This window comes from Bos javanicus, chromosome 3, assembly GCF_032452875.1.
Source record: "Bos javanicus breed banteng chromosome 3, ARS-OSU_banteng_1.0, whole genome shotgun sequence".
Lineage (NCBI taxonomy): Eukaryota > Metazoa > Chordata > Mammalia > Artiodactyla > Bovidae > Bos > Bos javanicus.
In genome coordinates this window covers 66,978,351-67,101,888 of record NC_083870.1, presented here as the reverse complement: position 1 = coordinate 67,101,888, position 123,538 = coordinate 66,978,351, and the positions used below count along the sequence as shown (strand labels likewise).

General features: G+C 37.9%; 2 protein-coding genes, 2 non-coding genes and 1 pseudogene across 9 annotated transcripts in view; all 5 read left to right on the top strand.

The window, feature by feature from the left end:
• The first annotated feature begins 3,618 nt into the window (after nt 1-3,618).
• On the top strand, nt 3,619-81,424 carry MIGA1 (mitoguardin 1). The gene is made up of 16 exons (XM_061411525.1): nt 3,619-3,876; nt 7,153-7,265; nt 19,436-19,613; nt 25,444-25,580; nt 28,006-28,132; nt 30,744-30,877; nt 31,620-31,743; nt 55,371-55,471; nt 67,102-67,220; nt 67,468-67,540; nt 68,360-68,446; nt 70,270-70,368; nt 71,784-71,918; nt 73,251-73,304; nt 75,875-75,991; nt 77,802-81,424. The coding sequence occupies exons 1-16, from the start codon at nt 3,693-3,695 to the stop codon at nt 78,018-78,020; spliced, it is 2,001 nt and encodes a 666-aa protein (XP_061267509.1). The 5' UTR covers nt 3,619-3,692; the 3' UTR covers nt 78,021-81,424.
• On the top strand, nt 10,455-10,562 carry LOC133245410 (U6 spliceosomal RNA). The gene has a single exon (XR_009735674.1). It is a non-coding gene; the product is annotated as a U6 spliceosomal RNA (small nuclear RNA).
• LOC133245403 (U6 spliceosomal RNA) lies at nt 38,690-38,796 on the top strand. Its single transcript, XR_009735668.1, has one exon. It is a non-coding gene; the product is annotated as a U6 spliceosomal RNA (small nuclear RNA).
• LOC133245042 (small ribosomal subunit protein uS17-like) lies at nt 60,426-65,021 on the top strand (annotated as a pseudogene).
• Nucleotides 81,425-89,134: 7,710 nt separating the features above from the next.
• NEXN (nexilin F-actin binding protein) overlaps nt 89,135-123,538 on the top strand; it is a 58,496-nt gene continuing 24,092 nt past the window's right edge. For 2 of the 6 annotated variants that reach the window (XM_061411515.1, XM_061411516.1), the window contains exons 1-6: nt 89,135-89,222; nt 111,962-112,040; nt 113,296-113,487; nt 113,692-113,770; nt 113,856-114,004; nt 123,337-123,378. In XM_061411515.1, the coding sequence (XP_061267499.1) occupies nt 112,014-112,040; nt 113,296-113,487; nt 113,692-113,770; nt 113,856-114,004; nt 123,337-123,378 (489 nt within the window). In that variant the 5' untranslated portion in view covers nt 89,135-89,222; nt 111,962-112,013. The remainder of the gene's footprint in view (nt 89,223-111,961; nt 112,041-113,295; nt 113,488-113,691; nt 113,771-113,855; nt 114,005-123,336; nt 123,379-123,538) is intronic. The other 4 variants (XM_061411518.1, XM_061411519.1, XM_061411517.1 and 1 more) reach the window with 3 other exon arrangements.

Here is a 123,538-nt window from a genome sequence, read left to right as displayed (position 1 = left end):
AGCTTTTATCATTTTCATAACCTCCTTAAGTCTCAATTTTTTTCACATAAAAAATCTTGGAGGATAATGCCTTTATTAAGATACAATTCACATGCTATACGATTAACATATTTAAAGTATACAGTTGAATAGTTTTTAGTATATTCACACATTTGCACAACCAGAACCACAATCTAAATTTAGAACATTTCACTATCCCGCAAAAGAAGTTTCATGCTATATAGGAATCCTCTCCATTTCCCCTCAGCTCTTTCTACCCTGGGTGACCATTAACCTGCTTTCTTAATAGAGTTGTCTTCTGGAGGTTTCACATAAGCAAAATCATACAATAACATAATCCTTTATGACTGGCTTCTTAACACATTTTCAAAGTTTACCCATGTTGTAGCGTGTATCAGTATTTCAATTATTTTTATGGCCAAATAATATTCTATTATGTAAATTTACTACATTTTATTTATCCATTTATCAGTTAGTAGACATTTGAGTTGCTTTTATTTTTCTTTTTGTTCTTTCTTGATTGTGTCTTAGTGCCCCAACCAGGGATAAACCACGCCCCGGACAGTGGAAGCACAATAGTCTTAACCACTGAACTGCCAGGGAAGTCCCTGGATTGCTTTTATTTTTCAGCTATTATGAATAATGCTACTATGCACATTCATGTATAATTTGTACTTTGATGTATGTTCTCATTTCTCTTGCGTATTGTCTAGGCGTAGAATTGCTGGGTCATGTAGTAACTCTATGTTTAACATTTTGAGGAACTGAATCTGCAATATTTGGATGTGTAGGGAATAGATGTTCTAAATTAGCATCTAGATGTCTGGGTTGGCTTAGTTCTGACTTGTAGAGGAGTCTTGTCAAACACTCTTGGGTGGGTGAAAAGAACAAAGATACAAGAGCCAGTATGTGCCCAATGGCATTCTGTTGATTTAAAGGAAGGACCTGAGTTATTTCTGGGGACTCTGCCAGGTTTTAGCAGTTAATGCAATAGGTAATTGGATACATGAATTACCTAAAATAATTCATTTACTTAGGTAATGTAATTGGTTTTAATTGTCAGAGTGCTAGACTTTGTTCAGGCTTAAAGTTGACACTTGATAAGTACAGGTTCCACCAATAATTAATGAAGTACATTGGTTATATATTATCTCAGCTGGAGTGAGCAGTAATCCTAAGTATCTGGAATAAAATGTCAGAAATACCCAATCAGTAGAGTCAAATCCAACTTTGGTGTTTTCTGCATGTGGTCTACTCCTAAGAGCTGGCTGGGTCTTTTCTTCGGTCCCTTTAACACATTCCTCCATGATGATCTCCTCCCCTCTCCCAACTTGCTGGGTACTTTTCACTGTTTCATTTCCTAATACTTCAAAAAAAAAAAAAAAAATCTGTAGCTAACCATTTAGATGGTCCACTTTGGTCCTGATTTCAAGATATAACCTTTTAAGATATAATAATTCAAGCCTGCTACATTCTGTTGTATTCTCATGGTTCATAGGAAAATTTTCCTTGCAAAATTGCAAGTATAGGCCATTTCTGCTGTAGTCCTCTCTCTTTCTGCTGTGTCATCAAATGCCTCTTTGGATAGTCTATTGCCTTTAGATTCTCCCAGATGATACAAACTACTGGGCACAGAGCTCAAATTGAGTGTGTTTTTTTTTTTTTTTCGGCTGCACCACACAGTATGTGGGATCTTAGTTCCCTCAGGATTAGATCCCTGAGTCTGGAAGATCCTCTGGAGTAGGAAATGGCAACCCACTCTAGTATTCTTGCTTGGGAAATTCCTTGGACAGAGGAGCCTCACGGGCTACAGTTCATGGGATAGCAAAGAGTTGAACAGGACTGAGCACACACATCATCATCATTATTACTCTTCTTCCCACTAGGCTCAAAGTTTGAAAGTTGTGGGAAGTAGAAAAGAGGCAGCAGAGAGAAGATGGAGAAATAAACAAACACAGCCTTACAAATTTCAGGTTCTTCAAGTGTCAAGAGCACCATTTAGTTTATGCTGCTGCTGTTGCTGCTGCTAAGTCACGTCCGACTCTGTGCGACCCCGTAGATGGCAGCCCACCAGGCTCCCCCGTCCCTGGGATTCTCCAGGTAAGAACACTGGAGTGGGCTGCCATTTCCTTTTCCAATGCATGAAAATGAAAAGTAAAAGTGAAGTCGCTCAGTCGTGTCCGACTCTTAGCAACCCCATGGATTGCAGCCTAACAGGCTCCTCTGTCCATGGGATTTTCCAAGCAAGAGTACTGGAGTGGGGTGCCATTGCCTTCTCCAACGTATGAAAGTGAAAAGTGAAAGTGAAGTCACTCAGTCGTGTCCGACTCTTAGCAACCCCATGGACTGCAGCCTACCAGGCTCCTTTGTCCATGGGATTTTCCAGGCAAGAGTACTGGAGTGGGTTGCCATTGCCTTCTCCGATTTACTTTATAAGTGCACAATATTTTTAAATAGGGGCTTCCCAGGTGGCGCTAGTGATAAAGAATTGGCCTGCCAGTGCTGGAGACGAAGAGAGGTGGGGTTTGATCCCTGGGTCTTGAAGATCTCTTGGAGGACGGCATGGCAACTCACTCCAGTATTCTTGCCTGGATAATCCCATGGACAGAGGAGCCTGGCAGACTACAGTCCACAGGGTTGCAAAGAGTTGGACACGACTGAAGTGACTTAGCACCCACGCATGCGTTTTCACTTAGAACTCAGTCTGTACAATTTTAGTTATTATTCATCTAGTAATGTCACCTGTGGGCTTCCCCAGTGGCTCAGCAGTAAAGAATCTGCCTGCAAAGCGGGAGACAAGGAGACTCCTGTTCCATCTCTGGGTCAGGAAGATCTCCTGGATTAGGAAATGGCAACCCACTCCAGTGATCTTGCCCGGAAAATCCCAAGGACGGGGGAGCTTAGCGGAGTACAGTCCACGGGGTTGCAAGAGTCAGACACAACTGAGCCACTAAACAACAACAATAATGTCACACATTGGTATTACTGTTCATCCTATTTTCCATTTCACTAACAGGGACTTTTGAACACCACCAGAAATAATTGTTCATTCTTGTTTCTTAGATAGGAATAGTAACATGTGCTCTCATGTTTTAGCAATCCTTGCAAAATTATTTTGGCTTTTCACCACAAATATGCTCAGAAGTTGGAATTTTTAAATCCGCAATTTGGACGAAATGTTTGGGCTCAGGACTGCATATAAAAACAGCATGTTATTTTGTTGTTCTCTCTCCTCCCTCGTTAGTGTATGTGTTTTAGACAGAACCTCAGAGCTGTGAATACCTTGCCTAACTTAGGGAAAAGCTAAAAAGGAATCGAAGTAAATAAAACATCATTAATACAGGATTGGAATGCTCAACATTAATTTATTTAGGGGCTGAAGGTCTGTAGTAGACGTTCTTAACCTGGGAGCCATGGATTGGTTCAGAGTATCTAACTATATATATATAATAGATATATATTATATATATTCTCTTGGTAATGTACAAGCTATTTTCTTTTACTAATGTATTTAAATGACATATAGAGAAAATGCCCCATATTTTTCACCAGATTCCTAGGATGGTCCTGGGGCCCTCAAAAGGTTACAAACTGCGATGCCATTTCTTAACAGCACTGTAACAGGATGCAATTCTTCCACTGTACATTTCACAGCCATTCGGGAAAGGCAGGAGCCTCTACCCTCAACAAAAATGGCGGGAGCTGCTTCACACGTAGCCCCTCACGCAGAAAGGCTAGGAGGCCCCCGCTACTTTCTCTCCACCTTCCCACTCCTGACCCCGGAAGGACTCCGCCCCCGGGGCCAGGCTGCGGCTCAGCGCCGGGCTGCGGCGGGGAAGCAGGCGTGGACCGGCTGCACTGGGCCTGGAGCATCAGGTACGTGGGTGGAGGGCTGTGTGGGGTCTCAGCGGCCGCAGGTTAGTGGCAGAGGGGTGGGCGGGAGCTCTGGCCTTCGCCCTCTGGATTCCGTGTCTGGGAGGAGGAATAGAAAGCCGAAGGGAGGCCCGCCACGGAGCGCTGAATCAGGGTGGGCTGGCTGGCGACCGCTTGGAGCCCGAGCGAGGGTCTGGGTGGCCGAGCCGAGAGGGAGCCCCTTTCCTGGTCATCTTGGTGAAGAAAAAGAAGGCTGCAGAGGAGAACGCAGTGAGGGCGGAGGAGGCTTGCGGGAGGAGCCGCTGGTGTGGTCCAAGTTTCTGCAAGAATGTCAGTGGTTTGAGCGGGGAGTGGTTTTTGGAGGAGGAAGATTATGCTTTCTTTCAAGGGGCTTACTGAGAATAATTTAGCATCAGGAGGTTTGTGGCGTCGGAGCCCTCCTGTAAATAAAGTTGTTCAACGTTTATTTTATGGAGAGAAGACTCTAAAAGATTTTGCTCATGCACAGACCTTTATTATTATTATTTTATCAGTATTTCAAGTAAGCGTTTTTGCTGTATTTCAAGTATCTTCTCAGAATTCTGTTGTATAGATTTACATTTCATGACAAAATTTGGGGGATATTGCAGACTTTCATTCTTGCTTGGATTATAAAGTCCAATTTAAGTGTGTTTAAGAAACAAACTGTGTATATGACACATTTTAAAAAGTGTCTCATGGTTAGAATGGAGAGAAGCGAGTGATATTACAGAGTATAATATTTTTGGTGATGATGAAACTGTCTCCATTTTTTTTTTATTAATACGTTTGAAAGCAACTGAAATGACTGGTTTTAAGAAGCTGTTCAATTATTAATGATTAAGTTTGGAATCACTCAGCGATTTTAAATGAAAGGGTATGAGGTGATTAGAATGCAAAAGTGAACATTTATTTTAAGAAAACCACTGCAGCAAATTGAAGTGTTTGCTTTATTTTCTTTTTCTTCTGCTTCAAAATCTGAAACTATATTATGGAGAAAATCACTTTGGGTGAATTACTTCCAGGATTTAAAAAAAATGCAATAGTATAGGTACCTTTATTGGTCCAGAATCTATTTAGTTACTAAAAATGTTTCTCAAAATGAAGTTTTTTTTTTTCCGGGGGGAGGGGTAAATGTGCTTCCTTCTTGTTTTGTGAAACATTTGAAAAAAGTAATACATGTAGACACTTTATAAAGCAAATATTACAGAAGCACTTTTAATGAAAAATAGTGGTTTCCTGCCACCCTGCATTCCTAGTCTTATTTCTCAGACTTATTTTTCACTTGTTTAACAGTTTCTTCATGGTTTCCTTGTATTTCTCATTAATATGTCTGTACCACAGTTTGTCAGTTGGGATTAACATATTGATTATACTAAGACGAAAGATTGTAGTTAGAATATGAGTGTGGGGAAAATTAAGTTTCCACTCCTTGGGTGTCACAAATAGGGAAAAAGTAAACTGTCAGTAGCAGTAACCTGCCTTAAGAAATCTTGCTGTGTTTGATATGAAAACGAAACTATTAATCAGTGGTTTTGATAGACTTCTGAAAAAAAAAAAAGGGTTATTAACAGAAAGGTTAGAAAAAGAGCAGAAATAAATGACTTGAAGAAAGTATAGCAAATAAGCTATAGAGGGATTGTTGGTAATTTTAATTTTCTGGTAGTTTGTACAGCACCATCCAAGGAAAAGAAATATTAAATTTGGTAGGCATAAACATTCTAGTTAGTGGGAAGGCCTACTCTTGTATAATACATCAGAAACAGTTCTCAGGCTTTTTCCCAGCCTGTATGAAATGTTGTTAAGTGAAAGTGGAAGTGAAGTCGCTCAGTTGTGCCTGACTCTTTGGGACCCTATGGACAGTAGCCTGCACCAAGCTCCTCCGTCCATGGGATTTTCAAGGCAAGAGTACTGGAGTGGGTTGCCATTTCATTCTCCAGGGAATCTTCCCTACCCAGGGATCGAACCCTGGTCTCTCCCATTGTAGACAAGACGCTCTACCGTCTGAGCCACCAGGGAAGTACTACACTTGATCTTAGCCAAAACGCCGAGAAGCGAAATATTGTTAAGGACCCATTAATTTTGTGCTTACCACAGAGCCTTTTATACTTAATTCAACTCCCTACAATGTCTTATTTCAGAAAGGTTATGTTTTGATAACATATAAAAGTATTGGGAGGTGATATATGTATACCTATGGCTGATTCATGTTGAGGTTTGACAGGAAACAAAATTCTGTAAAGCAGGTATCCTTCAATTAGAAAATAAATAAATTTTTAAAAGTTTTCTTTCACTAGTGTATTTCCTTAATATAAGTGAACAAATTTGTATACTTAATTTATATATTAGTATTGTGTGAATTTGTTTAATGTGTGTCCAGCTGGGTACACGTATAAAATTTGAGTTTCTGGCTCTACAAAGCATAGACCTAGGCCCTTAACCATTGTGTTTTTATCAGCATTCTGCTATCTTTATGGGTCTCTCTTAGTGATGACTGCCTTCTCTGTGAACAACTGACATTTCTTTCATTGGTTTCAGTAGAAATCGGCATTAAAGCAATATTAAAATTTCATAGCTGGTATATGTCATTTCTTTCAAGAGCTTAACAGTTTTTAAAAAAGTGGAACAGTTCACTTTCACTTTTCACTTTCATGCACTGGAGAAGGAAATGGCAACCCACTCCAGTATTCTTGCCTGGAGGACCCCAGGGCCGGGGAGCCTGTTGGGCTGCCGTCTATGGGGTCGCACAGAGTTGGACACGACTGAAGCGACTTAGCAGCAGCAGCAGGAAGATAAATGCTTGAACTATGAAGTTCAGTGAGCCCTGAGGTTCATTTCTAGCCCCTAAAGTCAAGATTCCAATCAAATTTCTTTCAGTGCCCCCCCCAATCCCTGTTGTTGTTGGAAGGAAAGTGGAAATAAAAATATTTTAAGTTACTGTTTAAAAGCTGAAACATTTATTTCACTAGAAAAGAGAGAATCTAGAACCCACAATTTTTAAAGGAAAGTTTACTAGCTGAACTCAAAGTTCAAATCTAACTCATTTTCTTTTTGGCTACTTTGGCTAATAAATAAACTTTTAGCTTAAGTAAATTTGGTTCAGAATATTATTTTCTTCAGGTTAGTGTAATATGATTAATTAAGTGCAAAAAAAAAAAAGAAAAGCTTTTTAAAGAGTTAAATTTTCAATTTGTATCTTTCATTTGGTAGAATAACTAGAAATCTTTGTGGCTAATATATTTTGTGTTTCATTTAATTAAGATAGAAGAGGAGTCATGTCAGAAGAAACAGTGAGCGAATCACAGTTTTCCTTGAAGACAGCAGCACTGAGAGTGTTTGATCTTCCTCTGTCTTGGTACTATTCTCTCTGCCAGGTAAAAAAACTAAAGGAAATACGACGTTGAATAATAAGTTTATTGCTCAGAGCATATTATGTTTACAGTATTTAAATTTCCTTTGGGGTTTTAAATGGTTCAAAGTGTTTGTTAAAGTAGTTTAAAACTTACTTGGTTTTTATTTATTTCATGTTTTTTTTTTTGTTTTTGTTATCAAAAATCTTAAGTGAATTTACACAGTCTGTTATTACAATTATTTTCAGATAATTATGTTATTTAAATAGACTTGTTCTCACTATTGGAGAAGGCAATGGCACCCCACTCCAGTACTCTTGCCTGGAAAATCCCATGGACGGAGGAGCCTGGTGGGCTGCAGTCCATGGGGTCGCTAAGAGTCGGACACGACTTCGACTTCACTTTCACTTTTCACTTTCATGCATTGGAGAAGGAAATGGCAACCCACTCCAGTGTTCTTGCCTGGAGAATCCCAGGGACAGGGGAGCCTGGTGGGCTGCCGTCTATGGGGTCGCACAGCATCAGACACGACTGAAGTGACTTAGCAATAGTAGCAGTTCTCACTATTAAACAATCCTTTCATTTTAATTTTGTTTTACTGTGGTAATATATATATATATAGCATAAAATTTACCATTTTCACCATTTTTAAATGTGCAGTTCAGTAGCATTAGGTGCACTTATACTGTTATGCAACCAACCTTGAGAACTCTTCATCTTGTAAAACTGGAACTCTAGTGCCACTAAGCAGCAGTTTTTATTTTTCCTCCCACCAGCTACTTGCAACCTCCATTGTATGTTCTGTCTCTATGAATGTGACTACTCTAGATACTTCATAGGGCTTCCCTGGTGATTCAGTTGGTAAAGAATCTGCCTGCAATGCAGGAGACCATCTGCAGTGCAGGAGACCTGGGTTTGAAAGATCCCCTGGAGAAGGACATGGAAACCCACTCCAGTATTCTTGCCTGGGAAACCCCTTGGACAGAAGAGCCTGGTGGGCTGCAGTCCATGGGGTCACAAGAGTCGGACGTGACTTAGCCACTAAACCACGACAACTATCACCAGGTAGTTCATAAGTGGAGCTATGTAATATTTGTCTTTTTGTGACTGGCTTATTTTAAATTAGCGTAATGTTTTCAGGATTCATCTATATTGTAGTGTGTGTCAGAATTTCCTCTTTTTCTTCCAAGTTGAATAACATTTGATTTTATGTATATACCGCATTTTGTTTAATCATTCATTGCTGGATACTTGGGTTGCATCTACCTTGTGGTTTTTGTGACTAATACTTTTGTGAACATGACTGTACAAATAACTGCTTTCAGTTCTTTGGGATGTATACCCAGAAGTGAGGTTTCTGGATCATATGGTAATTCTATTTTTAATTTTTTGAGGAATTATGATACTGTTAACCATAGTGGCTGCACCATTTTTAATTTCTATCAGCACTGCACAAGGATTCCAATTTTTTCTCATTGTGGTTTTGATTTGCTTTTCCCTAATTAGTCATGTTGAGCATCTTTTCATGTGCTTATTCTCCATTTGTGTATTTTATATAGTAACGGTCCTTTTTTTTTTTTCTTTTGGGCCAGGCCACACAGCCTGCAGGATTCTAGTTCCCCGACCAAGGATTGAACCCAGGCCCTGACAGTGAAAGTGCTGAGTCCTAACTACTGGACTTCCAAGAAAGTCTCAATCCTTTTCTTTTTAATACCTGCTTCCAATGCAGTTTGTACTCCATTGTAGTAAATAAGTAAAGGCTTCCCCGGTGGCTCAGAGGTAAAGAATCTGCCCGCAGTGCAGGAGCTACAGGAGAAACAGGTTCAATCCCTGAGTCAGGAAGATTCCCCTGGAGAAGGGCATCGCAACCTGCTGGGGTCCAGCCCCGGCTGATCCAGGGTATTCGAAGGAGAGACGGCGTAGGCGACCTATTTATTTAAATATTCATCAAAGATATAATGAGTAATAGAATGAGGATAGCTCAGTGAGGAAATTCAGTGAAGAAAAGAGGCTGAATAATTCAGCCAGAAGGTAAGAGAAAGAATGACATGAGGAGACCAAGTTTCCGTGAACAAGGCCTGCACTTTATTTTTCAAAGTAGTTTTTATACCTTAAGTTGTGCATAGAGGATAATGGGGGAAGGGGTGGAGTCACGCAAGGACAGCAGTTCCTGACCCTAATCAAAGCCAGGCTTTCAAACTTATCATATGCAAAAGTTTAGGTGATTTACATCATCTTCTGGCCAGGAGGCCTGTTAACATTTTAAGAAACTTATTTTTCTCTAAAGGTGATTATTCTAAAGTCAGGCGCCAGCCTCCAAAAAGCATTGGATAGAATTGCATTCCTATAGGGCAAAGGTGAGGTGGGCTCAATCAAGAAAAGAATTAACTCAAGGGTCCAAGGTTACAAACATTGAGGCTACTACTTACATTTCTATACACCCATTATATCAATCAATACACTGCCAAGGACACAGTAGGTAAGGGATATGGAGACTTAGCAGCAAACATTGGCCCAATAAGTGAAAAACCCTTCACCAATACAATTCCTAATCAATCTTTTAACTACTCAAAGGGATCTGTGTTTAGACAGTTTAGAACATCTCCTGCCTATCACAGTTGGGAGGCTCTGAACAATCACATGTGACCGGAAAAACCTATTCTGGCAGGCTAGAGGATTTCCAAAGGAGTTTGTAGGTTGAAACACTGTCACACCCAGGAACTTTATTAACTGGAGCTATAAGTTAACTCTTTTTTCAGAGATAGGTGGTGGGGGACAGCCCCCCATAAAGTCAGAGGTGTAGGTGAAAGCACAAAGCAGAAAGTAGGCAGACTCTGGTTTTGGGGGTAGATGCTCGAGAATTTCCAGGGGGACTCCTGAGGCTCGATCCTGCCTTTGCGTATGCCGAGCCTCCTTCCTCATGACCTTTGCCACGGGCGGAGTTCCTCACGCTGGCTCCCAGCAGTGATAAAATTCCAATTGAGCTATTCCAGATCCTGAAAGATGATGCTGTGGAAAGTGTTGCACTCAATATGCAATATGCACTCAATATGCAATATGCCGGCTCCCGGCAGCAACCCACTCCAGCATTCTTGCTTTGAGAATCCCATGGGTAGAGGAGCCTGATGGGCTACAGTCCATGGGGTCGCAAGAGTTGGACATGAGTGAAGCAACTTAGCATGCACAAGCAGTAAATAAAAAGATACATATGGAGTGCTTGCTTTGGCAGCACATATACTAAAATTGGAGCAACATAGAGAAGTTTAGCTATGGCCCCTGCGCAAGGATGACACGCAAATTCATGAAGTGTTCCATATTTCTGAGTCAGAAAGAGAAACACCAATACAGTATACTAACGCATATATATGGAATTCAGAAAGATGGTAACGGTGACTCTATATGTGAGACAGCAAAAGAGACTGTAAAAAACAGTCTTTCAGACTCTGTGGGAGAAAGCGAGGGTGGGATGATTTGAGAGGATAGCATTGAAACATGTATATTATCATATGTGAAACAGATCGCCAGTCAAGGTGTGATGCATGAGACAGGGTGCTCAGGGCTGGTGCACTGGGATGACCCTGAGGGATGGGATGCAGAGGGAGGTGGGAAGGGGGTTCAGGATGGGGAACACATGTACACCCATGGCTGATTCATGCCAATGTATGGCAAAAACCACTACAATATTGTAAAGTAATTAGCTTCCAATTAAAATAAATAAATTAAAAAAAAAGATACATATGGAAAGTAGCATTTATTTCACTAAACTTAGAATGAATTTCATCAAATCTAAGATAATCATTTTTCAAACTTCAGCATTTCTAAAACTTGCTTACATCTTAAAATGAATAGTGTCTTAGAATGATAAAATATAGTATCATTTTATTTCTCTCTCTTTTTTTGGCCACATCATGTGGCATGTGGGATCGAATAGTTAGTTCCGTGACCAGGGATCACTTCCTGGTCCACTTCCCCAGCAGTGGAAGCTCAAGAGTTTTTAACCACTGGACCGCTAGGGAAGTCCCCTATATAATTTTATATAGGAGAGGATGTTACACAGATATAATGGATGAGAGTGATACTACTTAGTGTTCACAGTGTTTAAGATATTAGTTAGGTCTTTTGTACATATAATGTCTCTAATCCTTAAAAGATTCTTCGAATTTTTATATTGTCTCCAATTTATAGATCTGGTGGCTTTTTAATGGCTTATTTAACTTGTCTAAAATTGTGTATATTATATGGCATTTGAACTTGCTTTTCTTTGATCCCAAAACCTATGTTCTCTCTCTTTCTTTCTTTTCCTTTTTAGGATTACATGATTAAAAGAAAATTTGAAAAATACAGAAAAGAATTAAAGAGAAAATAAAAATTACCAACAACCCCTCTATAAAAGTTTACTGGCTATACTTTACCTAGGTCTTTTATTTCTGCATACATCTCTCTGCTCCCCAGTCCCTCACTCCCCACCCCCACTGCTTTGTCCCCCTCATTTGAGATTACATTTGAGATTATAAAGTTGTATATTTTGAGCATTTTCTCTGTCATAAAAAATGCTTTGTAAATATAGATGTGCTATAGTTTATTGAATATTTCCCTATTTTTGAGTTTTTGGGTTGTTTCAACAGTTCATTATGTATATATATGTGTGTGTATATGTGTGTGTGTATATATATATATTTGTCCAATTTATATATATATATTTTTTTTTATTCCTAGAGCTGAAAATATTAAGTATAAGTGTCTGGTATTTATTCTTTTATTTGTTTATGTTACCACACCATTTGGATGACATTTAAAAAGACCAGCAATAGGACATAGCAGCACCCACAGTGTGTAAAACACTGTCTTAGAGATTTTATATTGTATACATTTGTAAATTCTTTAATCCTTACAATGATCCTAAACTAATGTTATTCTTTAAAATGTATTATTTAAATAGTTGGAGGCTTCCCTGGTAGCTCAGTGGTAAAGAATCTGCCTGCTGATGGAGGAGATGGGGTTTGACCCCAGAGGGATCGGGAAGATTGCTTGGAGAAAGAAATGGCAATCCACTCCAGTATTCTTGTCTGGGAAATCCCATGGACAGAGGAGCCTGGCGGGCTACAGTCCATGTGGTTGCAAAAGAATCATTGTCTAAACAACATTCAGTTCAGTTGCTCAGTCGTGTCCAACTCTTTGCGACCCCATGAATCGCAGCACGCCAGGCCTCCCTGTCCATCACCAACTCCTGGAGTTCACTCAGACTCAGGTCCATCGAGTCGGTGATGCCATCCAGCCATCTCATCCTCTGTCGTCCCCTTCTCCTTGTGCCCCCAGTCCCTCCCAGCATCAGGGTCTTTTCCAATGAGTCAACTCTTCGCATGAGGTGGCCAAAGTACTGGAGTTTCAGCTTCAGCATCAGTCCTTCCAATGAACATCCAGGACTGATCTCCTTTAGGATGGACTGGTTGGATCTCCTTGCAGTCCAAGGGACTCTCAAGAGTCTTCTCCAACATCACAGTTCAGAAGCGTTAATTCTTCGGCGCTCAGCTTTCTTCACAGTCCAACTCTCACATCCATACATGACCACTGGAAAAACCATAGCCCTGACTAGACGGATCTTTGTTGGCAAAGTAATATCTCTGCTTTTCAATATACTACCTAGGTTGGTCATGACTTTCCTTCCAAGGAGTAAGTGTCTTAATTTCATGGCTGCAGTCACCATCTGCAGTGATTTTGGAGCCCAAAAAAATACAGTCCGACACTGTTTCCACTGTTTCCTCATCTATTTCCCATGAAATGATGGGACCAGATGTCATGATTTTAGTTTTCTAAATGTTGAGCTTTAGCCAACTTTTTCACTCTCCTCTTTCATCAGGAAGCTTTTTATAGTTCTTCTTCACTTTCTGCCATAAGGGTGGTATCATCTGCATATCTGAGGTTATTGATATTTCTCCCGGCGATCTTGATTCCGGCTTGTGCTTCTTCCAGTCCAGCGTTTCTCATGATGTACTCTGCATATAAGTTAAATAAGCAGGGTGACAGTATACAGCCTTGACGTACTCCTTTTCCTTTTTGGAACCAGTCTGTTGTTCCATGTCCAGTTCTAACTGTTGCTTCCTGACCTGCATACAAATTTCTCAAGAGGCAGGTCAGGTGGTCTGGTATTCCCATCTCTTGAAGAATTTTCCACAGTTTATTGTGATCCACATAGTCAAAGGCTTTGGCATAGTAAATAAAGCAGAAATAGATGTTTTTCCGGAACTCTTGCTTTTTCCATGATCCAGCGGATGTTGGCAATTTGATCTCTGGTTCCTCTGCCTTTTCTAAAACCAGCTTGAACGTCTGAAAGTTCACGGTTCACATATTGCTGAAGCCTGGCTTGGAGAATTTTGAGCATTACTTTACTAGCGTGTGAGATGAGTGATTTTGGAGCTCCCAAAATAAAGTCTGTCTCTGTTTCCATTGTTGCCTCATCTATTTTCCATGAAGCAATGGGGCTGGATGCCATGATCATAGTTTTCTGAATGATGAATTTTAAGGAAGCTTTTTCAATCTCCTCTTTCACTTGCATCAAGAGGCTCTTTAGTTCTTCACTTTCTGCAATAGGGGTGGTGTCTTCTGCATATCTGAGGTTGTTATTTCTCCTGGTAATCTTGATTCCAGCCCAATGCTATAATGAATAAGCTTGATATACATTAATTCACACAGTACAGATATAGGATTAATTTTTAGGCTTTGTATTTTTGGGTTGAGGAGTAAATGTATTAAAGTTTGATAGATAATTGCTAAATTTTCTCCCATAAGGGTAGTATTGTTTTGCACTCCCCAAAGCTTTGGGATTTTTGCCAGTTATTTTTGTATGTTTTATCCAAACTAATTCTACTATACAACCTGCTTTTCAATCATAGGACTAATTTTCTGAGGCCATGACTATTGTCCACATTGTTCCATGGAATATTTTTTAAAATAATATAAAGAATCATTGCAGATAAATTAAGGATGCATCCTTTACTCTCCAGTCGTAGTATTGGGTATCCAAAACTCATTCCATGTTATGAAATGCACCAAGGTGGGTAAGCAGTCTACAGCCTATGGGCTAAATCAAGGCCACCACCTATTTTTACAAGTAAAGTTTTATTGGAACACAGCCATGCTCATTTGTTAATATATTACCTGTAACTGTTTTTGTGCTACAACAGCAGAGTTAAGTGGTTGCAGTAGAGACCTGTATGTTCCCTAAGCCTAAGATAATTACTATCTGGCCCTTACAAAAAGTATTTTGGCCCTGTACTAAGAGAGCAGACTATGTTTTGAATAGCATCAAAGGACCAAGGAAAAGCTCAGAGTTCTTGTGTAGACAGTTCTGTAGCTGTAGAATTATATTGGTGTTTTATGGAAAAAGACATGTATGAAAATTTTTGTTCATTAGTTCAGCCTCCCAAAACTGACAGTCCATTTTGGATGCCATTCAGTATAATTAATCACATAGTAAGATACATCAGTGCAACTGGAGTAATTTTAGCACATGGTGCATAGCGTGCATGGGTTTAAACACATCTTCTGTGATGTGTTTTGATTCACATCCCACTGCTCTGGAATTGTGTGATTTTTGGCAAGTTTCTTATCCTTTTTGAAAGCCAATTTGTATCATCTATGAAAAGGAATGAAAAGCATGTTGTCTGGCATACAGAAAAGATGAGTGAACACCTCAATAAATGTGAGCTCCTGTTTTATTTTCTTGTGTATTTAAGGAATGATATATTTTCCAAATATTTTTTTCTTTTATTTGATAAATACATACTGTAAATAAAGTACTCGTCTTTTGCTTCTGTGGTCTTTTTAAGGATTTCTTTGATACATTACTGTGTATCATACTAAGGCAAGCAGACTGTTTTTTTAGTTGGAAACCACAGAGTGAAGTGGTAAGTAGTTTAGTTGGTTCTCCAGATTCAGGGTGTTAATCAGAAAAGTCTAACAATTAACTCAGCACTTTAAAATGTTAATAAAAAATCTGTCTAAATGTAATGAATGTGGTATCCTGAATTGGTCCTACAATAGAAAAAAAGAACATTAGTAGAAAAACTGGTTAAATTAGAATAAAGTCTGTAGCTTAGATATTGTCCTAATGTTAATTTCTCAGTTTTGACAAGAGCACTGTGGTTACGTAAGATGTTACTGTTAGAGAAAAACTGAGTGATATAAGAACTCTCTCTGCTGTCTTTGTATCTTCTCTATAAATTCTTAAATTATTTCAAAATAAGGTGTTTGTTTAAAATGTTTTAATTAAAATAATAAGCACATTTTTGGAATGCATGCTATGTGTCAGATATTACTTTCAGCAACCCTTTTAAGAAGATGGTGTTATTCTCTCTTGTCCAAAGGTCACAGTTAGTATGTGACATGTGATGTGTTCCAGTTATCAGAGAGATTCATTCAAACTGTGTTTATTGAATATCTTCTCTGTTTCAGTTGATATAAAGTAAATAATTTCTGCCCTTATTGAGCTTAGAACTTCATAAGGTTCTTAGAGCTGCCCTTGTGCCCCACTACCTCACCGCAATTAAAAGGTGTGTAAGGTACTGTGTTAGAGGAATAGATCAATTTAGTTCTAGTTAGAAAAGTATGCTGAGTAACAGGAAATAGGTTATTGGAGCAGGAAACTTGTGAGTGACTGACTGTTCTCTGTCTCCTGAGAACATTAGATGAGGGGGGAACTTGACAAGAACATTAAACAACAGCATCAGGTTATGGAGTAGGGAGGATTGTGGAATCTGAGCATGAGGAACAGTGTGTTATTCCTTTCTTATTATTCTCAGTGTTTGGCCTATAAGTTGGTGCTCAGTTCATGTTGAATGAATAGGACAGTATTAGGTTTTCATTTTCTCTGGAGTTAAGGAAATGGACTATATCACCTCAAAAAGCCCTTCAAGAGTTTGGGATTGTGAGATGCTGTATTTTCAGTTTTCTGGGTGATGATATAGAAAGTAATTGACTTTCCTGTGGGGAAAAAAAAGTAACAGAATAAATGGTAGGCAGGAGTAGTAGAAACTTTCAGACCTTGTGTTACCTAGATTACTTCTGATAAAAATCTTTTCCTGGGAAATTTACCTTGTTTTTGTCTTGGAAAGGTTTCTTTTTCCATAAGATTAAGACTGTAAGTTGTAATGGATCTTTTATGCAAAAATAATAATATGTAGACAGAATTTGGATCTTAAAAGTGAATTGATTTATATTTGAATTCATATTAATAAAGAATGTTATATTTCTGACAGTAGTTTTAATATTGTATTTATGTCTCCTAATAGTTCTCTAATTTCAGTGTCCTAGGATATAGCAGTGGCACCCTACTCCAGTACTCTTGCCTGGAAAATCCCCCGACAGAGGAGCCTGGTCAGCTGCAGTCCAGGGGGTCACTAAGAGTCGGACACGACTGAGCGACTTCACTTTCACTTTTCACTTTCATGCATTGGAGAAGGAAATGGCAACCCACTCCAGTGTTCTTGCCTGGAGAATCCCAGGGACAGGGGAGCCTGGTGGGCTGCTGCCTGTGGGATCGCATAGAGTCGGACACGACTGAAGCGACTTAGCAGCAGCAGCAGCAGCAGCAGCAGCAGGATATAGCAGAACATGACCACTTAGCTGTGGCTGGGCCTGTGTTAATAGATTCTTTTTTTTTTTTAACCACACCAGACAGCTTATGGGATCTCATAGTTTATGGGATTGAACTGCAGCCACAGTGTGAAAGTGCCGAATCCTAACCACTAGGCCACCAGGGAACTCCCAATAGATTATTTTCTTTAGTAGAGGTCTTAATTTTCTTATCTTACATCTGCTTATGCCATAAATATTAAAATTTGACCTAAGAAGCATTTTTTTGGAGGGCAGGATAATAAGATCATGGCAGTTTATAAAATATAATGAGAAGTAAGGTGTTCTTAATGACAGTGCTATTTTTAGAATTTATTTTATTATTGGATGTTTAGCTTCCAAATTCCAGGAACTGTTTTCTTTTTTCCCCCCAAATCTCATTTGGTTGCCATGAACATTGGAGCTATGGGTCCAGAGGGAAAAACAGAGATGGAAAGAATAAAAAATTTGGCAGTACCTGTAGTGAAGACATTACTGAAGAGAATAATTCTTGTAAAGGGGGAAAAGGGTTTGTAAAGGGAAAAAAGCCTGGGACAGCACTGGAATGTTCTGATTTTTCATGATAGTTTTGGAAGACTTAAGTGGATTTGGAAGAAAAATAGAGTAAGAATAGTTTTAAATTTTGTGTTAGAACATAGTCCTTGAGGCCAAATTCGAATGACAAGTGGAAGTAAATCATTTCTGGTATACAAAAAAAATGAATTTTTTTAACTTTATTTTATTTTTGGCTGTGCTGGGTCTTTGTTGCTGCAGGGGCTTTTCTCTAGCTGTGGGTGCTGGGCCTTTGCATTGCGGTGGCTTCTCTTACTGTGGAGCACAGGCTCTAGGGCCACAGACTTAGTAGTGTGGCTCACAGGCCCTAGAGCACACAGGCTTCAGAACTCGTGGTGTGTGGGCTCAGCAGTTGCAACTCTTGGGCTCTAGAGCACGGGCTCAGTTGTTGTGGTGCATGGGCTTAGTTGCTCCTTGGAATGCGAAATCTTCCTGGACCAGGGATTAAACCCGTGTCCTCTGCATTGGCAGGTGGATTCTTAACCCTGTCCCACCAGGGAAATCCCAGTGTTCATGTCAGTCTTTCCTTGCAAATACCAGTCTTCTTAGTTTGGGGGCCATTTGATTACCCTCCAACTTCAGCATTCTGATGGATTAAAAAAAAATTGAGAATTTGGCATTTGGCTTTTTTGTAGTTGGAAGATTGCACTCTTTGTGATAGTCTGTCTAGCTCTCATTATATCCCCAAAGCTATAGTTTTATTTTAAAGTTCTTTTGCATTTTAGGTGATTAATAGTGTTTGTCCTCCAAGAAAAAGATAATTACCACTTGCTCTTATGTTAGTACTTAGTTCATACTTAACATTACTGTATTTATCACATTATACTGTAGTTATTTGTAATACATTATTTGTATATCTGTCTTTACTTTTAGCTCATTGCTTGAGGAAAGCAAGATCTGTATCCTCTGGTGCTTCTTGATCAGTGGGAGACATTTGATACATACTTACTTGTTTTTTGTGGCAAAAGCAAATTTATTGAAGAAAGAACAGAAGGAACACCTCAAGGGAGGGGTGGCCAAGCAAGAGAGGCACTGGCTGATACATACTTACTGAATAGAATTATACCAAGATTTTAATTTTCATTTTCATAACACAGTCCTGGTATATTATAAAATGCTGAGTAAATGTTTGTTGATTAATTCATGAATAAAAAGTCTTATTCAAGTGACAGGTGGCTCAGCGTTAAAGAGTCTGCCTGCCAATGCAGGAGATGTGGGCTCAATCCGTGGGTCAGGAAGATCCTCTTGAGTAGGACATGGCAACCGACTTCAGTATTCTTGCCTGGGAAATCCTGTGGACAGAGGAGCCTGAGGGGTTGCAGTCCATGGGGTCTCAGAGTCAGACACGACTGAGCATCTGAACAACAACAACAAATGATATTTATAAATTGAGTTAACTTATGTTTTCCCAGATTTCCAGAGAGTTTGGGAAAAAACAGTTCAGTTTAAGATGGCCAATGGAAATTTGCTGTATGGCTTGGAACTGAAATGAGGGCTCTGTAACAACCTAGAGGGGTGGGAAAGGGTGGGAGGTGGGAGGGAAGTTCAAGAGGGAGGGGACATATGGATACCTATGGCTAATTCATGATGATGTATGGTAGAAATCAAACCAATATTGTCAGGCAATTATCCTCCAGTTAAATAGAAAAAAATTGGTTCATTTTAAAAGTCTGATTAAATCATTCCTGCAGTGATTCCTGATGTTATTCAGATAGAAGATTGAGTTGCATGAATTAATCATTAGTTGTTTAACAGATATTAATGGAATTGAATTATTTTGTGCTTCTGATGACTTTTTGATTTTTAGTGTTTAGCTGAGAACTTTTGAGTAGTGGATGATAAATTACTACTTTTTTTAGTATATTTTTGAAATTCATTTGGGCTAGCTGTCATTGAAAGAGTGAAATAATGTTATCTTGGCAGTATTTAGAACTATGTTAGCTTCAGAGTAATTTTAGTCTTTTTGTAGGTTTTAAGCAAGCAAATAATCACCCTGACTGCATCTTTTCTAGATCAAATTTTCGCCAGTAGCTAAAAAGTTATTCATGGTAACTGCAGTGAGCGCTGTATCTGTAATTTTTCTGGCCCATCACTTTAAAAGAAGACGTGGAAAAAAGAAAGGAAAAATATTACCATGGGAACCAGAGCACCTCATACTTGAATGCACTAAAAGAGCAGTGTCAGACAAAGGTATGTAGAAATAGCTGAATTAAGTCTACAAAGGAAATTTTATATGTACACCATTGCAGTAGAGTAATTTGTACATGCAGTGCAGTAATTTCGGCGTTTTAGTTTCCAAGATTTCCTTGCTTAATATATAGCAGAAAATTGGATTAAATATTTACTGAGCATGGCCCTGCCCATCAGAACAACCTGCCCCTCAGTCAGTTTCAGTTTGCCCCTCAGTCAGGTTTTCCGATCAGGAAGCTTCTATAAGCCTCTTATCCTTCTCCATCAGAGGGCAGACAGAATGAAAACCACAATCATAGAACACTAACCGAACTGATCACATGGACCACAGCCTTGTCTAACTCAATGAAACTATGAGCCATGCTGTGTAGGGTCAGTTCTGACAAAGTATGGTCCACTGGAGAAAGGAATGGCAAACCACTTCTGTATTCTTGCCTTGAGAATCCCACGAATAGTATGAAAAGGCAAAAAGATAGGACACTGAAAGATGAACTCCCCAGGTCAGTAGGTGCCCAATTCGCTACTGGAGAACAGTGGAGAAATAACTCGAGAAAGAATGAAGAGATGGAGCCAAAGCAAAAACAATACCCAGTAGTGGATGCGAGGAGAAGGCAATGGCAACCCACTCCAGTACTCTTGCCTGGAAAATCCCATGGACGGAGGAGCCTGGTAGGCTGAAGTCAATGAGGTCACGAAGAGTCAGACACGACTGAGTGACTTCACTTTCACTTTTCACTTTCATGCATTGGAGAAGGAAATGGCGACCCACTCCAGTGTTCTTGCCTGGAAAGTCCCAGGGACAGCGGAGCCTGGTGGGCTGCTGTCTACGGGGTCGCGCAGAGTCGGACAGGATTGAAGCAACTTAGCAGCAGCAGTAGTGCATGTGACTGTTGATGGAAGTAAAGTCTGATGCTGTAAAGAGCAATACTGCATAGGAACCTCGAACATTAGGCCCATGAATCAAGGCAAATTGGAAGTGCTCAAACAGGAGATGGCAAGACTGAACATTGACATTTTAGGAATCAGTGAACTAAAATGGACTGGAATGGGTGAATTTAACTCAGATGACTGTTATATCTACTACTGTGGACAAGAATCCCTTAGAAGAAATGGAGTAACCATCATAGTCAACAAAAGAGTCCAAAATGCAGTACTTGGATGCAGTCTCAAAAACAACAGAATGATCTCTGTTTCCAAGGCAAACCATTCAGTATCACAGTAATCCAAGTCTATGCCCCAACCAGTAATGCTGAGAAGCTGAAGTTGAACAGTTCTATGAAGACCTACAAGACCTCCTAGAACTAACACCCAAAAAAGATCTCCTTTTCATTATAGAGGACTGGAATGCAGAAGTAGGAAGTCAAGAAATACCTGGAATACAGGCAAATTTGGCCTTGGAGTACAAAAGGAAGCAAAGGCTAACAAAGTTTGCCAAGAGAACGCACTGGTGATAGCAAACACCCTCTTCCAACAACACAAGAGAAGACTCTACACATGGACATCACCAGATGATTAATACCAAAATCAGACTGATTATATTCTTTGCAGCCAAAGATGGAGAAGCTCTATATAGTCAGCAGAAAGAAGACCAGGAGCTGACTGTGGCTCAGATCATGAACTCCTTATTGCCAAATTCAGACTTAAATTGAAGAAAGTAGGGAAAACCACTAGACATTCAAGGATGACCTAAATCAAATCCCTTATGATTCTACAGTGTAAGTGATAAATAGATTCAAGGGATTAGATCTGATAGACAGAGTGCCTGAAGAAGTATGGATGGAGGTTTGTGACGTTGTACAGGAGGCAGTGATCAAGACCATCCCCAAGAAAAAGAAGTGCAAAAAGGCAGAATGGCTGTCTGAGGAGGCCTTACAAATAGCTGGAAAAGAAGAGAAACTAAAGGCAAAAGAGAAAAGGAAAGATACACCCATTGCAATGCAGAGTTCCAAAGAATAGCAAGGAGAGATAAGAAAGCCTTCCTCAGCGATCAATACAAAGAAATAGAGGAAAACAAAAGAATGGGAAAGACTAGCTGCTGCTGCTGCTGCTGCTGCTGCTGCTAAGTCGCTTCAGTCGTGTCCAACTCTGTGCAACCCCATAGACGGCAGCCCACCAGGCTCCGCCGTCCCTGGGATTCTCCAGGCAAGAACACTGGAGTGGGTTGCCATTTCCTTCTCCAATGCATGAGAGTGAAAAGTGAAAATGAAGTCGCTCAGTCGTGTCCGACTCTTCGAGATCCCATGGACTGTAGCCCACCAGGCTCTTCCATCCATGGGAGTTTCCAAGCAAGAGTACTGGAGTGGGGTGCCATTGCCTTCTCCAAGGAAAGACTAGAGATCTCCTTAAGAGAATTAGAGATACCAAGGAAACATCATGCAGATTGGCACAATAAAGGACAGAAATGGTCTGGACTTAACAGAAGCAAAAGATATTAGGAAGATGTGGCAAGAATACACAGAAGAACTATACAAAAAAGACCTTCATGACCCAGATAACCACGGTGGTGTGATCACTCACCTACAGACAGACATCTTGGAATGCAAAGTCAAGTGGGCCATAGGAAGCATCACTATGAAAAAACCTAGTGGAGGTGATGGAATTCCAGTTGAGCTATTTCAGATCCTAAAAGATAATGCTGCCTAAGTGCTGCACTCATTATGCCAGCAAATTTGGAAAACTCAGCAATGGTCACAGGACTGGAAAATGTCAGTTTTCAGTCCAATCCCAAAGAAAGGCAATGCCAAAGAATGTTCAAACTACTGCACAATTGTACTCATCTCACAGACTAACAAAGTAATGCTCAAAATTCTCCAAGCCAGACTTCAACAGTACATGAACTGTGAACTTCCAGATGTTCAAGCTGGATTTAGAAAATGCAGAGGAACCAGAGATCAAATTGCCTACATTTGTTGGATCATCGAGAAAGCAAGAGAGTTCCAGAAAAACGTCTACTTCTGCTTTATTGACTACACCAAAGCCTTTAACTGTGTGGATCACAACAAACTTTGGAAAATTCTGAAAGAGATGGGAATACCAGACCACCTGACTTGTCTCCTGAGAAGTCTGTATGCACGTCAAGAAGCAACAGTTAGAATTGGACATGGAACAGCAGTCTGGTTCCAAATCAGGAAGTAGTACGTCAAGGCTGTATATTGTCACCCTGCTTATTTAACGTATATGCAGAGTACATCATGCAAAATGCCAGCCTGGATGAAGCACAAACTGGAATCAAGATTGCTGGGAGTATTATCAATAACCTCCGTTATGCAGATTATACCACCGTTATTGCAGAAAGGGAAGAAGAACTAAAGAGCCTCTAGATAAAAGTGAAAGAGAAGAGTGAAAGAGTTGGCTTAAAACTCAACATTCAGAACACTAAGATCATTGCATCTAGTCCCATCACTTCATGGAAAATAGATGGGGAAATAATGGAAACAGTGAGAGACTTTATCTTTTCGGGCTCCAAAGTCACTTCAGATGGTGACTCCAGCCATGAAATTAAAAGATGCTTGCTCTTTGGATGAAAAGCTATGACCAACCTAGACTGCATATTAAAAAACAGAGACGTTACTTTGCCAGCAAAAGTCCGTCTAGTCAAAGCTATGGTTTTTCCAATAGTCACGTATGAATGTGAGAGTTGGACTACAAAGAAAGCTGAGCGCCGAAGAATTGATGCTTTCGAACTGTGATGTTGGAGAAGACTCTTGAGAGTCCCTTGGACTGCAAGGAGATCCAACCAGTCCATCCTAAAGGAAATCAGTCCTGAATACTCATTGGAAGGACTGATGCTGAAGCTGAAACTCCAATACTTTGGCCACCTGATGCGAAGAACTGACTTATTTGAAAACATGTGGATCCTGGGAAAGATTGAAGGTTGGAGGAGAAGAGGATGACAGAGGATGAGATGGTTGGATGGCATCACTGACTTGATGGACATGAGTTTGAGCAAGCTCTGGGAGTTGGTGATGGATGGGGAATCCTGGCCTGCTGCAGTTCCTGGGGTCGTAAAGAGCTAGACATGACTGAGTGACTGAATTGACTGAACTGAATATATAACTCACAGTTAATACAGATCCATATTAGACATCTTAGATAATACAGATAAGCATCAATAAAAAATGAAAATTGCTTGAAATTCTGCTACCCAGAAATAACTACTGATAATATTTTGGCATATATATAGTCATTTATATTTGCATTTAAATATATTGAGACATAAAATTTTTATTATATACAAATAAATGATTTATATACTTTAAGTAAAATCCATACCTCTTGTAGCCTTTTAATATTTAATATTATGGGGGCTTCCCTGGTAGTCCAGTGGTTAAGAATCTGCCTGCCAATGCAGAGGACATAGGTTTGATCCCCAGTCTGGAAAGGTTCCACAAGCTGTGGACCAACTAAGCTCAGCAAGTTTTGGCCACATGTGCCCAGAAGTCCATGCTCTCCAAAAGAGAAGCCACCGCAATGAGAAACCTGTGCACTGCAACTAGAGAAAGCCTGTGCGCAGCAACGAAGACCCAGAGCAGCCAAAAATCAATCAATCAATCTTAAAAATATATATAATATTATGTAAGAATGTTTTTAAATGTCAGTAGATGTATCTCTATGCTGTCATTTTTAAATATATACTTAGTGTACAAATGTGCTTTGCTTTTTTAACCAGTTCCCTATTGTATTCTTTAGGTTATTTTTCTTGCTTCGCATATACTTATCTGATTATTTTCTAAGTTTATACAGTTCTAGAAGTAGAATTGCTGGCCTTTAAAAAAATCTGTGTTCTTTTTTAAAGATACGGTGCTGCTGCTGCTGCTAAGTCACGTCAGTCATGTCTGACTCTGTGCGAAGATATGGTACATATTATCAAATTGTATCAATTGAAATAATTTCTTGAGCATGCTGGATTTATTCTTTAAATTTTAAATTATTTTTTATTTGTTAATTTATCGTATGCTCTTGTGATTTGTTGGTGTAGCAAATAATGAAAGACTGTTTTGTGCCAAGTGTTGTTAACATTTTACAACAATAATGATGCCTTTCAGGTTCAGTCCCTGTGTTGGGAAGAACCGCTGGAGAAGGGAATGGCAACCCACTCCAGTATTCTTGCCTGAAATATCCCATGGATGGAGGAGCCTGGCAGGCTTCAGTTCATGAAGTTGCGAAGAGTTGGACATGACTGAGCGATAAACCCACACTTACTGAGGTTTTTATTAGATCTTAGGTGCAGTGTGAACATGCTGTATATTCACTGTGTTAAAATAACCTTTATAACAATCCTATGAATTAGGACTATAATCCTATTGAGATATGGAAAAGTTAAGTGACTTGCTCAAGTTCATATAACTAGTAAGTGCCAGGATTTGATTTGAGAAGTTTAACTGCTGTATTAAGATAAACTAAAACACAGCATCTGCCTAAGATGAATGGATAGATGATTAGGGGAGACAGATGTATAAAAGACTAAGATAATGTGATATGGATAAAGTTTTGATATAATTCAGGAAAGAATATAAGAAGTGCTTATATTTTGTTAAATTTATAATTTGAAGGTTCATAGTTGCCAATATTTTTATACTGATTGTACAGTAGGCCATTCAGATATCACCTTAATTAATTAAATGCGTGTTTTAATCTTCATTTCAGAAGCAGTGTTAAAAATGTTATTTAGAGATATAGATTTTAATAATGGTATGATGTATTTAATAATTTACACAATGAGGGGAATTGTATTTTAAAATGAGCCCTCTGAATGAATATATAAACTTTGAAATTTTATCTGAAATTTATCATAGGGGTTATTAGTACTTTTAATATGTTTGTTTGGTAGGTTCAAGTTGTTCCAGTAGCAGACAGAATTTGACATTATCTTTAAGTTCTGCCAAAGACAAAGGATCTCAGTCTTGTAACTATGTTAATGGAGGACTCTTCAGTAAATACTCGGGTTCTGCACAGAGTTTAGCCTCTGTAAGTAAACAATTTATTAATTTTTTCTTTTAATTTTAATTATATATCTATCATTATATATTGATTTAAATGTCATACAATTAGATAGCTTTTAGTATGGAGAGATGGAGAAGGGACAATGGCACCCCACTCCAGTACTCTTGCTTGGAAAATCCCATGGACGGAGGATCCTGTTAGGCTGCAATCCATGGGGTCGCTGGGAGTCGGATACGACTGAACGACTTCACTTTCACTTTTCACTTTCATGCATTGGAGAAGGAAATGGCAACCCACTCCAGTGTTCTTGCCTGGAGAATCCCAGGGACGGGGGAGCCTGGTGGGCTGCTGTCTACGGGGTCCCACAGAGTCGGACACAACTGAAGTGACTTAGCATAGCATAGCATTAGCATGGAGAGAACCTTAAGAAATCTGGTTGATCCTGTTCCTTCAGACAAGTAAAATTACCTTTTTGTGAAATATTCAGCTAGCTCGGTTCCAGGTTTTTTTGAGTCAGGTAATGTGATCCTATGGGGTCCTGTGAGGATGGTGTTGGTATGGAAGTGTTGCTTCAAAGCTAGGTATTCTACAAAAAGCTAAAAGATGCAGCCAAACGTGGTGTAGGTTACAAAAACTGCTTGATGAACCTGCTTATGTAGCAGTATTTGGCTTGCTGAAGCCAAGTATGGAGTCTTTACCTCTTCCTTTATACCATTAACATAGTATTGATTGACAGGTGAAGAGTAAAGTTAATGTTTATTCAAATATAATATAGTTTAAAAGTTACTTTACATAACAGGTAGGATATGCACTTGCTACTAAATAATGTACATGAAAAATGTGCTCCTAATCTTCTCAATTCCCCTCCTTAGAGATGAACACTGACAGTTTCTTATGTGTATTCCAGGGAGAATATGCCTCTAACATCATGATTATTCATTTAAAAAATAGTTTAATAGAATACTATAATCTGTTCATACCTTGCTTCTGTATTTCATTGGAACAGATAGCTGCTCCTTTCTTAAATGCCTAAAAATATATCACATTTTAAAGGCTCTTCTGCTGTGCTGTGCTGTGTTGTACTTAGTCACTCAGTGATGTCTGACTCTTTGCGGCCCCTTGGACTGTAGCCCACCAGGTTCCTCTGTCCGTGGGAGGAACATTTAGATCAAAGACGTGCCCTTTCAATTCCTCTGGGAAACTGAGTAGGATAATGAAGTATATGCCCTTTCTATAATCTGGACCTCCTCTGTGTCAGAGAGGTACCTCTCTTTTAAATTTTCTGAACTGAAAATTGAAGCTGTTCTTGACTAGAGAAAAGGAGTTTTATGATAACAGTATAAATAATTAGTCTTTAGAATCACTTTGCTATCCATGCCTTCGCTGACCTACTTACTTACTCTGCTGTTAGGACTGTGAACCCAGATTTCTGCCTCTTAATGAGTGCCTGAGTGAGAGTCATAACAACAGGAGTAGAAAAGGAGGGGACAGGGTCCACAAGACTTGATAACTAGATATGAGAGGTGTGGGAAGAGAAGTTAAAGATGACTTCTTGTTACCTAGTTTGAGAAGTTATGGAGATAAAAGTAATTTTACTGAACTTGGGAGGAGTTTTTGTTTTGGGAAGATGGAAAGCTCTTTTTTCGTATTATCAGTTTGAGATGCCAGCAGGAGAGCCACGTGGAGTCATCAAATAGGCAGGTGGAAATGTGAGCTTAGATTTCTCAAAAGAGGGCAGAACTGAAGTTCAAGATTTGGGAGTCTTTGCAAAGAAGTGACAAATGATTGGCTCAGCAGACCTTGCTAGAGAAGTAAAGATGATAGAGGCTTTTCGATTTTCATTATTACAGCAGATAATCAGCATTGTAATAAGTTCTGAAAGGAAAGTAAGCTAGTTACCTCAAATCAAAGTAGGTGTGGGTAAAATTTATAAGTAAATACTTAAATGACAGTAAACTATAAAAATAGCTGCTTGATTTTTGATGGAAATAAATTCCCTGGTGGCTCAGTGGTAAAGACTCTGCCTACAGTGCAGGAGATGCAGAGATGTCGGTTTGATCCCTGAGTTGGGAAGATCCCCTGGAGAGGGAAATGGCAACCCACTCCAGTATCCTTGGTGAAAAATCCCATGGACAGAGGAGCCTGGCGGGCTACAGTCTTTGGAGTCAGAAAAGAGGTGGATGTGACTGAGCGACTAAACAACAACAACTGGTTTATGTTCAAAATATTGTTCAACATGTATAATTTTGAGCAAATAAGCGTTCAGAGTACGTAGGGTCTTATGAATTCTAAGTTTGATTGAGTATAATCAGATTTATCTCTTCAGGTAGAAATCTCATGGGTTGTTCTACCAGGATTAGGATTTATGTAAATAATTTATAAATATAAAAGAACACAAAATACTGTTACAAAAGAGATTTTGAAGTAACTTCTGTCCATCCAATTTTAGGTCCAGAGTGTCAATTCTTGTCATAGCTGTGCTTGTGGCAATTCTAATTCCTGGGACAAAGCAGATGAAGATGATATTAAACTTGTTAATATTCCTGTGACGACTCCTGAGAACTTATATTTGATGGGTAGGAATAACATAATAATGGTTTAAGATACTGTACTCACATGTAATGTGAAAATGAAGAATGATGAATTGTTCTAAGGGAAGCAGCTGTAATTCTAAAATGTTCTCATATCTGTTGACTCCAGTCTACATAACATAACATGTTGTATTAGTTTTCTGAGGCTGCTATAGAAACTACCACAAATTTGGTGGCTTAAAATGATAGAAATATACTCTTTTGGAGTTCTGGAGGCCTGAAGTCTGAAATCATTATCATGGACTGAACTCAAGGTGTCATTTGGGCTATGTTCCCTCTGGAGTCTTGGAGGAGAATTCAATCGGTACCTCTTGCAGCTTCTGATGCCACTTTAGGCTTGTGGCCACATGACTCCAACCCTTGCCTTCCTCTTCATCGTGTGTTTCAGATCTCCGTCTGCCTCTCTGTTATGAGGATGGTTGTGATTGGATCTAGAGCCTATCAGATAATACAGGGTAATCTCCCCATGTTAAGATTCTTAATCACACCCACAAAGATTATCTTATATGGTAACATTTACAAGTTCCATGTACTAGGAACCATCTTTGGGTGGTCATTATTCAGTCTGTTACACTCACCTAACCTCATCTGTTGACTTCTATCTAATGAATCAATCAAAATGCACTGAAAGTAGCCTTTTATCTAGCTATCATTTGTATTCTTCCTATATCTAGGAAGGATTTTACATAGAAAGGGGCCTCTGTTTACAGCTAGAACATAAGAATGTCTAGAAAGTTTCACAGGAACCCAGAAAGAGGACCAGAGCCCTTAATACTGAATCAGACTCAAATACTTTTTCAAATCCTTGCCTGTGTTCCTCTGTACTCTATTTCAGGCTATATTCCTTTTAAGGGAAATACATGCTAACTAAAAAATAAAACCAGAAAAGTCTTGTGGTCCTAGCCAGTGAGCAGTAAGGGGGTGATGAGTTGGCAGAAGGACTGTGTGCCTTCCTCACACTCTAGAATCAATCAGTAAAGATGCTGCTGTGGTACACTGGGTACTCCTGCCCTTGGCGAAGGATGTAAGAGTAGTTCTTCTGCTACCTTTTCCGAAGTTTCCAAGAATTAAGGTCACTGTGCTTCTAGATTTAACTATGCCTAGTAAACCTACTTTGGCCACTTCACAGGACTATAGAGAGAGTTGAAGAGAAATAGAGCAAAGCTTAGAGAAGCTGTAGGGAGTCTCAGTGTCATAGAATTAGGATTGGTAGGAAATACTGTTTCAATTCTATTACAGAATTGCTGATATGTGACAGTTGGACTGTGTTCTGCAGTGAGGTGAAACACAGAACTTCCTGAGAGGCACCTTTTCTCTTTGGGCATCTCTGGCGTTAAATAATTCTTCCTTCTATTTAGCCAAAATAATTGGAGGGGCAGAGAGAGGATGGAGTGAGAAAAGGATGAAGGAATGAGAACTACATAGATTAGAAAAGTTAAGTCTTTTAAGTGTATAAATTTTTTTAGAAGGAAGATCCAGGCAATGATTCTTTGCTACAGAAAATGAAACAAAGGAAAAACCTACATTTCATTCACAGAACATTTTATTTGTTTAGAGTAGTAGATTCTCTAGATAACGGAAGAAATGATTTTTGAGGACAGGTGTTCTGTTAACTTCTGTAGAAGGGAATGGCAACCCACTCCAGTATTCTTGCCTGGAGAATCCTTATGGACAGAGGAACCTGGCAAGCTGCAGTCCATGGGGTCGAAAGAGTTAGACACGACTGAGTGATTAACACACATTCTCTTAACTACCATATCTTAAAAACATCTTGAGAATGATTTGGCCAGATTCTTAAGCAGCTTTTACAGATCTTTTACTTTTATATGTCTAGAGAAATTGAGCTTTTGAAATATTTTGGTTTTGTTTGAGGTACATAATTATTTTGGTAAGCTTTTTTTTTTTTTTTGAAAAAATTTGAAGAAAAAGAGGCACATAATCACTTATTTTTTCCACAAAAGCTTTCTGTAAGCAGGGATATGAAATTCCTACTTGGACTGTAACCTTTTATGGGTTCTTCTTGTTTATTTTTAACTCTGGTCCAGCACTTTATCCATCCAAGTCAGCAAGTTGGTATCATAGTGGATTAAGACACCTTTTGGTGGAAAAAAGATAGAAAAGACATTATTCTAGACTTCTGTGCTATTATTTTTCTTCTTAGCTTTGTTTTCTTCTTCTGAAAGCCTCTTATAAACCTTATAGTTTCTTCTCAACCTGTTTTTCTATTTGCCTATCAGTTTTTAACTTAGAGGGATATTTTGAAAGATAGTTCTGTGACTATAAAAATTAGCTATTATTGTTGGGACTTTGATGAATTTATGATATTGTTTTGGAAAAATTCCAATTACTGTATGCATTTGACTTACTAGTTTTTAGAAAGGAAAAACACATCGGTCATTTCTCCCTGATTGTTGGTTGACTGGAACTGTAGACCTGGAATATATTAGGATATTAAGATTCTACTAAGAAGGACTTCTGGTGGTTAAGACTCTACACTCCACTGCAGGGGGTGTGAGTTTGTTCCCTGGTCGGGGAATTAAGATCCCAAAAGCCGCCATGCCAAAAAAAATAAAATTGTTCTGTTCTTAATTTTTAGGTATGGAATTGTTTGAAGAGGCATTGCGTCGATGGGAACAAGCTCTAACCTTTCGAAATAGACAGGCTGAAGATGAAGCCTGTGGTTCCATTAAATTGGGTGCAGGAGATGCTATTGCAGAAGAAAGTGTAGATGTAAGGGTGACTTATTTGGGAGTGGTCTTCATAATATTGGAAAAATTTAACTATTTTTAATGTTGATTCAGTGTCCTTGATTTCTGTGGCATTTAACAGAACTTTTTATGTTTTTCTCCTTTGGGATTTGTGTAGGGATATTTCTCACTGGGCTCTTCCTGTTCAGTTAGCTGTTAAATCTCAAATTTGCAATTCATCATTTCATGATTTTCCAAGAATATATAGAATTAAGCAGATATGATTTCTGAAGGAATTTTTTAACCTCTGCTTTGTGCTTTGGATTGAATTAAGTGCCATTATATTTATATAGTCATGTAGAGCTAGACTGTTATTTATTGATCATCATCTAGGCTAATGATTTTCAAAGTTGAGCATGCATCACAAGCCTCTGAAAGGCTTATTAAAACACAGACTTGGGGGCCCCACCTCCAGAGTTTCTAATTCACTTGTAATTTGTATTTCTAACAAGTTCCCAGGTAATACTGATGCTCCTGATTAGGGACCTTACATTGAGAACCCCTGATCTAGTCCAACTCAATTATACAGAGTAGGAAATGGAGGTGACTCCATGCGAGGCACAGCCAGAACCCCAGCCCCCTGACTTCTATCGCAGTATTCTCACCACCCAACCAGTAGTTTTTTAAATAACATTCCTCACTTTTCTTTCATTTAAAAGTGGAGAATATGTAGAATTTTAACATTAACATCTAATACTTGCTGTGTATGTGTTCTCTTCTTGTAGGATATTATTAGTACTGAATTCATCCATAAACTTGAATCTCTGTTGCAAAGAGCATATCGTCTCCAAGAGGAGTTCGAAGCTACCTTGGGGGCATCTGATCCTAATTCCCTTGTTAATGATACTGGTAAGGTGGTTATTTTATGTGTTTTTTATGGATTGTGTCATTTTATTCTTTTATATTCTTGAAATCATTCGCTAAAGTGTGTTAATATGGTTACTACTTTTTAGAAAACAGCCAAGAGATAAACAGTTCTATCATATTTATTGGTTTTTCTCCTTTCAGTTTAACTTTGCAAGTGAACTTACTGATACAAATTCAAGCACTTACCACAGATAGGATTGTAACATTATTTTAAAATTACATTCCAAGTGAAAGAATCCCAGTTAAAGTGTTGGAGGGTGGAAAAAAATAATAATATGAGAGGGAGACACACTACCTCAGAAATGGTCGTGTAGCTCATGACTTACATTTAAAGTATTTTAAGTAATTCTATTTCTTGTCCCTGTTTCAGTTGCAGGCTACATTTTGGTGTAAGTAGTCAATACATACATTATCATATACCATTATGTTTGTTTCCTACTTTAAAGAGAAAAGAACTTTGAATAGACTTCTTAAGTGAAGTCTTCTAAGGAGGAATGATTAAAACTGCTTCTGGGAGTAGTCGTTAGGATTCTGGGCTTTCACTGTGATGGCCCAGGTTCAATCCCGGTCAAGGAACTAAAGGCTGCCCAGCGCAGCTGAAAAAAAAAAGAGAGAGAGAGAGACAGAGTGAGAAAAAAAAAATTGCTTCCTTGACTTACTGTCTTAAAAAATTTTTCATTAGACTTGAGTGTTTTTTAATAGTTTCTCTGCTCTTGGCATAGGTATAAGATTTTTGACATACAGAGATTATTGGCCAGAAAAAAAATAGATAATATTCATATCAACAAGTAGAATTTGTCAAAGCTTTCTTTAGATATATATATAGGTATATATTTATACAATTTCTTTTGTAACTTATTAGAATGGTATTTGTGACAATGAGTTGGAAAAAGAACAAAGAGAAGGATTTTTAAAAGAAGTCAGATGTAAAAGTGGGAATGGAACTACTAGAAAAGATAGCAAAGTGGATAAGCAGCAAAGAAAGCCACAGAGAAAAAGAAGTAGGAAAAATTTATAAATATGAGGAAGGGGACCTGAGACTATTCATGTTTCATTTTAGGAAAGTTGTATTTGCCCTCTCTATTCTAATCTTCTGCTTGCAGTTTCTGTCTGACTTCATGATAAGGATCAGGTAGATGTGTTGTTGTCTACTTATTAGTCTCCTAATACGCATCTCAGATTTTGTTCTGTTTGGCATGCCCAGAGTTTCTTTTTTCTACTGATCATAGCAGTTGGTGGAATCCATCTCTCATTTCTTCAGGTTATCAGTTATAAAAGGTTTTCAGGCTACTGCTCAGGGGGTCTGTGTTGGGTTTACATTGCATCTGGCCAAGAAGACCTCTAGGCAGATGGTTTTATTTCTGGGGCTTCAAGTTGTTTCTGAGGAATTGCTGTTAATTTGGAACTCTAAATGGGTAGGATTTCTAGAGTGGGACCCATAATCCACCCATCCATTCAGTTAGCTTAGGTTTGTAATAAGTTCCTGACCCCACCCATGTCTTAACTTGAGCTGTCAATGACTATTTGGCTGGCTGGCTTTTCCTTTTCTCTGCAGCCTAACAGTGCCTTGGCCTGTTATTGCCCTGGAGACTCCAGTTGACATGATGCTGTTATATTTTGTTCCTTCTTGGGAATTATTTGAATATTTTGTTATTGCAAGTTTCCATTTTGGAACTTCTGGACTGAAAGAGCTGAATCTATGGCCAGAACTCCACTAAGGGAGTACTTCTGTTATATCTGTTATTTGCTATTAATCAGGATTGCTCAGAAGTCATTTAACTATCCTCGTCCCCTAAATCCAAATTCATTTTTCACATTTGATATATATTAATGAGAGGCAATTTATTAATAGCCATAAATGAAGAGAGGTTGACAAATGCCTTCAGAGGCTCAGGGGTGAACTTTAACCAAGTATTGATCTGACTTCAGTGAGTACTTTATCATTTTGGAATTTGCTTTGTCTTATTTGATAAAAATTAATTTTTTTTTCTTGTTAAGAATTTGATAGATTTTCAAGGTTGGAAGATTTTTTTTTTTTTTTTTTAGCAGCATCATCTAATTCATCTCCTTTCCCCTGAACTTAATATCTAACAATTACCATTGTTTGCATGTCATATTCTAGGCTCTCTGCTACGGCCCATGGTTCCTTTTCTGGGTCAGGCACAATTCGGAGTAAAAACCATCTCACTTAGTCCTCACAACCGCTTTTATGAGGTAATTATAGTTCTCATCCTCATTTTTCAGATGGGGAGAGAGGTACACAGGTATTAAGTCACTTCCCCAGAGTTACACAGCGACAAAGTGACAGAGCTTAGACTTGGCTCAGACAGCTGACTCTAGAGTCCAGAAGCCACTGTGCTGTATTGTCTCAGCACCTAGAAGACAGATGTGTTCTCTGGATTGGAAGACTGACTATGAACTCTTTGTGGCATAGTTCTCCGTGAGAAATGTTGTTTTGGAGCTTGTAGTCCAGAATCTCCACAGCTGCTGAAGTAAGGAATCTTATTTCTGGTAGTGGTATCATTTGTTTTGTGTGGATCTTCCTTTCATAGAAATTGATTTCTTCCTCCGTATCTACCTGGAAATCTGCAGTTAACTCATGTGTCTTTCCTCCTCTCTTAGGCTCTCAAGGCAGTCTAGAGAGATTTTACTCATTTAATAGAAAGAAGGTTTAATCCAGGAACTAATGGAGTGAACTACTCTATTTAACTTGAGGGAATAGGGGGAGAGGGCCCAACTGTGCCAACTGGATTTAGTGTTATTACTTTAATAAGTTACTCTAATGGATTACCTTTTGGCCCTCATCTGTATAATGACTAAAAATACAGATTGTAGATTCAGACTGATGGAGTCCAAATTCTAGATTCACCATTTATTATTTATGTGATTATATAACTTGTCTAAGCCTCAGCTTCTTCATCTGAAAAATGGGTATTTCTTACTTAATAAAATAATTATGAGAATTAAATTATATAACAAATATAAAGTCCAGGGAACAGGGTAGCAATATTTATTGGCTTGGAGTTTGGAACTTCCCTAACACACAGAGGAAGATGATTTTTGCCTCTAGGATAATTGGGCTATGGTTTTTTAGGACCTGATTGAGTCTCTATTGGCTAATTTCAAGGTATTCTCTAAAATTTCTGGTCTGGTGATACCTTTTCCATGTTTTCCAGTGATGCTGTTATTTTCTTCCTGTCTTTTTTTTTTTTGGTTGCACCATGTGGCTTGATTGAATCCATACCCTTGGCAGTTCAGGTGGGGAGTTCCAACCACTGGACTGCCATGGATCCTATCCTTTTTAATGGGCCTTTAGAAAGGAGAAGTAGATCCTTATGCTCTGTCATACTGAACAAGAAATTCTGAACATTATAATTACAGAGCCTAAGAACTGTATTAGTTTTGGGGTTTTTTTGTTTTGCTCTTAAGTTTATTTATTTGTTTTTGGCTGCTCTGGGTCTTTGGTGCTGCACGTGGGCTTCTCTAGCTGCCATGAATGGGGGCTGCTTTCTCGTTGTGGTGCGCAGGCCTCTCACTGTGGTGGCTTCCCTCGTGGAACATGGGCTCTAGGGCGCGGGGCCCGTAGTTACGGCTCACGGGGTTAGTTGCCCTGTGGCTGTGGAATCTTCCCGGACAGGGATGGAACCCATGTTTCCCTGTACTGGCAGGCGAATTCTTAACCCCTGGACTACCAGGGAAGTCCCTACATTAACTAACATTGCTAATGTTGAGCTAATGGTAAGCTGAAACTTAAGTTCTTTGTTGTTATTGTTAGCTATGTTATTTTTAAGTCACTTCTTCCCTCATTTGTTTCTGTGTAGTTGTTTCTTTGGACCCAAGCTTTTAGATGTTATGTTTATTTTTCCTATTCAGTACTAAATTGTCCTTTCTCAAGTCATCATCCTGAATTAAGATAGATTTAGATTTGACATCCCTCTCAGCTTTCTATCACTTTCTCGTTTGTTCAGTTTGGTCTTCTTGGTCATCAAGGCTCTCATTGAAACCATTAACAAAACATGTTTAAAGGAAGACTTGTTTCCCTTTATTTACAACTTTTGACACAAAATGAGTGGAATTTCCATGCCAAGAAATTCTCCAGTTCTCTGTGGACACCAGTTGGGGTGTCCTGCAATTCCCTTCAGTCAAACACTCAAATACCCAGTGTTAGTGCAGACTCCACAGGTTAAGGGCTTATCTCACAAGAGTGCACCCCACTCACATGCCAGTTGTAGCGCCAAACCTCTCGTGCTTCTGACCAGTGTTTTTTCTATAAATCATAGGTTCCCACCAATCCCTCCTTAGGCTTGATAGTTTACTATTGATAGGATGGTGCACAGAATTTTGAGAAGCACTTTACTTTCTAGTACTCATTTATTATGAAAGATATAATTAAGCAACAGTCAAGTGGAATAGATGCATAGGGCAAGGTATGGGAAATGGGTGTAGAACTTTCATACCCTCTCCAGACACAGCACTCTCCTTGCACCTGGATATATGTTCACCAACCTGGAGCTCTCTAAACTCTATCGTGTTCTTACGGAGGTTCCATTATATAGGCACAGCTAATTAAGTCATCAGCTATTGGTGATTAACTTAATTCTCAGCCTTTCTCTCTTTAAGGGTCAGGGTTGGAGTTGAAAGTTCCAATTTTTTTTCTTTTTAATTTATTATTATTGGCTGTGCTGGGTCTTCATTGCTACACGGGCTTCTCTCTAGTTGTGGTGAATGGGGGCTACTCTCTGGCTGTGATGTGTAGGCTTCTCATTGGGGTGGCTTCTCTTATGGAGTGTCGGCTCTAACACGCAGGCTTCAGTAGTTGCGGCTCCCAGGCTCGAGAGCACAGGGTTAATAGTTGTGACGCACAGGCTTAGTTGCCCCGCAGCATATGAGATCTTCCCAGATCAGGGGTCGAACCCATGTGTCCTGCATTGGCAGGCCTGTTCTTTACCACTGAGCTACCAGGGAAACCCCAGAGGTTCTAGATTTCTAATCACAGGGTTTATTCCCTTGGTAAACATCCCCCATCCTCCAGGAGTCACCTCATGAGCATAATCTTTGGTTATAGTTGAAAAGGACTTATGAAAAGCACCCCTCTCACCACATCACTCAGGAAATTCCAAGAGTTTTAGAAGTTTTACTGTCACACTTTTTTCATGTTGATCATAAAGAGATCTTAGGATACTTTAATATATATCATGCCAAAATATATGTATATTTATCTACTTAACTGGTAATTTAAGAAAATATAAATTTTTTTTTGAAAAAGAGGCAGATAACAATTCACAGTTTTGGGCAATATTGTCAATGCTGAGATTTTTTGCAGATAGGTATTTGCCATCAAGTATTCATGGCTGGTTTTATACTCACTTGCAAATAAATAAATCATTTTAGTTTTCAAAGGCACATATGTCAGATTTTATTGATACAAGAGCCTCAGCAAAACTTACTTCACTAATTTGAGAATTCAGAATATACACAGGGACTCTACTTAATTTCACATTCTCTTGTACTGCTTATAGTGAGTAGTTTTCCATGTTAACATTGTGCACGAGTTTAGAGGACACTTTAAATCCTCCCCAGCATGATCCTTTTAGTATGTTTGAAACTGTCTTAGCATTTTTCTTTTTAGATAGCAGTGTGTTTGTTGAGAGTAAATTGTATCTTCCCATTTCAGCAGATCCAAAAAACTTTTGTCAGTATTTTGAGTTAGTTTAGGTAAGTGAAGGGCTTTCCCGGTGGCTCAGCAGAAAAGAATCTTACCTGCAATGCAAGAGACTCAGGTTCCATCCTTAGGTTGGGAAGATACCCTGGAGGAGGAAATGGCAACCCACTCTAGTATTCTTGCCTGGGAAATCCCATGGACAGAGGATCTTGGCAGTCCATGGGGTCACAAAGCATCATATACACCTGAGTGACTGAGCACACACAAGTTAAGTGAAGCTAATAAATCTAAGATTTAAATTTTAGAGATAAAAAAAATGTATAGTATGATTCTAACACTGGATTGTGTTGAAATCTTGAAATAGTTACAAGACTATGTATTTACTAAAATTCATTGAATTGTACACTTAAAATGGAGAAGTTTTATGGTTTGTAAATTACACTTCAATAAAACTATTTAAAATACAGTATGATTCTGTTAACTAACTTTAAGTGATTTTTTGTGTGTGTGAATTTGAAACAATACAAAATAGCACTTTATACTACAAATTTTAAGTAGTACAAATGTCAAGCAATTTATGAATCTCTTAGTTTCCAAGCTGATGGACCTAGTGAATTACAAACCATGTTTACTCTAGGTGGTACCACTTCAGCTGGTAACAGGAATAGAGTATCATATGTCAGTATCTAGAGAACCATACTGTTGTTTACATGCATGGGAACTTCTACAAATGGTTTTGATGATTATTGTGCTGTTATTTTTACTTTTATTCTTAAGTTTTTATATTCTGTAATATTGTCATTCCAAGTGGTCATCAAATGTGGTAAAGAAGCTCAAATAACTGCTGACGATCTTGCTGTTAATTTAGTACAAAGCATCCTGGAAGTATTGGAACTAATGCCAAGAAAATAAAGGAGCAGAATTGAACGAGGAGCCCTTTTATTTAAAAAAATGAAAAACCTCTGGGAACTTGGCTTTAAAATCTCAAGCAGTCTAGGGCACCCCTAAGCCAAGCTATCATCTGTGTTAAAATAGAAAATTATTTTTGATGTTTGGGAAGGAACTGATAGTGATACAAAAAACTTTACTACAAATACTTTGTGTTTTTAAAGCATTCTTAACAACATTCTTTAGTATATGTGCTGCTCACTTTGGCAGCCTACTCCAGTACTCTTGCCTGGAAAATTCCATGGACTGAGGAGCCTGGTAGGCTACAGTTCATGGGGTCGCAAAGAGTCGGACACGACTTTTGTGTGTGTGTGTGTCAGACACTTTCACTTTCTTTTCACACTAAAATTGGAACAATACAGAGAAGATTAGCATTGCCCCTGCTCAAGGATGACACACAAATTTGTGAAGCGTTCTGTATTTTTAATAGTCAAATTAATGAAAAGAAAACAACAGTAGCTAATAAACTAATAAAAACTATTTGCTTAGTTGCTCAGTTGTATCTGACTCTTTGTGGCCTCATGATCTGTAGCCCGCCAGCCTCCTGTGTCCATGGAATTTTCCAGGCAAGAATGTGGTTGCCATTTCCTACTCTAGGGGATCTTCCCGACCCAGGGATTGAACCCACGTCTCTTGGATCTCCTGCACTGGTAGGCAGATTCTTTACCACTACACCAACTAGGAAGCAATAAAAGCTATAAAAGCACCCTCCCCCCAAAAAATATACCCCGAAACAAACTACATTTCCCAGACTCCCTTGTCCTTAGGAATCTTAGTTCGGGTTTCACAAATGAGATAGATTCTTACGAGATTTGGAAAGCAAGAAGAGGCAGTGACCATCTTTCTACAAATTCTGTTTCTGATGATTGAGAGTATTGTGGTTTTCCTGATAAGTATGCTATTTTATAGTAGAAAAAATTGGAGGAAATAAACCTTCACAGATTAAAAAAACCAGACCTTATTATAGTCACTTATTATGCTTTGAAACTATGCTTGGGAAAAGACATACAGCACAGTAGTTGTAAGGCACATTAGTATCCATTTACATTTATTCTTACAGGAACGTAGCTTTGAATTAGGCAGTGTTTGAATTATGTTTTAAGGCATGAATTCCTTATATAAAATGTAACTACCTGGTATTCTCTAATTCATCTTTTGTCATATTCTGGACTGATACTTCCTTAACTGTTATGAATTAGTGAATCATTATTGGATATAGTTCTGTATTTGCTCTTACACGTCAGAAGTTTACTCCTGGCCTAAGCAGTCATTGTTTCTTCTGTTCTTCTGATTATTAAATAAAATGAAGATTTTAGTTCTCTAATTAAAAAAAAAAGTTTTCCTTCTTCACTTAGGAGAGACTGTTTAACGTTAAACGACAGGTGTTGAAATCACTAGAGGGCAGCACATTTTATCTGAGAGTGGCACACCTATGACGCATAAATGCCATTCTGGGTTGTTCATAGCACTGGGAGTTAAATTTAGGTCACCACTCACTCTCTTTCTGGCATGTTCCGTATACACCTGCTACTGTAACTCATAGTGAGACAGAGCCAGGAGGTTATGCACAGAGACTTGAAATAACATTAGTGTACGTTTCCATTTGAGTGTGAGTTCTAGCTAACATCACATAGTTAACATTTATTTGCAGTTTTTCTTTTTCAGATAATCGTTAAATTATAATTGTTAAACTATTATTTTGTTATTGTAATTTTTGAAGGCTCACCCAAAAAACTCCAGTATGTTTTCAGTTGTAGACAGTATAGCGTAGTAGTTCAGGACATGGGCTTTAGAGTTAAACAACCATGGATTCAAATCCCGGCTCTCCCACTCTTATTAGCTGTGAAACCTAAGCAGGCCTTGACCTTTCTTAGATTCATCTCCTTCATCTGTAAGCTGGAGGAATGCATTAGGATCAGCTTCATAGAACTGTGAAGATTAATTGAGCTAACATGCATGTTGTATTTAGCACTAGTACATGGTAAACACTTGCTGTGCTTTCATATATATTCTCACATTTTTATGAGGCCTGTTCTAAGATTGTTTAAAAAATGCGTGGTTCATCCCCATAGAGTCCACCTAATGATCTCCCACTCATATCAGTCTGTTCTCTCAAGTGGCGAACTGTATTGCGTCCTTATCATTTCTTTGACGTTCTTTTAGTTTGAAGCATGTAAAATTTCCAGTATTTGATCCTATTTGCCCTATGAAACAAGCAATAAGATGAAATGCCATTGACTTATCACCCCGTATGTATTCTTGTCCAGTTTATACATTTGACTCTTTCTTAGCTTGTTAGAAGATCAATCTTAGTAGAAGATTAATCTTAAAATATGAATTTTGTGTCCTGGTTGTTCCTGTAATTATTGCACTTTTGAGGTTCAGTCATGTTGGTATAGCAGAAACAAACTCATTTCTAATGCTTGGGACTTTACACGTGGGATTTTTTCAAGATATATGTTCCTTCTGTTACTGATGGAAATTTTGTTTCTGTGTAATTAGTTCTCTGCATAAATCTTTCTTGAATAGGCTTTTATTTTTAAAAATTCATGGTTACTGGTAGGTGATATCACATGTCCATAACTTTTTTTACATGATATTATTCATGTAAATCCTTTTCAGGAAGGATTTATTTATTTCTGGAAATTAATTTGACTTTTTCTCATAATAATAACATACATTTCATTTCCTGAAACAAAGTATTTAGCCCATGTTCAAAGTTATTTATTTGGGAAGGTAAAAAAGATGCCCCTTATAAATCTTTTTCTTTGTGTTAGAAAATTGCCATCTGAAGGACAAATATTTTGTCAAAGTATTTATTCTAGATATAGCTAAGATTACTGATTTTCCTTAATTCTTGATCTTGCCATATGCAAAGGAGGAAAGCAAGAAGTGATAATGAATATACTCCTTGCCAGCACATCCAGTTATCTAGTTCAGTTCAGTTTAGTTCAGTCGCTCAGTCGTGTCCGACTCTGCGACCCCATGAATCACAGCACACCAGGCCTCCCTGTGCATCACCAGCTCCCGGAGTTCACTCAGACTCACAGCCATCGAGTCAGTGATGCCATCCAGCCGTCTCATCCTCTATCGTCCCCTTCTCCTCCTGCCCCCAATCCCTCCCAGCATCAGAGTCTTTTCCAATGAGTCAGCTCTTTGCATGAGATGGCCAAAGTACTGGAGTTTCAGCTTTAGCATCATTCCTTCCAAAGAAATCCCAGGGCTGATCTCCTTCAGAATGGACTGGTTGGATCTCCTTGCAGTCCAAGGGACTCTCAAGAGTCTTCTCCAACACCACAGTTCAAAAGCATCAATTCTTCGGCGCTCAGCCTTCTTCACAGTCCAACTCTCACATCCATACATGACCACAGGAAAAACCATAGCCTCGACTAGACGGACCTTTGTTGGCAAAGTAATGTCTCTGCTTTTGAATATGCTATCTAGGTTGGTCATAACTTTCCTTCCAAAGAGTAAGTGTCTTTTAATTTCATGGCTGCAGTCACCATCTGCAGTGATTTTGGAGCCCAAAAAATAAAGTCTGGCACTGTTTCCACTGTTCCCCCTTCTATTTCCCATGAAGTGATGGGACCAGATGCCATGATCTTAGTTTTCTGAATGTTGAGCTTTAAGCCAACTTTTTCACTCTCCTCTTTCACTTTCATCAAGAGGCTTTTTAGTTCCTCTTCACTTTCTGCCATAAGGATGGTGTCATCTACATATCTGTCAATTCTACCTCCATAATATAGCTGTCATTTGTTCTCCTTTCTCTGCACCCTCATTATATTTTGCTTGGATTTAAGAATCCTCCAATAGGGTTCCTGCCTCCCATCTCTCCCCCCAGGAAATCTGTACCTTGTTTCTGAAGTTATCTTCTTGATGCAAAACTCTCATCTTGTCACTCCGAGGTTCTTAGATCACTTTTCTGATTCTATTTGTTTTTACTGTTTCCCATATATTCCAGCCAGACTATATCTTCCAAAACTGAAATTCTTCTCTAAGATTGTAGTTTTATAATCAACTCCAGGTTTTTATTAAATTTACCATATATTTTTTTTTCTTTTTTACTGATGCTCTTCCTTTGCATAATTAAACATGCTGTGAATCATTTTTTTCCGCCTATTGTGGAATTGGTTAGAAGCTGATTTTTTAAAATGTATATTATTACTCCGTTTTTTGTTTTAAACATTTGGATAAATAGTGGCCTCAGTACCATTCATTGAATGATGTGTTCTGTTCTTACTGATTTGAAATACACCCTCTCATATGTAAAGTTGTTTTATATGTGTGTCTTCTCTGGACTCTCTTGTTTTGTTCTGTTTATCTGTTTCTGCATTGGTTTCTAGTATCTTAATTACTATAGCTTTATGAAGTTTTATAATGAGTCTGGATACCTGGTAGGGTGAGTTAATTCACTGCTTTTTTAGAACTGCTTTGGCTATTCTTAAGCCCTTTGCTTTTCCCTGTGAAGTTTAGGACAGCTTGTCAAGCTTCATGAAAACGCCTCCTGAGATTTTGGTTATGTTAGGTCAACTTCATAAGGTGACCTAGTATTATGAAAAATTTACATCTTCATTACATTAACGTTTCCATCTACAAACATAATATGGCTCTTTATTTACTTAAATCTTGTATGTCTTTCATAATTTTTTATGGTTGCTCCGTACAGGTCTTATATATCTTTATTCCTAGGTCTCTTATAGTTTTGTTGTCATTGTACATGGTACTTTTTCTGAATTTATTTTCTAATTTTTTATTACTGGTATCCAAAATATTGTGTTGTATTCAGAAAAAGTACCATGTACAATGACAACAAAACTATAAGAGACCTAGGAATAAAGATATATAAGACCTGTACGGAGCAACCATAAAAAATTATGAAAGACATACAAGATTTAAGTAAATAAAGAGCCATATTATGTTTGTAGATGGAAACGTTAATGTAATGAAGATGTAAATTTTTCATAATACTAGGTCACCTTATGAAGTTGACCTAACATAACCAAAATCTCAGGAGGCGTTTTCATGAAGCTTGACAAGCTGTCCTAAACTTCACAGGGAAAAGCAAAGGGCTTAAGAATAGCCAAAGCAGTTCTTAAAAAGCAGTGAAAAGGCTATGGTTTTTCCTATGGTCATGTATGGATGTGTGAGTTGGACTGTGAAGAAGGCTGAGCGCCGAAGAATTGATGCTTTTGAACTGTGGTGTTGGAGAAGACTCTTGAGAGTCCCTTGGACTGCAAGGAGATCCAACCAGTCCATTCTGAAGGAGATCAGCCCTGGGATTTCTTTGGAAGGAATGATGCTAAAGCTGAAACTCCAGTACTTTGGCCACCTCACGCGAAGAGTTGACTCATTGGAAAAGACTCTGATGCTGGGAGGGATTGGGGGCAGGAGGAGAAGGGGACGACAGAGGATGAGATGGCTGGATGGCATCACTGACTCGATGGCCGTGAGTCTCAGTGAACTCTGGGAGTTGGTGATGGACAGGGAGGCCTGGCGTGCTGCTATTCATGGGGTTGCAAAGAGTCAGACACGACTGAGCGACTGATCTGATCTGATCTGATCTGATTATCAGCAACCCTTGTTAACTCATATTAGTTGCACCACTAGTAATTTGTCATAGGTTCTTTTGGAATTTTTATCTAGACCGCATATCTGCAAATGATAGCCTGTTTATTTTCCTTCTTTTCAACTCTTCTGCTTTTTTTCCAACCTTTGTGTGTTCCTTTCTTTCTTCCAGACTTCCCCCGTCCCGCCCACACCGCCCCCCGCTCCCCCACCTTACTGCTCTGGACAGATTCTTAGAGTCTTTTTGCCTCTGAAGAGCTGTTTACAAAGGAAGACTGTGAGTTAGCTGGCCTGCTACACAGAATCAAAGACTGTGCCTCTATTGCTGTAGCCTCCCAGTTAGGTACAAGAGCATTTACGTAGGGACTTGTGAAGACTGCTAAGGTGAATTACAGCTTAAAAGTCAACTTGCAACTATTTATTTAATTGTTTATTATATGCTTTATGTGTGATGACATGCAGATGAAATAAGGACTAACGTGCCTGTTTTCAGGTTATTTGTGGTCTGATTGGCAGTTAGAAAGCAATATCATATAAATTAGTATAAACCTCAGTGAGCTATTTTGTAAAACACAGAGCTTAAGCTCCTTCTACAAAGCAGAAGACCCTTCTTTTATCTTTCCCACCTCCATTCTTTCCCATACTTCCCAACTGAAGTGCCCTCAGCCTGCTTAAGAGCCTAAGATAAGAACTTAAAAGTAAACAGATCTGGTTTGGGACATGTGGTTATCGTTGGTTATCTGCTGCTGTTTTTACTGAATATCTCTGAAATTTATTTGGAGACTCATATATCATGAGAATCTACAGTACTGTCTTCTGCATGATTATACTTTTCTCCTTTCGATTCAGTTCAGTTCAATCTCTCAGTCGTGTCTGACTCTGCGACCCCATGGAGTGCAGCATGCCAGGTCTCCCTGTCCATCACCAACTCCCAGAGTCTACTCAAACTCATGTCCATTGAGTCAGTGATGCCATCCAACCATCTCATCCTCTGTGGTCCCCTTCTCCTCCTACCTTCAGTCTTTCCCAGCATCAGGGTCTTTTCCAATGAGTCAGTTCTTTGCATCAGGTGGCCAAAGTGTTGCAGTTTCAGCTTCAGCATCAGTCCTTCCAGTATTTTGTAAGTTTTGTGACATGATTGTAGGGACTTGCCTGGAAGTCCGTTGGTTAGGACGTTGCACTTGCACAGCAGTGTACCCACGTTCCATCTCTGGTTGGGAAGCAAAATGCACCGTGTGGCCAAAAAAAACAAGTGGCTGAAAATGAGTAGTAGATTCACAAATGTTTATTTCAGTATTTTGATTCAAAATATTATACACACCTATGCTATGTATAGTTTTTGTACATATCAAATATTGTATAATGAAAGTATATATATCTATTGTATTAAACAGAAATTTATGTTATTTGAATTATTTTGGAAAAAAAGTTAGACTTTAGTTGATCACAACAACTAATGAGAGATTGGTAGACTATGGGATTAAAACCTGACACCAAGGAATGCTTTATGTTTTAGGAGACTTTTCTTATCTTCATATCATGCAGAGTGTACACCAATACATGGTTTGGTAGTTTGTTTCTGTAACAGTGCATTGAGGAAGTAAGGCTATTTTTTACTCACTTTGGTTAGACTATTATTAGGGCAGGACCAAAATGCTGAATTTAATACGAGTGTAAAAATAAACCTGATTAATGACAGATGAAGCTTGTTTACAGTTTCTTGGGCACATTATTTAGTTGATATGTTTTACAGCAAACATAATTTAAGGAATCTCTATTTTAGATCTCTTCTAAAATTAATTGGGCTTTATAGTTTGCTTACATTTCTCTCTTTTTTAAATTGAAGTATAGCTGATTTACAGTATTGTGTTAATAACTGCTATACAGCAAATTCTTCCCAGGTAGTGCTAACGGTAAAGAACCTGCCTGCCAACGCAGGGGACGCAATAGAAACGGGTTCGATCCCTGGGACAGGAAGATTCCCTGGAGAAGGAAATGGCAACCCACTCTAACATTCTTGTCTGGGAAATCCTATGGACAGAGGAGCCTGGTGGCTCTAGTCCATGGAGTCACAAAAAGTTGGAGACGATTGAAGCAAATAAGCAAAGATACAGCTAATTATCTCAATTATACATATATATACACATATATGTGTGTGTATATATATAACATACACATTCTTTTTCACTATGGTTTATCACAGAATATCGAATATAGTTCCCTGTGATCTAAGTAGGACCTTGTTGTTTATCCATTCTATGTATACTAGCTTGCGTCTGCTAATCCCGAACTCCGGAGAAGGCAATGGCACCCCATTCCAGTACTCTTGCCTGGAAAATCCCATGGACGGAGGAGCCTGGTGGGCTGCAGTCCATGGGGTCGCTAAGAGTCGGACACGACTGAGCGACTTCACTTTCACTTTTCACTTTCATGCATTGGAGAAGGAAATGGCAACCCACTCCAGTGTTCTTGCCTGGAGAATCCCAGGGACGGTGGAGCCTGATGGGCTGCCTTCTATGGGGTCGCACAGAGTCGGACACGACCGAAGCGACTTAGCAGCAGCAGCAGCAGCAGCAGCAGCAGCAGCAATCCCAAACTCCCACTCCTACCCTCTCCCACCCCCTCCCTCTTGGCACCACCAGTCTATTCTCTATGTCCATGATTCTATTTCTGTTTCATATATAGGCTCATTTGTGTCATATTTTAGATTTCTTTTATAAGTGATAGCATATAGTATTTGTCTTTCTGACTTACTTCACTTAATATGATAATCTCTAGTTGCATCCATGTTGCTGTATGTTTACAGATTCTATAAAGAATAGTATGTGTTTGCAATAGCTGTGTTAGAAGGCAACTCTGAAACCATGAGTTTGATAAGTGTTGATTTTTTTGGCTAAAGCAAAGGACTTTGAAATTCTTTCATAGTGATGTGTATGAATAAATTATAAATTTAGCCCTTAGAAACAAACCAGGAATTTTTGTAGCTTAACAGCATCACTGCATATTTCAGATATGTGTTTAGGCCTTTTTATAATCTATTTTTTTTAACAGAATGAACTCAGAGTCTTAGGGCTGGAATATTTATTTAGTCAACGTTTGATTTCCTGGTGTATGTCAAACACGGTATAAGACACTGGAGGGACTAGAGTGAAGAAGCTCTCACTCTTGCTTTTAGGCAACCCAGAATCTGTCTTTGAAGATAGGCATTAGATTTTTTTATTTTAATAAAAAAGTGCTGTAATAATGTGTTTAGAAGGTGCTCTGAAGGTGTCATACAGAAGTGTGCTTGCAGAAGGTCCATCAGGAATAGGAAAAAAGGTTTTTCCCAGTGGAGGGAACAACATGGGTCAAGGTGGAAAGTGGGGCCTGTTTAGGGAACTGTAAGTTGTTTGATACATCTTGGGAACACAGTGTAAGTAAGAGAGTGGTGGGAAAGGAATCTAGAAATGTGGGCAGAAGATAAATCTTGAAAGTCTTTGTTTTATACATTTAGGCCAAAGGGAGCCGCTGAGAATGATAAGAAGTCATTTAATTAAATTTACCTGTTTGCAGGAGATTGTGGGAGCATTTACTGATACAGTTTAAGTATTTTATCCATCTTTCTTTCTGCTTACTTATGCATAGGACTTCATTGAGACAGGGAAAATTAGGGATTTTTCCAGCCTAGTACTGACTGTTGAAGAAGGAAATGGCAACCCACTCCAGTATTCTTGCCTGGAGAATCCCAGGGACAGAGGAGCCTGGTGGACTGCCATCTATGTGCGGTGGTCGCACAGAGTTGGACGTGACTGAAGTGACTTAGCAACAGCAGCAGTACTGACTGTACATATTTTCTGGCAGAGAACAGGAAAAGCTGTAAAGTGGGACCTCCTGACCACTAGAGAAATGTTTTTCTTCTTTCTGGTAAGCAGCCAGGTAGAACACTTAGTGAGATTGAAAGAGCTGGCAGCAAGAGGAAATAACCTCAACCTATTGTCTTATGTCAAACGTCAGACAGTTGACGCTTTAAGACCTCGTCCCTTTCCTTCCATGCAGAATCACTGTGGTCAGAGGATAAACTCCCTGAGGGTTTATTTTTAGGAGGTGACATGAATTACAGGCTTAACTTGTATACTCAGACTTCTAAATATATATACTGCAAATTGCAGAACACATGAGAAGTTTGCCCCATAACTTCCTGTCATGCATTAAGGCTCATAATCCTAATTTCAAAATGTTTAATAATACTACAAAATGAAGTCTAACTGGGGTTTACAAGTCAAAATAGGTTCAGAGATGAAAGCAGTATAATGAAAATTGCTGGGGTGCCACATAAAAAGGAAATCCCTGCTTCTTGACTTTGCTTTTTATGTGTTCAAGTTATATCTTACCCACTTGGATTTTGAAGTGCAGGACCTACACTAACCCATCCAAGGCCTTTGTTTGATGTAGATAAAGGCCTATGTAGCCCCTTGGGAGTGGGCTTCCCTCATGGCTCAAAGAATCTGCCAATGTAGGAAATGCAGGAAGATCCCCGGAGAAGGGAAGGGCGACCTGCTCCAGTATTCCTGCCTAGGAAAGCCTATGGACAGAGGAGCCTGATAGGCTACAGTCCATGGGATTGCAAAAGAGTCAGACATGACTAAGCAACTATACAACAACAGGCCCTTGGGAAGGGCACCTTTGTGATAAGAAAAAGTCCATCTTCCAGGATAATATAGGCCCAAGATGTGGGCTAGAGTTCGCCTCCTTTGTCCCATTGACCAGGGACCTTTTGTGTAGTGTACAGATTGACTAGCAGTGCTAGTCGCCCCATTAAAATCTCTATAACATCGGACTTACCCTTTATTACTTTTTGCCCTTTAGGTTATCCAGTTACTTCTCTCTTCTCCTAAAAAAAGATATAAAATGCTGTTATTCCTTTTTCTTTTCTTCTGTTACTCGTTTTGCATCAGCAGCTGTATTTCCCAGTTAGGAAAGCACAGTTGTTTCATTGGCCAATCATGGCGTCTAAGAAGTTTTGATAAGTAGGGGAAGCCAGAGACAACTGTTGTGGAAACATTGAGCAGTGCCGTAGTATGGGGCTGCTTTGTGCATGTGTTGTTTCATATAGGCAAAATTGTGTACGTGATGATAAAGTAAGACTTGATTTGATTAGATAGCCTTTCTTTTGTTTTAGGAGATTTCATTGTTATTCTTTTCAGTGTTAAGGCTCATCAAGGGAAAAATCAAGAAAATATCATGTTAGCTCACTTAACTATTCCTCTTTCTGAAATTATGTTTTTTTTTCCTTCCAGTTTTATTGAACTGTAATTGACATATAGCACTGTGTAAGTTTAAGGCATACCGAATAATGATTTGACTTACATACATCATAAAATGATTACCACAGTAAGTTTAGCAAACATCCATCATCTCATATTGGTGCAAAATTAAAGAAACAGAAAAAAGTGCCTTTTCATTGTGATGTGAACTCTTAGGATTTACACTCTTAACAACATTCATATATAACATACAGCAGTGTTAATTATATTTATCATGTTGTACATTACATAACTCGAAATTTGTATCTTTGACTACCTTCATCCAATTCCCCCCGCCCCATTGTTTTTGGTTTTTGTATTCCACTTTGTTTTTAGTATTAAAATAAATGAGAATAAAAAATTATCCTCAGTATGGATGGAACAGATAGTCATACAGGGTAAACAACAGCAGTAATTTTCTAGATTTCTTAATTATTTTAACAGATTATAGAAGATTCTGGAAAATAGCTTGTCTTGTCAGCAGCGGACCTTTTCCATTTTTAATAAAACCGTAGAAAAGACAAGGTTCCAAATCATATTTTAACTGCTAAAAATCATCTGGAGAATAGCTGCTGACATAGAAGTCAGATGACATTGAGACATTTGGCAGACATCCTCTTCTTGCTGGTGTTACAAAATCCACAGTGGACAGCCTGGATTTGAAAAGAAGAGTGGCATCTTTGGAATCTCCACTAGAATCTGTTGAAGTTAAAATAAAGCTGATGCCTTCTAAGTGACATAAAATGGATCATGTCTGGGGATGGCAAAAGTGAGACATGTTGAAAACCCACTTGGATTGGTTTAAAGAAAATAGATCCAGGCCTAAGGTTCCAAGTTCCAGAGCTGAAGTGTCTTCTGATTTTTTCCTTTTATAACTTTCAAGCAAATTCTGCCTTGGAAAAAAACTTAAGTAATATGTGAATTATGAGATTGTGAAAGGAGGAGGAAGGCTTGAATCCAGTCAGATTTTTGGCCTAAGCTATTTGACTATTTAGTTAAAAGTAAACATTATTCTTTCAGTGTTCTTCCAGAGAAGAACATAGTTTATGTCTGTGTATGAATATTTTAAAAGTTCTGGGTGATTGAGACATGTAAAAAAAATGTTCTTAAAAATGTTAGAATTACTATTTAAGAAGGTTAAAAAAAGAAAAGCTGCTCCTCTAAGAGCCAGTGAGGTAACCCATGGTACATTTTTTTGTATTTAGACATCCAATTATGTGAAAAGCATTTTTTTAGGTACTTCTAAGGTTAATGATGAATCCTTAAGGGGCTTAAGCTGCATATTTCAGGTTTATAGTATCATAAGTTTAATTAATTCAATATATGGAAACATAAGAATTTTAACAGTGCTCTCAAAACAAGATAAAGTCATATAACAGGCAAAATGACCCAGGAAAAATATAGGAGAGGCTCAACAATTAGCATTAGCTCAGTCATGTCCGACTCTTTGTGACCCCATGGACTCTAGCCCGCCAGGCTCCTCTGTCCATGGGAATCTCCAGGCAAGAATACTGGAGTGGGTTGCCATGCCCTCCTCCAGGGGATCTTTCGAACCCAGGGATCAGACCCAGGTTTCCTGCGTTGCAAGCAGATTCTTTACCATCTGAGCCACCAGGGAAGCCCTCATAGCCCGGAATCTGGTGTCAAATGACCTGAGTTTGAATCCTGCCATTCCATTTCTAAATGGTGTGACTATAGGCCAAGTTACTTGACCTTCCTGTCCCTTAACTTTTTGATAATAAAAAGAAAAAAAAGAGTACCTACCTTAAAAAGGTAGGATTATTGTGAGAATTATTAGATAATATATGTGAAACGTGTATTTGGTTTCTGGAGTTTAGTATGTGCAAAATAAATGTTTATTAATCACAATTTTATTGTTACAATTAGATTACACACCTCATAATTTGTCTTCTTCCTGAGAATAGTTCATTATCTCCACCTAAAAATTCTCACTTAAAATTTGAAAACAATCATTAAATAGCAAAGAAAAATCAGTGAGCTTGGAGAAGAAAGCTTGTGAGTGGTACACACGCGTGGCATTAGACTCTGCTATTGCTACTGGTGTTTCCCTAGAGGGTGCTCTTTTCAGTTTGCTCTTGTACTTAACCAGACTTACCAGATTTTTTGACGTTTTGAATTTAGCATCATTTAGATACTTATTCTATCAGGGAATAAAATTCATATCTAATAATAATTTACAGCTTCATTGTGGACATTGAAATATGGAAAGTATTTTGTTTTTTCAGCCATCAGGGGCCAAGATCCATAGATATCATTTTTCTTTCCTTTTATTTAAACCCTTAGAAGAACTGTGCACAAAACAAAATATCACAGTGATTTATCATACCCTCTTGTGTACCTGTTAGAAGATAGAAAAATAAAGCATTGCCAGCTCCCTAAAAGATTCTTCTGTACCCCCTCCCAATAAATACCCTTACTACCAACCCCCCAAATTAGCCCCCTGTCCTGAAGCTCATGCTAATTACTTTCTGGCTTTTCTTTATAGTTTTACCAACCAAGTGTGTAGTCCTGATCACTCTTATTTAGTTTTGCCTGTTTTTTTAAATTTTATTTGAATGAAATCATGCATAACATTTTTTACTCAACATGTTGTGAAATTCACTTGTGTTCCTGCATGTAGCAGCAGTTCATTCAGTTTTATTGTTGTATAGTATTTAATTGTATAAATACACCACAGTTTGTGTATTCTGTGGTAGACGGATAGTTGTTTTCTTTCCAGTTTGGGGTTACTGTAATCAGTGCTGTTATGAATATTTCTGTGCATTTAAGCACGTATTTCTGTAAAACACACCCAAGGAGAGAATTGCAAAGTCATAAGAATGCAATCTTGAACTTTGATAGATAATGGCCAAACTTTCCACAGTGGTTTTATCAGCTGTTTCTACCAGTGATGTGTAAGTTTCATTGTTGTATACCCTTAACAAAAAAATGGCCATTTTTTCCTCAAATTGATCATTCTGGTAGATGTGTAATGATATCTTATGGTTTTAGCATTTTTTTCCTAAGAAGAATTTGGTAAGAATTTTCTAAAACTATTGACTAAGATGAAGCCTTTGGTTTTTAATTTTCCTTGCTTTCCATGTCTTTTAATAATTAAGTTAATGATACTTTTAGAAAATGTATTTTAAATTTTAAAACTACATGAAAGCAGTTAATTTGAGATATTACCCAATATTCTTTCTTTATACTTTTTGCTGGCTTATCTAAAAAACAGATGTATTATTTCTCTTCATAATTATTAAGCTGCCATTCCAGGAATCATAACAATTACTGAAATGAGAGGTATGGTCTGTGGTTTATGAAGTTGAGTTTAATGAATAAAACTTTCCAATTCCTCTGAGCCATTTTTCTTTGTTAGCTTTTTTTAAAAATAAAGTACAACCATGGTAACTCATCTGGATGACATTGAATGGCTAGTTACTGTTGAGTGAAGTAAAACAGACTTTTAACAGCTCCTGGGTAATGTCTGAAAGGTAAAGTGACATAAGATAAATGTCTGTGTTCCACTCCGAAAATAGCAAAAGGCATATGGAACCAAGATTTAACTTAGTTGACTTGTAACTTAATCCCACTTTAATTATGCTTTTGGGATAATGAAGGTTGTACTATGATTTCTTTTTGCAAAATTAGTACCAACAATGGGAAATAATTAAGAAGATAAAAGTTGGAAAGTTGTGAATGCTGATTTAATTTTGTGAATAATTTTCAAAAAGCATACATACATTGAAAAGAGAATATTGGAAATTTTTCGGGATAACTGAGTGCCCCAAATAATAGTCTTACAGCTATTTATAAGTGTAAAACAATTTATTCTCAAGCTTGAAAAAATTTTAAATTCCTAAAAGGACTTGTGTTTTTGAAAATAGAATAATTTAACCTCAGATTTTGTTCTGTTAATAGTTATTTATTAGTAGGATTTTGAAGTGAGAAGTTAGGTATTTTAAAAGGATTGATGTAAGCTTTATTGGAAAACAATTATAACTTAAATTTGGAAGATAAATAGTTAAAATGTCAACCATGGTCCCACCAAATGTAAAGCAGAAAAAAATATGCTATGTGTATTTATACTTAATTGATAGGAATTGATGAACTTTGTCCCAATTTGCTCTTCTGCTTGGCTTAGAGATTATAATACAGATTGGTTGGAAATCTTTTGAATTTCAACTAAATTAATGGTTTGGACTGTTTTAAAAACTTTACACTTCCTGTAGAGAATCACAAAATGTCTGTTTTCTGGTATTTGGGGGTTGTAAATGGGATTTGGAACATTTATGGTAAAGATAATGAACTTTATTTGGGGAAAAATGATGGACTAGAAATCTGGATGAATGAAAGCCAAAGATTTCTGATTTCTTTTCAAAGAAGATAAAGTATCTGACACACTTAGCAGATTGAAAATGAAAATAAAAATCTGTATATTTTGTTCTTTGCTTTTTTATTCTTGTGATAGAATTTGAAGAGTATCACTTGCTTGCTACAGTGTAGTCAGATCTATAAACAGGTATTGAATTTGTTTGAAAATATAATTTCTTTAAACTTCGTTTTATGTTGGAATATAGTTGATTAGCAATGTTGTGATAGTTTCAGGTGTATAGCAAAGTGATTGTTATACATACACATGTTTCTATTCTTTTTCAAATTCTTTTCCCATTTAGGTTGTTACATAATATTGAGCAGAGTTCCCTGTGCTATACAGTAGGTCCTTGTTATCCATTTTAAATACAGCAGTGTGTATGTGTCAATCCCAAACTCCCAATGTATACCTCCCCCATCCCCCAACCATAAATTCAGTCTCTGAGTCTTTCTGTTTTGTAAGTTCATTTGTAAGATTTATTTTGCATATAAGCAGTATCATACATATTTTTCTTTTTCTGACTTATTTCACTCGGTACAACAATCTCTAGGTCCATTCCTGTTGCTGCAAATGGCATTATTTCATTCTTTATAATGGCTGAGTAATATTCTATTGTATATATGTACTACATCTTCTTTATCCATTCCTCTGCTAGTGGACAATTGAAGTTGTTTCCATGTCTTGGCTATTATAAACAGTGCTGCATTGACCATTGGGGTGCATGTATCCTTTCGGACCATGTTTTTCTCTGGATGTGTATGCTCAGGAGAGGTATTGCAGGATGATATGGTAGTTCTGTTTTTAGTTTTTAAAGGAATTTCTGTACTATTCTCCATAGTGGCTGTACCAATTAAAGTGTAACATCAACAGTTAAGATTCCGGATGATAGTATGTGAAGATACTGACATCCACATTCAGAATGCTAGGTGTTGGCAATAGGTAGCCTGACTTGGTATGGTCAAATTAATCATTTAGAAATGCCTTTAAGCTTTTTTAATCCTTTGAAATCATTGTGGGGAATTCCCTGGCAGTCCAGTGGTTAGGACGCTGTGCTCTGACTGTCAAGGGCCCAGATTCAACCCCTGGTTGGGGAACTAAGACCCGTAAGTCACTGCGCTGTGGCAAAAAAATAAATAAATAAAAATAAAATCATGAGGGCAGTTATATTTGACCCTCAAGTAAGCAGAATCAACATCAGTGAGCTACCCTGATCACTTTAGGCCTTTCAGTGTTTTAAAGTAGACCCTAAAGACTAAAATCTTCCTGAGTTATTTTAATTGGTTGGTTTATCACAGATGACTAGCCAGATAACATTTTATGCTGATAGCTCATTTAATGTAAATGAACCTGCCAGTTATCTCAGTTTGGGTAAGGCCACTTGCAATTTAAATTGCTGTGTTTCAGACTACCTGTGGTATAACATATTCTGATTTACCGTGCTTGGTAGATAATCAACTCCAGTTATTATATACCAATTTATTATTTACTCAAAAGCTTTAAAAATCTGAAATAGTTTTATCTCTTTTAAAAATAAAAGTGCCTCCTGTGTACTATATAGTACTTTTTTCTCTGCTTGGTGGTGTTCAGCATCAGTTTGAAGCACTTTGAGAGTCTTGTTAGAGTATATCCCATCAGTTTGTATTGTTTTTCTTTTAGATTCCAGAATTCTAATAAAGACTGAAGTTTAAACAAAAAACAGAAAAAATCAACAATAGAATATGAAATATGGCAATGACAAGGAATGTCAACTTCTGAGCTTTTTGCCTTTTCTTTTCAGATAAAGATACAGATGTCACCATGAAAGGGAATGCGGATGACTTCAGCCTGAGAGACACCCTGAGTGTCGCATCAACCGATTCCTTTACTTCAACAGCAGAGGTAGGACATGTGTGTTCCTAATGAGGATTTCTTATTCTTTCTCAGCTGGACATTACTGTTTTGCCATTGTGCTGTAACTCAGTTCAGTAGCCATTTATTTAGTATTAACTCTGTGGTAGATACCAGGATACAAAGATGAATGTACCATGAACATAAGTTCCCACAGGAGTTTAGAGTCTCTTTAGAGAGGTGGACGTGTAAACATAGACTCTAAGTGAACACTTTCATAGACTGGGTTATGGATGAGGCATATCAGTGTTAGTGGAAAGCAGTTCACCTTAAGAATCTTAAAATTATTCAGATTGTTTAGCTGAGAAATCATGTTTCTAGATATTTTTTTCCCAAGGAAATGAGATTCAAAGATTTATATATACAAACTATTCACAGCATTTTTAATAATAATGAAAAACTGAAAATAGTGTAATGCCAAATTATGGAATATCCATAATTTGAAATATTATAGTGCCATAAACACGCTTCCAAAGTTTGTAATGACATGGGAACATAAGTTAAGTGAAATGAGTATACAGAATATGTGCTTGTAATTTTGTAATGAAGTAAAACCTGTTTGTGGTGTATTACGTGAGTATTTAGTCTGAGGGAAAAAGGCTAGATATAAATACACTAATATGTAAGCAGTGGTGATCACTAAATTATGGATTTATGAGTAATTTGTTTTACGCTGAGACTTAAATTTTTTATCCAAAGAGAAGGTTGCAAAGTGGTCATCTGTTTATAATCTTTTCTACTTGAGACAGTTTTAAAAATTACATATGGCCAATTTTATCTTAGAATTATTTCATTTTTATGGTAGATTCTTAGATATTACTGCTGTCCTTTTTCATATAAATAGTATCACACATCTGTTACTGATGTGTGGATTCAAGCTCTAGTGTGGAAAGCTTGGTATTCCAACACCCTTTTCCCTAAACTTTGATTCTGCCTTCTTTAAAGCTGTACAGACCATAATCTTTCATCCTCTCAAGATTTTTCTGTATATGTGTATTTTAGCTATTGCTTACAGTATCATCTCCTGAGTTCACAGTTTTACTTATAAGTAAACTTGTAAGTTTGCAACACACAAAATATATCTACTCATTTTATGAAGTAGCTATTTCCTCTGCTTTTTATGGATTGTTATAGACAGGGTTATCTTTCTTTTTTTTCCCCCCAGCTTTATTGAGATGCAATTGACTTAACATGAAGTTTAAGCTGTACAGAGCAATGATTTGAAACATATATTTGGAATAATTACCACAATAAGGCTAGTTATCACCTCTGGCACCTCACATCATTACCTTTTTTCTTTGTGGTATGAAGATTTGCTCTCTTAGCAGCTTCCAAGCATATAATACAGTACTGTTAACTAGAGTCATGATGCTGTACATTACATCCCTGGAACTTATTCATCTTCTAACTGGTAGTTTGTACCCTTTGATCAGCATCTCCCCAATTTTTTCTACATCCTGCTCCTGGTAACCACCATTCTGATCCTCTGTTTCTATGAGTTTGGCTTTTTTAGATCAAAATTATATGATACCATACAGTACAGTTGACCTTGGCACTACATAGGTTTGAACTGTGTAGATGCACTTATACATGGATTTTTTTTTCAGTAAATACATACTGCATCATCTGCAGTTGGTTGAATCCAAGGATGTGAAACTATGAATACTAAAGTGCCAACTATGGGACTTGAGCATCTGAAGACTTTGGTATCTGAGGCAGGTCCTGAAAAAGGAAATGGGGGGATGACTATTTCAACCACAGAAGGGGTCAATTCCCCTAACCCCCACGTTGTTCAAGGGTGAACTGTATTTGTCCTTCTCTGTCTTATTGCACTTTACATGCCTTCAAGATCCTGCCCCATACATATTGTCACAAATGGCAAGATTTCTTTCTCATGGATGAATAATATTTGATTGACTATACATACATTTATGTATACCACATCTTCTTTATCCGTTCATCAATTGATATACACTTGAGTTGTTTCCATTTCTTAGCTATTGTGAATAATGTTGCAATGAATATGAGAGTGCAGATATCTCAAGATAGTGATTTCATTTCCTTTTGATACATACCCAGAAGTAGGATGCTGAATCATGTGGTTTAAGCTATAAAGGTTTGATAAATTATGGAAAGAAAATGCATGAATACCACAGGAAGGGCTCACTATCGACAAAATCTCCTAGGAATGCTTCTAAGTGTAAATGTATGATCTCAGAATGTGAATGTTCCAAGATCAATTCCTTTTTAAGAAATGTTTGTTAAATTACTTTTAATTGCACTTACTATATGCCAAGAACTTAGCAGAAAAAAAAACTGTTTAATGAAGAAAGTTGTTAAGAAAATAAGACCAGAAATCCTTGGGAAGTTTAAACAGTTTGTGATAATTTGAAAGCTTTAATTCAGAATTATCAGAAAGAGTTTTTGCCTAAATATTTAGATTAAAGCAAGTCCTGGCATAGACTTTTCTCTAAGGTTGGTCAGTCACTTTTGAAAGTGATTAACAAGATTCTCCTGTATAAGCTTTACCAGACAGTGGTTTGGAACCAGAGCCTTTTTTCCCTGAAAAGTCTTTTTTTTTAAAGCTAATACCTTTATTGAGATATAATTCATGTAGTATAAAAGTTCACTCTCTTAAACTGTACAGTTGAGTGGTTTTAGTATATTCACAGAGTTGTGCAAACTTTCTAATTCCAGTACATTTTTATCATCTCAGAAGAACTCCTACCTATTGGTAATCAATTCTTTTTCTCTCCTACCCCACTGTCCGGGGCGATTACTCCTGTACTTTCCGTCTTTGTGGATTTGCCTGTCCTGAACACTTCATACTAATAGAATCGTGCAGTGTATAATCTTTTGTGTTTGATGTTCTTTTACTTAGCATAATTTTCAAGCTCTGAAGAGTCTTTTGAATGTTAGGGAGCCACTGCATTGAGCACTCTCCCGACTTTCCTGTCTGTTAAAGAGATTATCATTTAATTGTTGTTGTTCACTCAGTGGTGGCCGACTCTTTGCGACCCCATGGACTGCAGCACACCAGGCTTCCCTGTCCTTCACCAACTCCTGGAGCTTGCTCAGACTCATGTCCATCGAGTTGGTGATGCCATCTAACCATCTTGTCCTCCATTGTCATTTAATAGGTAGAATCTAAAATTGCAAAGGGCTTCCCAGGTGGCTCAGTGGTAGAAGAACATGCCTGCTAAGCCGGAGAGGCTGGTTTGATCCCTAGTTCAGGAAGATCCCCTGGAGAAGGAAATGGCAACCCATTTCCCAGGAAATGCCTGGGAAATCCCATGGACAGAGGAGCTTGGAGGGCTACAGTCCATGGGGTTGCAAAGAGTGGGACATGACTTAACGACTAAACAAGAACAACAGTATTTTTTAGCTGTAAATTTAGTTTTTCTTAGAATTACCACAATTACCATTGTGTGTCTGTATATAAATTTAATATATAAGTTGTAGGGTTCTCTTTATTTATTTTTAAAATGTATTTATTTATTCAGCTGTGTCAGGTCTGAGTTGCAGCATGTGGGATCTTTCAGTGCATGCAGGGGCTTGGTAACTGTGGCACACAAGCATAGTTGTTCTTCAGTAGGTAGGATCTTAGTTCCCAGACCACGGATTGAACCCATGTCCCCTGCATTGCACAGCACATTCTTAACCACTGGACCACCAGAGAAGTCCCTAGGGTTCTCTTTAAAGAGAAAGTTTTATTTCTTATAATTCAGATACCTCTAGTCATATTCTAAAAGGAAACTTGGAAAGCTTTTGCTTTACCTCTCTGACTTGATAGCTCTTGTTTATAGCAACCCAGAATTATCTTATTTCCTCTGGGGTCAATTTTGTCTGTTTATCTTGGGCTTTCATTTTTGTACTGATGGTTTTCTTTTCAAATTTGAAAGCTTAATTGGTGACTGGATTGATTTTCTCAAGTAGATTGTGTGGGATAACAGCCTTGTTTTATGTTTGTTTCTTCTGGAAGAGGTGAACAGGGAAGGATAACTGGGCTCAGTCTATTTCTTTGAGGTTGTTGATTGGCAGGTATTTCTTTAGGATGAATGATGTGGAAATAGCCCAATCCTCAGGGCACACCTGAATACAGAATGGAAAGGGCTTTACTCTGGCAGATGCATCTCTCACCCTGGCAGACTTGCTTTCCCCAGGTGGTTCAAGTAATTTGTTTTGCTTTTTGGCTATGGCACATGGCTTGTGGGATCTTAGTTCCCTGACCCTCGGCAGTGAAAGCACGGAGTCCTAACCGCTGGACTGCCAGGGAATTCCTGTTCAAGTAATTTTTAAAAAGAAATGTTCTCTGGTTGCAAATTTGTTTTCCTGTAAGCTGCCTTTCTATTCCCTGGCAGAAAGTAGAATAAGATATAGGACAGCTACAGTTATTTGGACACAGACTTCCATTTAAACTCCCATTTTCAATCCCTCTTCTTCAGTCCTGCCCTCATACCTGCTCACTGTGGGCCTGGCGCTCCTCTTTGACTATATCTTCTCTTGAACTTGGGTTTCCCTTGTGGCTCAGCTGGTAAAGAATCCACCTGCAATGTGGGAGACCTGGGTTTGATCCCTGGGTTGGGAAGATCCCCTGGAGAAGGGAAAAGCTGCCCACTCCAGTATTCTGGCCTGGAGAATTCCATAGACTGCATAGTCCATGGGGTCACAAAGAATTGGACACAGTTGAGCGACTTTCACTCTCTTGAACTTATTCAGGACTATGGCTTCCTCATCTCTTTCATCTGTCAACACACTTCCATTTGCTTTCCAGTTTTTGGAAGTCTGTGTATCTCTCCACTATTACATTAGTAACTTGTTGCTATGTAATAAACTACCCAAAGTTTATTGTCCTAGAACCAATAAAATCCAGATGTGGACTGGGGGCTGGTGCCAAGACTAGGTCTGTCCCAGGTCTCAAGAGTGTATCTTAAAGGGTGGGACCATGTGCTCCGGTTCAGAGGTTAGTTGCCAGAGTCCTCAGTTTTCTAGGGATTAAATCAGTTAGGGGGCATGTGTCTTTTGGTTAGTCTATATTATAGCCTTCTATATATCCTGGGGGTTCCACAGTCGGGGTTTAATAGAGGCTCAAGCATTTTAGGAGTCTCCTTTAAAATCCAAGGCTTATGGGGTGGTTTTCTGGAGGTCATGGGCCTTAGGGTTAGTCCTGTGAGAACTACGTCCTGAGCACTAATCCAAAGGGCCTGTTGTTTTGGTATTTAATTCTAAAGTCACATATATTAGATAAGGAATATATCCTGGACTATATACTGGAATATATCCTGGAATATATACTCCTGGACTGAGCGTGCCTACCAAAGGCAAGCATACACCATTTTTCAAAATAGAAAGAGGGTCCTGCTTGAAGAAACCATCAGGGAGAGGCTCTCACAATACAAGAATGTTGGTCTGGGCTTCTAGGCACCCGGATGGCCATTGGGGGCACCTACATTGACAAGAAATGCCCCTTTACTGGTAATATCTCCATCTGAGGGCAGATCCTGTCTGGTGTGGTGACTAAGATGAAGATGCAGAGGACCACTTTCATCCCCTGAGACACCTCTATTATATCCAAAAATACATAAAAACATGTCTATTCACCTGTTGCTCTACGTCAGGGGCATCCAGATCGGTGACATTGTCACAATGGGTAAGGCTGCCCCCTGAGCAAGATTTTGTGAGTTTAGCATGCTCAAGGTCACCAAGGTTGCCAGCGCCAAGAAGTGGTTCCAAAAATCAAAAATCCTGAGACTGGACACCTGCCCACTCCCCCAGTTATTTCCCATTCAACAGTAACAACGATAGCAAACATTTATTATCTTGTTGTTCTGAGGATCAAGAATGTGGAAATGGTTTATCTGGGTGGTTTTGACTTGAGGTCGTTTGTACACTGTAGTCAAGTATGTTGGCCGGGGCTGTAGTCATCTGAAGATTGACTGGAGCTGGAGAATCTGCCCTAAGCTTACTTACATAAATGGCACGTTGGTGCTACCTTTTGGTAGGAAACCTATGTTTTTTATGGTTTTATGGACTTTTCAATAGGACTGCTTGAGCCTTTTCATAACATGGCACCTGGCTTCCACAAGAGAGAGTGAGACAGAAGCAGTGATTGTTTTGATGTAGCCTCAGAAATCACACGCCATTATTTCTATCTGTTATTGGTTACCCAGGTTAGCCCTCTTCAACATGAGATGCGGTATGAAGTACCAGGAAGAGAGAATGATCATGAGTGGCATTTTATTTTTTATTTTATAATTTAAAAATGTTTGTTTATTTGGCGGCATTGGATCTTAGTTGCAGCGTGCAGGATCTTTCATTGTGGTCACATGTACATGGTACTCAGATTGGTTGCCCCATTGCATGGTGATCTTAGTTCTGCGACTAGGGATCAAACCTGTGTCCCCTGCATTGGAAGGCAAATTCTTAACCACTGGACCACCAGGGAAGTCTCATGAGTGCCATTTTAGAAGGCAGTTATTATAAGTTTATTTCCTTTTTTTTTCTTTTTTATTAGTGAGATAGGGGATATAGTCATTCCTGCTTTCTTTATAAGTCCTATTTATAATTTTAGGTGGTTATTTTGAAAGGAAAATGTAAATGTTAAAAATAGTCTATATTAAAATTGAACTTAGCCTATTTTATGATCCAACTTATAATAGTTTTGGGACTTTGGACGTTTCTTTCATGGTTGTTCAGAGGCTTTTAAAAATATTAGGGCTTTTAAAAATATTACTTCACATTCAGCAAAGTCATTGCTCGCCAAAGAAGATAAGGCCCAGTCTCTCCTGCATCTCTTGGAAGGCATGGGGGAAGTAATTTGAGATGTTAAATAACTTAGAAATGAAGGGCATTTCAAGTTTCAGCTAGCAAATAAAAGAACCCTTTTTCATGGTGAATTACATGTTTCCATATGTGGGGATTAAACTATGTTACTGACTTCTGCTTCTGAAGTAACATCTCAGCTCTAGTAAAATGTTAACCTTTTTCTGCAGCCTTTTAAAGTTTTTAAGAATTTTGTCCAAAAAAAATCTTATTATAAGATATACTCTAAAATGAGAATTTAAGCCATCATTTAGTGATTTGCCTTTTAAAAATTCAATCCTAATTTAATTTAGGATTTAAATTAGTAAATTCTGCGTTGTCATTGTCTCTTAGGAAGAGTTGGTGATAACGTTAGCTAGTGTCAGATCTTCAATGTGACGTATTTTCACAGCTGCAAGCTTATTTTAAGAGACTTATTTACACAGTCAACTCAGCCAAACCAACAAATAAGCAAGATAGACTAATAAATCAAGACTTGACTCTGGAATCTCTTATTGTTGGTTTTGTTCACTTCTTATTAGTATAAAGTATTTTATGTAGCAAGTTTAATTGGAGCCCTAGTTTCCTCTTTAGGATTTTTTCTACTGGTAGGTGTACATAGATCCTATTTGTTTTGACAGTGGTACAAAACTTTAAACTATTTACTGTCTAAAGAATTTCCACACTAATTTTTTAAACTGTTATGTTTCTTTTTAACCTCAAAAACACTTTTCCTTTAGCATAATCTATTTTCTGTAAAATATAAAGGGAAATATTACTTAAAGCCGACAGTATATAATGTCAAATATTGTCATTTCTGTCTACTTTTTTTTTTTTTTTTGCCTCTGGACTAATAGACACACATATATATATACACTATTCTAAATACTGCTGACACTACTCCTTTGGATTTTTGGATAAGGCTGATAGTAGAGTACATAGCGTTTGATATTTAAAAGTACATATAAGCTCTGGAATAAATGCCTGGTTATAAGTTCTGCCATTTAGTAGTGGGTCTTGGGGCAAGTTCCTGCTAATCTAAATCTCTATTTCTTTACCTCTGAAATGTAGATAGTAATTTGTTGTTGTTCCGTCGCTCAGTCGGTCCAGCTCTTTGTGACCCCATGGACTGCAGCACACCAGGCTTCCCTGTCCCTCACCATCCCCCAAAGTTTGCTCAAACTCAAATCCACTGAGTCAGTGATGCCATCCAACCATCTCATCCTCTGTCGTCCCCTTCTCCTGTCCTCAGTCTTTCCCAGCATCAGGGTCTTTTCCAGTGAGTCAGCTCTTCGCATCAGGTGGCCAAAGTGTTGGAGTTTCAGTTTCAGCATCAGTCCTTCCAGTGAATATTCAGAGTTGATTTCCTTTAGGATTGACTGGTTTGATCTCCTTGCTGTCCAAGGATTCTCAAAAAGTCTTCCTCCTTTATCAGTGGTTGTAAAGAAGTGAGATAATTGAGTATTTAGCACAGCATTTAGCACAGCACTGGGTGGAAATGAAGTGCCAGAACTACAGCATGGAGAAACACTTCTGAAATAGTAGGGTAAAAGCTTCCAAAGATCTCCTCCACAAAAGCAATGAAAACTCTGGCAAAAATTGTCAGAAATTTTCAGAACTCTGAAAATTAAACACTTGTAAAAATTCAGAGAGCATTTATTTAAGGACAGTGGCTGAATCTCCATGCAAAGAGTGAACTTTGTAAATCTTTTTTTTTAACTGTTAAAAATTTTGGCTCCGCTCAGTCTTTGCTGCTGCCTGAGGCTTTCTCTAGTTGTGGCGAGTGGCAGGTTTCAGGGCATGGGCCTCTCATTGTGGTGGCTTTACTTGTTGCAGATCACAGGCTCTAGGGTGTGCAGGCTTCAGTACTTGTGGCCCATGGGCTCAGTAGTTGCAGCTCGCCGGCTCTAGAGCTCAGGCACAGTAGTTGTGGGTCAGCAGGTGGAATCCTCTTGGACCAGGGGTCAAACCTGTGTCCCTTGGCAGGTAGACTCTCAACCACTGGGATCACCAGGGAACTCCACACTGTAAATTTTTAACTTGTTCCTTTTCCATCCCTCTCTCCAGAGGAGTCTTGAAAACCAACAGGTTCACCACTGTGGTGACTGTGAAAATCAAGGGCTCAGCAGCCACTGGAAGAAACTTAATGGCTTTGGAGCCTCCCAACAGTCCCATCACTAGAGAATTGTCACCATTTGACCTGTATGGCAGCTCCTTGCAAAGCTCCGTTCTAAGGACTTCTCTTTATTTGACCAGACTCAGAGCTTGCTATGTACAAAGTTTCTATCCCTAGAGTCTTTGTTGAAAAATATCAGCGGGAATTAACATTGCAGCTGTTTGAAGTGGTAATACCATCAGAGCTAGCAAGAGGGTGAACAAAAAACTAAAAGGAAAAATTGGGTAAAGAGATGTTTATAGGGAGCTTTGAAAAGCTCCAGCATATTCCTGAGAATCTAGAAGGACACAAGCATGTGCAGGGCTATGCATGTGTCCAGGGAAGACCTTAGAAATCCCTAGCCTCTCACCTCTGGCCAACCTTCATGTTCTGCACAAAACAAAACTTAAGGTGGACAAAAGGAAAAAAAAGCAATTAATTGGCATTTATCAGAAGTAGAAACTTTTGTGCTTTAAAGGACACCAACAGGGAAGTGAGAAGGTAGTAGAATGGGAGAAAATATTTGTAAACCATGTAGCTGATAAAGGTCTTATATCCAGAATACATAAAGAACTGTTGTAACCCAGCAATAAATGGACAAATAAACTAACTTAAAAATGGGCCAGGGATTTCAATAGATATTTTTCCAAAGAAGATACACAAAGGCATACATAAGGATACATAGGATACATAAGGATACATAAGGATATGAAAGATATTGCACATCATTAGTCATTAGACAAATTTAAACCACTTCACACCCACTAGCAGAGAAGGCAATGGCACCCTACTCCAGTACTCTTGCCTGGAAAGTCCCATGGGCGGAGGAGCCTGGTAGGCTGCAGTCCATGGGGTCGCTAGGAGTTGGACACGACTGAGCGACTTCACTTTCACTTTTCACTTTCATGCATTGGAGAAGGAAATGGCAACCCACTCCAGTGTTCTTGCCTGGAGAATCCCAGGGACGGGGGAGCCTAGTGGGCTGCCGTGTATGGGGTTGCACAGAGTCGGACACGACCGAAGCGACTTAGCAGCAGCAGCACACTCACTAATAAAAAAAAGATGGACAATAACAATTGTTGACAGAGGTGCGGAAAAATTTAAATCATTATACGTTGCTAGTGGGAATGGAAAATGGTGCAGCCACTTTGCAAAACCTGTTTCCTCAAAAAGTTAAACACAGAGTTACCATCTGACACTTCCATTTTTTAGTTATATACTCAAGGGAATTAAAAACATAAAAAACTTGTTCAGTTGCTCAGTCGTGTCCCACTCTTTGTGACCCCATGGACTGCAGCACACCAGGCTTCCCTGTCCATCACCAACTCCTGGAGTTTACTCGAACTCATGTCCATTGCGTCGGTGATGCCATCCAACCATCTCATCCTCTGTCATTCCCTTCTCCTCCCGCCTTCAATCTTTCCCAGCATCAGGGTCTTTTCCAAAGAGTCGGTTCTTCGCATCAGGTGGCCAAAGTATTGGAGTTTCAGCTTGAGGATCAGTCCTTCCAATGAATATTCAGGACTAAAAAATACTTGTACATAAATGTTTAAAGCAGTCTTATTCATGACTGTCAAAAAGTGGAAAAAACCCACAAGTCTGTTAGCTGTCGAAAGGATAAACAAAATGTGATATACTCACACAATTCAGTCATAAAGAAGGCTGGAGTACTGTTATATGCTTCCTTATAGGTGAACCTTGGAAACATGATGCTACATGAAAGAAACCAAATGCAAAATGCTGCATGTACTTCAATCTGTCTATATCGTTTCCAGAGTGGGAAACTCCACAGACACTGAAAAATTATTGGTTCCCAGAGCCTGGAGAGAAGGGGGATGGGGAGTGACTGCTAACAGGCGGAAGGTTTCTTGTTGGCATAGTATAAAAATATTTTGAAATTGCAAAGTGGTGCTGATTGCATAACCCAGTGAATGTACTAAAAACCACTGAATTACATACTTAAATGGGTGAATTTTATAGTATGTGAATTATATCTCAATAAAGTGTAGTTTATTTTATTTTTAAAAACCAAAAACCCCTACAGCATTCTATTTAAGTGGATCACCTGGTATTGGGAAATGAAATTGCTCTGGAGTTTTTCTGCTTAGCTGCCAACTCTGTAGTGTTTACAGTTATTTTTTAATGAACTGTCAGAAGCCTGGAGTTCCATTTGTAGAGTCGTTATGCTAGCCAGAGTACATGACTATTTTTCAGTTATACAAATGTTAATCAAAGATACATATAAGAAAAAAATTCCCTAGAATTCACCAAGTTGAGATTATTACAGTATTTTTGTAGAAAGTTTTACTTCATATACAATCATGAGTTAATACTTTAAAGCATTCTTTGGATGATAAAAAATTCTCTTTTTTTCCCCCAGTGCTTCATCATCAATTATTATTGTTGATGACCTGTGAAATACTGCTTTTCTGTACACTGTGAATTTAAGTAATTGGACTCAAAATAAACTAAGCTTGTTATAAAGTTTTACTTGTTACAACTGAACTTTGAAATAAAATGAATTCAGATCTTACTAGCTGTAAAATCTTATTGAATTATTTTCACATTTTAATCAGATTGAGTATATTAGTAAGATCCTATTTTTTATTTTTTATAATTTTTCATCCTGTATCAGTGTAGTCTGTTTTAACACTCGTATTCTTAGCTTGCAGAGCACAAAGAAGCGCGGCATACCTACAGCCTGGAGTCCCTTTGCCACTGTCCTTTTTACGAAGAGGCCATGCGCTTAGTTGAAGAAGGAAAAATTTACTCAAGAGTGCTTAGGTATCAGGCTTATGTTTATGAAAAATATTAAGATGCTGTTGATATGTTTGTCTGATATTTGTTTAAAATATTTATGAGAATAGGGGGAAAATGTTTTTAGGCACAAAACAATTTTTTTATGTATTTTGTCAGTATTGAAAAGGCATGTGTTTTTTATTAAGGTCCTGAGGTTAAGCCTTATTCCAGACTTGTAGTAGGCTTGATCTTAAATGCACTTTAACAGTTGTCTCCCCTGTTTATTACTTAGAACTGAAATGTTGGAGTGCCTAGGAGACAGTGATTTTCTTGCCAAACTTCACTGTATTCGACAGGCTTTTCAGGTATTTTTTTTTTAACATTAAGTGACTTCATCCAGCCACTCATCCCCACCCTCATGCTATAGAGTCCAGCTGAATATAAACAGGACAGCTCTTTGCTCTTTATTATCCTTATTCATAATGGCAAATAAAAAGTACTAAGTTTATTTTTCCTCCCTGCTGTCTCCCTTCATTTGTCTTCATTTGTCATCCTCTCCTGTAACTTCCTGGGTCTACCACATTTTGTCAGAATACAATATTTTGATGCTAGAGATGTGTATGTACAAGTAACTGCTTAAAGTATAAGTCCTTTTTCTTATTATCAATTAGTATGTGTTCTAGAATGTTTTTCAATTGAATCAGTTGTAAAATCACCAATTTCCTAAGGTAAAATAAGGTCATTTAACAACAAAATTCTCTTTATTTTTCTGTTCTGGAGTTGTGTAATTATTTCAAATTTTTCTAATATTAAATTGAACAGATTTAAATTCAGATTTATCTCCCTTTAATCTTTTAAAATTTTCTGTTCAAGAGGTCTTTTTATTCTAGTTACTTAGGACTTTTTTATTCCTGTGGTGTACCTGCTGAAATAGTACCATAGAGAAGGAAATGGCAACCCACTCCAGTGTTCTTGCCTGGAGAATCCCAGGGACGGTGGAGCCTGATGGACTGCCGTCTTTGGGGTCGCACAGAGTCAGACACGACTGAAGCAACTTAGCAGCAGCAGCAGCAACATGTATTAACTGTATTAGGGTTATTTGTACATACATGTGCTATAAAGTCAGATATCCATTCAAATTAATTATAGGTTTCCTTTTTTCTTTGGGGATGGATATTTTTCAGGTAATTCTTTCAGAAACAGCCAACAGGATATTCCTTGCTGAGAGTGGAAGGAAAATTTTATCAGCGTTAATTGTAAAAGCACGAAAGGTAAACTTGTTTTGTTGGCAAGTTTATTTTATTGTTATTGTTTCAATTGAACTGATGATTAAAAATTATTACATTTTTAATAGAAGAAAATGTTTTTGTAGATATTTGTAAAAATTCACATACTAAAAATAAATAACCCCCAAAGTATTTCTGCTTGGGTTGATTTATTTTCTGTGTATAAAGTTCATACAGTTTTGAGCAAGTTGATGAATATATTCAGTTTCCCATTTAAAAATCTACTAATGTCATGGTAAGAATCATCATTAAATCAGCTATACGCCCACCACTATTATTATTTTGATACCTCTTTTCTTATGCCTCCCTCAATCCCGTTCAGTAAGAAGGTCCTAGGAAATAGTGTAGATCTCAGAAATCTGGAAATACAAACTGAACTGCCTTTCACTCGTATTCATCTTCATGGGTCTGAATGAGGCAGAAGCAATGGCAGGAATTTTATTAATACTGTAAGGAACCACTTTTCATTTATGCAGGATGTGTCTAGATGATGAGAAAAAGAAACCTCAGACAGACTTTCCCTGAGCCATTTGAACACCTGGTTTTCAAACACAATCCCTTTGAATCTCAGTTCCCTCATTTGTATAATAGGATTATATTTATGGTACCCTATTTCAGAGTTCTTATGATGATTAAATAAATGATAAATAGGAAAACATATTTTAAAAGTGCTACATAAATTTGCAGTTTAGTCTCTAAATCATGTCTGACTCTACAGGATACTGTAGCCCTCCAGACTCCTCTGTCCATGGGATCTCCCAGGCAAGAATACTGGAGTGGGTGGCCATTCCATCTCCTGGGGATCTTCTGACCCATGGATTAAACCCACATCTCCTGCATTGGCAGGCAGATTCTTTACCACTGAGCCACCAGGGAAGCCCAGTATAAATTTAGGATCATATTAACTACTTATAATTTCCAATGTAAATCTTTTTAAAAAAAAAAAACAAACAAAAGAAACAGAATATTTAATAATTATATGAAAAAGTTCCATAGTATTATAGTCAAATAAATTCAAATTGAAATAGCACAATAGGACTTCCCTGACAGTCCAGTGGTTAAGACTCTGAGATTCCAATGCAGGGGGTGTGGGTTCCATATCTGGTCAAGGAACTTAAGATCCCACATGCTACGTGGCCAAAAGATTTAAAAAATAATAATAAACAAAACACAATAGCCTGTTCTGCCTATCAAATTGCCACCACTAGAAAGACAGGGAAATGTGTTGGTTGCTCTGTCTTTGTGACCCCATGGACTGGAGCCTGCTGGGCTCCTCTGTCCGTGGAATTCTCCAGGCAAGAATACTCGTGTGGCTTGTTATGCCCTTCTCCAAAGGATCTTCCTGACCCAGGGATCGAACCCAGGTCTCCCTCATTACAGGCAGAAAGACAGTAAACCCAATATAAATCTTACGTTGCTATCTTGGCCTTCCCAAGGCTGATAAACCCATTGATTTGAATTAGAGTGTGATTTGAACTAGAGTTCCTCCAAAAGGAATAGAACTCTATCAAAAGTATCACATAGTGTCTTCTGTAACCAAGTTTTCAGCTCAAAGACTAACCTAAATAAGCACATATATTTGAGTAGTAAGCATTTGCTTATGACATTTTACTTACATTCTTAGTCTTGACTTCTGCAAAATGTTGGGCTAACAAAATAAACCAAACGAATATGGCATACCTTGAAAATGTGTTTTAATTGTTACCTAATAGAATGAAGATCTTACAAGCTTACTTGAATATTTACTTTGAGGGTTTGAGCATTGTTATAAAGTTGAGATTAGGATTAAAGTGTGTTTTCTTCTGCAGAATCCAAAGAAGTTTGAAGATGTTTTTGATGAAATGATCTATTTTTTAGAGCAGACTGATCACTGGGATAATACTGAAATGGAACTTGCTGCTAGAGGAGTAAGTCAGATTTTTTATAATATTTATCCCCTTTCATTATTTATACATAATATTTACATAATTTGAGGCCACTGTTTCCTTGTCCTTGTTAAATGACAGTAAAACCAATTTTGTGAAGGTTAGTATGATACAGTCGTAAACAATAGCAACCACAGTCTATACATTGGGGCAACAATTGAAAATAGTATATTTTTTAAAAAACCCTTTGTTCCTTCTTGTGCTTTTTCCTTCCTTCCAAAACTCAATGAGCAGAGGCTTTAGCAGAGTGGTAGTGGTAACCTGTATAAGGGTGGTTTCAGATAGGACAGTGGCAGCTCAGGGGAGATGGGGGATTGGCTACCTATACAGGATCAAACAAAAATACATATATTGAGAATAATCAGAGTGAGATTTCTCATGATTAGAGAAGTGAGATATAAAAAGCTAGGGTTGGAATTGGAGCTATTAGTGTGAATTCATAGTTTACTAAATAGAGAAATAAATAGGAAGGTTTGCATATATGTAAACATACATAAACTTACTAACTCTATTCACAGAGAGGGTCTGGGAGCAAGAACACAATCCCTAACACACAAATCTTGGCTTCTAAGTTCCACTCTCCACTAAAAGGAACTAGGACTCCATGGAAATTTGGCTGATTTCAGCACTAGAATACAAAAAGCATGTGATGAGCCTGGAATATTTTATTGTAATGGAAGCTTAAAGAATGAGTTTGCAAGGGGCTGGAAGGCTTTCTTGGCAGAGAAAACAGTAGATGCCGAAACACAGAGGCACAGTCTTCACAGTCCTTCTTTCTCTGGTGTTCCTTCACTCAGTTAAGAACCTCTCAGTATCTAGTTCACACGTGGTATAGCGTGTAGTACAGTACAGTCTGCATGAATGAAAGAGTAAGAGATTCATAATGTGGTGGAGAAGACAGGCGGATATACCAGTAACTAAAGGACAGGCTTCCCCTGTGGCTCAGCTGATAAAGAATATGCCTGCAATGCGGGAGACCTGAGTTCAGTCCCTGGGTTGGGAAGATCCCCTAGAGAAGGGAAAGGCTACCCACTCCAGTATTCTGACCTGGAGAATTCCATGGACTTTACAGTCCATGGAGTCGCAAAGAGTCAGACACGACTGAGTGACTTTCACAGAAATGACAGAGCAGAAAGAGCCTGTAGATACCATAATGAAAGCACAGACAAAGGACTTCTAGAACAGAGTGGAGGGAGAGATTAATTTCACCTGATGGGATCTAGGAAGGAACAACTGACATGAGTTTTTGGTTGTGAGTTATTTTCAGTGTTGTCTCTCCTCTTTTAACCTGATTCACCTAAAAACGTGCTGCTGTTGTCATATATGAAGCCCTCACTCAGACTTTATTTCAGCTCTCTGTAATAATGATTTCTGTTTTAACTTACAATTTAATACAGGTAAAAAATCTAAACTTTTATGATGTTGTTTTGGATTTTATATTAATGGATTCCTTTGAAGATTTAGAAAACCCACCTACATCCATACAGAATGTAGTAAATAATCGCTGGCTAAACTCCTCCTTCAAAGAAACTGTAAGTGATGGTTCATGTTTCTCAACATTTAAATTTGATAAAAAAAAGTAGTCAGAACTGAGAAGATGAATAAAATTAATATATATAAATATATGTCTGCCTGTAGAACGACTATTATGGAAACTGAGCTCATCCTTTGATATTGGGATCAGATGTGTATGATATATAACACATGAAAGTGAAATTTTCCTTTGGGCTCATCTATCAGTCCCTGCCTTGATTTTGAGGACCCAGTATTTCTTTAGATCTCAAAAAACACTTGGGTTTCAAACTAGGTCAGGCCTAACAAAAAATTGTAACTGAAATGACTCTATGACTAAATAGAAATGTAGCAGTTTCAGTGAAAAGATGATACATATATTTTTTTTTGCGGAAAATGCAGAGTTTCTTCTTCCCAAATACTATAAAAAATTCAAGTAGAAGGGAATTCCCTGGTTGTCCAATGGTTAGGATTCCACAGTCTCAGTGCCAGAAGGCCTAGGTTCAATCCCTGGTCAAGGAATTGAAGAACCCCAGGCATGGACTTGCAAACCCCTCCCCGCCAACACACACACAAAGATTAAGGTAGAAAAAAATAAGCATGTGCAAAAATAAAATGGGTTTAAACTGTATTGTATGCTTTGGATATTTTCAGTTTCTGTTGTTTATTGTACTCAGATTTCTATTTAACATTTTTTTTGTTGGGCTGAAGTGTGTACCTTGAAGTAGGTGGAATTAATGAAAGTTTGAGTCTTTAGAAAACTAAAAAAAGTTTCAGTTGGGTATTTCACAGTCATTTTGGAAGTGCCTGATACCACATTTTAAAGCATTTTTCATAAATCCACTTTTCCCTCAAAGTATGTTTTAACCATAAAAGCTGGATGTTCTTCATTTCTGTAACTGCTTCGGGACAAGTTAAAAACCTTGATCGAAGTTAGGTCATGCCACAGTAGGGTCAGATTTCTTCAGAATCCACTGGGGTGTTTTAGTTCCTGTTACTAGGGATGTCTCTTCGTTCTTTATTGGAATAAAACTTTTGGCCCAACTCATAACTATTTCCAGCACTACTACAATTCTTGAGGAAAATACTTGAATTTAATTACTGAGTTTCTTGGCACCAGAGTTCAGCCTTTCTCTGTCAGTGGCTTTGAATTTAATTTCAAAATTTATAAATACCTTTTCATTAATATTTACAAACAATAGAAAGAACATGAACTAGTTCTTTTTAGTTAATATTTTAAACATTTTAGACCTTTTAACTTTGAATTTCTAATAATAGTCACTCTTTTTTAAATGGAAAGTTTATATAATTATTCATTTAAATCTTGCTTTTTCTCCTCTGTATATATTTAGGCTGTGGCTTCAAGTTGTTGGTCAGTGTTGAAACAGAAAAGGCAACAGATGAAGGTAAAACTCATCATGTCTTGGATTTCTTCGTAATTTGAGGCTCTTGTTGAAGAAACGTCTGAGTCAGTTTTCAGCTGGGGATGGCAGCTCATAAGCCCTGTCCTTCAAGCTCGATGAGTGATCTGTTGGCACTGGGTTGGGTTCTCTGTTTTTGAAGTTGAGAACAGAGCTTTTGCTTTTTTGTCTTTTCACTTAATGATATTACAAGATTTTAAAAATTGTTTAACATAGTGGATGTTAGTTTGTGTAATCCAATTGAGAAATGATGATTGATTCTTAAAGCTGCTTTATTTAACACCAAAAATCACCACAAAGTCTATATCCTGTGCCCACACCACACACCCTCCAGCCCATCTCACCCTCTACACACTGCTCTCGCCACACACTCCTTTGGTAAAGGATGGACTCTGGAGTGAGACTGGTTCCAAATGCCACTTGTGAGCCATGACCTGGGGCAAGTCTTAACCTTCCTGTGCCTTAGTTTCCTCATCTCTAAAGAAGAGCATAGGATCTACCTTGTGGGGTTTTTTGTTAGGATCAGTGTGCTCAGAGTAGTGCTTGGCATAGTGCATTATGCAAGTGTTGGTTATCATTATCATTTTTTTATTTTTTTTTATTATTTGCCCACTGACCTATAGTATTTTATCATGTCCATATTTCTAAGCCTGAGCCTTATAACTTTGAGATAGTATTTCTGAGGGCAGTGTTTTTGAGCATCTGCAGAAGGGTGCTTGTTACAAATAATTCTGGAGACCATATATTTGAATAATTCTTGTTTAAAAGATGTTGAACAGGGATGTATTGTAAAACATGGGGAATGTAGCTAATATTTTGTAATAACTGTAAGTGTAATGTAACCTTTAAAAATTGTATAAAAAATGAGGGACTTCCCTTGCAGTCCAGTGGTTAAGACTCCATGCTTCCATTGCAGGGGGCGCAGGTTTGACCCCTGGTCCAGGGACTAAGACCCTGCATGCCGGGCAGCACAGCAAAAATAAAAAGAAGAAAAAAAATTGTACAGAAAATAATTCCAAAGACCCTGTGTTTTTAAACAAGATGATTAGAAACTCTAATGTTTGAGAACCACTGGTTTAGGGCTGGGGAACAGACTTGTAGACTTGGGTTTGATTTTCATATTCAGTGGTATGATCATAGGTAAGTTAAACTGTCAGCTGACCTTCAGTTTTCCTACTTGCAAAATGGAATTAATACTTGCCTCATAAAGCTGCTGCAAAGATGAAATGAGGTAAAACATAAAAGTTAAAAGAGTAAATATATAAAAAAATAGTAAATATATAAAAGTTTAATAAATAGTAGTATCTATAATAATAGCGATTGTTATGGAATATTATTACTATGTTATTATTATTATTATTATACCTAACCTTATTTCTTCTTAATATAAATCTTGTGCCTTGGACTACTGTTCTTCATGTACCCACAGATACCTATATATTTCACCTCTTGGTGAACTATTTCCTGTACCTGGAATGCCATACTCTGTCCTCTGTACTTAAATAATTCTTACCTACTGTTGAGTTCAGCTTACATTACTCCCTGGTGCCTGTGCTAACTTCTTACATGTCTGAATTCCTAGTATAGTTAATATATGTAGTTAATACAAATATAGGATTTAGAATTTAATATACACAGAACATCTTTTAGACTGTTGTCAGTGTATCCATGAAAACCTTTTGGCCTTTACTTATTTGTGAGTTAGGATAGGTTTTATAACCCCTCTGAAGTCTCGCTTTTTATGTGTGATAATGATGTTAACATGACCTACTTTTTCAGGAACATTTTATTAAATTAAGTAGAACTTAGCTCATTATCTGGAATATAATAGGTACTCATTAAATGGCAACGACTGCTATATTTTTAAATTGAGGTTTAAACGATGTCTTGGAGCCTAGAAAAGAGAAAATAACTTCTCCAAGAGACAGAACCTTAAGGCGTACTTAAGCCCAGTAGATGCTATCATAAATCTCACAGGATTCTATTTAACATGGGAAATTTAGAAAGTTATTAATAAACTTAGAGAGTTTCCTACATCATAGCTGTATATATTACTATTTCACAAGAAGGTGCATTACATAATTAAATGCTTCAATAATATCTGTTCTGTAACTGAAAGTTAAAAATCCTGGTAAGCATATTTTTGTGCTTAATCAGTGTAAACTTTATTTTAGTCTTTTTCGGATAATCTAAGTGAGTAGAAGTTCTTCAATTCTACTGAACTAGCTAAAACCATGGTAGTCTCATTAATCCTAAAAATTGTACTGCTAAGGAACATTGTAGCATTCTTGTTATTGCTTGGTTACAGCATTGTGATTTCTTTTTTATGAGGTGAAAATGCCTTTAAGAAGTAATGTTTTCAGCACATTGAAATTGTTGGATAGATTATGAAATGTTCTAAAAGCATTCTGTGACTCCTAACTGTTCCTTGTAAGTTTATTAGACTGGCTTATCATTGACCCTTGGTCTGTCCTCAAAAAGAGCTGGTCATATGTTGGCTAGCAAGCAAATGCAGGAAGGCAAAAATAATTTGATTCTCCTTTACTTTGCAACAGATCCCAGATGGATTTTTTGCCCATTTTTATGCCATTTGTGAGCAGATCAGCCCTGTCCTAGCCTGGGGCTTTTTGGGTCCTAGAAATTCTCTCTATGATTTATGTTGCTTCTTCAAGGTATGTTTAGTCATTGAATCATGTCTTCTTTCTAAATTGAAAAAAAGTTTTACTGTTTCTTTTTGCTTTTGTAGAAGAAAGAATGTTATTTAAATATAAAGTTATAAAAGTCACGCATGCCAGTGGAACAGTTTTATATAGATCTGTGCTTTATCCTGGATAAAAGACAACAATTCCATTCACCATATCAATTCCTTCTGTAATGGATATATGTTTTCATATGTGTTACAATGTTAAACAAGTTGCTATAGATAATTCTTCATGCCTGACACTTGAAATTTGTAAAACAAATAATATCTATTTTATTGCACATGCGGCAGTTTAAAAATAAGTTCTGGTTCAAAATAATGTGAATGATAAAATCCTAGCTATAAGAAAGAAGATGGAAGTTTAAAATTGTATTCTAATGTCAGCAATTTAAATTGACAAAACACAAATTGCATCTTGTTGCAGAATTTTCTGCCTGGCACAGTGCCAATAAAAGTCTCACTATTTAATAGTCCTTAATTTAGGCTGAGTTTAAAGGAGCAAATAAAAGTAAACATAATCAAGTATAAATTTGAAAGTTTTTGATATTTGGAGTTTTGGATGTTTCTCTATACCTTTCATTTAAAAAATTAAATTATTTTGTTTATGTGCTATTAATGTAGCATTTATGTAAATAGCTTAGGACTTCTTTTTTTTTTTTTTTTTTTTTACTGTCATTGAAAACTCATACATCTTTGATGCATTTACTTGACCTCTCAACTGTAACGTAGGTGTTTAGTGGGAAAACTTTGGACTGGGAATTGTCTAACCTTAATGAACATTTGTGACTGTGGGCAAATCATGCTTTGTTCTCCTCTTTATCATCTGTAAAATGAGGGGACTGGAAAGTTGATTGCCAACAACCCTTCCCAGATAGAAAATCCATTGAAATCTATGATGTGCCTTCTTAGTACTTCTTAACATTTGATTTCTGGAGCTTCCCTAGTAGCTCAGATGGTAAAGCATCCAGCTTCAATGCAGGAGAACTGGATTTGATGCCTGGATCAGGAAGATCCCCTGGAGAAGGAAATGGCAACCCACTCCAGTATTCTTGCCTGGAGAATTCCATGGACAGAAGAGCCTGGCAGGCAAAGAGTCGGACACAACTGAGTGACTAACACACATAACATTTGATTTTCTGTAGGATAGAAATTAAATATTCCTGTTTGTTTGTTGTTGCTCTTTGGAAATACTTTTTTCCATCACAACATAACAACCTGAGACTTAATACTTAGTAGTGTACAAGATGCTTAAAATGAGTTTCAGCCTAAGTATTAAGTTATTGAAATGAAATATCCTTCACCATCTTCCACTGATTTGAGACCTGAAATTATTTTTATTTTTCACATGTCTTAACTTTTTTTGGCACGGAAAAATAGACATTTGGAATTTATAATTATTGGAAATAGTGTACTTTTCTGTCTTCAAATGGTACCAGTGCTCATAGGTAACACTGAAAACTTCAGTTACTGGGAATCAAATAATAATAGTAGACCCTTATACTTATACAGTGCTCTAGTGTTTACAGGCATTTCTCAGAGAGCTCTTTTTTGGTTGTTGACCATTACGTCAGCCATGAGTAGTAAAAACAAGTAGTAATTAGCCCTTATTTCACCGAAAAAGAAAAGACCTTCCAAAAAAGCTGAAACACTTTTCCACTGAGATTTGAAACTAGTAGTGGAAGTGACCCCTAATTCAACATTTGTTACAATACTATTAACTATTTGGATTTAATATAATTTTGGTCTAACAAGTGCCAATTTGTTTTGTGTTCATTTTCCAGAATCAAGTTCTTTTCTTTCTCAAAGACATTTTTGATTTCGAGAAGGTGCGCTATTCCAGTATAGAGTCTCTAGCTGAAGACCTCATGCAGTTGCTTGTTCGCCGCACTGAACTTTTAATGGCCTGTCTTGGAGCTGATGCACTGAGGCATACTAGTAGCTGTTTAAATAGTCATGTTCCTGTTATGCCCAGTGGCCTATTAGAAGCCAAAGTACAATAAGTACCATAAAAATCAGACAGTTTAGTGTGCTCTGAAATATTTTAAGGTAACTATTAATTTTGTAACATATATTACAGAATTGATGGATATGGACTCAGGGAGGATTAAAACAACCTTGTAAAGAATGAGTGATTGTACTGTACTTACACAGAAGTTCTGTCATTGAATCCCTGTGTAGTGTATCCAAAGTGTCTTTTTACAAGCTTTAGGTAATAATTGTTGTGAAATGTTGTTTATTTTATAGAAATATTGCTTGACTTGAAAGCAGTATGTGGGAATTAATCGATTTGTTGTCTTCAAGCTGTCTGAAATGTCCAGTTTCATTCTCAAAAGCTTTGTTTTTACGCTTCACACCTTGAAGATATGTATTTTAGCCAAGACTTCTATGGCCCACACATGCAAGAATATATTACTCCTAGTGTCAACGAACTTAACTTTGCCTGAAAATGTATTTTTAATTGTAAAGTTGTTCGTTGTTTAATCTAGTTTAGGCAGTAGTGGTGTTTAATATGTACTGCTTACGTTATTGCTTGTGCATTTGCTTAAGTATTTGAATCAAAGAAATTGTAATGGCCGAGTATTGTTATAAAACATTTAAATGAATTGCCACTGAGAAGTTTACAAGTTTATATTAGATTTACTGAAGTTTCCCAAATATGTTACTGTTGGTCCCATAAGTTACAATAGAGAGACTAAAGAAATTTCTTTCATCTTGGTATAGATAAGAGCATTTCCCTTGAATGAATGTTGATTAAAAATATAACATTTGTTAACTATGACAGCAATTAAAATTTCTCCCATGTATTTTTGAGACTCTCTCTCAACATCCTAAGGTATTAATTTTGACTTAGTAAAATCATTTCTTCTTTCTCCTTCTATAAAACTAGCTTTTAGTTATTTCATAGAGAACTTAGCACACTTGAGAGTTTGTCATATTATGCCCATATTTTTAAAATATTCACTGACACTTTGAATCTTAGGGAGGTCTTAAAGAAGATTTCCCCCCCTGAATATAGAACAAAATATTTTTTAATGGTATAGAAGTATGTTTTCTTGTCCTTTGTGATAAATATATGAACAAATGGGTAGTTTGTATGAATAAGGGTCTGGAGTATATTAGATACTTTCACAGTTGTTTTAATTTTGTGTGTAAATTATATACCACTTAGAGTGGCTGGCTCAGTATAACAATGGATTAGATTTGTTGATTTTGCTCCTAAAGTGTTCTTTATTCATTTTGGGAGTGAGTTATCCAAAAGGATCTAAAATATATATTTTTAAATGTATTTTTAGATTAAAGTGCCTAGTTTCTGATTAATGAGTAGAAAATGAAAAGTGGGGAAAGAAGCATAATTGTTTAAGGTTTTAAGTTTATGTATGTGCCATATTTATGTAATACTAGTTACAAAATAGATTCAGAATCTTTATGCTAGTTGCATGTACTGTATTCCATAATGTGTAGGTTACAGCATTAAACAATATGAAATATTGCTGTAATATTTTTTGAGTATGTAGCTCCTGGATTTTTCTTACATGTATTCTTAATTTAACACTTGACTGTTCATAATTCTTATTATTAATAGAGGAATATCTTTAGATATATCAAAGCTAAAAATTCCATTATATAGTATTTTGCATTTCATTTTTTAATTTAAATTTTGTATTTTGGTTTCTTGTTGAGGTACCAGTGACTTTGAATGATTCACACATATACATATGTCTGCACATACCCATCCCTAGTATTGTGTAAGCAAGATAGTTATTGCTTAGGTTAATTTTCCTGTTTGAAGGACTGAAAGTTTTAAGCTGTGGTTTTATAAACAAAGCTATAAGTAAACTTAATTACTTTTTTATTTGAGTAGAATATTGTTTGAAATCTGTTTCAAAGAATTGCACTATTTAATAATGCTGCTAGTACATGAAACAACTCTGGGGAATTTATTTCATCAGATAAAATGAGTGGCTTTCCAGAAGTTGTATTTTTCTCTTTTATACTTCACCTAAAAAAAAGAAATTGTCCATGTTAAAGAGAATGGTTTGTCATGTTCAGTGCTTGAGGTTGGTTAGTTTCTGGTCAGTTCAGAAGCTACTACTTTAGTAAGATGCTTTCTTTGTGGCCTTTGACACAAGAGACAAGAGTGACCAAATAGATTTTTAGGGTAATGGGTATAAAAAACCCCTCTCTATTGTAAGGGAAGAAACCTGACTTTTCTAAAGAAACATCTCTTAAAAATGTTTCTAACCACTAAAGAGTACTTAAGGTGTATGTTCCAATTCCAATTTGCCTTGAAATTGGGTTGAACAGATAAAGCAATGTTTTAAAAATATAAAGTAAGTAAACTGGTCTAGAGCCTTTTAGGATAAAACCCTGTTTAACACTTACTCATGGTAGTATTATCAGAAAATTGTCTTTGCCACCATGAATCCTACTATCTGCTTCTCTATATAAATTATAAGAGGACCTTGAATTAATCATGAGAAAATGGATTTTTTTTTTCCTCCTATTTTCTGGAAGAAAAAAAGTAAGTGTTCAAGTGATTTCTATTTGATAATTTTTCTTTCTCCTTTGGTTTCTCTACATCTTTGTTCAACTAAAAGGCTAGTTATTTCTGAAGGATTACAATATGTGTATTAAATGTCAAAATGAGATTCTTTTTTAAAAAGAAGGCAAGTTTTTCATACTGTTACGGTCAGCGCCAAAGAACTTTTTCCTTCCCATAAGTATTTTTTATTTGCATCTGTTTGATTCTATTAATTTTTTCAATTAACTGACTTTATAAAAAATATTTGCAAACTTTTTCTTGCCTTAAGATGTAATATTTTCCACTTAACTGATTGCCTACGGATGATTATCTGCATTAAAAAGAATTCTTTAGCTTATCATTCCTTTAAACCTATGAGATAGAAATGCCAAAGTAACATTTAACATACTTCTCTGTGACCTTTCATAATCAGAAATTTTAAATTATGTTCATAACATAATTTGCTTTTATTTTTAATGAACACATATTAGGGAGTTATTCGGAATATGTCAATACTTTTCAAAGTGATTATAAGAATGACACTGAATTAAAAAAATTTTTTTTTGCTTGGATAAAGCAAATTTAGAAATATCTCTGTATGTGAAACTGAAGAATTTATATAATCTGTGATTAATGGAAATAAGGGCATCCTTTCTTTGTTACTTGTGTTTATATTGTTGTTTTGCTTAGTTTGAGAACAACTGTGTATTAGCTTCACTTGGCTGATATCTGTAAGTGTGTCTATTCCTAAGTGTAAAGACTGCATTCATTAATTTATGTAAAACACTACGATAGCAGGAAAAAAAAATAGCACTGACTCTTTAGCCAAAATAAGCACTGTAACATGGTGTTTCTCTATTGCCAAATAAAAAAGTGATGGTACATCTTGCTGATGTATTGAGTACTTTATACAATACTTACAATTTGCAAGGTCACACTTGTCTCATTAAATCTTATGTACCCTATGGAAACTTTCAGTCTCCATAAGACCGCATATATAGGCATGAAGAATATAGAACACTGCAGAAGTATTGAAATCAAGTGTGAAAGTATGTTTCCTTTACATACTAACTGGGAGAGAAAACAGTTTCGTGATGAATAAAGGTAAAGTACTTGTGGTTTTTTTTAATTAATAATTTCAAGGGTTATGATTAAAATTGCCATCAAACTCAGTATGAATCTATCATATTGATGGACATGCATTCTTCCCTATTCAGACATGCCCCTTGCCCACCACTTAGTAGGGATTCAGATACATTTACTTAAGGAGAGGGATGCTGCCTGGATACTGCTGATGATACCAGATGGAGAGAAGGGTTTATTTGGTTATAAAAACTGTTTTGATTTGGGACTTGTAATGAAGAGGTTTGTTTTAGAACAAACATGTACAGGATAGATAAATGTATATAGCTATATTTTTAGACTCTTAAGTTAAACATAAACTTAAGTATATTAATAAGCAAATCATATAAATAGGAGTTAAACTTTTTCCTAGCAAGGATTTGAGGTTGGAGATAGAATGGAAAACTAGATCTGTGTTTCCGTCTCATCTTCTGTTTTCTTTGCTGTCTGCCATGCTTCTGTTATCTCATGCCATTTTCATTGACTGTGCTATGTGAACTTAATATTTTGCACTTTAAATATTTCTCTCTGAATTATTATGTTTGTTTAAAATACCTCTCTACAAGCATCTTGCTGTCTTCATTGCTTGCATGCTCACAGGTGTTAGTCTCTCAGTTGTGTCTGACTCTTTGCGACCCCATGGACTGTAGCCAGCCAGGCTCATCTGTCTGTGGGATTTCCCAGGGAAGAATACTGGAATGTGCCGTTCCCTTCTCCAGGAGATCTTCCTGACCCAGAGACTGAACCTACATCTTCTGGGTCTCTTGCATTGGCAGGCAGATTCTTTGCAACTGCACCGCCTGGGAAGTCCAATTGTTAACACCATTTGTAGAGCTTTGCTGGAAATCATTAAAAACTCCCTTGGTTTATCCACTGTCTTTCTTACTTTTCTTGTGCTGCTTTGACTTCCATTTTTTAATGTAGTGTTGCTTCCTACACCCTGTATTCTATAATCCTTTACCCTGTGTTTCTTCTCCTTTAATCTCTTTCTCTCCTCATGCTACTGACATATTTGATCAAGCTGCACAGCTCTTTTTGTTTTTTTTTTCTACCTTTTAACAGTGAGAACCCTTAAGTAACCTCTATCATTGGGGCAGGAAAGGACTGAACTCCCATACAGAAAAAAAAAAGGGCAAACCTTCCTTCTATGATGCTTTTTATTCTTTACTTAAAAGCCACAGCAAGGCAACTGGTATATCAAATACCACCTCAACGTTTTGCTTTTAACTGTCTCTTATGTGTGTCACAGAAGCCTTTCACAGAGTGTACTTATTTATAGGAAATTACAGAACTTTTATAATTTGCTATTTGAAATAATATCGCAATACTTAAATATAGAGAAGAACTTTGACATTTGAAAACACCTGAGATACATGACTTCTAAAAGTTTGCTAATTCTTTTATTTAATGACACAGTGAGAGAATAGGTCCAGAGACTTTAAAAAGGATTGAATACTTTATGTGATAGCAAATGGGATTTTTTTTTAAAGTAGGTTAAAGCAGGTATACGTGTTATCTATTGCTACCTGAAAAATTATCCCCAAATTTAGCAGCTCTAAACAATGAACATTATGTCCCATGGTTTCTGAGGGTTACAAATTTAGGAATGGCTGGTTCCAGTGGTCCTCGCTTAGAGTTTGTCCTGAGCCTGCAGTCATCTGAAGGCCTGACTAGGCCTGGAAGATTTTGCTTCCAAGAGTTGCTTACTCATATGGCTGTTGTCAGAAAGCTTTAGGTCCTTGTTGCATGGGCCTCTGAACAGAACTGCCTCAGTATCTTTAAAACCTAGCAGCTGGCTTTCCCCAGAGTGAGTAATCCAGTAGACATCAAGACAAAAGACAGTATCTTTTATAACCTAGACTTGAAGGGGACATACCAGCATTTGTGCCATATTCTGTTAGTCACATAGACCCACCGTGATACGATGGGGGAGGAGTTTACACAAGGATGGAAAGACTAGGAGGCAGGATCATTTGAGGTTATCTTGGTAGTTGACTATCACACCAGGGAATCATAATAAATTGTAAAGAGATAATGTATATATAATGTATCATAATGTATTACACATTGTAGTTACATTATATAAAAATATATATTACATTATGTATTACAATTATTTTAATTTTAAATGAATATGTGCACATTCTTGGGCCAATCTTTTGGGGTAGGGTCAGAGCCTATATTGTGTATACGGATCAACACAGTATTCTGAGATGACTGTTGCATAAACTATACCTTTAAATCATCATCTGGGATTTCTAGTTTCCCTTTTATTTATTTATTTATTTTGGCTGTACTGAGTTTTTGTTGCTGCATGGACTTTTTTTTTTGCATGGACTTTTCTCTAGTTGCAGGGAGTGGGGGCTACTCTAATTGCAGTGCACGGGTTTCTCATTGTGGTAGCTTCTCTTGTTGCAGAGCGCAGGATCTAGGACACATGGGCTTTAGTAGTTGTGGTTCCCCGGCTCCAGAATATAGGCTCAATAGTTGTAGCACACGGGCTACACGGGCTTAGTTGCTCTTCAGCATGTGGGATCCTCCCAGATCAGGAATTGAACCCGTGTCTCCTGCATTGGCAGGCAGATTCTTTACCACTGAGCCACCAGGGAAGCCCTCCCTTACTTTTAAAGGAGAAAAAATTTACATGAAAAGCAACGAGTGCCAAATCCCCATAGGTTTTCATAATTTTCTACACAGTCTTTTACATTTATTTGTCTTCCCCACACCTAGTTGGATGGTAATTTTTGAAAGCTGTTTGCCTTCAAGTCTTCAAAGCATTCAACTTAGCTTTTATAAAAACAATAACTTTTTGCTTTTGTGATTTTTCCTTTTTATGATGTTTATGTAATTTCAATAATGTGCAACTCATAGAGTCAAGTCTGAGAACAAATCCAATTGATTCATGATAAATATACAAGAAGTGTTTATGTAAGTCAGCAAATCTTGAATTTCTAATAGCTTTCTCAAACTTAGCATGTCCAAAAGGGAGCTCTTACCCATACCTGCCTAAACCTCCTCCCAGTCTTTCTCGTCCTAGTAAATGACAACTCCATTTTTCCAGTTCCTCAGGCCAAAAACTTCTTTTCCTCACATTTCATACTCAATCTGTTACCAAAATCCTACCAGTTCCACTTTTCAAAAGTATCAAGAAAAAAATACACCAAGCATTTCTCACTGCCTTCAGAACTATCACCTTGGCCCAAACTCCCATTGCCTGTCATCACGATTATTTTGGAAATCTCCTAATTGGTCTCCCTGCTTCATTTTAGTGTATTTGCAGCACACCAGCCAGACTGAGGACTTCTCTTGTGGCTCAGCTGGTAAAGAATCCACTGGCAATAAATGCAGGAGACTCCAGTTCAACTCCTGGGTTGGGAAGATCCGGTGGAGAAGGGATAGGCTACCCATTCCAGTATTCTTGGGCTTCCCTGGTGGCTAAGCTGGTAAAGAATCCGTGTGCAATGCAGGAGACCTGGGTTTGATTCCTGGGTTGGGAATATCCCCTGGAGAAGGGAAAGGGTACCCACTCTAGTATTCTGGCCTGGAGAATTCCATGGTCAGTATAGTCAGAGAAGGTCAGAGAAGTCCATGGGATCGCAAAGAGTTGGATACGACTGAGCGACTTTCACTTCACTTCAGCCAGACTGAACATGTTAAAAATACATCATCACATCATGTCACTGCTTTGTTCACAATCTACTGATGGTCACCCATCTTACTCAGAGTAAAAGCCAAAGTCTTTACAATGTGGAAAAAGGTTGCTCACAATCAGTCTCCTGCCCCAATCCACTTGGTATCATTTCACCCTTTGCCTACTTAGCTAGAAAGATGATGCCGTGAAAGTGCTGCATCAATATGCCAGCAAATTTGGAAAACTCAGCAGTGGCCAGAGGACTAGAAAAGGTCAGTGTTCATTGCAACCCCAAAGAAAGGCAATGCCAAAGAATGCTCAAACTACCGCACAATTGCACTCATCTCACACGCTAGCAAAGTGATGCTTAACATTCTCCAAGCCAGGCTTCAGCAATACATGAACCATGAACTTCCAGATGTTCAAGCTGGTTTTAGAAAAGGTAGAGGAGCCAGAGATCAAATTGCCAACATCCTCTGGATCATCAAAAAAGCAAGAGAGTTCCAGAAAAACATCTATTTCTGCTTTATTGACTATGCCAAAGCCTTTGCCTGTGTGGATCACAACAAACTGTGGAAAATTCTTCAAGAGATGGGAATACCAGACCACCTGACCTGCCTCTTGAGAAACCTGTATGCAGGTCAGAAAGCAACAGTTAGAACTGGATATGGAACAACAGACTGCTTCCAAATAGGAAAAGGAGTACGTCAAGGCTGTGTATTGTCACCCTGCTTATTTAACTTTTATGCAGAGTACATCATAAGAAACGCTGGGCTGGATGAAGCACAAGCTGGAATCAAGATTGCTGGGAGAAATATCAATAACCTCACATATGCAGATGACACCACCCTTATGGCAGAAAGTGAAGAAGAACTAAAGAGCCTCTTGATGAAAGTGAAAGAGGAGAGTGAAAAAGTTGGCTTAAGGCTCAACATTCAGAAAATGAAGATCATGGCATCCAGTCCCATCACTTCATGGCAAATAGATGGGGAAACAGTGGCTGACTTTATTTTTCTGGGCTCTAAAATCACTGCAGATGGTGATTGCAGCCATGAAATTAAAAGACACTTACTCCTTGGAAGGAAAGTTATGACCAACCTAGGTAGCATATTAAAAAGCAGAGACATTGCCAACAAAGGTCCGTCTAGTCAAGGCTATGGTTTTTCCAGTGGTCATATATCGATGTGAGAGTTGGACTATAAAGAAAGCTGAGCACCGAAGAATTGATGCTTTTGAACTGTGGTGTTGGAGAAGACTCTTGAGAGTCCCTTGGACTGCAAGGAGATCAACCAGTCCACCCTAAAGGAGATCAGTCCTGGGTGTTTATTGGAAGGACTGATGTTGAAGCTGAAACTCCAATACTTCGGCCACCTGATGTGAAGAGCTGACTCATTTGAAAAGACCCTGATGCTGGGAAAGATTGAGGGCAGGAGAAGGGGACAACAGAGGATGAGATGGTTGGACGGCATTACCTACTCAATGGACATGAGTTTGGGTGGACTCTGGGAGTTGGTGATGGACAGGGAGGCCTGGCATGCTGTGGTTCATGGGGTCCCAAAGAGTCAGACACCACTGAGTGGCTGAACTGAACTGAACTATTTAGCCTCACTCACATGGCCTTCTTGTTCTTTGTAGAATATGTCAGATAGCATCTTTCATGGGGCCTTTGCACTTCCTCCCGGACCAATCTTCTCACAGAGATCTCCAGATACTTACATGGCTCATAGGCTTTTCTCATATGAGGCTTTCTCTAAACTCTTATCCAAAGGGATAATATCCAGCCATTCCATTCCCAGCATTTCCTACTTTTCTGCTCTGCTTTATCTGTATTGCTTATTACTAAGCTGTTTATCTGCTTACTGTCTGTCCTCTTCCACTAGAATATATGTCATATGATGGCAGGGCTTTTTGTTTTGTGACTGGTGTATCCTAAGTAGAACTAAATATTTGTTGAGTGAATGAATAATGAATCGAGGGGAGAAGACACAGCTTTGCATGCTGTGGGTAGCTAGCAAAGTTTATAGAATGAAGAGCTTTGTTGTGTCTGGTGAATCTGCTGAGTAGATCCTTTAGGAGAGTTTCTCTCACTTCTTTAAGTCATAAATATAAAAGTGTAATTATAAATTGGTAAGTGTAGGGAGGAAGAGTGGAATAAGAATTTGTAATGGGACTGATACGTGCATGCATGCTGTTGTGTCCAGCTCTTTGTGATCCCATGGACTGCAGCCCAGACTCCTGTCCATGGAATTTTCCAGGCAAGAACACTAGAGTGGGTTGTCATTTCCTACTCCAGGGGATCTTCCTGACCCAGGGATCAAACCTGTTTCTCCCACATTGTGGGTGGATTCTTTATCGTTGAGCCACATTGAAAGCCCAGGGACTGATACAGATTGGGGTAAAAGGAAGACTGCTCTGAGAAAGCAACATATAAGCAGATAGCAAAAGCATATGTTGAATTTAGGTAGGTGAAGAGTCTAGGGAAAGAGAATTTCATACAGGGGGAACAGCTTATGCAAAGGCTGGGCAACTGGAGTGACCACAGAAAATTCCATGAATCGAAGAAGGTCAGGGTGATGGTACTGAAGGGAACAAGATAACAAGTTTAAATAGCTGCTTTTTAATTAACCAATCTAGAACTTTTCTGTAATTTAAGAATGAATGGCTTATACCTCTTAAAAGAATTGCCATCCTGAGCAAATAGTGTATGGGGATGGGGTGGATAAAGAAGGTTGTAGTTAAGACCAGAAGACCTTTTCAACATCTTTGAAAATGTAACCTGAGCACCACTGTCTTGCTAGTGCTAGAAGTTGGAGGTGGTTGTCCCTGGTTTGTGTAGATGCTAGTTCAGTTTTGTTTATTCATTCATTAAATTGATATTCATCTTATGCACGCAGTGAAGACTTGAAGATCTCCCCCACCAGGAAAATGTCCCCATTAAATGAGTATTTCAGGTTTTAATATGGACTGTCTGATGGCTTTAATTGACAGGCTGATGGTCCAGATTGAAAATATTCAATCTAGTTCTAATATTCAATTAGCTGGTGCTAATATTTGCAAGATGCCTTAATGTGGATTTAGGAAGACCAGAGATGATTTGCCCTCAGTTAAGGAAAACTGGGATATTATATAAATCTTATTTCTTTTTACGCCTCCTCCTCCGCGTCCACCCCTCTTTCGCATCCTCTCTTTCGTCCACTTTTCTCTATCAACCATTCTGTTGAGAGTAAAAGACCAGAACCAAGAGAAGGAGAGCAACAGACAGATGAAGTGGTCCCGGGTCTGCTGGTCTCTGCTCTCAACAGTAAAAGGAAAGTTGGCTGAGGGGCGACGCTTTGGATGAAGATGAGGTGGTGGTTTGGCTACTTAGACCCCAGAACCGATAGCTCAGCTGAGAAGCAGGCCCTAGAGCAAACCGTTAGTGGGTAGAGGGAAGGCAGCTGCAGCCTGTTTGCGAATCCCACTCCAGTAGCTCCCGCTCCTCACTGGGGAGGCAGCTTCCTTTCCCCGGAGCCCGCCGGGACGCGAAGGCGGACCCGAGGGGAGGGGGTCAGCTCCGGGATCCAGAGTCGGGCGACCGGCAGGTCCCGGCGGAAAGTTGGCAGCCACCGCCCCCCTCGCCCGCCTTCCTTCTCGACTCTCCACCCCTCTCTGGGCGATACGGCGGAGGCGGGGGTTGGGGGAACTGGCCTCGTGTTTTGGAACAGCTGCAGCCGGCTCTGGGCCCGCCTGGAATGCGGGAACAGGCTGCGCACCAGGACTTTTATGGAAACTTGCTGTTGGAGCGGGCGGCGGCGGCGGCGGCCAGAGAGATCGCAGCGGCTGGAGTGGCGGCTGGAGCACCCGGACCCCTGCCCACACCCCGGCGCCCGACGCGCACAGCCTCCCCGCGCGCACCCCGGACCTTCGCGTGTCGCTGGCTTGAGGAGGGTGAGAGGAGTCGGGGGGACGTGGGACTGGGGCGGCCGAGATCGAGCCGTCGGCTCCCCTTGGGGGACTGGCGGGGGCGGCGGGGACGCGCGCCGCGGCTCCTGGCCGGGGTCCATCCAGCTGTGTGGATGTGTTGGTCCTCGGCGCGAGCGAACCGGCCCTCGGAGCCGCATCCCCGGGCTCCGCGCGGCGCGGGGCGGGCCGGGGCGGCCTGGCTGTCTCTCCGCGGTCACCGGCCTTGGGCAGATTCTGGCCGCGACATCCCTGCCCAGCTCCGCAGCTTCAGCTCAGCTTGCGCCCTATGTGTGCAGTTTCGGGAGCTTTCTGGGTCCCGCAGGCAGTGATCCTCCGGGAGTGATCTTCTGCAAGTGGAGCGGGCTCCCGACCCCTTGCTCGGTCCCAGTGGGCCCGGCAGGTAAAGTGCCGCGTCCTCCCCCACCACGTGCCCCCGGCGCTGTCTCCTTGTCCGCCGGCACTGCCTGCTGTTTTTAAGAGAAATCATTCCCTGTCTGTCCCAGTGGGAGGCTGGGGAGTGAGATGTGATTTAACTACCCGTCGTCTGCCCCCTCCCTCCAAACTAGTTTTTCGCGATTCTGTCCGAGGTCGGATGTTGGGAGTTGTGCAGCTAGAGCTGAACTTGGAATGAGTGATGGAATCACCTCTCGAGACCTCCCTTGACTATATACTCTTTAAAAACGCCAGCCATTCCAGCTGTTTGTAAACTGTGAAAAGCTCTACAAATGCTAATATATATATATATATATTTATTTATTATTAATGGCTTTTGTAAAGAAAATAGCCAAGTTCAGAATCGTTGATGGCTTCAAGGTCTTCATTTCATATTTATTTAAGGTCCAGAATGTGAACAAAGAGTTGGAAAGCGGGGTGGGGGGAAGAGAGAGAGAGAGGACAGAAGGAGAACAAGATAAAAATAGCATAAGGCTATGTCCTAACAAAATGTCTGTCCTTGGGTAGGAGGCAGGTAGAGAAAAGAAATAAGCCATAATAAGAAAGAAATCAGTTCCATGAGCGAAGCAACTGGAGCATCATTCACCAGCTAAATTTTGTTAATGAATTCATGTGTGGGCCCACGGGTCTTCGAGTCACAGCATAACTATGTGTTGGGTAGCATGATTAAGTCAACTTAAGTATTTATACCATCTTAGTCATCCGTCAGTCATTGAATGAATTGCATTACTTTCCCCCTGATAATCCTTTTAACAGGTTAAATTTCTGCCGTAAGAAAACGCAGAATACACATAAGTCTGAAATTCTTTTCAGTTTTGAAGTCCAGTAGGGTGGAAAAGTGAATAATTAATTAAATTGAGGGACAAGGTTTGTTTTGTTTTTTTGAGGAGGTATATTTAGTAATAAGGCTTGCCAAGTGGCTCAGTGGTAAAGAGCCCACCTGCCAATGCAGGAGAGGCAGAAAAGTCAGGTTCGATCCCTGAGTGGGGAAGATCTCCTGGAGGAGGGCATGGCAACCCACTCCAGTGTTCCTCCCTGAAGAATCCCATGAAGTGAGGAGCCTGGCAGGACTACATGGAGTCCCAAAGAGTCTGACAGGACTGAGCACACACACATACCAGTATAAATAAACTTTCATTATTTAATGTAGTTAATTAAGATTCTCACAGCTATTAGCCCCCTATTTTTAAAAATATTTTGTATTTTAACTGGAATATTTTAAAGAAAAATGTGGGCAATTCTGTATTTTATCTGCAGTGATTCCCTTAAAGAGCCCAAAGTAAAAACCACAAGATTCTTTAAAATCCAGTTTACCTTAAAACAGTATTGATGTAATTCCATTTTCATGAAAGAGTCACACTTTTAAATCCATTTTAAACTGAAATGTAGAGAATAGCAATTTTTCCTGCTCACCTGAAAATGGAATCTTGCTGTTTTTGAAAATTTGATATGTAAGACTGATCATTGTCAAAATGTATGTCATCTTGAGATGACTATATTTAGCATCAACAAAGGAATGCATTATCTAGGTTTTTGAACAGTATTTTTCCCCTGAAATTACATTTGAGGTATTTGGGTTAGAGTTTCACTTGTGAATAGAATAAAAACTGGGTATGTATATTTGGGTGAGATTAATTGGCAATTTAAGAGCTTCCCTGGTGGCTCAGCAGTAAAGAATCTGCCTGTAGCACAGGAGAGGTGAGAGATATGGATTTGATCCCTGGATGGAGAAGATCCCTTGGAGGAGAAAATGGCAACCCACTCCAGTATTCTTGCCTGGAAAATTTCATGGACAGAGGAGCCTGGTGGGCTACATACAGTCCGTGGGGTTGCAAAGAGTCGGACATGACTGAGAATATGCACACACAATTGGGAATTTAGATTGCTTAGAACCCAAGTGGCCTGAAATGAGATACTATTTCATTTAGGGGGGAAGAACCCCTACTGTTACCTTTGAAACTCATTAAGGGAAATAAGGGCTTCCCCCGTGGCTCAGCTGGTAAACAATCCGCCTGCAATGCGGAAGACGTGGGTTCGACCCCTGGGTCAGGAAGATCCCCTGGAGAAGGGAAGGGCTACCCACTCCAGTATTCTGGCCTGGATAATTCCATGGACTGTACAGTCCATGGGGTCCCAAAGAATAGAACTCAACTGAGCAACTTTCACTTTCACACTGGTGGCTCAACACTAAAGAATCCTCCTGCAGTACAGGAGACACAAGAGATGTAGGTTTGATCCCTAGGTGGGGAAGATCCCCTAGAGAAGGAAATGGCAACCCACTCCAGTATTCTTACCTGGAAAATTTCATGGACAGAGGAGCCTGGCAGGCTACAGTCCATTGGGTCACGAAGAGTCAGACACAACTGAGCATGCGTGCACACACACACACACATGCAAAAGCAAATAAAAAATATTAAGTAAAAATACATGCCTAAAAGAAAGAAAACAATGTATTACAGTAAATGTAGAAAAGTATGTAACAGATGGGCAGATATCTGGATATTTTTATATAAAAGAGGACTCTGTGCATTTTATGTTATGCTGGCCAGACACACAAAACATCTTAGTAGTTGGCTTTATAATTAAGAGGGAAAATGACCTATACCATTCTTAGTAATTTCACATATTTCTGTTCTTATTTAAACTGTGGTCTACATCACCTGTATGGTTTCTTTTATGTTCTCTTCCTTCTGGTTTTATCATTTATCAAGATTACATATTTATACACACTTGGAGTTGTTATATTTTCTTCATCTATTTAAATACTCAGTGCATGGTTTGGCTTGACTGTAATAGTATGGGTCTTCCCAGATGGCTCAGCAGGTAAAAAATCCACCTGCAATGCAGGAAATACAGGAGACGCAGGTTCAATCCCTGGGTCGGGAAGATCCCCTGGAGGAGGAAATGGCAATCCACTCTAGTTTTCTTGCCTGAAAAATCCCATGCATGGAGGAACCTGCAGGGCTACAGTCCAAAGTGTCGCAAAGAGTCACATATGACTGAGCACATCCTTCACATTGCATGGTAATATACTTTCAATATGGTAGGATGGATGAATTTTTACCCAGAAATCCAGCTATTTAACTTTCAGTCAAATTTGTTTTTTATTAGAAAATTAATACAACTATGTTATAGTTATGGTTAAAAATTGGGGGGAACCGAAAAAGGGGCTCTCATCATCTGACATGTAAACTGTTAGTACTTTGATATAGTTCCCTCTTTCTCCACAAATAGGACTTTTCCCCCTCAGAATGCCATATCTCAGTGAAAGTACCTATGTGAAAACATTGATGCAGTATCTGCCATCTAGTAAGTATTCAATAGTTGGTTATTTTTCTCCCCCTCCTTTTTTTTTTTTTTTTTTGTCATCTCTTCCTTTTTGTTCTCTGATTAGAAGACAGTCTGGGATCCATCCCTTGGCCAGGTTTTGAGGTTGGTGAAAAAATTTTTTGTCTTGATACAGGCAGTTTGATTTTAGATTATATGGGCTTCTGTTAGAAGTGTAAACCAACAGAGTTATCACCATTCAGCCCCTTACACAAACCCTGGGATTTACTGTCCTGATTCCTAGTCTGATGTTGCTACACGCTGCAAGGCAGTAGAGGAGGCGGGCAATGTCTCTACAAGGCTGGTTGGCAAGAGCCTCCCCGCTCAAACCTGGACCCTGGGTCTGGTTTTGAAGGGATGACCCTATCAGCACACTTAACAAGATGGATGAATTGAAATGCTGCTACTTTGGAAATCCAGGCATGTGATTAACAGAATGGACATTTAGGCTTTAATGACTTAAGTAGATACTTGAGAAACCATAACTTCTTGATGCCTGGACTCATTTGAGGTTGGTGAAATTTGACTTCGCCTTTCTTTCTGGCCCTCCTTCCTGCCATTTCCTTCCTTTTCACTCTGCCTCCCTCTTTCTAGCCAAAACAAGCCCCCACCCCTGTCTCTTTGTATTTTCTTAGTGCTGCTTGTTTATTTAGATCAGGGTCTACAATTTGAGAGCCAAAAAGCCACGTTTAGCCACAGGCATATTTCAAAATTGTACATTTTATATTGAAATATGGATTTTCAGCCTCTCTTGAAAAATTGAAAGGTCTTAGCAAAACTGGTCCACATTTCTGCATAGCAGGGATACTCTAAAACTAAGTAGTGACTCCCTTCTCAGACAGGGCACACAACACACTCTCCTCTTAACACAGTCTCTACCATCCCCTGTTGTTTGATAACTAGTCATCACTGATATACATTATTTGTCAATTATATTGCATAACATTAACTTACATTACCTGACCATAGACACTTGAATATGCAGGGCCCTGATCTAAGTTTAGGGTAAGTCTGAAGCCATGATATGCTGGACTTGGAACCAGGAAGCTGAACTTTAAATGCTATAGATATATTTTGATTCGCATCCTTCTCTCAAATAATGTAATCATGGAGCTGGGAAGGAGAGGTTAACTGTCATTGACACACTGTAATTGCTAGTGTCAGTTGAACTGAAAGGAACCATGTTTTGAGAACTAAAACAAAATATTTTAACTGATGGGATTTTAGAAAGTATAGGGGAGATACTTCTGGGAAAGAATTCTTTCCTAGGAACTCTTAAATAATCCTACATCTTCCCCATCTTAGAAGTCTTCAGGAGAGTTTTAGCAGCCCTTACACATTGGTCATAAAGTGCAGTTTACTGCTATTCTTCTACTTAACCGCCCTACCCACTTGTTTGGAGCCAGAGGCCTGGGTCTTTCCATTCCCAGTTATGTCCCTCACTGAAAGGCCATCTTCCACTTGAAGAGGGTTGAGGAATTCCAGTGTGCTCCAGAAATCACCACATCCATTTGCTTGGGAATCCCACATCTGGTTTTTCACGATATCTAGTTTAATGTAAACTGACTCCATTTAATTTTATTCTCTACAATTTTGTTTGTTCACTCATTCATTCATGCATCCTCATCATCAGCTTTCCTTTTAGAGATATCATACAAAAGTTTCATTTGGGCTCATTTTGGATCAGACAGTTTTCTGGTATCTCTTAGTTATTCATCCACTAGCTCAAACGTGAACTGACTTTGTACTGTGTCCTAGTTGCTAGGTGAGACACTAAAGATAAAAAATGGAGTAGAGCACAGGTTTTCCCTTCAGGGACTCAGAGTATGGTGAATGCTCTTTGAAAAATATTCCACACAGTCATACGAGTGCAAAGTATTATATATTAATATGGAAGAATGACGAGGCAGGTTGAAAATAAGATTGTTGGTGTGACTGCAACCAGAGATTATCATTCTAAGTCAGAAAGAGACAGACAAATGTCATATGATATCACTTATATGTGGAATCTAAAATATGGCACAAATGAACCTATCTACAAAACAGGAATGGATTCACAGACATAGAAACAGACTTGTGGTTGCCAAGGCAGAGGTGGGTAGGGAGAGGGAAGGACTGGGAGCTTGGAGTTGGTAGACGCAAACTATTACATTTAGAATGGATAAACAGCAAGGTCCTAATGTACAGCACAGGGAACTGTGCTGAATATCCTATGATAAATCACAATGGGAAAGAATATTTAAAAATGTGTAAATGTGTGTAAGTGAGTCACTATGCTATACAGCAGAGATTGGCACAACACTGTAAATCAACTGTACTTCAACTAAAAAACTAAATTAAAAACTAAAAAACAAAATGAAAGAAACAGCCAAAGGGAAAAAAAAAAAGATTGTTGATTATCAGAGAGGAATTATGTATTGGTAGGAGGAAAAAACTCACTATTTTAAGTAGGTAAAATAGGATCCAGTTTCATATTTTTGAACTGAATGAGGTTTATAATGTTTAATAATATAATTTTCAAAGTAGAAGGTTACAACCTTCATTAAATGTAATAAGGTTACATAAGTTTATATTTCTTGTACAAGTAGAAAATGATAAAAATTTAGGCTCACATTTTATGAAGCTGAAAACAATGTTGTTTGTTCTATAAAGAGGTGGGTTTTAACATTTACTTCTAGTATATAGGTAAGTGTTCTGTCTATAACCTTCCTAAAAGTTGAGACAAAGAATTTACTTGAGTTTAATGAAATGCAGATTTAAAGCTGTCACTTTCTTGTCAAGTCTGTTCTCCTTGAGAAAGGAGATAATACTTTCACACGATGAAACAGTTATTGTAAATGATAGAGAGTTATGATTTAAAATTCTTAAGTCTTGCGTTATTTGCTATCTTGAAATATTTTAATTGCACATATAAAAATCAAATAAAGTAACTAAATTTAGAACATTTAGAGGTCAAACAGAGGTCCAGTGAAATTTTAGAATGGGAACATTAGCATGCATATTTTAAGATAATCTGTTATACTTAATATTATATTCTACTTTGAGACTTTCATATTATTTCAAAGTTTGAGTTCTATACCTTAGTATTCAACCTGTAAGTTACTTTATAACAGCCCCAAAGTATATTTTTGAAACACCTTTTATTAAGCTATTGAGTCATTTTAAAAAACTTCCTGAAGTCTACCTCATTAATTGCTATGCCAGTTGATACCAACATTAGTATATTTGTTTATGTATTCATGTATATGGGCTTTCCTGGTGGCTCAGAGGTAAAGAATCTGCTTGCAGTGCAGGCTACAGTCCATAGGGTCACAAAGAGTCAGACAGGACTGAGCAACTAAGCACATCAGTTCAGTTCAGTCACTCAGTCGTGTCCGACTCTTTGCGACCCCATGAATCGCAGTACGCCAGGCCTCCCTGTCCATTACCAACTCCCGGAGTTTACTCAAACTCATGTCCATCGAGTCAGTGATGCCATCCAGCCATCTCATCCTCTGTGGTCCCCTTCTCCTCCTGCCCCCAATCCCTCCCAGCATCAGTCTTTTCCAATGAGTCAACTCTTCACATGAGGTGGCCAAAGTACTGGAGTTTCAACTTCAGCATCAGTCCTTCCAATGAACACCCAGGGCTGATCTCCTTTAGGATGGACTGGTTGGATCTCCTTGCAGTCCAAGGGACTCTCAAGAGTCTTCTCCAACACCACAGTTCAAAAGCATCAATTCTTCTGTGCTCAGCTTTCTTCACATCCATACATGACCACTGGAAAAACCATAGCCTTGACTAGACAGACCTTTGTTGGCAAAGTAATGTCTCTGCTTTTGAATATGCTATCTAGGTTGGTCATAACTTTCCTTCCAAGGAATAAGCGTCTTTTAATTTTACATATATACAATTCATGTATATGTATTTCAAGTACTTTTAGATAAAAATGTAGAATGGTAGAGTGAAATAAGTAGTTGACTAGAAGTCAAGAAACTTGGAGTCTAGTTCCTTGTTCTGCTGCTGAACAGTTTACAACCTTGGATTAGTCACGGAATCATTTTGAGCCTCCTGTTTTTTCTTATGATAAATGAATGGCTTTGACTAATTGGTCTTTAATGTCTTTAGTGAATAAGCTCTAAAAATTCATAATTCTTAGTACATGTATAACAAGATCCCTAATGTAATTCTGACAGGTAGTAAAACCTGTTCAAAGCTGAACTCATTTTTTTACCCCTTAAACATGCTTTTAATGGTAACCCTGTTCATCCATTCACCCAAAATAAAAACCTTGAACCAATTCCTTCCTTCCTCTCCTCACCTCTACCCTCCAAATCTAATTGGTCAAAATTTTTGCAATAATGCTCCCAAGACAGCCCCTTTCCCTGGAGGAAGGGACTTTGTCTTTTTGTTCACTTTCATTTCTTCACAGCCTAGGATCATCTCTGGCATATAGTTGGAGCTTAATAAATACTTCTTAAATAAATGAATAAATGGGTTACCACGTCTTGTCAATCCTATTTCTAAAATATCTTTTATGACTTGTCATTCCTAATGCTACCATCTTAATTCAGGCCCTTATCTTTTCTTGCCAAGATCATTGTACTTGTCTTTCTCCCTGTAGTCTTCCCTCATTTTACTCCAATTTTCTGCACTGCTATCAGTCTCTTTTTCTTTTCTATAATACATGTATCATTAAGTTACATGTTTGCTTTAAAAATCCTTTGCTGGCTCCCATTGACTGTAGGATCAAGTCTAAACTTTTTCTTAGTCTGGCATTTGGGAATCTTTCCATTCTGTGTCCAGTCTGTCTTTCTAGTTTTACCATACATTCTCTGGACAACTCATAGCTCCCCAAATTTTCAGTGGGCTGTCAGGCTTGGATGTTTTTGTTCATGTTGCTCCTTTTGCCTAGATGTCCTTACTCTCCTTTCTACTTTGTGAAATCCTCTTATCCTTCAGTATCTACATCAAATGTCACCATTTATCTCTGTGTAATCTGCCTTAAACCCCACCTCCTCCTTAACCCCACCATGATCTTTTCCATGACTTTTCCATATTTCTATAGCTCTGTACATATCCTGCTATTATGTACGCTTACTACTTTGTATTATCATTAGTTGTGGTCCCATCTATTTTTCCCAACAAAGCTAATTGATTTCAAAGGCTGTCACATATATTTTGTATACCATCACCAAGGCATAATTCCTGGTACATAGTAGGTTTTCCTCACAAAAATACTATGTTATAAATACAGGTCTAATCTGTCAAGTTTGAAAAAAATGCATTTTTGATAGATCATAGACAGGCTATAGTAAGACTGCATATAATATTCCCTCAGAACCCTATGCTGGATACTTAGTTGTCTTCATTTAACATCAGCACTTAATATGCTGGATTGGCATTCTTAAATCCCTTCTGTGTACTGTTCTTGGTCACTCAGTCATGTCCAACTCTTTGCAACCCCATCGACTGTAGCCTGCCAGGCTCCTCTTGTCCATGAAATTCTTCAGGCAAGAATACCATAGTGGGTTGCCATTTTCCTTTTCCAGGGGAGCTTCCCAACCCAGGGATCAAACCCAGGATTGAACCTGAGTCTCTTGTGTCTCCTACATTGGCAGGCAGATTCCTAACCATTAGTGCCACCTGGAATTAAATCCCTTTATTATTCATCGTCCCTTTATTATGACCAAACTTGTTGATGAATCACATGTTCAACCTTATCCTTAGGTCATTGTTTTCTCTTAATTTTGGTAACAATTCATCTGGCTTGCCTGAGATCTCAGACATTTAGAAAAGTACAGTGGGGCCTAATTGTTGTGCTGCTGTTACTCCTTTAAGGTGGCTAAAGACCTGACATCTGCCTGCTCAGATAAGAAAAGTCACTTAATACTAGATTAAGAAAAGTCTGTGAGATTCCAGATATAAAATCCCTTGGTATTTAGGTTACTGAGTGTAAGAATTAAGTTGTTAAACTAATCCCTATTTAGTATTCTAGAATACAGACAGGGAGTGCCCACTCAAACTACTTTCTTTTTTGAATTAAAACTGGTGTGATTTGATAGAATATTTTTCCTATAATTCAACAAGTCTCAGAATATGGTTTTAGAATCCTTAGAAGTCCCCAAGACCCTTCAAGGACCCATAGGCCTTTCTTTTATAACTACATATCTGTATGAGGCCATACCTTCTTTACATACTTCAATCAAAACAACATATCACAATAGTTTGAATACAGAAGTAGATATGAGAATATAGCTATCTTTTTTTAAAGCCAGATATTAAAGAGATGTGCAAACATGTAAAACAATGTCATTCTCCTAAGTATTTTTATTTTGGAAAATACATTTTTTTTCATAAAATGTGTTTATGTTGATGTATAGGAGGTTTGTTATTATTTCCCATGACAAGTATATATTTGAAAATTCTCTTCTAATTTTTAATACATTGATATCTGTAGATACAATCTATATAAACAAAAGCCTTCTGAGCTCCTCAATAGCAGGCCTGTACGTTGGGCCCTTTTATATTTTCTTGGTGATTGTCTGTCATCCCATGTGGTCTATGAGTTCCCTGAAAATAAATATTTTATTCTACGTTCATCTTTGTATATGTAGTGCCTTGTACTGTCTAGCACATTGTAGAAAGATGTTTAATAAATGTTTTTGAATTAATTAATAAGTACATATTTATTCATTTTAGCTAATTTTTCATTTCCCAATTATTTCTGACTCTATCATACTTATCACCTCTAAGTTTATGAAATAACATGCAAACCACCTAATATATAGCAGATAATAGGGATTCAGTTGTTAGTTTCCACTCTTCTCCTTTATATAATGTAGAGAAACCAGGTCTTTCCTCTAATTTATTATAACTTTTAAAAAATTCTTACATTTTGTTGATATACGTAAGTTCATTTTATTAATGACTTCCTCAAATGAGAACTCTCCAGTTTCCTTTGAGTGGTTACTTTAAAGTCTTCCCAAGAAAGAATCAAAGGCCAGAATTATAGGGTTTGATTCTGGGCATAATTCTGAGGTGTTAGGAGGATGCACTGCATGGTGCCTAGAATGTGGCGAGTGCAGCTGGAGGAGGATTTAGAGCATCTATAAAGTATTGTGCATTATGCTGAAATAGATATTGGACAAAGTAAATGAAATAGATTGTATTGTTGAAGACAATGGAAGAAGCGAATACTTGTTGAAGCTTAGTGGTGGGTATATGAGGTTTGATTATATTAGTTGCTTTCACTATATTCCTGAAATAATAAAAAGTTAAATAAAGAAGATAGATTAGACTAATATATCTGATATGTTTAATATAAAATTTTTGATTTATGTCAGATGCATCTAGAAACCAGAAAATCTACATATATCTAGAAAAATCTAAGCACATTTTGAGATGTCAGAGACTGAAAGCAAAAAAGTCCATTCTTAGCGTGAAATGCAGAAAACCACCATTGTTAGTTTGGGAAAATACTTCACTGGTAAGGAAGTGGCTTAAGAATTTTCTTGGAGGGAATTCGCTGCAGTCCAGTGGGTAGGACTCTGAGCTTCCACTGCAGTAGGCACGGGTTCCATCCCTGGTGGGGAACTAAGATACTATATGCACTACAGGGAGAAAAAAAATCTCTCAGAGGTAGAAATAGTCACTGAATATATTTGTCAAGGTGGGAGGTTGAAGGAATGGGAGAAGACAAGGTAAGTCAGAGAGGCTAGGAGAACCTGCAAAAGGGCCTAATAAGCCCAGGTAAGAATTTTAGTTCTGGGCTTACGTAGTTAACATCCGCAGAGCTGGAGTCATAGACTAGAGTTAAAGAGCACAGAGTGGTAGAGAAGGTAGTAGCCAAGTTGATGAAGGTAGAAAGAATGGCAAGCTGTTACGTTATTAGAAATCAAAATAACTGGGGCTGGAAGTTACTCTGAATTTTTTTTTTGACTGCACAGCATATAGGATCCTAGTTCCCCCACGAGGGATCGAACCCGAGCCCCGAGCCACCTGCATTGGCAGCACAGTCTTAACCACTAGACTGTCAAGGATGTCCCATTCTGGAGCTTTTGAAACTTTTACAACATGTAACCTGTACTTTAAAATCATTATTCTGATTATATGTGCCAGTTAAGAACTTTGAAGAAATTGTGTTTAATAAGTTTTCCTATAGCAACCAAGGTAACTTTGTGTCCTTAAACTTTGTTTAAGTTTATTGATCATAATGATAATGATCCACATGAATAATAAATATATATGAATATTCTAGTAAGGATTATTATGTGAAGTTGAAGGAGGGCCTGGGAACTCTCTGCTATACAGCAACAAATATAGCAGCAAATTCCACATAAGTTTATAGACAAGTAGGTGAAACTCATCTATATGTTAACTAATAATATATGTAGAAAGCATGAAAGTGGGAGATGATAAAATGATCAAAGATTGAATGGATATTTGAAATTTGAGAATATATTTCCAAAAGATTAATTTGAAGGAAACCAGAATTGAAAGAGACATGTGTACCCCAATGTTCATCGCAGCACTGTTTATAATAGCCAGGACATGGAAGCAACCTAGATGTCCATCAGCAGATGAATGGATAAAGAAAGCTGTGGTACATATACACAGTGGAGTATTACGCAGCCATTAAAAAGAATACATTTGAATCAGTTCTAATGAGGTGGATGAAACTGGAGCCTATTATACAGAGTGAAGTAAGCCACAAAGAAAAACACGAATACAGTATACTAACGCATATATATGGAATTTAGAAAGATGGTAACAATAACCCTGTGTACAAGACAGCAAAAGAGACACTGATGTGGGAGAGGGAGAGGGTGAGATGATTTGGGAGAATGGCATTGAAATATGTATAATATCATATATGAAATGAGTCGCCAGTCCAGGTTCGATGCACGATACTGGATGCTTGGGGCTGGTGCACTGGGACGACCCAGAGGGATGGTATGGGGAGGGAGGAGGGAGGAGGGTTCAGGATGGGGAACAAGTGTATGCCTGTGGCAGATTCATTTCAATATATGGCAGAACCAATACAATATTGTAGAGTTTAAAAATAAAATAAAAATTTAAAAAAAAACCAAAAGATTAATTTGAAAATCTTTTGGAAATATTCAACAGCAGATTTTAAAATGTAGTATAGACAGTTTATTAAGGGAATTAAAAATTGAGTCAAAGGAATGGGATCTTTTAGAGTTCTTTGCTTTGATGGTTACTACATGGATATTGAAAACCTTTTCATGATGGCTTTGGGGATTTATTTTAAATTATAGTTTATTAATTAGCAGGCATGGAGCTAGGCACTAGGAAGGAATCAATCCTCTGTGTTGTAGAAAAGGAACATAAAGTTTACCAAATATGCAGATGAAGGTCCAGGTGGAAGTAAGAGAAGAGCAAAATGTGGACTGAGAATGGAAGTCCCCGACCTTAGGCCTCTAGTGGGAAGGTTGGGGTATGGTGTCTGCTGTCTTCAATTCTGTATCAGGTGTGGTTGATGTTAGAATCTTACCTGAGTCTACAGATAGTATAGTGGGCTGGACCATTAAAAATCCTGTTCCAAGGCTTTTGTTCAGAGTTTTGGCCAGGAGACTATTAATAACATGAGAATAGGGAGAGTGTCTGTCTATTCAGTGCTGCATTTCTCAACATCTGGCAGAGTGCCTGGCACATAAGAGTTGCTTAATAAATATTTGTGTGATGAATGGTGTGTTCTATTTATATTGTAGTCCCACATAATGTTAACCATAATGAGAGTCACACAATATATCCCAGCATATAAAGTGCTTCCTCTGTAAGTTGGCAGGATTTACTTATTCAGTAAACAATTATTATATAAGTCTTCTATATATCTGCTGCTGCTGCTAAGTCGCTTTAGTCGTGTCCAACTCTGTGCGACCCCATGGACGGCAGCCCACCAGGCTCCCCCGTCCCTGGGATTCTCCAGGCAAGAGTACTGGAGTGGGTTGCCATTTCCTTCTCCAATGCATGAAAGTGAAAAGTGAAAGTGAGGTTGCTCAGTCGTGTCCGACTCTTCACGACCCCATGGACTGCAGCCTACCAGTCTCCTCCGTCCATGGGATTTTCCAGGCAAGAGTACTGGAGTGGGGTGCCATCGCCTTCTCCGTTCTATATATCAGCACATTGCTAAATACTGTGGATACAATGGTACATAAAATACAGTCTATGCTCTCAAAGACCTCACTTTCTGGTAGAGGAGGTGGTCAAGAAAGTGCTTTATTACCACATATTATGGTTGCTGTGTTTGTTCAATTGCTAAGTCATGTCCAGCTCTTTATGATCCCATGGACTGCAGCCCACCATGCTTCTCTGTCCTTCACCATCTCCCAGAATTTGCTCAAACTCAAGCCATTGAGTTGGTGATGCCATCCAACCATCTCATCCTCTACTACTGCCTGGAAAGCTCAAGTCATGTCTGACTTTGCAACTCCTCTCTTCTCTGTCCATGGGGTTGGCCCAGCAAGAATACTGGAGTGGGATGCCATTTCCTCTTCCAGGGAATCTTCTTGACCCAGGGACTGAACCCACATTTCTTATGTCTCCCGCATTGGCAGGCAGGTTCTGTACTACTAGCACCACCTGGGAAGCCCTTATACTGTGGTGAATGCCATAATTAGGGTAAGCATGGGAGTGCTGTTTTAACACACACTAGTGGAGAAGGCAATGGCACCCCACTCCAGTACTTTTGCCTAGAAAATCCCATGGATGGAGGAGCCTGGTAGGCTGCAGTCCATGGGGTCACTAAGAGTCAGACACGACTGAGCGACTTCACTTTCACTTTTCACTTTCATGCATTGGAGAAGGAAATGGCAACCCACTCCAGTGTTCTTGCCTGGAGAATCCCAGGGACAGGAAGCCTGGTGGGCTGCCATCTATGGGATTGCACACGGTTGGACACGACTGAAGCAACTTAGCAGCAGCAGCAGCAGCAGCAGAGAAGCACCTAACCCAGTCTCATGAGTCAAGGAAGGCTTCCTGGAGAAAAATGACAGTTTCAGAACTAAAGAATTAGTAGGAGTTAGCTAAGAGAATGAGTAGAATATCAAGCTGAGGGAGCTAGCTGTGTAAAGGCTCAGGTGGGCCAGTATTTCAGGACATGTGATAGAGTGGGAGGGAAGTATGGAGAAAGATGAAACCAGAGAGGTAAACAACCAAAGTGTATTAACTCATTGAAATAAAAATGCATGTTGATGTATGGCAAAACCAATACAATATGGTAAAGTTAAAATAATAATAATAATAATAAAGTGTAGAATGAGAAGAAAAGGGCAAAGACTGAAACATGGGGGCAAACAACACTGAAGAAGTGTAGAGAGGCAAAGAAACCCTCCAAAGAGAAGGAATGGTTAGAGACATGAAGGAACAGGGAGAGAAATGGTATCATGAGCCAAGTGAGAAGGATTTCAGAATAGAGAAGTGATAGAGTGTCAGATGCAGCAGTGAAGTTCAGAAGGTAGAAACTGTCCATTTTATGGACAGTTTCCCTTAAGGCTCAGCTGGTAAAGAACCTGCATGCCATTGTAGGAGACGTAAGAGATGAGGTTGGATCCCTGGGTTGGAAAGATCCCCTGGAGGAGAGCAAGGCAACAGACTCCAGTGTTCTTGCCTGGAGAATCCACATGGACAGAGGAGCCTGGCGGGCTACAGTCCACAGTGTTGCAAAGAATCAGACACGACTGAAGCGACTTAGCATACATGCATAAAGAGAAAAGGGCTTCCCTGATAGTTCAGTTGGTAAAGAACCCACCTGCAATGCAGGAGACTTAGGTTCAGTTCCTGGGTTGGGAAAATCCCCTGGAGAAGGGATAGGCTACCCACTCCAGTAATCTTGGACTTCTCTTATGGCTCAGTTGGTAAAGAATCTGCCTGCAGTGCAGGAGACCTGGGTTTGATCCCTGGGTTGGGAAGATCCCCTGGAGAAGGGAAAGGCTACCTACTCCAGTATTCTGGCCTGGAGAATTCCATGGACTGTATAGTCCATGGGGTCAAAAAGAGTCAGACACGACTGAGTGACTTTCACTTCACTTCATAAAGAGAAAAACATTATTATGCCTAATTTACATGTAAAATGGAAGTTCACAGAATTTAACTGGCTTTCCCGGGGCCATACATCTAATAAATGACCTCATCAAAGTTTTCAGGCTCTAATTCCAGTATTTCTTCCACCATCGTTGTCTTTTGTTTTTGCTTTTCTGGCCACACACACTGCACAGCTTATGTAATGTTAGTTCCCCAACCAGAGATCAAACTTAAGCCCCTGGCAGTAAAAGTGCTGAGTCCTAACCACTGGACTACCAGGGAATTCCATCTTTGTTGCCATGTGTTTGAAAAATCAACAATTAAGTGAGATATTATCATTAAGATATATTTATAATTCTGAATTCTACCAAGGTCCTTAAGCATCAAAAGTTCTAGGAGAAAATTTTGAAAGATTTCATATTATATTTGTATGAAACTTTTGTCCAATTAAAAAAATACACAAATCTGTAAGCTTTTGTATGAGAAGGTTTATGAAATGTTATGACAAGATTGAAACTGTACGTGTTATTTGTTTTTAAATTTTAATTTCATAATACACATTGTACAACATATAATTACAGTCATTTACATATTGAGCAACTTAGTCCACAGCATGGTCCCTGGTTGGCTGACAGAAAAGGAGACAGTTGTGTCAGGGTTGAAGGTTACTGCCCAGGTGCTAGTGATAAGAATCCACCTGGCAATGCAGGGAACATAATGAGACTTGGGTTCGATCGCTCGGTGGGGAAGACCCCCTGGAGAAGGAAATGGCAACCCACTCCAGTATTCTTGCCTGGAGAATCCTATGGGCAGAGGAGCCTGGCGGGCTACATACAGTCCATGGTGTCACGAAGAGTCAGGACTGAAGTGACTTAGCATGCACGAAGGTGACTGTGTCTGTCTGGTAGGAAGGGCATGAGTACTTCAGGCTTGTAGAGTGAGGATAGAGAGAGAGAAAGAAGAGGATTTAAGGAAACAAACATTTTCAGCTGCAAGTTAGCACTATGGCTCCATTCCTTGACTAAAGTTCAGTGTCTGCGACTCCCTTTCACAGGAATTTCCTTGATGGATTTATGGTTTAGTGTTGAGATTCACTAAAATGTGTGACATTCAGCTAATTTTTAAATGCTTCATAGAGTCCTTGTCATGACTTTGTTGGAGTCAATTAATACTTTAAAAAGTTTTCATAGGACTTCCCTGGTGGTCCAGTGGCTAAGACTCCACATTCCCACTGCAAGGGCCCTGAGTTTGATCCCCGATCAGAGAACTAGATCCTATATGCCTCAACTAAAGAACCTGCATGCTGCAACACACAAAAAAGATTCTGTGTACTGCAACTAAGACCTGGCTGCAGCCCAGTGGTTCATTGGTAGAGTCCAACTGCCAGTGCCTGCCAATGCAGGAGATGTGGGTTCGACCCCTGGGTCAGGAGGAGCCCCTGGAGAAGGAAATGGCAACCCACTCCAGTATTCTTGCCTTGGAAATCACATGGACAGAGGATCCTGGCGGGCTACAGTCCATGGGGTCACAAAGAGTTGGACACTACTTAGCAACTAAGCAACAACAGCATTAAAAAAATAAAAAGTTTTCATAAAATCAAAATGTTCAGTCATTAAGCAAATAAAATAATTTGGATTACACTGTTAAATAATGTTCTGTTAGATAAAAATTTAGAAGCCTTTTGTACTTTGGCAATTTAGCAGAATGATAGAATATATCCATGTGTTCCTTAATCAAGAGAATAACATGCATGTAAATATTGTTACTGGGTTCTTCACTGTCCTTATTTGCAGCAGTCAGAGTGCTGCTTGCATGTTGCTGACTTGGGCACTTTAAAAATCAGAGCCCAAACGGCCCCTGACTTCATCCCACATGAATGAGTTTGCTAAATGAATTCTAAACCACAACCAGCTGAGATAGCAGCATTTCATTCAGTACCTGGGAATAATTTCGTAACCTGTCTGTATTCTGCTTAACGTCAAGAGAATAACTAACTGTTAGCCTGTATCACTTTAAAAGGAAATAAGCTACTTGAATAAAAACTCTGTGATGCTCTCATAGGGCAAAATACCTGTTTCTCAATTCATCCAGTACCGTATTCTGCTACTAGTTGCCAGCTAAAGATTACAAATTCACTAAGTGTAGAGAATACCGTTAATCATGTCTTTTCAGCTTCCGACATATTTCTACTGCTTGGAATTGTGGTTCTCAAATAATTGGATTAAAGGCTCTGTTGATTACACAAGTAAGTCAAAGCTTATAAGCTGGTTGGTATTCCCCTCATCCCCATCACACAAAGCAGTTGTGCTGCTTTCTTGGCATCAGCATAATACAATGGGTAAGAGTGCAGACTCAGTAGTCACACTGCCAATCTGTGTCCCCTTTGTCCACCACTCATTGTTTGTATGGTCTTTGGCAAGTTACTTGACTTTTCTAAGTCTCATTTTCTGTAACAATTTCCATAAGACTTCAAATCCTACTAGAGAAACTCCAAGACATTTTTCTCATATTAATATTTTAAGAAATTTTAAATGACTGAGTTTGGAAAGTTTTTTGAGATAGAGTTTGATAATAGTATTCACTTCAGATGAATATTGTGGAAAATAAATGAAATAATGATTGTTAACCAGCTGGTACATTACCTGGCACACAGTAAAGGCTCAATAACTATTAGCTTGGATTATTATCATCATAAATTATTCATATTGTGATAAAAGGATGTACTAGTGAGATAGTACAATAGTACTAGTGAGAGAATACAATGCAGTCAATGACTGTGGAACAGAATTGTTTCCTGTAAAATTAATAAACCAAATGTAGTCTAATTTATACCTTTAACCCTGGTTCAGCACAGAAAGACAACAGAGTTAGCAATGGAATCCTGCTATCGTTTCTACCAGGCAGTGTAATGTCTTTTAAAAATTATCTATAAATCCTACAAATATTTATCTGCTTGATTTTGAAATTTTTTTGTTCAACCTAAAACTATGAAAGATATATAGGTCCTACTGGTTTGTAATTTACACCTTAAAAAACAAGAGCTAATTAACTTATTTTGCTACAATTTTTTTATCCTCAAAGCTCAGAACAGAGTAAACTGTCAGCAAAGGATAGTTTGCTTATATTTTAAGCAATAATGTTAACATTAATACTACTCAAATTTTCACAGACTTTCAAAATGAGAGCTCAGAATATTGAAATGACACTTTAAAAACTATTTTAAGTGGTTTTGTTCATACTACATTTAAAAAATCAATATTTTATTCTGAATCTATAAAGAAGTCAAAATTTAATTTGAATTTTTTTTTTTAACTAGGTGACAAGTGTTAACTGATCCATTTATTCTCCAGGATTACTCTTGACAGTATCAACAAGCCACACAATTTTATTTAATTTCACTAGGATAAAAAGACTTCCTGCTGGTCAATTAATTCAGCTAAAATGATCAGTCCTTATAATCTCATGAGATTGCACAAATTTTCATCATACACTTTTGTATTACTATTTTAAATTGCACAAATAACATGTTAATATATGCTCACTGGCAGGGAAATGTAGGTTTTTGCTGAAAAAGGTTAAGGGAGACCATGAGTAATGAAATCAATCAAAATTATTGATACCTAATAATGTAAGGCATTATTTTTGAGATAACATGTTATATGTTATCTAATCCTAACTAGGAAGCAACAGAGTTGGAATTTAGATCTGATTATCAAATTGTAGTAATCAAACTGTGAGGTGATGAAGGCTGTATTAATACTGGAGCAGTAAAAATAGTGAAGTAATTAATATATAAGAATAAATTTGAAAGTAACATTAACGAATTGTGATAATCTGTTAAAATTAGGATATATAGAAGAATGAACCATAAATAACTCTAAAACTTGAGAAGCTATGACAGTGAAGACTAGGTTTTGTTAGTTATACAGGAAGAAATATCTAATAGGTAACTCTAGATATAATAGAATGGCTCAGGTAAGAGAACAGAACTAGAGCTGTTTGTTATTTTTATCTCAGGCGCATTCATGCATGACCTACTTTTATTGGGCAATTATTGTTAATAATATAGTAAGCACTCACAGACCTACTAAATGACCAAAGTTAGAACTTGTTAATAATTACATGGAATCATGTCCACCTCCCTCCTATCATATTTTCTCCTGCCACAAAAGAAAACTTTAGCCCCAGATGGCTTCACTGGGAAGTTCTTGCAAACATTTAAGGAAAAATTAGTACCAGTTCTGCATGAAACATAAAGAAAAGGAAGAAATTTCTTAGGGAAAATTAAAGAAAAGGAAATACTTCTCAACTCATTCTATGAGAGCAGTATTACTCTGTTAACAAAAACAGACGTTATAAGAAAAAAAAATCTGCAGACCAATATGTTTTATAAACATGGTTGCAAAACTTCTCAAAAGGTTTTATCAAATTATCAGTATGTTAAAGGATAATGCATGGTGAATTTTATCCTGGGAATATAAAGTCTATTTAACATTTGAAACCAAATTAATGTAGTTCACCATAATGAAGATGAAAAAGCATAATTATCTCACAGACACAGACATACTTGGGCCACCTGATGAAAAGAACCAACTGATTGGAAAAGACTCTGATGCAGGGAAAGATTGAGGGCAAGAGGAGAAGTGGGAAACAGATGATGAGATGGTTGGATGGCATCACTGACTCAATGGACATGAATTTAAGCAAACTCTCGAAGACAGTGAAGGACGAGGAAGCCTGGCGTGCTGCAGTCCATGGGATTGCAAAGAGTCAGACCTGACTTAGCAACTGAACAACAATAAAATGGGCAAAAGATTTAAGTAGACACTTTCATAAAAGAATATTTACAGATAGAAAAGAAATATACGAAAAGATGTTCAATATCATTAGGTACCAAGGAATGTTAATTAATACCATAATATGATGTCACTGCATACATTTAGAATGTCTGAAATTAAGAAGACTACACTAAGTGTTGGAGAAGGCAATGGCACCCCACTCCAGCACTCTTATCTGGAAAATCCCATGGATGGAGGAGCCTGGTGGGCCGCAGTCCATGGGGTAGCTAAGAACGACTGAGCGACTTCACTTTCACTTTTCACTTTCATGCATTGGAGAAGGAAATGGCGACCCACTCCAGTGTTCTTGCCTGGAGAATCCCAGGGACGGGGAGCCTGGTGGGCTGCCGTCTATGGGGTTGCATAGAGTCGGACACGACTGAAGCGACTTAGCAGCAGCAGCAGCAGCATACCAAGTGTTGACGAAGATGCAGAGAAAGTATAGCTCTCATATTGGTGGGAAGATAAAATAGTACAGCCATTTAGAAAACAGTTTGGCAGTTCTTTAAAAAGTTGAACATACATTTACCATAAGGCCTAGCCATTATACTTCATTTATTTACCCAAGAGAAATAAAAAAGCATATGTCCACACACAGACTTGTACGTGAATACTCATACCAGCTTTATTTTTAATAGTAATTGGAAACAACTTAAATGTCCATCTGCAGATGAATGATTAACAGTGGTTAACTCTGGTATATTAATACAATGGAATATTATTCAGTAATAAAAAGAAATGAACTTTTGGTATATGCAATGACATGGATGAATCTCAAAATAATTATGCATGGTGAAAGAAGCTGAACAGTAGAGTACATACTTGTATGATTCCTTTCATAGAAAACGTAAACTAATCTACAAGTGATAGAAAGCATTATCTGCCTAGGAATGGAGGTGGGAACAGCTGAAAGAAAAGGGAGGTTAAGAGGATCTGGGATACTTTTGGGTGTAAGTATATATTCAGTTTTTTTCTTTCTTTTTTTTTTTGGCTACACTGTGTGGCTTTGGGATCTCGGTTTCCTAACCAGTGATTGAACACAGGCCACGACAGTGAAAGTGCTGAGTTCTAACCACTGGACCACCAGGGAATCCCTATATATTTATATCTTGATTGTGCTGATAGTGTCCTGGGTATATACATATGTCAGAACTCATTGAACTATGCACTTTCAAAAAATATAGCTTACTGTATGTCTATTATACCTTCGAATTTTTTAAAATTGAAAATTTAAAGCCAATAGGCAAATTAAAATAAAATTGTAAAAAATATTCAATCAATACAGAAGTAGGCAGAAAAGGGGAATGGCATATGTACACACACATGCATGCATATGCATTGTTAAAAGTTTGAAATTACATGAAATAAAAATGACAGAATTAAAGGAATAGACAATTCTATATAGGTTAAGAACTGCTGCTGCTAAGTCACTTCAGTCGTGTCCAACTCTGTGTGACCCCATAGATGGCAGCCACCACGCTCCCCCGTCCCTGGGATTCTCCAGACAAGAACACTGGAGTGGGTTGCCATTTCCTTCTCCAATGCATGAAAGTGAAAAGTGAAAAGTGAAAGTGAGGTTGCTCAGTCGTATCCGACTCTTAGCAACCCCATGGACTGCAGCCCACCAGGCTCCTCCATCCATGGGATTTTCCAGGCAAGAGTACTGGAGTGGGGTGCCATTGCCTTCTCCGAGGTTAAGAACTAGACCAAGACAAATTTTTTTTATTAAAGACATAGAAGATCCAAATAACATGATCAACCACCTTGACCTCATTGATAACTATAGAATAATACGCATCCAATAACAATACAAATTCTTTGCACAGGCACTTGATACATTCACTAAACTATTTTGGGTTATTAACTTACAAGGATTTTTTTAACACCATGCACCTTATACCTTCTATACCCTAAATCTTGGGGAAAGAACTGAGAGTTACTGTAGTTAATTACGTGCTTAGATTATGTCATTATTTTTTGAGGGGTAATAAATGTGCTATTTCTCTTTATAAAAATATTTATATAGCACTTTAAAAAATTAAGTCATCAAAAATTCTTACTCAATACTAATATTTTTTTCAGGAGCAGAAAATTACAAAGCTTCATAATCACCCCAAGACCACATAGAGCAAACATGAATGATATTTCCCAAAAGGCTGAGGTAAGCTTTTTAACTTAAAAGTTAAAAAATGGGGGAATCTTAGAGTTGACTGCATAACTGCTAGAAGGGCAACTGGTGGAAAGGTCATCCACAGAAGTTCATAGTAACATAGTGTCAAGATGTAAGACATAAGAAGAGATAAAATTCACAAGCTGGTCTCAGTATTTTCATTTGGACTCTTATCTAGGAAGCATGATTATAAAATTGTGTGTGTGATGGTAAAATGGATGTGATGGCTAGCATCTTGAGTAAATTTTAACATATTGACAAATCTTAGAAATTGTTTTTTCAGTATTAAAAAAAAACAGAATTGACATATACTCTTACGAGAAATCAATGACACCATAAGTAGAAAATAAAATAGAGGCTGTGTATGCCACAGATTAATTAATCAATTTGCCATTAACACTAGGAGAAGGAGTTTGTTGTTCTGAGGCGATGAAGTTTTATTTACTGAAACTTCTTTTAGAAATCAGTGTAATTTTCAAAAAGATAAAAATAATTTGGTTTCCTGGTTTCAAAATGGAGGAAACCCGTTTCTCCAGCCTTTTAACAGATTCCTCCTTCTTTGGAAAGCTTGTTTGTCATTTGGAAATTTTTCCTAGAGCACATCCTACTTGGAATGATACAGCATTCTCACGTATTTTCAGTGTTGGCTTAAAGAAGTTCTAGATGGGCAGTGCAGCAGTAGTAACAACAAAAATCACTGCTTGTGCACAAAGGCCATGGCTCACCTCAACCACAAATGAGAAGCAAAGGCTCTTCAGTTTTCCTCATATTAGATACAGAAACAAGCAAGAAAATTAATATATAAATTAGGCTTAAGCTTTTTGCTATGTTTTCAACTTATCTAACTTATTAAAATTAGACTTGGTATCTTTTAAGCAAGTAATGTAAAATCTGAATCTTTAATAATGAAATAGGTCAGTAGAATACAGGTTGTTTTGAAATGGAATGCAGTCTTCAAAGTTTATATTTTTCCAGCGTTCAGCTTCAGTGGAACACATACAAAATGGGACTTCCTTGCAATATATTAGTAACATTTTTACTCTCATATTTTCTGTAATATCATCTTTCATACTTAGATTTTAGAAGGTATCTAATCTGATTCTTATACAAATAAAGGTTTCAAACTCATTTCTATATTCTGTTTTGATAAATATTTCTGATATTGCTTATTCTGATCTATCTTTACCTAATTTCTTCCTTTCTTATTTTTTTTTAACTTTCTTCTCTTTATTTTCTTCTAACGAAGATTCTGCTTTCTTCATCTAAACCTATACCAAAAACCTATGTGCCAAAACTTGGCAAGGGTGATGTAAAGGATAAGTTTGAAGCCATGCAGAGAGCAAGGGAAGAAAGAAATCAAAGGAGATCTAGAGACGAAAAGCAAAGAAGAAAAGAACAATATATTAGAGAGAGAGAATGGAACAGGAGAAAGCAGGAGGTTATTTTATTTTATTTTTATTTTATTCTTGTGCAAATTTTCACCATTTGAATTTACATTTTATTTATTATTCACATTAACCACATTTCATATTAACTGTACTTAAAATATTTTCTGCATTTATAAGCTAATTTCAAACTCTGCATATAATATGATTTAGTCTGAAGTTTTGACATGTTCATGTTAATTTATTTACCCATCTAGATTAAAGAAATGCTTGCTTCTGATGATGAAGAAGAGGTATCTTCTAAAGTAGAAAAGGCTTATGTCCCAAAGCTAACAGGTAAGCCACTTGAGGGGTAAACTGTAAATAAAACTGCAAACAAAGAAACAAAACAAAATGTCAAACTTGTTTCATATATTCTTAGGAACTGTTAAAGGTAAATTTGCTGAAATGGAGAAACAAAGACAAGAGGAACAAAGGAAGAGGACGGAGGAGGAACGAAAACGCCGAATTGAGCAGGACCTTTTAGAGAAGAGGAAGATACAACGTGAATTAGCAAGAAGGGCTGAGCAGGTATACAATAGATATTCAGTCAGTATTTGCTGCAGAAACTAATTGTACAGAATAAAACTAACCAGTATGTTGCCTAATCAAAGTGTTTTACTATAACATAAACCTATTAAATAGCAGCTAGCATGAAAATAAGGTCTTAAGCACAATATTTAATATCGAATGCCTAGAAAGATAAGGGCAGAATGTGTCTATTTCAAGGTTGAGTACTGAGATGACTTTTGTTATATACTGTCTTATTCTGTCCACATTCTGTATTTTTCTTGACACATTAGGAAATTTTACAAAGATATAAGGCAAATTCACACATAAATTATCCAGACATGTAACAAAATGCTGATCTTTTAATAGCAATCAAAAATACTTGCTGGATATTATCAAGCACTAAGGCTTAATTAGAATATCTTCCTACTCAATTATTTGTAACATGTAACAAAATTAAGTCACATTTTATTCAATAATGGTATTATTAGCAAGTTGGGGATGGTGGTAGGAGAGGGGAGATAGGTGTGACAGTCATGTCCTTTACTAGCCATTCCTGATGCCCATAGCCATGAAGAATAAACTAGAAGAAGAAAGACATTATTACTATGATTTTATAGAATCTCTTAATGAACTTAAAATTCGCATGTATTTTCTTTATTTTTTTTTAAATTTTATTTTTAAACTTTACAATATTGTATTAGTTTTGCCAAATATCGAAATGAATCCGCCACAGGTATACCCGCGTTCCCCATCCTGAACCCTCCTCCCTCCTCCCTCCCCTACCCTCCCTCTGGGTCGTCCCAGTGCACCAGCCCCAAGCATCCAGTACCGTGCATTGAACCTGGACTGGCGACTCGTTTCATGCATGATATTATACATGTTTCAATGCTTTTCTCCCAAATCTCCCCACCCTCTCCCTCTCCCACAGAGTCCATAAGACTGATCTATACATCAGTGTCTCTTTTGCTGTCTCGTACACAGGGTTATTGTTACCATCTTTCTATACTGTATTGGTGTTTTTCTTTCTGGCTTACTTCACTCTGTATAATAGGTTCCAGTTTTATCCATCTCATTAGAACTGATTCAAATGTATTCTTTTTAATGGCTGAGTAATACTCTATTGTGTATATGTACCATAGCTTTCTGCTCAAAGGATGAGAACTAAGAGGCTGGTAAAGATTTTAAAATACTCAAGAATCTGATCTAAGTTCCAGAAAAAGTTAATCTCTCAAAATGATTAATGATTGTAATGACATAGAAACTTGAAATTCTAATAGTCAAAATGAACATTTTATTAAGTAAAGAACTGATCAGTTCACAAAATTTCTCTAATATATTGATATTTGTTTTATATTATAAATGATCTGTAGTCATAGAGTTGAAAAAAATGCCAGAAGACAGTTATATTGCTTATGTACTTTAACCTTGTCTACACTGTAGGATCAAAAGAGATGATTAACATACTGATTTTAGTGAAACTAAACTAGTACAATAACGGTATTTATCTCTCAGAGTTTTATTAAGATTATATGAGTTAATAAGTGGAAGCATTTAGGACAGTGCCTGGTACAAAGTAAGTGGGCTATAAATGAATGTTTCATCTAAATAGTAGTACATATATATAAAATGTCATGAAACCATTTTAGTTTTCCCTTCTCTCATCAACATTTTAACAAGTATCCTAACATAATGTTCACAGTATATTGTCTCTTTCATAACCATTTTTATTGCGAGGTTGTACTTGGCTCCTTTTTGCCTTTAAGTGTCTTAAATCTGTTTGCTATGCTTCTTTCAGTTCCTACAACTTTTCTGAACAAAAGTGACAGGGACTTCCCTGGCAGTCCAGTGATTAGGACTCAGCACTTTCTCTGCTGGGAGTCCAGGTTCAATCCTTGGTCAAGGAATTAAGATCCTACAAGCTGTACAGCATGGCCAAACAAACAAACAAAAAACCCCAAAACAAACAGAAAAATGACAAAGAAGGCAAAGCATATGCCATATTTGCATGTCAAGGAAATTTACTCTGACTTTGTGAATAACCACTTTTATGGCACAAGTAGCCATTTGTATGGTGGCAAATAATGATATATGCCAGATGAAATTATAGAAAAGAATTGGGATTTTCTATATTTTATCACTTTGTATTTCTTTGTGTAAAGAGAGAATGGTATACTTTACCTCTGTCACCTCCAGTCATCAAAGATTAGGATTCATTTTTAAATGAAATTTCAGAAGGGGGCACAATTATTAAAAAATGAACATTTTAGGTTATATGTTATAAATACAAAACATATCACTATATGTAATTATATTTATAATACAAATTGTAAAAGAAGGTAATAAAATTATAGTAAAATATATAATTAAAATATATGGTGCTTGGCAGGAAATAATGAGTATACACATGGGGTTAGTCTACTTCTTTGAAATCTTGTGTTCTCTTCCAAGAAGCACTGATTACACACTAGACTTTGAGACCCACTACAACCCCATGAACTGAATATGCAGGCAGTGGCTTCACAAAGAACTATGTATGTGTTGAAGAGGTGAATTTGAATCTGATGAAGACATAGGGTACTCAGAAAGAAATGGAAAACAGCTAATCCTGAAAAAGAACCATTTTAGTAACTATAGATACTGTATGGCAAGAGAATCTTGGTTAATAAAAATTTTAGCCTATTGAATTATTTGAGAATATGTAGGTAGAGCAATATAAACTATTAATAGTAATTTCACTTTGTAAATATGGGAAATCTAATTTTAAAATCTAATTAAGTATATTTTCCACTCAAATCTAATAAAATTTAATCTATCTTTGAATATAAGAAGTAGAGGGAGGCGCCAAGATGGCGGAGGAGTAGGACGGGGAAAACACTTTCTCCCCCACAAATTCATCAAAAGAGCATTTAAACGTCGAGTAAATTCCACAAAACAACTTCTGAAAGCCGGCAGAGGACATCAGGCACCCAGAAAAGCAACCCAACTCTTCAAAAGGAGGTAGGAAAAAATATTAAAGACAATAAAAGAGACAAAAGAGGGAGGGACGGAGTTCCGTCCCGGGAAGGGAGTCTTAAAAGAGAGAAGTTTCCAAACACCAGGAAACCTTCTCACTGCCGAATCTGCGCCGAGCTTTGGAAGCACAGAGGGTAACATAACAGGGAGAAAAAATAAATAAACAATTAAAACTCGCAGATTGCGAGCCCTACGGTAACTCCCCCAGCGGAGAAGCAGCGCAGACGCCTGCATCCGCCATTAGCAAGCGGGGGCTGGGCAGGGAGGCACGGCGCGGGCTGCATCGCTGAGAGTAAGAATCAGGCCTGAATACCCTGAGCACTATCTGAGCGAAATAATTTGGGCTAGCAAACCAGACTGTGGGATATCTACCATGCGAAAAGCCAGCCCTAACCTAAGACACCGCCAGCCCGCGCATGGAACAAAGGACTAAACAGAGATAGCCGGCTGCAGACCTTCCCCCTCCGGTGGCAGGCAGCCAGAGCCCGAAGGGGGCAATCGCAGCCCCAGAGAGACATTATCTATAAAACTGGCTTCTTTGCTAACTAAAACTTATTGGGGGTCTGGACGGTCAACATCTGCCTGAGAAGGTGCGCCGGTTTTACACCCAGATAACCGAGTGGCGGGGAGGCGATAAGTCGCAGCATTGGCGCTCGCCAAACACCTCATCACCTGAGCTGCTCGGACCTGGGAAGAGCACAAAACGCAGGCCCAACTGAGTCTGCGCCTCTGAGGACTACCTGAGTGCCTGAACCTGAGCGGCTTGGACCTGGGAGGTGCATGCAACCCAGGGCCAGCCTCGGATTGTTCCCGGTGGAACAACCTAGAGCCCGAGCAGTGTGGGCAGGGAGGCTACACGCGCCGTGAGCGGGGGCAGACCCAGTGTGGCTGAGGCACTGCGAGCCCACGCCAGTGTTATTTGTTTGCAGCATCCCTCCCCTCCCTCCCCACAGCGCAACTGAACAAAGAGAAGAAATACAGCTCCACCCACCAGAACACCGACACAAGCTTCCCTAACCAGGAAACCTTGACAAGCCACCTGTACAAATCCACACACAGCGAGGAAACGCCACAATAAAGAGAACTCCACAAACTGCCAGAATACAGAAAGGACTCCCAAACTCAGCAATTTAAACAAGATGAAGAGACAGATGAATACCCAGCAGATAAAGGAACAGGATAAATGCCCACCAAACCAAACAAAAGAGGAAGAGATAGGGAATCTACCTGATAAAGAATTCCAAATAATGATAGTGAAATTGATCCAAAATCTTGAAATTAAAATGGAATCACAGATAAATAGCCTGGAGACAAGGATTGAGAAGATGCAAGAAAGGTTTAACAAGGACCTAGAAGAAATAAAAAAGAGTCAATATATAATGAATAATGCAATAAATGAAATTAAAAACACTCTGGAGGCAACAAATAGTAGAATAACAGAGGCAGAAGATAGGATTAGTGAATTAGAAGATAGAATGGTAGAAATAAATGAATCAGAGAGGATAAAAGAAAAACGAATTAAAAGAAATGAGGACAACCTCAGAGACCTCCAGGACAATATTAAAGGCTACAACATTCGAATCATAGGGGTTCCAGAAGAAGAAGACAAAAAGAAAGACCATGAGAAAATACTTGAGGAGATAATAGTGGAAAACTTCCCTAAAATGGGGAAGGAAATAATCACCCAAGTCCAAGAAACCCAGAGAGTCCCAAACAGGATAAACCCAAGGAGAAACACCCCAAGACACATATTAATCAAATTAACAAAGATCAAACACAAAGAACAAATATTAAAAAGCAGCAAGGGAAAAACAACAAATAACACACAAGGGAATTCCCATAAGGATAACAGCTGATCTTTCAATAGAAACTCTTCAAGCCAGGAGGGAATGGCAAGACATACTTAAAATGATGAAAGAAAATAACCTACAGCCCAGATTATTGTACCCAGCAAGGATCTCATTTAAGTATGAAGGAGAAATCAAAAGCTTTTCAGACAAGCAAAAGCTGAGAGAATTCTGCACCACCAAACCAGCTCTCCAACAAATACTAAAGGATATTCTCTAGACAGGAAACACAAAAATGGTGTATAAACTCGAACCCAAAACAATAAAGTAAATGGCAATGGGATCATACTTCTCAGTAATTACCTTAAACGTAAATGGGTTGAATGCCCCAACCAAAAGACAAAGACTGGCTGAATGGATACAAAAACAAGACCCCTACATATGTTGTCTACAAGAGACCCACCTCAAAACAGGAGACACATACAGACTGAAAGTGAAGGGCTGGAAAAAGATTTTCCATGCAAATAGGGACCAAAAGAAAGCAGGAGTCACAATACTCGTATCAGATAAATTAGACTTTAAAACAAAGGCTGTGAAAAGAGACAAAGAAGGTCACTACATAATGATCAAAGGATCAATCCAAGAAGAAGATATAACAATTATAAATATATATGCACCCAACATGGGAGCACTGCAGTATGTAAGACAAATGCTAACAAGTATGAAAGGAGAAATTAACAATAACACAATAATAGTGGGAGACTTTAATACCCCACTCACACCTATGGATAGATCAACTAAACAGAAAATTAACAAGGAAACACAAACTTTAAACGATACAATAGACCAGTTAGACCTAATTGATAGCTATAGGACATTTCACCCCAAAACAATGAATTTCACCTTTTTCTCAAGCGCACATGGAAAAAAAAAAAAAAAAAAACCAGCTTACTTGAAAAAAAAAAGCATTTCAATGAAATAGCAGTAAATAGAAATTATGATTCCTCTTTCTATGAAATGTCAAACATTAGGAGAAATAATATTAAAATTCCCAAATACCTCCATGATAGCAATATTCAGGAAATAGTTTATGGTAAACATTTTTAATAAACAGCAGCATAAAATAAAAAAAATTAAAAAAAAAAAGAAGTAAAGCATGATATAGGTAGTTAAGAAGAGTCTTAATGAAAAATCATCTTGTACAAGTCCATTACTATAGATAGGATTTTTGAGTCAGATGAGTAGCTGAGTAATGTTCGAAATAATTACCAGTTCTGAGATTTTAGATTATTTTTGTTGTTCAGTCATGTCCAACTCCTTGCAACCCCATGGACTGCAGCACACCAGGCTTCCCTGTCCTTCATCATCTCCTGGAGCTTGCTTGCTCAAACTCATGTCCATTGAGTTGGTGATGCCATCCAACTATCTCATCCTCTGTCGTCCCCTTCTTATTATGATGAATTAAAAATAGAAATATTTTGTATATAGCATGTTGGAATCAAACACCAATAAAATTTGGGGGAGATCTTAATTTGGTATAATCTAGTTATCTTCTAGGGTATTTTGATGGACAAGGTTAACATCTATGAAAGTAGAAAAAGAGAAGTTATTGGTGGGAGACTGAGCTGTTACAGAAAAAAGGGAGCAAGGAAATTGATTTGGGAAGGAGCAAAAGGAGTTTTTTTTCCCCATGAATCAAAAGAAAGAGTTGGGAAGCAACTCTTCCATGGTAGCTTCTGAAAACTAGCACTATAATTGAACTGAATGTTTCAGTTCTCTGTGAATATACTGAGACCATGAATGCTTAGGCAAATTCATCTTTTTCCTTGTTTGTTGAAACCCAATGAAAAACATTCTGTCTTTTGTTGTTTTGATAGTGGTTTAAAATGAGCAAAGAAGAAAGCAAAAACAAAAAACACCGAACCAAACAAAGAAAAACTCCTCCAAATATATTGGGTTGGCCAAAAAGTTCCTTCAGTTTCAAAGTATAAAGAAAAGACACATTTTTCATTTTCACCAAGAACTTTATTCAACAACCTATTCACTATTTCATTCCACTACATTTCTCAGGCAACTTCATAATTCCATCTTCCAAAAACTTTCTATGTTTTTGATCAAACAACTCTTCCAGGTACCTTTTACAGTCTTTCAGGGAACTGAAGTTTTTTCCATTAAGATAACTTTTAAAAACCAAAATAAATGGAAACCTGAAGGTGCAACAGCTGGTGAATATGGTGGATGAATCAGAACTTCCTAGCCAAGCTGTAACACTTTTTGCCTGGTCGTTAAAAAAACATGCAGTCTTGTGTTACCTTGATGGAAGATTATGTATTTTCTGTTGTATAATTCCAGATGGCTTTCATGGAGTGCTACTTTCAGTTGGTTTAATTGGGAGCAGTACTTGTTGGAATTAATTGTTTTGTTTTCCAGAAGGAGCTAATGATAGAGGACTCTCTTCCAGTCCCACAATATATATAACATCACCTTCTTTGGAAGGAAGTCAGTCCAGCCTTTGGTGTGGTTGGTGGTGGTTCATTTTGCTTGCCCCATGATCTCTTCCATTCCACATTATTGTACAGTATCCATTTTTCTTTGCTTGTCAAAATCTGTTTTTAAAATGGAACATTTTTTGTTACGTTTAAGTAGAGAATCACATTCAGAAATATAGTCAAGAAGATTTTGTTGTTGTTGTTTATGTGGAACCCAAACATCAAAACAATTAGCATAACCAAGATGGTATAAATGATTTTCAGTGCTTGATTTGGATATTTTGAATATGTCAAATATCTCACTCATGGTATAAGACTGATTGTTCTCAGTTAATGTCTTGATTTGATCACTATCAACTTTAACTGGTCTACCCAACCATGGAGTATAATCCAGCAAGAAATCTCCAGCACAAAACTTCGAAAACCACTTTTGACAGATTCCATCAGTCAGCACCTTCTCCATGCACTGCACAAGTCTTTTGTGCATTTCAGTTGTGTTTTTACCTTTCTCAAAATAATAAAGCATTTTTTTATTCCACCTTCAATATTAAAATGGCTGCATGAAATTCACCAATTTTGGTAAGTTTTTTAAAATGCAGGCAGATATGACAACTGTCACAATACAATCTAACAAAATTGTTTCAAATGAAGTTAAAGGCAACTAAATGCTACTAGAGCCAGCTTACAGAAAAACCCAAATGAATTTTTTGGCCAACACAATAGTTTATTATCTACTGCAAGCTAATAAAAATCTGAAAAGGTGGTAGCACCAAGAAAAAGAAATCTGGGGTTAAAAAATTTAAATTTTTTTCCCTATGCTCTCAATTTCTCACTTCTCACCATACCTCCTAGAACTTTTTATTGAGATTAACACAAATTGTAGAGTAATTATTATCACTCTTTTGAAGGGAAATAATTTTATAATTATTTTATTATAGATCTACTAAAATTTTTCTTAGTATCATTTATCATTCAATAAAAGTTTCATCATTTACACAGCAAATCAGTATAATAGATAATTCCATAACAAAGCAAATTATTCTGAACAAAACTATTTAAAATAAATTATTAAAATATACAATAGATTTATTTTTAAAAAACAACTTGTTCAGAATAATTTATTTTTCAAGAAATTTGATATCTTAATAAAATGGGTAATTTCTCCCTTGACAGAGACTGTAGAAAAGAGGGATGATGAGAGAATAGGGATTAAACCAGCCCAGTTCCTAGTATGAGCAGGGTACAGCCGAATTCCCTTAGCCTGAGTGAGGAACAGACTACTTCCAGATTCTTTCACTGGTGTTAGAAATCAAATTAAAACAATAAACAATTTGAATTTTTACTATATAACTTTTTCATTTTCCCATTGTTTATGTTTCTTTTTCCTGAGACTTCAAACATTGTACTATTTAAATCATCTTTCTGTCATTTCTCACTCTGTTATGTACATTAGCCTGCTAATCTTATTGGCCAAATGGAGCTCCCTTCTTTGGAATGAGGGCCTTTCCTATATAGATCTGGTCAAAATATACAATAAACAATTATGATTGTTTTTCCTTCTAAACTAGACATGTGAAAGCCTGTACCTTTCACTGCACTTTATTATTGTGTCAGTTATATTTTGGCCGTATTGTAAAATATAGTCATGATGGTTGCTAATGATAGCTTTTCCTTTCATTGTGGCAGAGAATGGAGAAATGTTTCTGTATCTCAGTTTAAATTGCTTGTTTATTTAATAACTGTTGGTTGTAAGCTCACAGCCATGTTATAAGAACTTGGTCCGTTATTCAAATTCCAGAATTATAAAGGTAGGCTTTATTTTAATTTTTTCTTAATGTACTGTTCCCAAGATATTGATATCAAAATGCAAAAACTAATAGAAGGTTTAATCTCTATTTAAAAGGACATAATTGGCTAATTTGGAGCAACACAAAAATACTTCCAAAATTCTAAATTTTGAAAATTTACCATAAATCACAACTAAATTACTTTTCAGTTATATGTTTAAAGCAAAATGCAGAAATCTGATGTAATGTAATGATATGAAATTCTTATTCAATAGATTGAGGACATAAACAATACGGAAACTGAATCAGCACCAGAGGTAAATGGACATTTCCTTTAATGAAACATTCACCTAAAATTATCCAGTTCACAAATAATCTTTCAATTAAAAAATTAAAAGAGTTTTATTATGAATATAGCAACAAGAAAAAGGACAAAAATATTTTGCAAAGCAAGGTCATACTTTTGCACTTTCAAAC

Excerpts from the sequence above, each read along its gene's own strand:
- MIGA1 (XM_061411525.1), top strand. The coding sequence starts at position 3,693 with ATGGCGGGAGCTGCTTCACACGTAGCCCCTCACGCAGAAAGGCTAGGA. Across the intron at positions 25,581-28,005 it reads CTGCACAGAGTTTAGCCTCT|GTCCAGAGTGTCAATTCTTG; the intron begins GTAAGTAAACAA and ends ATCCAATTTTAG. Across the intron at positions 71,919-73,250 it reads ACTCCTCCTTCAAAGAAACT|GCTGTGGCTTCAAGTTGTTG; the intron begins GTAAGTGATGGT and ends GTATATATTTAG.